Source organism: Homalodisca vitripennis, chromosome 8 (assembly GCF_021130785.1).
Source record: "Homalodisca vitripennis isolate AUS2020 chromosome 8, UT_GWSS_2.1, whole genome shotgun sequence".
Classification (NCBI taxonomy): domain Eukaryota; kingdom Metazoa; phylum Arthropoda; class Insecta; order Hemiptera; family Cicadellidae; genus Homalodisca; species Homalodisca vitripennis.
Window position 1 is genome coordinate 1,989,044 of NC_060214.1, and position 144,179 is coordinate 2,133,222.

Genomic DNA, 144,179 nt, shown 5'->3' on the forward strand with positions numbered 1-144,179 from the left:
CTATGCTGTATTTTACTTCTCTACATTCCTATAAAAGATGCTAAGAGAGATTCTGGGATAAGGTTTGGAGACAGTACTAGAGTAGACACTCACTGTCGGAACAAATCAGACAAGGTGCTCCTTGTTAATTCCTTCTGTGACAACTGGAAACGTGCCTTGACTATTTTAAAGAAACTGTTCACTGTTTTTACTCTGGGTAAATTATATAACTTACTTCTATGCTGTATTTCACTTCTCTATATTCCTATAAAGGATGCTAAGAGAGATTCTGGGATTAGGTTTGCAGGCAGTGCTAGAGTGGAAATTGACTGTGAGAACAAATCAGACAAGGTGTTCCTTGTTAATTCCTTCTGTGACAACCGGAAACGTGCCTTGACTATCTTACAGAAACTGTTCACTGTTTTTACTCTGAGTAAATGACATAATTTATTAGTTTACAAAGCTGTACAGAATAAAACATTTAAAGTCCAATTTTTTAATGGAATATTACATTATTACTGTTGAGTTTCTTATAAAAACTAATTACCGGTTATACAGAGGTTATATCTTCGTCATCAGATTTCCTAATCTTGGACATTAAACATGCATCAAATTATTTACTACAGAACAGAGACAATTTTACGTTTTTTATTATTTCTAACATAATAGGTAGGTACTTGATTCGACAACTGCTTCCATACTATAATAATATTTCATTTAATGTGCATAAAAATAAAGTACTTTTTATCTAATGCATAACCAGTAATCACATTTTCTAATCTAGATGATTACTTAAGTTTAGCAATATGTTTCCCAATATTATTTTATATGTTTTAATTATCTTTCACTTTTTTTGCGTGGGTATATGATCATTTTTGAACACCTAAAAACCAATTTTGTGTGTTACTTCCGCTCAATCTTATTTATTACTCTATTTTTTAGACTTAAAATGTAAAATGTCTCGCTATAGATCCGTTCTTGGAGATAGCTATGATGGCACCAATAAATAGTGCTCAGTGCCAAACAAAGGCACTCTTCTGTCTACTTATAATTCGTTGGTAAGAAAATACCTGTGCCTGAACTAACTGAGACCTACATACATGTATTTGTGTTACCCTTTTATATTACAACTAATATAAACTGTAATCGTACCTCTCAAGATAGTAAATTCAGGTATGGTGTTGCAAGCTATAGAGAGTAATAATTTTTTTTAACTTTAATTTGCCGGAAGTTATTGTTAAGCGACAACGCTACTTACTTCACCAGCGAGGAAATAAGGACAAATCTTTTCAAATGGGGTGTGAAATTGATCACTACAATCCCGTACAAGCCCCAGGGTAACAAATCTGAAAGATATTTATGAATTTTGAAATGCTTGTATAGTAATTGAAAAAAGAACTGGGACGCTGGTTTAAGTAAAATTCAACAAGCAGTTAACTCGTGTGTGAATGACAGTACCGGTTGTAGCGCGTATTCTTTGATGTTTAATTTTAAACCCAACAATGAGTTGAATCTAACTCTTGAAATCAGTTTTTGGAAATTTAGTGCCAAAGGAAAAATGTAAAAAATATGCCGAGGCGTTGGAAAATGTAAATGAACAGAAATTCGAAGTTAAGGTCCTATAATAGAAACCACCGAAAGTTTAAAATTAATGATGAAATGTTTTGTAAAATACCTGGACACAGAAATAAATTGGATAGTAAATTTGACGGACCATACAGGATTGTGATTATTATCTCAGAGAACAGTTATATAATCCAGCACAACAAGGACTTAAACATTTTGAAAAGAGTGCATCTACAAGATTTGAGACCCGCTTAAGTGATAACTAATTCAAGAATAATCGGAAATTTTTTTTCTTTCAGAAAAAAACCCCATAGTAAAATGTCATAATTGAGTAACTATAGGCTAAGTCAAGGTTTTGTATTTTCTTTCAGAAATTAAAAGAAAAAGGGGATTTTGTATGATATATAAATAAATATTACATGAAGAGGAGAATTACATGGCCTCAGGACTTTAAAAATTTAGTTATTTCCAAGTGGTATTTGATTTTTATTTTAAAACTTTATTATTTTATTTTATAAGAGAGCTCTGATTTTTAGTTTGATATATTTTATTAATAGTTTTATTTCTTGCCAACGGAACTTTTAAATTTACTAAACGGTTTGTCAATTCTTTGTGGAAAATAAAGTGATGAAAATTCTGAAACGTTGAACGTATTAATTTGCCAGTTTAAAATAAATCCATTGTTTTTATTTAGAACAGTGAATTTTATTTTAGGCAAGCCAGATAATATATAATATTTAACCAATTTAGTAATAAATTTTACTGAATATTCACTAGGAGGTAACTAATCAAAAAATGTTTTGTATCGTCTTGGATGTCTCGTTGATAATTTAAATATTAATACTCTGGAATATTAATATCTACAATCCAAGTCGTTATGCTTGCCAAAGGACCTTTTTAATATTACTAAACGGTTTGTCAGTTCTTTGTGGAAAATTTAGATATGAAATTCAGAAGTATTGAACTATTTGATTTGCCATTTTAAATAAATCCATTATTTTTATTTAGAACTGTGATTTTTATTTTAGAGATAAATATTTAATAGTCAAAAATTTAGTAATAAATTCTACTGAATATTCACTTGGAGCTTATTAATCAAAATAATTTTATATCGCCTTGGATTTCTGATTCATAATTTTATTCATAATATTCTGGAATATTAATATCTATAATCCAAGTCGTTATATTACGAAATACTGATGTTCAAATATTAAAGTATAAATTTTATAACGGCTTAAGGATTCAGGCGAGAAAATTCTGATCATCCAGACTCAGGTTCTAAATAGATCCAACCACTCCGAATGTGTAATTATTCCGATGGTCCTGGAGACACCCAATCAGATTTTCACAAAATATATTGTAGACGCCACAGGATCTCAAAGCCTGGAGGCTAGCCAGGTCGTGATGGAGCAAGAATCTGCGGCGACTAGAGGGTAATGTAAATCCCTTGGACCTCTAGTAAGTGAAGATTCCTGTAAACACACTACCGGATTGTCTAAAATATTGTAGACGCCACAGGATCTCAAACCCTGGAGGCTAGCCAGGTCGTGATGGAGCAAGAATCTGCGGCGACTAGAGGGTAATGTAAATCCCTTGGACCTCTAGTAAGTGAAGATTCCTGTAAACACACTACCGGATTGTCTAAAATATTGTAGACGCCACAGGATCTCAAAACCTGGAGGCTTTCCAGGTGGTGATGGAGCAAGAATCTGCGGCGACTATAGGGCAATGTAAACCTATTAGACATCTAGTGATTGGAGACTTGGAAGAGGACATGTAAAACTAGATATAATTTCCATATAATTTCCAGAGGCCGTTCTCAAATAACTAAATATCTTCAATTACCAGGTGCTCGGACATAAGGTCATTACTGAAGACTTGTTTATAACCTTAAATACTTGAATAACTGTGTTGTCTTTGTTTACGTATGAACCTCTTTCTATTATTGTAAATGAAGTGCGAGACTAAACTTAATTAAGTTACTGTTCTTAAAGATTTGAGTTAGATTAGTTGACAAGTTCTAACAAGCTTTGTTTTTAAAACATACATTAAGAGTAAGGAAAGATATTGTAATACAATATATTTACAATACACATAATACAATATAGTTACATATATACAATAAGTATTTGTGTTGTTAAAAGTTACGGAACTATTCTTTGAAATGAGGAACGAATTGTTTGTGTTGTAATTAGGCTACGTCTTTGCAATGACAAAAAACAAAAAAGAGTTAGTGAAATGGTGATTAAAACCTTAGCTGTATTTCTATTTTGACAGTTTCAAAACATACACGTCGTTAACTCCAGTAAAGGAACGGCTTGGAAAACTTGTTACTTAAAAACTTTTCGTGCTCCTTAAAACAACTTGGATGTTTCACTCTCACATTTGCTTATTAAAGAAGTAAATATGTGTTAGCGTCATATGCAATATGATCTATATGTTTAGTATCACTCAAAAGTCGTTATACTCTATATGTTACTCTTGTAAATTTTAATTATATCCTACAAGAAGGCATTGCCCCACGGTCTCTCAAAACGTTTGTGTTAAATTTATGTATACACATGGTATTTGTTACTCGAAATATACCTGTTACTCGCACATACGTGGAAATCGACATGCGTGTTACACGAACATACGTGGAACTCGACATACGTGTTACTCGGACATACGTGGAACTTGATATGTGTTACACGAACATACGTGGAACTCGATATACGTGTTACTCAGAAATGCGTGGAACTCGATATATTCGTCAAGGTCATCTCGAGTGAGGAGGACTTACAACGGTATCTGTAATTATGTACATAGTCTCATTTAGTATTAATTTTTACACAAGTGTAAACCTTTCCAGTATTTTGATTTGTATTCCAAGGGTTATTTTTATTGTATTGCTACAAAATAATATTATTTTATAATTTCTTTATAAACTAATTATGGAACTGTCAAGCGCTTTAATGCAATAACAACTTTAAGTTAGAGTTATAAATATAAACAAAATGAATATTTTGAGTTTATGGAAAGGGCGCATCTGTTATTTTTGTATTATTATATTGAATTTTGATTTAATATTCTTTGATCTGGTTTTGAACCTTGATGGACTCTTGTATATATTACATTGTAGTATATTGTATTTTTGATGGATTTTTATTTGTTTAATGAAAATGAGTTTATAACAAAAACAATTTAATGACTAAAGAGTGGAAGAATTTAGAGGTATTACACCAAAATATTCGCAGTATGAGGAGTAATTTTGATAGCTTCTTGGCTGAAATGGATGGTAGAGGTTTGCATTCCGAAATAATAGTATTGTCAGAAATTTGGATTGACGAAAATGAAATAAATTTTTACAATATTCGTAATTACACAAGTTACATAAAACCTAACGGAGATCATAGAGCTGGAGGTATTGCAATATTTATTAAGTCGGGTATTGAAGTCAATAGTTTTGATATTGTTAATATAATGTCAGCTGATATGCTAAAATTAGAATTTAGATTTAACTCTCAATATTTCTGTTTAATTGCAATTTATAGACTGCACAGTTTTAGTAAGAAATTATTTTTGAACGAAATTAACACATATTTTGTGGACAACCATAACTTCAATAATAAGAGGAATGTTTTTTTTATTGGTGACGTAAATCTTAATTTACTTATTAATGACAGAACTGTTGATAAATACAATACTTTTCTTTCCTCAAATGGATTCGAATGTTTAATAAAAGAACCAACTAGAATTACAGCTGAATCGATTTCCTGCATTGATCACGTTTTTACAAAGATAACAAACAAATATATGACGGAGGCGGAAGTGATGGTTGTTGACACAAACATAACGGACCACCGGATGGTTGTCTTGAGTGTACGAGTGTGCGCTAACCGGACGGGCAGACAGATAGACACGTCACCTGCGAGCTCTGGCCCTTCTTATCGTATTGATTATGTCAAACTGAAAACAACTCTAGATAGCGTAGATTGGAAAGATGTCTACAGTGACACAAACCCGTCCTCTGCATTTTATACTTTTCACAGTAAGCTTCTGTCAATCATTTCTGAATGTAAAGTTGAAAAACGCAATATCGTATTGATTATGTCAAACTGAAAACAACTCTAAATAGCGTAGATTGGAAAGATGTTTACAGTGACACAAACCCGTCCTCTGCATTTTATACTTTTCACAGTAAGCTTCTGTCAATCATTTCTGAATGTAAAGTTGAAAAACGCAATGCTAGGGAAAGCTTAGTTAAAATTAAACCGTGGATGAATAATTATATATGTGCGAAAATAAAATTTAAAAACAAGCTTTTTGAGAAAGTTAAAAATCACCCGAACAATGATAAATTAATTAATTATTTTAAAAAATATAGGAATAAACTTCAGATTGAAATAAAAAATTTAAAAAATTCATACTATGAGAATGCTTTTAAAATCTGTAACGGTGACTCAAAAAGAACCTGGCAAGTATTAAATGAAGTGACAGGTCAAAAAGTAAAAAATAAATCAATAAAGAGTCTGAACATAAACGGTAATGAAGTTAAGGATACTAAAACTATTTGTAATGAGTTTAATAATTTTTTCTTATCTATTGTGAATACATTGGATATAACGAAGACAAAACCTAGTAATCTGAATTCATGTTATTTTAAGAATTGCTTTAAGATAAAACACTCAGTTAACTCCATGTTTGTTGATCCAGTACTTGCTGAAGATTTGATTAGAGTAATTAATTCACTAAAGAGTGGAACTTCACCTGGGATTGATAATATTAGTTCTGGTATGCTAAAACAAATTTATCCTAAGATCTCAGATGTTTTGTTGTATTTAGTTAATTTAAGTTTTGAAAAGGGAATTTTTCCGGATATGTTAAAGACTGCAGTGGTGATACCCTTGCATAAAAATAACTCTGTTAAAGATTGCAATAACTATAGACCGATATCTCTTCTTTCTATTTTCGCAAAAATATTAGAAAAATTAATGAAAAAGAAACTAGTCACATTTCTTGAAAGAAACAAGTTTTTTAGTGAAAATCAGTTTGGATTTAGGGAAGGGTTGAGTACAGAGGTAGCATTAAAACGTTTCATGGATTTAGTTTATGAGTCCTTAAATTCCGGAAAAAAAGTTAGTGGAATTTTCTTAGATATAAAAAAGGCATTTGACACAGTAGATCACAAAATTCTTTTGGAAAAGTTATATATGAGCGGGGTTAGAGGAAATGCTTATTCCTGGTTTGGAAGTTATTTATCAAAAAGGAGTCAATGTGTGAAAATTAACAACGTTTTTAGTGAAATTGGTTACATCAGTAGTGGAGTACCCCAAGGGTCAGTTTTGGGAGCAATTCTTTTTTTAATTTACATTAATGATCTTTGTAATGCAAAATTAAATGGAAAATTAACATCTTTTGCGGACGACACAGCTTTGTGTTACGTAAAAAATAGTTGGACTGAAATAGAGCATGCCATGAATTCTGACTTGAACGCTATTCAATGGTGGTTTACAAGCAATTGTATGCTTTTAAGTCCGGAAAAAACAAAATACATAAATTTCAATTTAAGAAGTGAGCAAGAATTTGATAATGAAATTATATATAAATGTATGGACTGTTTGCTTAAAAATACCCATTGCAATAATAGATGTGCAATTGTGTCACAGACTTATAGTTTGAAATATTTGGGAGTAATTTTAGACAGGGAGGTAAACTGGAAGAAACACATTGAAAGTTTAAAGAAAAAGTTATACAATACGCTAAGATGTTTCTATTTTTTGAAAAACATGTGCACGGAAGATGTCTTAAGAATGTTGTATTTTTCATTAGTAAACAGTAGACTGGAATATGGTATTTCCTGTTGGGGTGGGACTTTTGACAACAGTTTGAAACCACTTTTTACACAGCAAAAGAAAATTATTAAATTAATTAAACGAAAAAGTAAATTTGAACCATCTTGGCCTTTATTTGTAGATTTAAGAATTCTCCCTTTAAAATATATGTTTGTATATAAAGTATTAAAAATTTTTTTCGTGAAAAGTGGGAATTTGAATGAATTAAATAATTGTTACAAAGATAAATTGAGGTATAAAGAACGTTTGGAAGTACCCAAGCCAAATTTGACACTTTTTACAAAAAGTTATTGTTTTATGGGTCCTAGAATTTTCAATATTATTCCGAAAAGCATTGCAAATTGTACAAATGCTAAGTTGTTTGCAAAAAAATTGAAGTTTTGGCTTTTAAAAAAAGATAATATTGATCACCTTATTAATATACAAGTTTAATTTGTTTAAATCTATATCGTAAAGAAACAAACATTATTCTAAGCGGCTAGGTTTGATGATGTTATATTGCCACAATTGCATTTATTTAGTGGGACTTTATGTAGTTAAATAAAATATAAAAATCTTTGTAGCGCAAATTGTTTAATCTTGGAGAAGGAACCTCTACACAGGCTTTGCCTTAGAGGCCCTATGTTTTTTGAAAGTAAATATATATTGGATATATACTAGAATATGTGTGCTGCATTTAAACTTATATTTTTATTTATTATATATATTATATATAGTATTTCTATTCTTTTAATAATTATGATAATTTGTGATATTGTACAGTTTAATCGCAGTCATTAATTTAAGACTATATGTGAATTAATATTATTACCATCTTTTTTGATAATTTTTGCACCAGATTATTTTAGTTGTGATGGATTGTAATTACTTTCGAAAAATAAATATATTCTATTCTATTCTATTCTATTCTATTCTATTCTATTATGTGTTACACGAACATACGTGGAACTCGATATACGTGTTACTCAGAAATGCGTGGAACTCGATATATTATGTGTTACACGAACATACGTGGAACTCGATATATGTGTTACACGAACATACGTGGGACTCGATATATGTGTTACTCGGACATACGTGGACCTTGATATATGTGTTACACGAACATACGAGGAACTCGATATATGTGTTACACGAACATACGTGGGACTCGATATATGTGTTACTCGGACATACGTGGACCTTGATATATGTGTTACACGAACATACGTGGAACTCGACATACGTGTTACTCGGACATACGTGGGACTCGATATAGGTGTTAGACGAACATACGCGGAACTCTATATATGTGTTACACGAACATACGTGGAACTCGATATACGTGTTACTCAGATAAATTGATATTATTCAGTCACTGACCAATATTATATTACCTAATAGGTTATAACATTCACTAGCCAACTTAATATCCCCTTATACTTTTATAATAGTATATACTCGTCTGCCCAAAAATAATTTGTGTTAACACGTAAGATTGTATTTATTGTCTTTGAGATCTTAATTTTTCAAAAAATGCTTGATCACTTGTCCATTTAAAAATACATGACATGGGAATGAAGTCTTAAGGCAGAACGCTACACTTATTAACGACCCGACAAGTTTCTTGAAATCCTGTCGCAACTTCACTTCACTTCACTTGAGGCCCACACGCTCCAGCACCACAAAATGGAAATATATTTGAGAACGAGTACAGTTAAGAGAGGTTTAAGCCACATATTCCCGGCCCAAAACGAGCAACGACTCGAGTTCAACAACTCCCTGATGGCGCGCGGGGGAGCGACGTGATGTCATCACATTCTAGAGAAGTAAGTCAAATACGATGAACAATTAAAAGAGCAGTCACCTGATTTTACGTCTATCTGGCCATGTCTGAGTCATCGTCTACGTCTATCTAACCAATCCTTTGAGTATTATAGAGGAGAATTCCAATATGAATAACATTATACCCTAAGTAATGAATATGTTATAAACAATTAATTATTGGCCTAAGTAGGCCGTCACAGTTACAGATGACTTTAGTCATAGATTTGTTGCAATAACACTTAAATTCTGTTTAAATCCAAAACGCGTACTCTTGCTACCACATTATTCTGCACAGTATTGATATAATACAATTGAGTGACTTCCACTCAAGATTGGAAGACTAAAGACGAACTAGTAATATTTGAAAGGAATGAAATAAACCATTACAAAGTAACATTCCAAAAGTGGTGTAACTATTTTGGCTTAATTAATATATAAGGCTGACTGAAACAAGAGAGCGAAATTATGTTCTGCGTGCATCAGCCCACCGTAAAATTTTTTCGATGTGAAAATCATCAGCTAAATTTTATCGAAGTCAATGACCCTTGGAGCTGTCTGTCCGCATAATATCTTGAAAATTAACTGACCTGAAACAACTTACTGAACAAAAGTGTGAATGAAACATGGGGCTAGATATTTCAAGAAAGTGTTCTAAAATTAACAGGGGATTAATAAAAAGTAATAAACCTAATCTGCACACTTTCAATTTCACATGAAAGTTAATTTTTGAATAGGCAATAATGAACTCTATAATGGCGCATATCCAACGACAGAGTATCGCTAGTACTAACACAGTTTTTATTTCATGTATATAAAGCTCATTTCATTCTCTAAATAGCCTACGGACAGGTAGACAGCCACATAATTATAGAAAAATACATTTGTATATCCCCCGGCATACGAAGTAAAAAATATTGTTGTGTGTGTGTGTGTGTGTTCAAGTTCAAAATCACTTTATTCAAGAAAATACAATATAATTTCATACACTATCATCCCCCAAGGCGCAGAACTGGGCGTGCGGGGGCGCAGTTGGTGCCTATATTCTTATTTAAATTAACTAATGCTTACTGCAAACTATTAAATTTATCGCAAAACAAAACACAAATTGCATGTAATCCATACTTACCTAAATTCATAATATTTTAAATCATTACATTTACAATTCATATCATTAAATACATTAATAACTTTGATAAACAAATATAATAACAATTCATATAAGAAAAACAATATTATATTAACAACTTAGATAAATAAATATAATAACAATTAATATATTAAAAACCATATCAACAATTTAAATAAATAAATATATTAACAATATATATAAATCAATAAATTCATATATTTACAGAGCAAACAAACAGTGCATGACATAATAATAACACAAATTCATAACAACAACAATAAGACAGATACAGAGCGTCAACCAGGGCAGATTCAGTGACAATATAAGTGCAACAAATAGCTATATAGCAAATAAATAGTCTACATTTACAATAAGATAACATTTATAACTATATACTAGATAACAAAGACAAGACATTTCGTTACACCAATTATTTTATCAATCAAGAGGCAAGTTCTTGACATATTCCAGAGATTTTAATTTTATCTTAGGTTTCCTTTCAAAAATAATGTTCTGCTCACAATGCAGCAAGAAATTGTTGTATATTTTAGGACCCATATAAAAAAAATGATGCCGACTCAATTCCTTGGTGTGTGTGTGTGTGTGTGTGTTTTCACAGTTAACAACCGTCTTTATTCCAAAAATGTAATAATTTCACAATGTATTTTCCCAATGCACCATGCAAGGTGCGCGCGGGAACATCTTAATCTATATATTGTTCATTCATGTTTGATGCTGGCAGTCCTCATGCAACAGCCCATTTTATATTACATATATAAATTATTTGATATTTTGCAGACATAAATTTTAAATTTTTTACTGTAAAAAATTGAGGTATCTACTGTATAATCCATCGTGCTATGCATTAACAACTCTAAACATTCAACAAAGATACATCGAAATTACACATGAAATCGATGAATCAATTACCCTGCACCGAGTCCGCACAATTACCCTATACAATAACAACAGTTCATTAATTGTAACAATGTATAACAATAAATAAGCAACATATGAATCCATAAATACATAACAAATGAACAGTAACAATATAGTAAATTTATGAATACAATGTTTAACAATAAATAAGTAACATTATGATAAATCTATAGATATTATAACAAATAAATAATAAGAACGAGATAAAACTATAAATTTATAACAAATAAATAATAACAACGAAATAAAACTATAAATTTATAACAAGTACAGTAAAAGTGAATTACAGAAGATGTATGATATATTCAATAATAAAAATAGAAATACAAAAGTATACGATTAGAAAAGACCAAAAATAGAAAATGAATAAAAATAAATAAATGTGTGTGTGTGTGTGTGTGTGTGTGTGTGTGTGTGTGTTCAAATCATTATTTTAAATCATCTTTATTTTAAAAAAATACAAAGTACTGTACAGTACAAATGTTGCCAAGTGCTGTAAAGCACGTGTGGCAAAAAATATTGTTGGCACAATTCTTAATAGCTTAAAATGTCTCTGGTCTTGTGTGGAGGGTATGCTATACTATATTTGAATAAAATTTGCAAATCAAACATGAAACAAACAATTATAAATAATTTAACAAAACTGGAACAACAATAACAGATAAAGAATAACTGAGTGACAATAACAAAGCAACAACAAGGAAATCAATAACAAAATGAGTGAATAACAAGAAAATTTCAACAATAACAGGATAAATACAAAAGCAACAATATAAATGCAACAACGAGTAATACAATGCTTAAATAAAATTAATATATAAAAGTAGCAACAATAACAACAATAATTTACTTTCGATTACTACCTATTCTAAAAATAATCGACTACCAGTGTGTGTGTGCGTGTGTGTGTGTGTGCGCGCGCGCGCGCGTGTGTGTGTGTACACTTCAATAATACAACCAAGTGTCACACGACGAGTCATTTCGTTATATCCTTGAATTATTCTCTCTACAAAAAATGCTGCTGTTCTGTGCAAAGCATTATATTCTTCATTGATGTTATAAAATCACTAAGTTTCATTACATTTTTTCTAACAAACAATATACATGATGAGTAATAAAAAACTAAGTCTAGAAATCCCTGATAATGAAACATAATGTTTAAACGGCATATAACGAAATTTAATTATAAGTTAAGGCTACCTTGAGTCCCTTGTTGCAATATTTAGGATTACTTGGAGAGAACCATCTTCAAACAACAAACACTGACACTCTATCATCTCATGCCATCAACCACTGTTTTATTCTATCCCCCCCCCCCCCCCACCCCCCCCCCCCCCCACCCCCCCCCCCCCCCACCCCCCCCCCCCCCCACCCCCCCCCCCCCCCACCCCCCCCCCCCCCCACCCAACACTCCCCCCCTAGAAGCCAAAAAAATTCAAGCAGACTTTGACCAAAAGGAAAACAATGGCTACAGTGTTTTGGGACCAAAAAGGTGTGCTTTCTGGTTGAGTTCATGCAACAGGGAACAACGATAACAAAGGAATCATACTGTGAGACTCTTACATCGCCTCCGGAGAGCAATACAAAACAAACGGAGAGGAATGCTGTCATCCGGCGTGGTCCTGATCCACGATAATGCACGACCGCATAGTGCCAATGTCACAAAACAACTTCTGCAAAAGTTCAAATGGGAAGTTTTTCGACCATCCGCCGTATAGTCCTGACTTGGCGCCCAGTGACTATCACCTCTTTCGAGAAATGAAGGCGTGGTTAGGTGGACGACGCTTCGCTGACAACGAAGAGCTTCAAGCAACTGTAAGGGTCTACCAGGAGCTCACTGGCGGCAGACTTCTTCGAGGAGGGTATAGGAAAGCTTGTCTCTCGCTACGACAAGTGCCTCAAACATTTTTGGTGACTACGTAGAAAATTAAGTAAGAAATTTACGAATCTTTTGGTAAATAAATCATCTTTTTATCTCAATGTGTTTATTATTTATGGCCTATCGGAACTTGAAAAAAAAACAGCCCTCGTACATACAATTCTAGTTTACAAACTTATCAAAGGCACGAATTTGTGTGGTTTGGTTAGATCCATTCAAATTGATTATTCGTTTCAGAAAATGTGCAAAACGAAAACACTACCACCCACCCACATGTTTGCTACACATTTTTATCAAAGTGTTGTTGTTTGGTCTGGGAGTCAGAAATTTTGCTGATTAACTACAGTTGTCCAAGGCTAAAGTTTTCATATAAACAAATTACAATACCCAAAATTATAAAACATCTTTCTAATAATTTTGTAAATTAATCTTGTAAGGGACATTTATAGAACATATATAAAAGTGTTATCAGTATCAAGATTGGCTGGGATCATTTAAGAATTAGAGCTCCATTAAATGTTACTACATTCAGCCATACACAGTACGTATTAAAAGAATATTACTTCACAACGTTTGTTTGGAATCAGTTAAATGTACAATGACTATCATTCTCCAGTTCTGGACCTGGATGACCAGTTCTCTGACAACAAGGGATGATTCCACCAGTTCAGAGCTCTTTTTATTCTATACTAAAGTCTCAAAACATTACACAACAACCGCTATCTTGAAAACATTAGAAGGTATTGAAAAAAGTTAAGAAGAAAAGTTGTTTCAGGACTCGTAAATTTTAAAACACTTAAATTTTGCTATGACGTTTATAGCTGGGATGTAATTTATTACCTCTGAAGCTTCAAATGGTTGATATTTTGAATACTTAAAAGATGTTTAAAAATATGTAAAAATTTAAAATATTTGGAATTCAAATAAGTTTTTAACAAGATGCTTATTAACGTCAGAATATTTGTAACATAAAGTGACAAATTTCTTTTGTAGTCACTCAGTAAATTTAAAAAAATGCCTTTCAAAACTAAATGTATATGTGAAAATTTGAGAAAATGTTACTTAAATGGTTGAAAATCTCTGAGCCTAGTTTATTGTAATGTTAAGTGTGCACACAAAGTCATCACTAAGTAGGTCTGCCTGGAACTCAGATTACAAGAATTTCAATTCTATTTTGGATGAGGAAAAAATTAAAAACTGATTTATATAAAAATATAATATAATTTAGTAACCAAACACTCAGTTACAATTATTCTGCTCAGATAATTTCTATGGACTGTTATAAAATTACAGTATGTCAGTTATATATAGGTAGGTTATTATAATGAACATTGTTATACAAATCTCGTTTGTTTGAACTTTTCTTTATTGTTCTCATTTAAATAAGGCGTTACTGTTGTAGTTGACATTGACGGCTTTCATAAATTGCTCAATTGCTTCTATTGACTTTTCAATAGATAACACAACCTATTCTTGTCAAGGTCATACATCAATTGTGATCTTATAATTTATAATGTTACGAACATATTGTTTTAAAACTATAATGCACCACCACTTTTCATGTTAAGAAAGAGTGTGTCTCTATAGAAAGAAAGTAAATGTACAACTTTTTTATTTGAAAATCAAATGACTCATGAAAGAATCCCTTCAAACCATGCATCAATTGTAAACTTTTGCTATCATCAAAAAAATTTACAAGATAAGAAGCAAAGAACGGATACATGATGAAAGTGAACCGCTGTTTGATTAGAGCTCTCTCTTCAAATTGTTGATAGGTGGGGTCAAGTCATAAACCAGTTGCTGGTTCTGGTGTATTCTGAATCCTAAATGGTTGAGAGTCCCTCGGGTACAATCTGGCACTGCTTCCAGTATTGGTATTCCTTTTGAGCTAGTCTCACCTTTACTAGAAATATCCAATTTTCCCAGAGCAAGAAAACTCCAGATTGTCATATGCTAAAAAAGAGGGTTAGTAACTCTTTTAACTTCTTTGCCCGCCCAACCAAAGTTCGCTCCAATGTGTGGGAATAAATGTTTAAGCTAGAAATATTTGTTTTCCTGCCCAAGGGTTGTAGATAAAATTGAAATCCTTGAATCATTGTTAATTCAATTCAAAACAGCTTTATTCACTTGATATATACACATATATACTAGAATAGTGTCAGGATTTTAATTCATGCTCTTACTAAATTAGAAAAAAAAACAAGAATACATAACAGAAAATACCAGATATATCAACAGGAAATAGAAAAAGTTTAAAATACAATTATAACAGTAAGTTGTTAAAAGGTTACATTAAAACAGTTAACATTAAAATTAAAAACAGTTAAAATTAAAACAATCAAAAATTAAAAATAAAACAGTCACAATTTAAACAGTTACAAGTAAAACAGCTTTTGGCATAAAACTATTAATTATGGAGTACTCCACCTCCAGAATCATCACAGGAATTCATTAAAGGAATATATAGCCTTTGTTGATGAAAAATTCAAATTGATTAAATCCGTTTCAGAAAATGTGCAAAGGAAACACTACCACCCCACCACATGTTTGCTACAACATTTTTATCAAAGTGTTGTTGTTTGGTCTGGGAGTCAGAAATTTTGCTGATTAACTACAATTGTCCAAGGCTAAAGTTTTCATATAAACAAATTACAATACCCAAAATTATAAATATCTTTCTAATAATTTTGTCACAATTTAAACAGTTACAAGTAAAACAGCTTTTGGCATAAAACTATTAATTATGGAGTACTCCACCTCCAGAATCATCACAGGAATTCATTAAAGGAATATATAGCCTTGATGATGAACATTTTTTTAAATTTTATTTTAAATTTATTGTATATGTAGCCTCTGACTTAATTTCAATAGGAAGATTGTAAAAATTTTAATCCAATATACTTTTGTTTCTTTTTTGGGGGCTTATTGCTACATTATTACGATTTCTTATAAAATGGTTGTGATTATTTCTTACCAATTCCAGTTCCTGAAGTTTGCTTTTAATTGACAAAAATAGATTCAAAAAACATGCATTCCATAAAGTGTCATAATATTTTCTCTTTAAAGTATTCTTAACGGATGTTCTATTATGAACATTAAAATATGATTCTAATGGCTTTTTTTCTGCATTTTTAGTATATAATTTAGACTATTTACAGCAGTAGCACCGTTTTAAAGTGGGATTTCAAAAGATAATATTGAGTGAATATATGAAAAAATAAATAACCTTTAATGTTTCTTTTTCACACAGGTTTCTCAGTCTAATTAATGCATATAAACCTGATAAAATTTTGGAAAGTAATTTTTCTACATGATTGTTCCAATTAAGAGTTTTGTCTATTCCTAAACCCCAAAAATGAATTACTATCCTTATTTTCAATTATTTTATTACAAATTGTGATTATATATGGTTGCGAGTTTGCCGAGTTTAAAAATGAATTACATTAGTTTGGTCTGTATTTAGGAATAGGTTATTAGAATTTAAAAAGTAATTTAACGTACACATGTATAGAACCTGCCAGAATCTAATTAGGGAAAAGATGATCAAGACTTTATGTTATTTACTTTGTACTAGATTTATCCAACTGATCTTTACCAGTTAGTAACATAGTAAAATTACCTTTTGTTTTGTAGTTTGTGGTTTATTTTTTGTTTGAAAACATTTTCTAATTCATACATAAAAAAAACTTTAAATTATTTATTAGGCTTAACCTTGTAAAACTTTTGAAATTTTTTTTACTTTAAATTAAAATAACATTTTTATGTGTTTAAGAATATATAAAATTATGTATTATTGTGTTTTATGATACAATAAATTGTAGTAGTGAAATTGGCGTAACTGATCTTGTTAAAGTCCACAGAGTCAATCTCTGTCAATTAAGCCACCAGCTGTTTCTTCTATTTGTGTAAATTTAAAACAAAATTGTATATAAATTGCTCACATAAATTGCAATAAAATAATTTAAATTGACACTATTCTGTAACCTATACATGTTTAAATAAAGAAATTTTTGAATTGAATTGATTATCTAGTTTAAAAAAACAAAAAATCAAAATAGCTACGAGTTTTTATGGCTGTCTAAATTAAAATTTTGTACCTAGCTTATTGCTTTCAATATATTCAAGACAGAAGCCTTTTTAACACTTTTTGATCTTTTTTTATTTTTCGTATAATGTACATTTCAAATTCTAGGAATTCATCTTCTGGTACTATTAAATTTCTCAGTGATAGCAGGGAAATTCATCCTTTGGATGCTATCCAGAATAGCTATACCGCCAAGGTACCTGAAGATGAGAATTTGAAATGTACATTGTACGAAAATAAAAAAGATCAAAAAGTGTTTTAAAACGGTTTATTATTGTTTATATATTTATCAAACACTTTTTGAGGCTACATCTCTAATACTCAACACCTTTAAAATTAAGTGTAAAATGACTTTATCATTTACATTTTAAAAAGGTGAAGAATCATTGATTGTGAAAAGGAGCTTTTAGATTTATTATTGTGATTACCGGACAGGGCCTGTTTTAAAATCGTGTTGTTGTCCATCCATTTGTCTGTCTGCGATGAGTTTTTTATAGGAAGGTTCTAGAGACTTTTAAACTTGATACATAGGTTCCTCTTGGTGGAAGGAAGAATCCAGTTGATTTTGGGGTCAAAAGGTCAAAGTTCAGTTCCTATGTCTGTCCGTCTGTGCAATAACTTTTGATAAAAAAGTTCTAGAGAAACTTTGTGTGTGTACGTTTCTCTTGGTGAAAGAAAAAACTATGATTTTGGGATTAAAAGGTCAAATATCAGTCTGTCCATCTGTCTGTATATGCAAAAACTTTTGATACGAAGGTAATATAGACTTGAAAGTTTGTGTGTAGGCTTGGTCCAAGAAACATCTATTGATTTTTGGGTCAAAATGTAAAAGAGCAGTTTGGTTTTTGGCTTTGTGATAAATTTTGTTACGTTCTGTCCGAAGGTCCTTTGATACTTACATTGTACCAGTTTTATTTTAAACCAAACTGTTAAAAAATGATATGTTCTAGGACTTTTGGATAACCCTGAGTAAGTGAAGTTTTTTAGTACATTAATTCTTATAATTACCATTTAAATTCACGGGGTTAACATAATTACACACGGTTAGTGTTTTGTTTACACAAATACAGTGTTTTCTGTAGATTAGGGAGGATTATTATATTGTTTTTATCAGTCTCTCAAGATAAAATTTATAGCTATGTTTACTAATATTCTGTATTAACTCAAAGATTTTATATAATCTTTATAAACCTACAGTAACATTGAATTCTGCATAATCAAGCTTCCTCTGACTTCTCTTTAATGTAACAATATTTATATATTTTAACATGTTAATTCAAGATTGTTATCCTCAGCAAGGTCGAAATTTTAAAAGAATTTAATTGTGTGATTCGATGTAGCGAGGACTGGAAAACTTTTTTCGTTCTCTCAGGACAAGAAGCTTAGAAATTGCACCTAGTTCTGTAAGGACCTTTGCGTTGCTTCCAGAGTGGCAGGATATTCTGGTTGGGTAAGGTTGGGGGTAGGGTCTGCCTCCTGTTGAGATCCATGAGGAAGAATTTAGGGCACTAATCTTCAAGTTGTATCCCCTCGGATGAAGGGGGAAGCCAGCTCTGAACTAGGCTCTACAGTCAAAGCAAGCAGGGGGTGGCACTCCCTTATGTCTAGTCTACCAAGAATCTTTGACTCTTAGGGAACGAAACCCACCAACTCCATTTCCTGCAGTAGACTAGACCTATCGAATTACCTTTGCACCCCAGAATCTTGACATTTGCGGTTAGTGATGTGCCGCTCCTGGACATCCATAAGGTTGAAAGAAAGAATTTTCTGATTTCTGTTGTCCAAATTTAAGTGACCTATCGGTTTTTGTTGTGCCTAGTGTGGGTTTCAAAAGGTATAAACCAGCCAGAAGTGAAACCCTCCTGAGTCGACTGAAATTATATGTTAGTTCTGACATCGGCTGCACAAGCCCAAACATTAAGATGAAAGTGAGTTGTTAGGACTTCTATTGGCCAGCAATTTAAATGTATAAATCAATATGAAAAAATATTAAATTATAACATGAACCATATTAGAATTCCTTAAATTACTTATCAAAAATCAAAATCAAACTTAGTCATAAATAATTTATATTTCAAGACTGGTAAGTTCCTTATATTAGATATTTTAAAGTGAGATTAATTATTACATTCAACTGAAGTGAATTTCATTGACTATTTCAGCATTAGATAGGCAGATAAGCTGTCTCTGATGATAAAATCCAGAACATTATAAGTACTCTACCTGCATTGGCATCCAACTTTGGTAGTATCATGTTCCACCACCTTTCCATCCGATAACATTCCTCATCTGACTCAATCCATAGTTCTCTCAAACATATTTAATAATAGTGTTTTTTTAAATGTTCTTAAATATACTTGCAATTCATTTCCATGTTTTGAAGGCATGGCTGTTTGAGTGAAAAATATTAAACTCCATTCTAATATCTGTTTATCATTAAAATGATAGGAGATGATTACAAACTTAAAATAAAAATAAAATATGTTATTTTTCCATCTTCATCATTGGACTTTTGTTCTATTTTGGCTATATCTCCCAAATTTTATTCAGTATGATGTGTGTTGGAATGAACACAGGCATAATGTGTTTTCATCTAAGACAATAGAAAATATTCTTTATTAAAACAATATTATTGAGATATGTTACAGAGTCAGCAGTTTGTCAGAATAGATGGATGTGTAATCGCACAAAAGATTGTCATTCCATGAGTAAAATTCCCAAAGTGTGTAGAAGGCCTGGTTCTGTAGCTAATGGTGAAGTATTTTCTTCATGGTTCTTGGATTGTCTTCTTTCAAGTAGTCAGGCAGCTTGTTGAACAGCTTCATTCCAGCATAGGATAGCTTTCAAATAAGGCAGTTCGGTGAATAGGGCATGTTATAGTCTCCTGCTTGTCTGGTGAAGTGATTGTGCAGATGCCTCTGTTCAGGAGGATCCTTGGTTCTGCAGTGTATAATGGTTTCCAGGATGTAGATGGAAGTCACGGTCAATAATTTCCAGTCTGTAAATATGTTTCTGCAGCTCTGTCTGGGTCCTAATCCTGACATTATCCTTAGTGCTTTCTTTTACATAATTAGGACACGAAGGAGGATTTCCATCTGAAGAACCACCCCAGACAGTTATTCCAAATATAACATTGAATGGCTTTCTAAAAGTGCATAGTATGCAATTTTTGTTACTTCAGGACTCCTGTTTGTTAAATCAATCAATCAATCAATTTATTGTTTTAAGACTTTTTACAAGTACTAACAACATCAGTTTTGCAACACAATGCCAAGTCTAGATATACTTATAATTTTATAGTTATACTATAAATTACAGATAAACTATTTCATTTCAAATTCATATTTTTTTAATTTGATAATTTTTGTATGTTGAGATGTGAAAAGAGTTGTTTAAAATAACGCCATGAATTAGTTAAAATAAATTACTTCAATTAAATGACAATTTAAAAGATTTCAAACAATGAAATCAATCAACAAACCTAAAATTCAACAATTAATAAAATATTTATAAATAAACTAACAATAACAAATAAATAACAAGAAAAAAAGAAACTGTAAAGAGTTGAGACAAACAATATAAAAGGGTAAACAATTCTCAAAAAAAAATTTGACTAACTCCAAAAAACTCCACTTTAACAAGGCTGTAAAAAGGATTAACCTATAAAGCTTCTTTCTGAAAATAGAGTCAGGATATTTATCAACCAATGGTATTAATTTATTGAAAACTTTTAATGAAATTACTTTGTGACTGTTCATGGTTTTACTAAGACGGTTAAATTAAATTAAAAAATTATTTAGATTCCTTGTACTGTAGTTATGAATATAGTATCTGAAGTCCATTTTATCTGGACAACAAAATGTAAAATATAAATGTAACTTTTTAAAAAGTTAAATACTTAAAGTAAAATATTTGTGTGCATTGTCTGTTGGTTAGACAGTGGACCGAGATGCCATCGCACAGTTGGAGTGGAAGGTGGAGGATGTGGCCAGTGTGGGGGAGCGGGGGCTACAGCTAGCATCGTCCGCCCTGCTACACACAGGACGACACGGTGAGGCGCGCAAGTATGTGGAGCGGCTGTTGAGACTCAGCCCCAGCTCGGGCGCAGCGATGGTGGTCAGTGGGTGGCTTGAGATGGCCGAGAGGAATACCAGAGCCGCTGCTAGACTCTTCAAGACTGCCCTCGGCCAGGTCAGGCTCGCCATCATCTCTTTTCTTTGTCCTTCAGTCCAAATCGTGCAACTCACTTTTTGTAAAGAATTCATTTGTTTTTAGCGCACTGTTGAAAATAAATTTTCTATGGAAGACTAAATCCATTTTTTACAAGTATGAAAAAAAAAAACAGTTGACATATCATAAAACAGATGGTGTGAAAGATATGGTGTAATTGAAAAATAAGTTCTTGATAACTTAGCAAATGTTAATCATGTTTACAAAGTAAAACAATTAAAATTCAGTCAGCGAATATAAATATTTCAAGTTGGTTGTACGTTTAATAAAATACATTTCAGAAGGTTTAATTTTATCTTTCTCAGTAATTTGCTTAAAAATATAACCATTTTTCTCTGTAAGCTATTTTATAATTATTTTATTTATAATTTTATGATTATTATTTTTATAATTGAATCATTTTTATAGACGTAATAATCAAAGATATAATGTTTGATAAAACGTAATATTAAGTAAACAAATCAATTCCTTAAAAGTTTTAAATTTCTATGGAATTTAGTGACAGATCCAGGGGAGATCCATGGGGGCCAAGGCTTCCTCTAAGATTTTGATAAAACGGATTAATGACAAAAATAATCACACTCGTATGGTAAGCATATTACAAGTAAAATTAAGTGTACTTAAAATGGAATAAAATTTTTGTATAAAAGAATTTCTTTTTAAACATTTTATTTTTGTTGTATAGATATACAAAATCTCCTGTTACAATAAAGATAATGGTAAACTATAACCAAGGCCCCTCCTGACAATCAGAACATAATTCTATAATTGGCCCTTTATAGAATTATGTTACTTATTCAAGTCTTAAAGGCTAGCTCGTGTTGAAAGTTATTAAAAGAAAATCATCCCGTTTAGATATTACAAAAAGTGATGACTTTATTTTACCAAACTTTTTAAAGTAATTAAATATTATTGCCAACAGTTTGGATGGGATGGAAATAAAAACCTCTTCACAGATTGTCAAGAGATGGTTCCATAAAGATGATTACAGTTTGAACTGTAGAATTGGTGGGTACGGAGAGGATAGTTTGTAGATCAGTGGGTTCTACTTTTAAGATTTTGAAGGGATGTCCTTGGTGTGCGTGGGAATGTGGAATATATTGAAAATGTGGAATATATTTGTTGTATCAAATAGCAACGCTCCTCCCTATTGTGATGCAAGATTGGAAAGGCATAAAAAAATACCTAGATTTTGGATTTTAACCTTCATTTTTATCTTTCCTAGTTTGTGGAAATTCAAGGTCAGTTGTTAAGTTGTGCACACTTTAAAAATCTGTAAGTCCTGTTCAAAGATTCAGAATGATGTAGATTTTGACTGAATAATGGTGGTGAGCCAGCCATTGCAGACACTTTTTAGATTAAAATATTAAAATTATACAATTGGAGATTTTCTTTGTTGGGGGGTTGGACAATTAATAGCAGTTTGTCCTTTATGTTTGTCTTCAAAGTGCTTGTGATTTTGGTTGTTATTCGCTCAGTGCTTTTCTTTTTTTGAAATTCAAACATTTTATAAGGTTTATCCGATTTGATTATTAAACCTGAATTTCTAGACTACTATAAAAATAAAAAATATTTCTTGTTTGTACCAAAGTTCTTGGCTGTTTTTCTAGTGATGTCACAAAGAGGGATTGGCATTTAGTAATTTAGGGTTGGGTTTGACCCTCCTTTGACAGGTCATCATCTGAATCTCTTGTATCAAGAAGTAGGACCATCTTAAAATTAATGGCACAAAAAAATGACAAGTGGGATATCTGGGTTCTACTGTTAAAATATTGATATCCTCATCTTCACCTGATTTATATCGTACTTTTTTTTTAAAATTGCCCAAAATAACAATTAAAGTGATTGATTAAAGTATTCTTTCCTGTCCTGACTTCAAGATAAGTACGTTTGATGCTCCGGAGATGAGATTTATAAACATAATGCAACCAAAAAATCGATTGCACAACTTTAACATTAATCTTAAGCTTTAAGAATAATTTATAAAAGTGAAATCTTGTTAGTAAAGATCAAGTTTTGGCCAACAGGAATAAACTGTTGCTGTCTGCGTTGCTATTAAATATCTTGGCTTGAATCCAAGAACTCTTTCACAGCTATTCAGATTCTGAGTTCCGACTTGAGACTTGATTTACGAATCTCTTGGCCAAATAAATGAGCCTTTTCTCTGCTGAAATATGATATTGCATAAAAAAAATATTGTTACCATGTAAAATGAATTTAAATAATTGTTAATCTCCTTTATTTGCTTCAAGAAATAATTCTTGTGTTGTGTGCATATAAATTTATAAAACACCCCTTGGAAGATGTTTGGTGGGAGGAAAAATGTTTTATAAATATAAACCTGCATAATAATAATTTTAAAGCTAAAAATCCTTAAAATAGTTTTTTATTACAAAAAGTATATAAAACACATTTTTTGTGCACTGAAACAAGGTAATGAAACATGAAATTAATTAACTGGAAGCAAATATAAGTTATACCAACAGTGTACAAGCACATTATAGCAATAACCTGGGGATGACCCTTCTCATTTTCTAGTTGTAATGTTGTGTTGCAAAGGGGTTTCTTTTTTTACATACATAGATTTTGTTCAGGGAATTCAGTATCATAATGACAGTTTCTTTTTGCCTCGGTAATTTAAATGCAGACCATGATATGTGAAATGATGACTCTTAAAGTTCTCCAAGTCGGTGATGCTTACATTGTTCATTCTTACTGTGACTTCTCTTGTATAATTGTTTGCTATATCTATTTCATTAATGTGTTGGGTCAGTGGGATTGGCATCATATGTAATTGGTTTGTTTTTTTTAGTTATTTTGAAACATGGAGGTATTGTGTCTGAGAAAAGTATTTAACTTTGTGGAACTTCACATGTTTTCCTGGATTTTGCACACTCCATTAATACAAGTGCACATGTACTTTCTGTTCTGATAACTGTAAAATGTTCACCACTGCAACATACACAAGCTCAGTCAGAATTCATGCATCTGGTGAACAGATGATGGCTGATTGACATGATGTGTTCAAGGCCATGCATGGTAATTAAGCATACAACATGACGCATTATTACTGTACAACTACAACACTTCTAGTACTAGGCTATGCGGTAGTCCATTCTTGGTTTTAATTTTCAAAAGGAAATTATCTAGTAATTTTTTAATAATCATATTATTAAATTGTTACGTTTACTCCTAATTGATTTTGACAATTCATGTAAACAAACTGATATACACATTGATAACATTGATACACATATATTTTTAGTTTTAGCACCAATAACATCTATCATGGATACTTCCAGGCACATGTTTCGGTATTAAACCATCAATGTGTACATTAACACTGATGATGGTTTAATACAGAAACATGTGTCTAGAAATAAAATCATTTTATAAAAGGGTTTTAGTTGACCATTTCATTATACTAATATAAAGATAACCCTGTAACGTGGAGTTAATAACAAAACATCTATCATATTTGTATGCTTTTTACATAAACCTCGGTTCAGATGTAGTTTTGAATAATTATGGTTATCCATGGTACACTTAATCACCCGAGTAATTGGGAGTTTAGCTGTACTTGTACTGTACTGTAAAGGGCTCCCCAGGGCTCTGTCCTGGGCCCCTTTTTGTTCGTCGTCTTCATTAATGACCTCCCCAAAATTTCTACCAAACAAGAGTATCTTATATGCTGACGACACTACTTTGATATGTTCTAGTAAACTTCCTGAGCTTAATCTTGTGATGATGGACTATATGAAAGAGAGATCCTACCTTTGGTTTACTGCAAATAGTCTAAGAGTTAATGGGGATAAGTCAGAGGAAATAATATTTAACCTAGGTGTCAACTCTGTAAATAAGTCTGTTAAGTTACTAGGTCTCCATCTTGACTCAAGACTTACATGGAGAGCACATACTGATGCCTTGTGTGCTCGTCTATGTAGAGTTATCTTTTTACTTAAGAAACTTAAATTTTGTACTAGTTGTAATTTAGTTTTAAAGGCTTATTTTGCTCTTTTTCACTCTCACCTTCTGTATGGCACCCTTCTCTGGGGTGGATCTAGTGGTGCTAAAGAGGTTTTCTTGTGCCAAAAGAGGGCTGTGCGTACAATTTTTAATATTAGCTATAGTGACACCTGTAAACCATATTTTATAGAATATGATATACTTACGCTTCCTTCAATTTTTATCTTACAAATTTTATCATATGTAAAAGAAAACTTAGAATTATTTAATTTAAGAAGCTCAGTCCACAATCATTATACTAGAAACCAACATTCTATTGATCAGACGTTTGCTAGACTATCTAAAACACACGGTGCATATCTTTATTTAGGCGTAAAACTCTTTAATAAGTTACCATTAGTTGTAAGAGACATTTCATGTAAAAATTTTAAGAATTCAATGACTAAATGGTTAAAAGAAAAAGCTTTTTATTCTGTAGAAGAATTTTATTCCTGTAGTATAAGTGATTGCATTTTCATGTAAATTTTGCTATGTTGATTTTTATGTGCCATGTGATTTATAAACTGTTTTGTTGTAGGCTATTTTAATTTTAATTTTAACTTAATTTTAAATTTAAATTTTTAATTTTTAATTTATTTATGTGCTCCTATATGTTGGTCATATTTATATATTTATTTAGGCCTACTAGTGCTATTCTGACGTTGTCAATACATTGTTATGTGGGATGACAATAAAGATTCTTGATTCTTGATTCTTGATACTTAAGCTGTACAGATCACATTGTATTGGAGGACCTTAATTAGCACCTTTCTGGTGTCATTCTTAACAGCTAGGTGTGAGTAGATCTTAACACGTTTGCTCTGTTCTAAAGTAAACCGCGCGGGTTTGTTGTCCCTGTCTGGTATAAATTGTGGCCGGCGTCGGCTGGGACAGAACTATTTCTGTGGCACTTGTTTGTTCTTGTCTATTCCTGCCAGTAGATAGTCTCCGCTGGAATTGCAGTTCGTCTCTTACCGTTATAGCACAAATCCTGGATCTCTTCACAGACAACAAGTTGTGTTTAGCTCTCAGGTTAATTGTTTGTTGAACAGCTTGTTTTTGTAACTCTTGAGATTCTGAAGCACCAACGTTAAATAGTTTAGGTTCACAGCTCATAAAATGGTACAAAATAAATCAATCGTAAACAGTTCTGTACATATCATAATGGCAGGGATACACCTGATGTAAGAAAATTAAATTAAGAGTCCAAGTCCCACAAGTTGTAGTCCAAGAACTTTAAGGTCCCAGGATTGTAAGTTCTGAAATAAACCAGACAATTTGTACTTACACATTGCCATGTAGTATGTTACATATTTTGCATTATATATTGCATTTTATAAAAAATTTGCCATTATTAGGGTCCTTTAAACTAATATACGTGATAGAAAGAGTAAATGGAAAAATCATGTTATTTTGGAGGTGTTTAATAATATGGATTTAAAAATTGAATTGAAATTATTCTCTGATAATATGTATTGTAGACAATATAGTGGGCAACTTGAAAATATTAGTCGTATATGGGCATTGTTCTTAATGGGTTATTTAAAATTACCCTTCCTAAAAAACCTAAAATGTTTTCTTTTAGAGATATTTTTTCATATCTTTCTCAGTGTCAATGGATATTTGCTATTGACTTTATACTAACACATCCAACAAGCTTGAAATAAATAGTATTTATTAAGCTATTGTGTTTTGCCATTCTTATTTAATGAAATTAAAATGACAATTACGAATAGTCACAATGTAGGTATCTTTAAAGTAGTTTTTAATTTGTATTCCAAACTTATCTGAAGAATTTCAGGAAAAACATGTATATTTTTGGAATAAACCTTAAGCTCAACATATCTAGTATTAGATCTACTCATAACAAATAAACTGATTTGTGACTAACATGAATATAAATTGTTTGAAGTACAGAAAAGGTAAATTTATATTGTAAAAGTCAACAAGAAATGCTTGCTATAGTCAATTTGGTAGTGAATGGTTAGAAATTGCACCTGCAGTGGTGAGACCTTGAAGACAAGGTGGACAAAGAGGAGCCTTTGTTCTGTTGGAACAATGTGCTTTGTGCTGTAGGAACAATGGTCTTTGTGCTTACCCAATTAGGACTCACTCTTTGATTTTGGGTCTTGACATTTTCTGAGTAAAAGATTTTTATCTGCATGTGTTTTTGCTAACTATTTCCCAAACTCCAGCAATATTGCAAAAATGCCAAAACCGTCAGTTTTGTTCCCAGTTGCTTTGTAATACAAGTTGTCTAGAAAGAATGGCTTCCCATTTTAGAAGGTTTCTCTCGCTCATGTTGTGTTTGGTGAGTGTAAACAGTTGGAAGCCCGTTTGCCAATTACAGTGTTGCCTTCAGTGAACAGTCTAATTAAATCCAAGTTTTGATTTGTTACAATTGCTAATTTTCTGTAATTCTTACACTTGTAAAATGTTTCAAAAGGTTTTAAAATATTTGCTTGTTTGTCCTAAAAATTAGAACTGAAGAAAACCTATATTTAACAGGGTATGAAACCGTTTAGAATTGTAAGGGCTAAAGAAAATCAGATACTGCAATGGATCTTGGATTAAATCAAAATTTTACCTAAATTACAGCAAAGTTTTAGTGTAATAAAAAAACTGAGCACATGTACCAACCATAAAATCTATCTTTATTGGTTGTGCTCGTTATGAGATTGTAGAAGATTGTCCTGTGCTCGTTGTGTCATTAGGTGTTAAACAAGCATGCAGTTGGCGATGGTCCAGAATGTGAGTGACATGACAATGGATGTTATGTAATGGAAGAGTGTTTCGCAAGCACACAAAGTGGTACATTTCTAGCGTAGATATTGAACTCTTCTGTTCGCAAACATAAAAATACAATATATTAAAGTTATAAAGTAGGCTGTGGTACCAAATATTTGTTTTCAAGGGAAGTACCTTTTTTGGACCATCCCTTTATTTTTCCGTAGTGATGTTCATAACATGTCTATCTTAACATATGTCCGTGTATGTGTATGTAAATATAAGCATTGACTAATAAAATGGACAGATTTTTACTGAAATCAGTATGTGGGTGTAATTTAAAAAGAATACCCAGAACAACTATTTATTGTTTTTTGGCTTAAACAGTAACCGGCGAAAGCGCTTTTATAATAAATTAAAATTGTGGAAGAATAAAAATTTCTTCTATATTAAAAGTAATTTTGAATAAACTTTCAACAGAATAAAGTATTATTTCATCTATTTATTTTTTTAATAAAAAAATAAGGCAACTAAACGGTTACAAATGAATAATACACAAATGGATTAAAATGGAACATATCACATTTGTATACAAATTTTCTTTTAAACAAGATTTGAAACTATAGTTGAAACTATTGGAATCTTAATAAAGTATCAACCTAGGCCTTGCTTTCTGTTGCAGTGGAAAAGAGAAAGTATATTGTGAAGAAAATTCATAATCAATATCTAATGTAAATTTCATTTTCAAAGAACTCTGAAATCCAGACGTGAGAACGTTTTATTTTGTCAATAATTTGTTAAACTTACTTGTATAACTTTTAGTTCAGATTTTTTAACCTTTTGGTTTTGTAATAGATGAGAACTTCAAAGGACGTAAATGGAAAAAAAAACCATTTCAGATGACATAGAAATAATATAATGTAATTATATTGTAGGCCTTGAGTTAAGTGTTACGTAACAGTTAATAATAATGTTTTAAACTTTTATGTGAAAAATAAAAAAAAAACTGTTTGAATTTAAACTAATTAGATATGAAAATCTGAAAACTTCTGTAGTTACTATGTTTTAATACTGTGTTTGTTGCATTCTGCTTGAAACATTCTTTGTGTGCACGCAGGAAAAAGGTGATTGTTACATTAAATATTTAAAAAAAAACTGTAATTATAAAGTATCATAAAACTATAATATGTCTTTATAATATGAAGAAATACCTGAAATGATTTGCGACAGTTTAAAAAAAAAGCCGTGGTTACATATATTTTTAATTAAACTTTTCATTAATACGGATATACTATAGCGATAAACTAAGTTAAATAAGTATAGTCATTTTTGTTTAACTTGTTAACAATAAAAAACAAACAAACAAACAAGTGCTGTATAAAAATAATATGCTTCAGAAAAAAGGATATTGTAGACTTACAACTATGAAAAAAATGAAGTGAACGATTTTTCAGTGCAAGGACTTTGAGACTGTACATGATTAATGTACATATTTTTGGAAATTTGTTGGCTTTTCTTGACAGTTTTAATTAACACTTTCTCTTCATAAGTATAGTACTGTATTCAAAATATACCAAGACTAGTGTTTACTTACTAGTGATATCTCGTGAATAATTTTACTTAGTTTTGGAGTAGCTTAGACATAAAAATAGAATTAATATTCTGGAAACTCACAGTAACTGACAAACATAAACAATGTTTAATAACAATTAACACATCCTGGTAACTAAAATAGCATCACATGTGGCCAGCATCTGCTGTTACTGTAAAGTTAAACACAAGTTCAGAACTGTTTCAAAGTTAAAGTACCAGATTGTGGGATTTTTCATGGTCCGGTGGACATATGGAACTAAGAGCTAAGGAATAAAAGAAGAAATCTTTTTCGTCTTTAAGCACTTATGACATGCAATGGACAACGTCACTTTTTCTTATAACTAAATGGCCTACTCCTATCATACCTTTAAAATTCCATAAAATAAGTGTATTGATTAGACATTTATAAAATTAGGTAAAAGTAAGTGTTATATATACATGGTAAATGTGAATAACACCACAAAAGAAAATAAAAATAAATATGTTGTTAGCAGCGTCTTGTTAAATATATATATATGTATATATATATATATATATATATATATATATAATATATATATATATATAATTTCAATAAACATTGAATCACAAAAAGTACTTGTTCCAATCAGAAATTGGCGTATTTGGTGCTGCCATTTCTGACACAATAAATACCAATTCTTTTTAGATTTATTTTTTTGTGTTATAAATTTATGACATAATTTGCTAATTAAAAAAAGTCAGTGAAAACACATCGGTTAGTAGAGTGAAACGCCGCCTACCGCATCAGAATACGATGATCCAGTCAGAAATGGCAGCGCATAATGTACTTCACAATGTGTACCTAAAACAACCCACCATTTCTGATTGGATTAACCTTTTGAGATGCGGTTTGCGGAATTCAACTCTACTAAGTGAGCTCTTTCAAATGAGGTATCACTCGACCCATGCTTTTATTTAAGATTTCCATGTTTTCCTTTGTGGGGCCGTCCCTCCATGGTTGGCATGTCATGGTAATAACAAGGAAAACCATATGACACTGTGCAAAGTTTATAGATGTTATCTGCTATGGTTTGTAAAATATTAAGCCGTACCCAGACTTTTCAAACACCTTGTATATACATACACATACACACACATACATAACATATCTAAAACACATACAGTATAAATTAAATAGTAAATAAATAACATTAAAAATAGATAACAATAAAATAAATAAAAAATAATACAACAAATAAAAAGTAACAATAAAATAAATTTAACAATATTAAATAAATAACAGGAGTTATAACTATTAACAAAAGCTTAATTATTAAACAAGTAAATTCCTAATATCACAGGTTTAGTAGTCATTTAAAGAAAAAAATGTGTTATCAACAAGCCAATTACTTACAACATTTTAAATTTACTTATAGACACATGCCATGCCTTTTCAGGAAGTCAATAAAAAAGTGTAATCCTCATATAGATAAAAGTGCCTTTGGTTTTTCTCCAATCGAACATTCATCTGTTCAAGCATATATTTTTTCTAGTACAGTAGAAGTGTATTTCTTGTCTACTAATAAATCTGGCTAATTTTTCTTTGATTCTATGTCAAATACAATAAATATACAGTACAGGGATGGAAGGGTCATAATTCCAAATAAAAAATAGGTATGTTAATTGCTATTTAAATATTTTAGATCAGTGTCTTATGTGTAGTGGTGGGCAAGTGGGTTTACACCAACAATAACAAACAGAGGACATTGAGGTCAATGTCTGACCTTCCCGACATGTTGACCTTGGCCCACACTCTCACTTTCACCAGAGAGGACCTTCTACACACTGCATTCATATATCTTATTCAAATCTAATACTAAATCATACTTTAAAAAACACATTGACAGTAAATTCTTAAAACTTTTTAAATCCGAACCGTTTTGTTCAGTACAGTAATTAATATGAATGGGAAGTATTGTGTTATTTAACTTCCAAATGACATATGAACATATTTTTTCTCTTCATATTCTGTCTTCCAAGCAGCACATTATCGTCTATTAAGTGCAGAGTAGCCAGTTTACATAGGCTCTGGAAAACATACATACTTCTTTTTTTAGTAGGAAAAAAGTAATGGTGGTTGTTACTTTGAGTTTAAATGGTATACTAATTTTATTTAGTCTAGAAAGATATTAATATTTTTATTTGCATATGCTATAATTTTAAAGACTGTATATAATCCTGTTTTAAAAGTGTGAAGGTGCATTTTTTGGACAAATATATTAATGAAATCACTGTATTTTTACACTTTTTAATGTTTGATTGAACAGTCTCTACAAAACTATATGCATTAGTTCGGTCTTTTCATGTTGTTTTCAGTTTAGTTTTAAAATTAAAAAATGCATTAGTCAAGCATTATCAGCTATTTTGAACCTATTTTCCTGTTTCAAAACTGAGCATCGGTTAAATTTTAGACCTGCTGTACCTGTATGCTGAATATTTATACATTATAATCTTATGTACAAACCAGATTGTCCAGTTTATGAATGTATGAATGATTTTGGCATAAAATGGAATACCCATATAAACACATTATCGAAGCAGCTAAATTCAGCTACATTCGCCCTGAGGTGCCTTTCTACATTTACCTCAGAACAAGTTCTTAAACTAGGTTACTTAGGCATTTGAGTCAAAGGTGAGGTAAAGAATAATATTTTGGGGATTTTCTAGTGTCATTAACTTTAATAGAGCATTCACTCTTCAAAAGAGAGCGTTGAGGGTCGTCTGGGGAATGAGACCAGATGAGAGCTTGTAGAGAGCGTTTCCAATCTTGTGGGATCCTAACCTTGGCCTCCCTTCTCATTTTTCATTCGACAATGTTTGTTTTTAAAGTAAAAATCTTTTTCCACATTTAAATCATGATCATAAATACGCAGCACAGAAATTACCTAATTTCAAACCCGTTTCAGACTCATTCTTTCCAAAAACTCAATTTTTTATTTTGGCCCTAAACTATACAATTTACTTCCAAATGTAATCAAAATTTCAAACAAATGTAAACAGTTTCAAACATTATTTAAAAGCATACTTGATCAGGAAGGCTTTCTACGGTCTCCATGAGACTCTTGTGATAGCCATGTCTTGATTAGACAGATTGTTTTTGTAGTAGGAATAACTTAAAATTGTTACAAGAATGTATTGGGTTTTACCTTTAAATTGTATGCTTAATATTAAACAGTTGTTCAGTTGCTTTTTAATAATTACTTTTGATACTGATGTTTTGACTTGCACAGAAAACCTTTGTGTTCTATTGTGTGAATAAATTATCATTCTTATGAAATTGGAAATTTGGATTTCTATCAAGTAACTGAGATTTTTGAGAATTGTAAATTGATTAATCAAAACACTAAAATACCATTAGACCTATTAAAGTTTTGTCCAAACTTCTAAATTGCACTTCAATTATCCTTAAAAAGTAGAATGAAAAGTAAAAAAAATCTTCAACATGTTAAGTTTTGTTAACACATTTATTTGCAGTAACAGTTTTTTAATGATAATAATACTTTCATAATAGTTAGCAATAGTTATAGGGAATTTTAATATTTATATAGCCTAAAATAAAAATTGTAACGGGCTTAGTACTTTAAAGCGTTGTGAAAAAATGAGTTTCTCAAGCTTGACCAGTAATGTATTGAAAATAGTTGTTACACATTATGTGCTTAATATTGCATCAGTGTTAAGTAAGAAATGTGTGTTCATATTATATAGTATATCAATATTAGTAATCACTAAGTACAAATGAATGTTGCCACTCATTTGCATAGGAATTTATATACAAGTGCTCTCTAAAAAACCATTTCAATGCCTACTTTAGTTGTCCATTACAATTACCTCTAAGAATTAATTAGAAAACATTGATGTCTTAAAACACTATGGAACCAATAATACTATGATGTTTTACAACAAATTCTGTTACCTCATTGTGGTCATTTAGAAACTTATGTACCTTCCGATTTAAGCGATCTGCCCTGTTTGTGATTTTTTATTTGAGCAATTGTTATGAAAAGTATTTCAATGTGAATTACAAAGATACGAAATACCAGTTAAATAATGTTATGATTGATTTATCAACAGTTCTTCTTTAGCGATAAGTTTTCTAGTATTGACCTTGATGTTGAACGTCAGTTTCACCACATGATTTTCCCTGCACAGCCAGACAATTGGTATAATTGTGTGCTGCAGGAAATTGCCAACAAACCGGTTCCTCAGTGGTAATGGTCAGAGAATACTACAACCACATCTATATTTAGCGGATGTGGAAAACAGGTTGTTTTGCTGGATTTCATAAAAAAACATTTAAAAAAAGAAAAGGTAGAAAAATGAACAAAAGCAATTAATTAACTTCTTAAGCGTTTAACTATTTTTTTTATTCATTCGACCCATTTAAATTTTCTTTCCTTTATGAACATAACCAGTCTGATCAATTATTCCCCGTACCCTTCGTTTTGATATCTCTCCTCTGATTTATAGAAGAAAGTCTGAAATCCATGTAATTGCTTTAATTGCAATAAAACTGTACTGCCTCGTCTCATGTTAGCCCCCTTATTGTAAATCAATTTTATTTTCCAAACAAATTCCTGTAACCTGTAAGGAATGGTATCAATATTTTGGCAGTGTATTGTTGTAAATTTTGAAATACAGTATTTCCAGATAAACAAATTTAGAAGAATATTATCAGATATGAAGGCTGTAATAGATTAAAACTAAACGATGTTGTACTTTAATTTCACCAACCGATCACGTGCTAGAAGTTGTTTATTAATATCATAAAACTCGGGGAGAGGATGAACGGGAGGACTAGAAGAGTCTGTGACGTCACGTTATGTCACGTTATTGCTGGCAAGGGCATGAATGGCAGGCAGTAGGCACATGGCAGAAATAGCCAACATGCCATCAGCATGCATGCATCAGACACAAGGCACGCACATGACACAGTGACTCTGTCAGTAGGCGTGCCAATAACAATAGGCCAAATTATTCATTGGCTTCAACATTAGAAGGTGGCTACAATTGGGACTGATGAACATTTAAGATTAATTTATACATACTGAACATGTATTATCATCGATGATAAGACTAAAGAAGTAGTGCCAAAATACGTTAAAACCGCTTTTCTTCATATATTAGACTATATGTCGTAGTCTCCATAATATGAATACCTATAGAAAATCTATGTTAAAATTTATTTTGGTTCCACCTAGTTTCAGTTATGTATTTAATAAAAATTAAAACTAACACTTATTTTGAAACATAATTTTTGTGAAGATGTGCTTTATAACCATGTTTACCATTAAATACACTTAAGTGATGCAAGTATGAACATTTAGTCTGGTCAACTTGACCTCAATATTAAATATAATATTCTGTGTGCATTTATTTCCGTACACGCTGAATTTGTATATATATATATATATATATATATATATATATATATAAACACTGCAAGATATATTGATCAAGCAATGCATAACACAAGACAAATTTTTATCACATTTTATATCTACGGTTTTATAATGTATTCATATTAACATAATTACAATAACAAGAAGGGGATTATGACTAAATATACAAGTATGATTATTATTACTCTAATAGAGCTTCCAAGTAGCACAAGATATAGGTTGAACTGATTGCAAATACAGGGTGTCAATTAAGTCTGGAACCTCTTTTTTAATTTTTGAACCATAATAGAAAGAAATACCAAAGTTCACACGTGCTTACTGGTGATAGTAAGTGGTAGGAGAACATTTTGAACACTTACTTTGATCACAGGTACTTAAAAATTGGTGTTTACTTGTAATACTTAATAATTCACATTGTTCAATTGTTTTAAAAATTCAAATAGCTGTAACTACTGAATGAATCCACCTTTTTAAGTCCGGGTTTGCGGCATTGTACTCTGCTAAGTAAGACCTTTAATTTGATACCAAACTTGACCTATGCTGCTATTTAAGAATTTTGTCTGACTCCTTGTGGACCGTCCCCTAAAGGGATTATCTGGTCGGTAATTGGGCAGATATGTGCGTTACTATCACCAGTAAGCACGTGTGAACTTTGGTATTTTTTTATATTGTGGTTTAAAAATTTAAAAAGAGGTTCCAGACTTAATTGACACCCTGTATAATAAGTATCTTTTTCAAGATATCAGGTTGGATGGATGCAATCAATACAAATTTATAATATTTACATTAATATTTTGTTAAAGACTGAAAACGCATTAAATGTATGTCTTGATTTAATTTTAAAGTTATTAGTAAAACTATATTCTTGTCAGAGGACTTTATTTCTCTCAGACCCCCCCCCTTGCACCCCTGTTCCACCTAGTGAACCTCCTTACTTGGGTCTCTCACAGACTACTCGCTAAAACCATACAATTTTACATAAACAGATTATTCTTACCTTGTAGATCCTCATTATGAGAAGATTTGCTCTCAGAGTGTAGGGCTTTCCTCTATTGGCTTTTGAAATAGAAAGTAATGAAACATTAGAAACTATTTACTCAAGGGCCATGACACACACTTTTTTTTTCTCTCTTAGGACAAGAAGCTTATAAATTGCACTTAGTCCTGTAAGAACCTTTGTGCTGCTTCCGGAGTGACAGGATATTTAGGATAGGCAAGGTTAGGGAGTAGGGGCCGCCTCCTATCAAGATCCATGAGGAAGAATTAGGGCACTACATCTCAAAGTCATGTCTCCCCGGAAGAGGGGGAGGCCAGCTCTGAACCAGCCTCTCCAGTCAAAGTAGGCAGGGGGTGGCACACCCTAGTTGAGGTTAACAAGAACCTCTGAGGAAAGGGAACAAACCCCACTAACTCCAACAGTCATCTCCCACAGTAGACTAGACCTATCAAATTGCCCATGAACCCCAGAATCACAAAATTTGCGGTTAGTGAAGTGCCGCTATTAGACATCATAAGGTTGCCCAGATTGAAGTGGCACATCGGTTTTTGCTGTGCCCAGTGGTGGGTTTAACTGGTAGGTATAAACCAGCCAGAAGTGATCCCTGCTGGGTAGACACACGCACTTAGTGGCATATGTTGCACCTAAGTTCTGGATTAATTGTTCTATAAAATACAAACACTGAGTAAAAATCGCAATTTTGTTTAACTACTCTGAAGGTTTGACACAAAATTACTGCAAATAAACTGTATTCAATTATTTAACCCTGCATCTGGCAGTTGAAATTCCTATAATGGCAGGCACTATTTTGCTAGTTGAGCTTACCTTCATCCAAACCTATGCAGAAAGCTTATTATTGAAATAAAATATAGACTATCATATTATATATTATTTTACAGTATAAAACCTGGAACATTGTTGTGCAGTTGAAATAATTTTTTTAACAAAAATTTACTGATATTTGTTTCATTACAATTGGAAAAAGTAAAAGTAAAAATAAAATATCCAAAAGTAAACCTTTTTACAAAATAGAAATAATTTATTTTATTACTTTTCAAAATATACAAAATGTCCCATGGAAGGTTTTTTTTTATAGAAAACATTAAAAAAGTTCTAATTTTCTAAAGCATTTTAGTTTTTTGGGGTAAATATTGTCTTTTTACAAAAAAAATGACATATTCCACATTCTACGTGTTTAGATATTTTCTTTATGCTTATTATATTTTTAAACCTTTGTAATGTTGTACAGCATACAATTTCAAAAAAGAAAAATATATTTTCATATTTTTTTGTACGGGTTTATATGTAAAAAGGTTTGTTACAAATCGTAAGAAGACTTTTTAAAAAAAATAAAAGTTTATAAAAACACAAAATATATTGAAAGATAATCCTTCTAATGAAGTGAAATTTATTATAATAAAAAGAACATATGTGCATATATACATACATTTTTTAGAGGAAAATCCCGTTCTTTCGCGTTCTGTTGAAGTCCGCAGGCAGGCACAGTAAACCAATATTTGTTTTGCAACTTTATAAATTCGTTGCATAGTTATTACGCATTCAATAAACTATATATCAAATTAATCCGTGAAACATCCTGATTAATGTAATATATTTGTCCTACTTAAATTGTATTTTCGATACCAAAAGATTGATTAAAAATATGACTGCAAAATTGACTAGTGGTCTAACAGATGGATGGTTAAGTTGGATTTGATGTACTAAAACAATTAGACGTGCGGAGACATGCCGCGCTTTGTCTAAAGACTGTTATGAAATGTAGAGAGCACAACAATAGTGAGTAAAACTTTGTGAAAGTTTGCCCTTCACAGGGTGTGAATTACAGCCCTTACTATCTCCAGGGAACCCTGTCATAAATATAAAGCTTGGCAGCCTGTGTTTATGGCTCTGAACTAAAATTTGAGACCCTTCCACTTTACAGCTCACAACATGTCACCCTTAGTATTTATGACTGTACTTCTAACAACTTTCTAAAGGTGAATTGGTGCCTGGAAGTAAGGACAGACAATTCTAAGTGTGTTTCATTAGTGTTTCTACAGTGTAAGCTGAATCAGTAAGGCAAATGAAATAGAAGGCATCAGTCCAGAGTCATAATTGCAGCAGTGGGTTTTAAAGTTAAACATGACCTAACATAATGACATTTTGTAATATACTACTACTATACACTTTAAATAAATGGTTAAACTTAATTTGTATTCTGATTATTATAGCTAGAAATAATAAATAACTCAGTATGATAAAAAAGTGAACTTTAATGATGATAAATTGACATACAGGTTTGAATTTTGAAACAAGATGGAGGATACAATAACGGTAAATTTTTAAATACAGTTCTTAAATTTTAGGGCAGGGTGGTCATGCTGGCTTAATGAAATAGAAATATTAGGTATTGTTTTTAATAAAAGATATTGTAATTTTGAAAAATAATTTTGTTAAATTTTAATTATATTAATTTTGAATTGTTAGCCAAATCGAATGTTCCTGGGTTTTATATTCTTCCAATGGATCACTGTTAAATTTAAAAGGAACTTTCTCACCCAATGTATGTCTTCTGCTTCTCTGTACTTCAGTGATAATATGAATTTAATAAATTAACCTTTCTTTTGAATCAAATACTGCTGAATAAAATGTAACCGGTTTCTTTATTTAAAATAATAATCTTGCTTCACTTCTTCTATATCCCTCTCTCCTCTAAGCTTTAAAACCTCTGCTCTCTTCACTCAACAATCATCCCTGCACACTGTATCACTGACTTTAGTTTACTCTATAACTTTTGAGTTTTATATGTAATAAGGTGAATTTTGATTAATTTTGATATATTTAATTTTGTATTTATTATTGTTTGTATTAAAATTTGAGACAATTTATAATTAATTATTCCTTAATTATTTAATTATTATTACTAATAAATTTCTAAATTAAGTTAAATATTGAAATGAATGTGAGATGGGTGTATGAAATGAGTCATTACAATTTTTTAGATCTATTAAACATAATAATTTGAACTCTTTCATACTAATTCAGTAAAAACTTGTTTATTCCCTGGCTTCAGGTTCTGTCCAAATTTATTTTCTCGTATTATTGGTCTTGTGCCTCCAAAGAGATATCACTTGTCCTATTCTGACATTTAGATTTTTCACTTTTCATGGACGTTAACCGTAGGTGTCGCTGTTATCTGAAATGTAAGTTCGTAGTTGATATGCACAGTTTATGTATGAAAATTGAACTGTTAAGAAATTACTGTAAATGTTTCATACTTAAACTATACTTTGTGAAGCAGATTAATGTAAATAAATATAACTTATTTGGCTTTTGCAATATCTTCAATGAAATGCTCTGTTATTATACTGTTTGTATAATTTCTTCCTGCCCTATCACCAGAGATACATTCTAATATATTTGGAGGAAATTGGCTTTTGCATAGTAAAATGAAAGTGTACAAGTGCTGTATATCAATCAAAAGCTTATCTTCTCAGCTACAAGATACCCTTATATTTATTGCCAATAAACTTTTCCAAAGAATAATTTATTAACATGTGTTATTAAGTTTTTATAAGCAAATTTATTTTAAAAATGTTTAGTTTTGAAGGTACGGTTAAAAATATTACTTATCAGTAAAATATGCATTGGTGATGCTTTTATTATTATCAAATGGTAGAATAATGTATAACCATTTATTTGTATTGGTCTGATCTCTTCTTCAGGTAAAAAAATAACCTCACACTTAATTACAAATTAGGTTAAGATAAACAAATCATACCAGAGCGTTGTGACACGCCTAAGTCGGGAATTACAACCACCATGTTGTGTGTCAACTTCACTAACTCTAAAACATGCACTTAGTAAATTATGTGTTAGGTTAGTTATTTGCCTGAAGAAGAAGAGATCAGATTGCAAAACATAGTGTTACTGATTTTTTGTTTCACTGAACAATGGCAAATGTCTGGAAGAATCCTTTTGTCATGTTAATTACAATATTCTGTGTTGAAAGCTGGATATAATTTATGGACTCTGTGAAAGTCAATTGTATATTTTGTGGATGTGCAGGACAAGAGCAATGTAGACGCTATACTGGGTGAGTTGGCATCCCTGAGCCCAGCTGATGGTCTGCAACTAGCCAACCAGCTGATAGTCCGCTATCCGCGCAGTACTCCGCCGCTGGCTGAGAAGATGAGGCTCCTGTTGGCCATGAAGGACTGGACACAGACTCTGGACACTGCCTCCAGGCTGCTCACTCTGGAGCCGGACAACTTGGCAGCGCTAGAGGTGGGTCAACTCTACTCTGTACTCTGTACTCTACACCAGACAATGAGTTGGTTTCACTGAAAATGTGTGGTTTCCTGCCAATGTTAAAACAAATGAACTAGGAGTTGTCATGGGGGTCTTATTGTTATGTTAAAAAAAACTATGCTGCAATTAACTTTTAAAATTAATTTTTTTACATATTTTAATAAATATTTACGTTTACTATATAACTGTATTATAGTTAAATAATTTGTATTGATAAATTGTATTCAAACAAAAACTGTTTCTGTTTTAAATAAAAATAAACTATTAGACACTTTTCTTTCAATAGATTTAAAATATATACAGACTTTTAATGTGATTCAGTGAGTGTGGTTTTTTTACTCATTCTGAATGGGACACATTGTATTGTATCACTATTACACAATTATTGTAGAAAAACATAGAACTAATGAATGTACAGCAGAGTCTGCAGCAGATGTATTGGCACACAATATCGTGTGATTAATTGGAACTACTGCCAAATAGTACAGTTCTAATCATGCTGCCACTGTATGATTAACAGTCATGAGACTTGGCAATTAACTAAGTCACTTGTTAAACTAACAATTTTGCAAACCAGTTTTTCATTTAAGTATCAGGCTTATAATACAATACAAATAATTGCAACATTTTCACCATCTCTTCATCGTCGTCAGTATTGGCTTCATTATTTTAAGCAGTTTTCTGCATCATTAATTTGTTTCACAAAAATTCAATTTAACTCTCATATTACCAGTTGATTAATTCCCAACAGTCTCAGACCCATTCATCTTCTCTTCACACCTTCCTTTCATGTATTTACTCCGTCACGTGAATTGTACTCTGGCTATACAAGTTTGTATTTTACAAGAAGGTAAACATAAAAATAAGAAAATATTGTATTCTATAATAAAGTTAACAGAATAGTATCAGCATACTCGCTTTACTCTACAGACAAATTTAAAGATTCTTATCCTCATCCTAATTATTTGTGATTAAATCACTTGCAGATAATTGTCTTAACTTTAACATTTTATACCAAATAATAATTTTAGTGTTATGCATATTTTTATTATACTGTAATAAGGCAATAAATGTTTTATCTCTCTTGGGTTACTGAAGCTACACTTCGCTTAGTTAACCTTTTTCACAAATAGCTGTAAAATATATTGGTGACTTACTGCTTCATCTTGTCTGCTTCAATTCAGTAGAAAATACACATAAATATATATTATAATTTATTAGTGTTACTAATACCAGAGCAGATGCAAACACTGGACTGGTGACGCCTCAGGAATGTGATATATCCCTTGTGACGACTTCACTGAATGAATTTCCACCTTTACCAACTACGACTAGAACTGTTTCAGATAGTAACTATTCCTTTAACTCTTGTAAAATTTCAAATATCTCATGCTCCAAAGTTGATGAAAATGTAAGAATTTTAAAGCAAAACAGAAATGTGAGACCGGATGCCTTGCCTTTAAACTCCCCAATAACTCGGATCCAAAGCCCCACTTAAATAAATTAAATAAAAAATATAAAAATAAAAGCATAAAAATTTTTCACCAAAATATTAGGGATTTACAGATTCGTGTTGAATCTTTAGAAATAACACTATCCGAATTAGACCCTCAAATAATTGTGTTAACAGAACACAATATGTCAAAAAATCAAACTTGAACGCTTTAACATAGAAAATTATATTTTAATATCAGAATATTCTCGTACTACAACTTCGGGAGGAGGTGTAGCAATTCTCTCAAAGGAGGGTTTAAGGGGGAGGCAGCTGGTTTTTCCAACTGTTGTTGAACTTTGTCAGGACAAATTATTTGAATGTTGTTTAGCTAAATTTAAGATAGAAAAGTATAGTTTTATATTAGCAGGAGTTTATAGAACACCTCAATTTAACAATAGCGAATTTTTAGATAGATTAGACTCTCTTATAGAATTTCTTGTAGCAAAAGACAAATATTTAATCATTACAGGAGATTTTAACATTAACATGTTAAATGAATCTAAAGAGACAAAGGAACTTAAGAACATTTTAAATCGCCATGGAATGAGTTTCTTAATTGATTTTCCTACTAGAGTGACACCAACATGTAAATCCTGTATAGATAATTTTTTGACAAATATTAATAGAAATGAAGTTAAAGTCTCAGGAATTATAACAGCCTTATCTGACCATGATGCACAAATGCTCGAACTTCTGCAAACCCAAATAAAAACTGGGAAAACATTAACTTTTGTTGGAAGACAATTTTCATTAAATAATATGGTACTTTTTAAATCTTTATTGGAAAAAGAAGATTGGCTCCCAGTCTTTTACTCAACAGTCAATGAAAAATATGATTGTTTTGACAGTATCTTCAGATACTATTTTAATCTTTGTTTTCCACTTACACAAATTAAAAAAGAAAATAAAAAGCACACTTGGATTACACAAGATTTAAAGGATGAAAAAAATGAAATAATTTGTCTTAGTAAATTGTCAAGGCTTACAAAATCTGATAATTTAAAAAATGAAGTTAAGAATAAAGTTAAACAATACAATTCAAAACTAACTAAATGTAAGAAAAATTATTTTGATACCAAAATCAAAAACACAGAAAATATTAGTAAAACAACATGGCAAATTATAAATAAAGAAACAAAAAAGAATAAAAGTAAATGTGAAGGCAATCTTGTACTAAAAACTAAAGAATCATCTATTAGTGATCCATCTCTTATTGCAATCTCCTTTAATGATTATTTTATAAATGTGACAGATGCACTGTTAAAGGATCTATCTTCAGTACAGCCAAAATATGACAAATGTGACAATCACAAACCTGGTAACACTTTATTAAAATTTCAATGCCCGCCCTTGACTGAAACAGAATTGATACAAATTTTTGACTCTCTCAAAAATAAATCGTCTAGTGGATATGATGGAGTTCCAGTGAAATTGATAAAATTTGTCAAACATTCCTTAAGTAAACCATTATTGCATTTAATAAATTCTTCTCTCATTACAGGCATATTTCCTGACAAATTAAAAGTTTCAAAGGTTATCCCAGTCTTCAAAAAAGGCTCAGCAACAGATATTCAAAATTATCGTCCAATTTCAATTTTACCATCAATCTCAAAAATTTTTGAAAGAACCATGTATCATAGGTTAGTCAAACATCTAGAGGTAAATGATCTTTATGACAAGGCACAACATGGATTTCGAAAAAATAAATCTACTATAACAGCATTGGTAGAGTTCACTGAATCTATAATAGAATCAGTTGACAAAAACGAAAATGTAACAGGAATATTCATGGATCTGTCAAAAGCTTTTGATAGCATATCTCATGACATTTTACTCGAGAAATTGAAAAATTTAGGAATCAATAACATCCATCTAAGATGGTTTGAAACATATCTTTCCAATAGAAAACAGTATGTTGAGATATCTCACATAGAAAATAACAAATTACAAAAATTTCAATCTAACATCCAAATAGTAAGAAATGGAGTACCTCAAGGATCTATTTTGGGTCCTTTATTATTTATTTGTTATATAAGGGAAATGCCAAAGTGCCTTAGTATTCTTGAAAATAACAAAAACCAGCTCTGTTTATTTGCAGATGACTCAAACTTAATCATTTCTGCCAAAACAGAAGCTGAATTAGAAATAACTGTGTATTTGGAACTTTCAAAAATTACAAACATTTTTCATTGACAACAAATTAGTTCTAAATACGGAGAAAACTAACTTTATTTCTTTCAGTACCAAACAAAGTAGAAAACACTCAAGTCCCAATATCTTATTAAATGATTCCTGTTTGGGTCAAGTTCACAATACAAAATTTCTAGGACTAATCATAGACAACAACCTTAGCTGGGATTTGCATATTGAACAGGTGATAAATCGTATCAATTCTGGAATATATGCTATTAAAAGACTGTCTTACTTATGCAGCTTATCAGCTTTAAAGATGGTCTTTCATGCCCACATTCAACATTTCATGCCCAATTAACATACTCAAAAACAAATATTTTCTTGTCTTGCCTCTAGTTTATACTTATTAAAGTAGTTTTCTAAGAATATTATAATTTGTACTTTTAAATTTCTGATCTACTGAATAATTGTAAAATTTAATATTAGACGAAACTCAAAATTTAACTGTGTATAGTAATATTATAATTTTTGCATGACTATGCTAAAGTAGTCACATAAAGCATAAGTAGATTTACATGTGTAAATCATAAATTAAGTTAATAATTAGGCCTAGAATTAGAAGTGCAGTTGGTTAATGTAGTGATAGTTTTGTGCTCAAGTAAAGTGGTCTTGTGTGATGGGACGTTCTAAGAAACGCTGTGAATTATATAAGTTTTTCTTTGAAGATTCAATGTATGTTAAAATATTTTTATACCATTGCTTGTGTCAGTTAATATTTACTTTTGTGTACATTTAGTTTTTAGTGTCCATTTTTATTTCTGGATTTGTGTTCCCTGGTTTATAACTGAAATGCATAAAACAATGAAAAAAAAAAAAAAAAAAAAAGAAAAAAAAAGGATAATCAGGGTGGATGGTTGAGTGAAGTTTGTGCTCCTCAAGTTGGACAGAAATTCAGTGACTTTTAGTGAGTTGTTTTAAATTAAAATTTAACCAATTTTGATAATAAGTTCTGTGCTTCAATTTTAGGTTGTCAGTTTACAGTTTTGCAAAGAAGTAATATAATAACTTTAAGTTTTCTATTTAGTAAAATCAGGAAATTCCAAGAAGGCTGCACTTTTGATAAGAAAGGACTGATAGCTGAGTGGCTTAATTGTCAGACTCTTGAATTGAAGATACCTGGTTCAAATACACCTGGTGACATTTACTTTTTGCCACTTACCTTTTGCAGCTTGTTAATTTAATAAAGCTGAAACTTAAAACTAATTATTTTAGTATTCTTACCATATAAAGATATTAAAGTAAATAACATTTGGAACATTTTATTAAAGTATAAAGAACACATTATTTGATTACGATAATTAGAATGGACAAAAAAATTAAATGTCCATGTGGAAAATGTTTAAAAAATATTAGTAAATCTTGCAAAGCAGTACTTTGTAGAAACTCCTGCTTACAATGGCATCATCTTGAATGCACTGATTTAACTGAAAATGATTTCAAAGAAATAAAAAACTCGAATATCAGATGGAGTTGCTCAAAATGTATTGCAGCATTAAATGCTATTGACAGTGAATGTGAGGATGTCGATGAGGTTGATTGTAATCTGGCTCTAACGGAAGAACTAAAAAATATGAATTTAATGATAAAATCATTGAGTGCAGACCTTGATGAAGCTCAAAAGAAGATTATCCAGCTGAGAGAAGAAAAGACAATACTCCAAAATATAGTTTTACAAAAAGAAGAAGATTTTATAAAACTGAAAGAATCAATTACCAAGAAAAATTGTAAAAAAACAAATTATGTAGAGCGAAGAGCAAGTTTACCATTAACAATGGGAGATTTTATACAACCTAAAGCAAATAAAAGGGAAATTAAACTTACAGCTTCCACCACTGAAATGGACTTTAGCTTGGTGTCAGCTAACAGATTTCAACCTCTGGCAACAAATAATGAAGAAAATGACACAAATAGTCAAAATTCAAAACAGGTTTGTAATAAAAAAATAAACAAAATACTTTTGTGCGCTGATAGTCATGGTAAGGATGTAGCCTGGCATTTAAACAAATTGCATCATTCTTCTAGCGCTATTGGTTTTGTACGCCCTGGTGGTCGTTCCAAGCAAGTACTAAATATGGAAAATATTGAGTCCGAGATTCAGGGAGCTAAAGACATTTTAGTAATGATATGTGGGACAAACGATGTAGCCCGAAATGAATCACAAGAAGCCTTAAACTGCATTTCAGACACTCTACAGCAATGCAAGGAGAAAAATGTAGTTCTGGTAGATTTGCCTAATAGATATGATCTTGCAAACTGGTCATGTGTCAATGAAGAAACAAGAAGGACCAACAGTGCCTTAAAGGATCTCATGTCAACACATAAAAATCTCAAAATTGTTGAAGCGAGCAGAGCTGAGAGGGAGATGCATACCCGGCAGGGCATGCATTTCAACACCAAAGGAAAACAATGGTTGGCTGAGCAGATCATTACAGCGATACAAGAGTTCAACCTGGAGCAACCCATAGCATCAGCGGGAGGCAGACAACTCAGCCCGAGATTGAGAGACCTGACGACCCAGGAGGGAAACGGTCAACCACCCCCACCAGGAACCAGCCCATAGAGGACGACACCTGCACTGCCAGGAAAGATTTTAGTTTTAGTTTTAGTGATAGCAATTTAATTGGTAACTCTAGTTGTTTGTTATATTCAGGGAATTAAAAGCAAACTGGATGAACTTAACTTATTGCTTGCAGATTTGGGAGAAAAAATCTGTATAATATGCTTGAATGAACACTGGCTTTCAAAAGAAAATGTAAATTTATTGAATAATATTGAATTTTTTCAAATTAGCTGATTTTTATGTTAGAGAAAACTGTACTAGAGGAGGTTCGGCAATCTTGGTCAGAGAAAACTCTGGAATAAACTTTAAGGTCCGAAATGATTTAAAAATGTACAATGATAACTATTACTTTGAATGCTCCGTAATAGAACTTTTGGATTTAAAAACCCCAATAATTATAATATCTTTATACAGAACTCCAGATAATTGCACCCTTAATATTTTTCTTGAAAAACTTGGTGGCTTATTGGATAAATTCAGAAATAAAAAAAATGTCAATATTTTAATAGCTACAGACTGCAACATCAATGTATTAAATAAAAAGGAACCACAAACATTATATGAAATACTTAATTATAATGGCTTTAAAATAAATATTGTTGAGGTAACAAGACCAGCAAGTGGAACATGTCTAGATAACATAATAACAAACAATAGGTTTAAGAGTGATAATTTTTTAGTTACGAATGTTGGCCTCTCTGACCACAATGCTATTATAACAACTTTGCCCATATTTGAAAATAGAAGTAGGGATAAATATGTTATTCAGAGAAGATACACTAAAGAAGCTAGACATGACTTTATGATCAACGTTTAAAAATACTGAATGGGAATTCAGCAATGCCAAAAAAGTGAATGAAAACTTTGATAGTTTCTTAAGAGAATTCCTTTTCATGTTTAATTGTTCTTTTCCACTTAAATCCGTCAAAATTAGAGGGAAGATTAGAGCAAAGTGGATAACAAAAGGGTTACAAATTTCAAGTAGAAATAAGAGAAAACTCCACAAACAAGCACAAGTTTCAAATGATGAAGAAATTAAAACCCATTATAAAATATATAATACAATTTTTAAAAAGGTTGTTAGAGAAGCTAAACGTAGAGCTAATGATTTATACATAGAACAATCTAACTGCAAGGGTAAAGCAGCCTGGCAAGTTATAAAACAGGAAATTGGTATAAACACAAAAAATCATGATGGAGTAAGAGAAATAGTGGTTAATGGGAAAGTAATTAGAGAACATAGTGAGATGGTTAATCATTTTAATGAATCTTATTTAAAGACTGTAGAACAATTGAATATAAAAAGCTCTCCGGTAAAAGCAGTGGGAAAATTACAAAAAGTTAACAGTACGTCTTTTCGTTTTAAACCTGTTCAAGCGAAACGAAATTCATAAATTAATATCAACGTTGCCTAACAAGTGGTCTACTGGCTGGGACGAAATTCCCTCAATAATTGTTAAAGACTGTAAGGAATATCTTGTGAAGCCAATAACAAATTTGGTTAATCAATCGTTAGGAACAGGTGTTTTTCCAGACAAGCTTAAATATTCAGTAGTGAAACCCATTTACAAAAAAGGTGAGAAAACTCAAGTCAAAAACTATCGTCCAGTTTCATTGTTACCAGTGTTTTCCAAGCTATATGAGAAAGTAGTAAACCATCAATTATACAAATACCTAGAAAAAAATAGTCTGATTACTGGATGTCAACATGGCTTTAGAAAAAATTACTCAACTGACACAGCACTTACCAACCTTGCAGAGGAAGTTTACAGTGCTTTGGATGGATCACAGTCTACAGTGGCAGTGTGCTGTGATTTATCAAAGGCATTTGATTGTGTAGATCATGATATCTTAATGAAGAAATTAGAATTATATGGAGTAGAGGGCACATCTTTAAATTGGTTTAAGTCATATATTACAGAAAGAAAACAAAAAACAACTTTAGTATCAGACTATAAAAAGTATCATTCAGAGTATGAAAATGTAGTGTCAGGAGTTCCGCAAGGATCGATTTTAGGACCATTACTATTTACATTGTATACAAATGATCTACCACAAGACATAGACACGAAATTAGTCTTATATGCTGATGACACCACAGCTATAATCAAGGAGAAAAACTGACATGTAATGAAATTATTAGTAGAAACAAACTATAGTTAAATTAGAAGAGTGGTTTAAAGTTAATGGAATGATTCTGAATACTACAAAAACAAATATTATTCACTTCAAAAACAGACAGCAAAGAGAAGAAATGTTTACAGTCACAATAGATAAAGAACAAATAAATAGCTGCAAAAATGTAAAACTGTTGGGAGTTTGTTTTGATGAGCATATGACTTGGACAGAACAAATACAAAACTTATGTAAAAAACTCAATTCTATTTGTTTCAATATGAGCTGTGTTACACACATCACAAGTTTAAAAACAAAGATGACCCTATACTATGGCTATTTTTACTCAATAATGAAGTTTGGAATTACATTGTGGGGCTCAGTAGAGATAACAGAAAAAGTGTTAAAAATCCAAAAAAAGATTATAAGAATAATGACATTCTCATCCAGAAGAAGTTCTTGTAAAGAAAAATTTAAGAAACTGAAAATTCTTACTGTCCCTTGTGTGTACATGTATGAAGTACTGAGTCAAGTTCATCAAAATTTGAACTGGTTTTCTAAAGAAAAAACTATTCATCAACACAATACTAGAAATAACAATTTGTTAATATATCCTGTACACACCACAGCCATATTTGAAAAAAGTTTGTATTATATGGGTATTAAACTTTACAACAAATTGCCTAACAATTTCAAACAAATGCCACAAGTTGAATTCTTAGATAGAATAAAAAGTATGTTTGTCAAAAAGGCTTACTACAAGATTTCCGAATTTCTAAATGACAAAAACATAATAATTTAGTTATGAAGATTAAGTGTTTTCTCCTAAGAAACTTAATTTAATATAATACAAAATTCAATAATTGATCTCCATTTTGTTATTTGAATATTGTTATATTGTTACCAATTTTATTGTTTGATTTATTCATGGTTTTATTAATTTTATTGTTTTACTAATTTTATTGTTTTACTAATTTTATTGTTTTATTTGTTAATTGTTTTAGTAATTTATTGTTTTATTTGTTAATTATTTAACTAATTTTATTGTTTTATTTGTTAATTAGGTTAATGAATGATTGTTATTACATTATGGTGTACTACAATTTTAATGTTATCTGACTCAGGAATGCTTTACAAAATAAATGTTTGACATAGGTTTTAATACTGTTAATTAGTTTATAGTTAATTTATTCATAGCTGAAAATATTAATACTGTTATTTAGAATAGAGCTTATTTATTTGTTAACAAATCATTTTAGCTAGAATCTTGTTAAATCTATTAGTACTAACGATGGGAGACCGAAAAAAGGGAAATTTCTGACTATGTCATCTGTCTTACCAGCATAGCTGGTATTACATCTTGTAAGATGTAATATGACAATAAACATTCATTCATTCATTCATTCATTCAATCCCATATTGCATATGGAATAGGTGTGTATGGAGGAACCACAAATCAAAATTTTAATAAAATTCTTATCTTGCAAAAAAAAGTGCTGCGAATAATGTTAAAAATTGATAAGGAAGAATCAGTTAAAAATCATTTCACTGAACTAAATATTTTAACAGTGCATAGCCTTTACATTTTAGAATGTGTGATGTATGTTAAGACTCATCAGTCCAGTTTCAAGAGTCACTGTGAAAATCATACATATAACACTAGAAATAAGAAGGAATTAGTATTACCTAAGCATAATTTGGAGTATTATAAAAAAAAAACTTCTTATGCTGGAATAAAATTTTTAAAATCAATTCCAAAAATAATATCAAGTGTTCGAGACATAAAGAAGTTCAAATCAATGTTAAAAAAGTATTTAATTCAAAAGGCATTTTATTCATTTGCAGAATTTTATACAATATTATGATTTTACTCATAACTATTATAGTAACTTATTTTTAGTGACGCTATTTATTGTACTCATGTGCAAAATATAAATAAAGATATTAAATAAAAAAAAAAAAAATACTATAGAATTACGTAGGAGGTGTAATTATGAATATTACTTCTGCTACAATTATGTAAGAACTGTAATCGAGAATATGACTTCTGCTTCGTGATTTTGTGTGCATTTTACTACTTATTATTAATCAGGTCAGGATCATCTGATTATACAATTATGTAAGAACTGTAATCTAGAATATGACTTCTGCTTCGTGATTTTGTGTGAATTTTACTACTTATTATTAATCAGGTCAGGATCATCTGTTTTGTTACTATACAATTATGTAAGAACTGTACTCAAGAATATGACATCTGCTTTGTGATTTTGTGTGCATTTTACTACTTATTATTAATCAGGTCAGGATCATCTGATTATACAATTATGTAAGAACTGTAATCTAGAATATGACTTCTGCTTCGTGATTTTGTGTGAATTTTACTGCTTATTATCCTGTCTGTTTGTGCAACATCCCTGCCTGTTAGATCTCCTTGACATGAGATACTGTGCCTGTGTAGGTGAGGGCTGTACACCAGCTGGCAGTGGCCGGAGACTACGCAGAAGCTGCAGTGGCAGTGAGGAGACACACGGCTGCGGCCGAGGCCCAGGGAGCTGACTTGTTGTGGCCAGCACAGCTTTACTCTCGACTGTGTGGCCGTAACACGACGATACTAACCGAGACAATCAGACTTGCCACACAGGTTGGTATTGCTAGATATATTTCTATAAATATGGGGAACAAGCACTGTACAATACATAAACAAAGTATACCTAATGTTTCTGTGCTATTTGAACTGTTTGTACAGCCACAGATTTTTCACAAAAACCATCTTATACAAAATTTGCAACTGTTTTAAATCACACAGTACGCACTTAAAGATATACATAAAAATATACAGAGGCTTTACATATATATTAATCTGTTGCTATAGGTGTTGCTTGAGGTATTGATATCGTGCCGTGCCAATAAACAATCGTTATTTGTGATTGTGGGTCAGAACCCAAGGCACAAATTTGCTGAAGTGAGCCATAAGTTATTTTTGTCTGTTTAGGCAGTTTCATGGTGCAGTTTTCCAGAACAGGTTTTCTTCTCAATAGTTTGATTAACATTGTTATTGAAAAAGAAGAAAGATTTCACAACTACATTTACTTAAATGGGTAATCATGAAAAGCCAAAGAGAGACCAAAAGCAGCACTAGCAAAAAGAAAAATAGACAATAGACAAACTCTTTATTTACAAATCATCAAGAAATGCAATGGCGTCAAATGTTACATGGTTAGTTTTTATTGAGAGTATTGCTCTTCTCTTTTCCAGTTCAGTAACTCATCCATGGTGTAGAATGGTCGGCTAGTAGCCATTTGGTCAGTGCTGTCTTCAGCCTCTGTCCTTGTAGCATTTTTATATCTTCAGGAAGATGCTTGAAGATTTTTCTGCCTATGTAGGATGGTTTCCTTTCAAATAGTTCAGTGTGGCAGGTGAAAATTTGAAGCATGGCGGGTGTTGTAGGTATGGATCATGGCTTTGTTCCAATTGCTCTTTGTCAACATGGACTATGACTTCTCTGATGTATAGGCCGATAATCGTTATGATTCCCTGGTGAGGGAAGGCATCTCTGCAGCTTTCTCTTGGGCCACGGCCAGGCATCATTTTGACTGCTCTTTTCTTAAGTAGCAGTATTCTACTTAAGTTTCTTGCAGTTGTGCTCCCCCAAACTGCAAGGCCGTATCTTTAAGTGTGACTCAAATAATGCACAAAAGGCAATTTTTGTAGTTGCGTCATCACTGGCATGCTTTACTCTTTTTAAAACATATAGGTATGAATTCAGCTTTTTGGAGAGTATGTCAATGTGACTGTTCCATGATCAATTGCTATCAATAATCATTCCAAGGAATTTTGTCTGACTTTCCATTGATACATCAGGCAGTCCGGGAACTTCTTCTTGTCTCTTTCCAAAAGCTAATTGCTTGGTTTTTTTTCAGTGTTGACTACTAAATCGTTTTCGTAACGGTATTGATGGGCAGTGTTTAATGCAGTGTAGGAGTTAATGGCTAAGTTATTTGGTGAGGATTCTGACACTAGAAGTGTTGTGTCATCGACATACATCACGGGAGCGGTATGTCATTTAGTTGTTTGTGTAAAAACAAGAAGCTAAGAGCATAATTGACAAAAACAGACAGTACTAACCTGCCAATGAGCTTTCCTATTATATACACTTAGCTGAAGAATTACTTGTTTCTTTCCCCCCACCCCAAAGCACTATTTCGTGTTTTTTCATACCCGCTTGTCAGAAGTCTGTCAGATAAATTTACACACAAATCTACAATAAAATTTTTTACCAGATTTAGAGTTATATTTTATCTACACATCAAAATTCTAAAGTGGAAAATTTATTTGAACAAATTTTTACAAGTTTATATGTACTACAGATATTATTAGAGCTAGGCGTTTCATACGAAGCGTTTTAGCTTGATTTGTAAAGAGAGAAATATCAATTTTACTAACCTTAAAAGACATTACATTTAAAAGCATTTGAAAAATCACTAAGGTGAATGGAATTTGATTGCACAAAAAAGTTGAGGAACTGTGTGTCTGTGTGTTGATAGGCGACACAGTTGAAGCCTCACGACACAAAGAGTCTGCTCGAGTTAGCCACACAACACAGACTGGCCGGTCGACTGGCTGAGGCAAACAAGGCGTACCGGACGGTCACAAGGCTGGACGGCACCTGTACCGCGGCACTGTGTGGTCTCACCTTGGTACAGCTGGCACAGACCGGTCTCACTCAGCAGGTATATTCTACAATATAGAGTCTTTTGGTACTAATAAAGTTCTGATTTATACGATTCCTATAATACAATGCGTCCAGTTGGTCAATATTTACCGTACAGGGTAATAAACAATGCCCTTGACCAACTGGACAGTTTTAGTTTGTAGGATCTTAATTAAATGTGAATGTGGCATAACACAAAATCTTATATGTTTTGCCGTTGGTGATTGATCACCTTTCAGCAGACGACACCAGCGGAAAATGTTAAAACGTTGAATGATATGCAATGATATATTGTTATGAGTGTATTTACTGAAAAGTGGTGCACAACAATGTATCATTACAGATATTTTCAACCTAAAATTTAAATGCAGCAATATATTGTTGTTGTGTAATAAATTTTTAAATCAGTATTATTTTTGCCAAATAATTCTAAATACAAGTCAATCAATAGAGAAATATATCTGCGTAAAAATAACAACTATAATAAAATAACAACGTTCATGTAGAACATTCAGTGCCACTTTCCAGATTTTCAACAAATTGTCTGTCATTCATAGATATTTATTATTTTACTAATAGAGCATTTGCTTTATCATATATACTTCAAATTATCTGGATTAGTTGTAAATAATATTTACTTTTATAATAAATTACTGCCAATAAAATATAAAGAAAAAATTGTTATATTATTATTAGCAATCAAAATAAGGAAAAACTTTTTACATTATAAATATAACAATAATAACTAAAACCTTATTTGTATATAATTGTTGTGCCATTTGATATTTTTTTAAATCAGAAATTTTCAAGATCTAAAGAATAAGACTAATTTTTCATATCCCAATGTTATTATTTAGTAAAGCTACAATTTTTTTAGTACAATTTTACAAAAATGTTAGTTAAAGCTTATAAATTTATGGATTTATGCATATATATTTTAAAAATTGTATAAATTTTGGAGATGTAAAACATGTTTTTTTATCAGTCAGTGAAGTGTAATTATTCAAGTTACGTTTGCATGTGAAGAGTGTGTGCGCCGTGTTGTCTTCTCTACCACGTAAACTGCACTCACTGTCAGATGTAATGCATCCCAAGGAGAAGAGACCATCTAAATGAAAGAATAGAAGTGGAAATGGTTCCAGACAACTTAGTGGCATGTAAATGAGAAGCAGTGAAAAAAATATATTGTTGAAACTGAATAAAGCAGAATCGAGATAAGTTCAAAAGCAGAAGAAGCAAACCTTAGAGATGAATAGGATGCACAGATGAATATGGGGAGATGTCACCAGGTTACACCCTGTCCGGTTCATGATGCCTGGACAGAAATAAGATTTTTACCCAGTGAGGCATCTCTACATAACCCAGATTAGAGATTTTGGAACACAATGTTCCACACCTTGTGCAAAAAACATATATTCAAGACGTGTGTTTAACGTTTTAGGATCTTAATGATACAAAAGCATTATTTGAAAAACATTGAATATGTCTACAGGTGACACAGCAGGTGGAGTTCCTGGTGGAGGTGATGGGCACGCAGCCTAGCCCCGAGCTGTTGATGTTACGCTGTCAGTGTGAGCGAGACTGGGGACTGCTGGACAGGGCAGTGACACTGCTGACTGCTGCCCGCCTCACACCTCGCCTACGGTAGCAAGTATCTGGCCTGTCTCAACCCTGACCTGCTCATGGAGATAGCTGACCTCTACCCTGACACTGTGAGTAGTGTGACATTCACTACTAAACCGTGAAACTGGATTCAAAACTAAACCCTCAGGAAAAAATAAAAAATTCTTTAATTAGCTATGGATGTAAAAGTTATCATACTTTATTGAATTTCAAATTTGAGTTCCTAATCCTATACCATGGAATGATGATGTCACAGAGTGAACTTAACATTGTTGGATGAGGGATGGAGATGCTTCCCCTAGATGTGGTGTTTCGCTTGATTGGACCGACAAGCAGCTCAGGATGTCCAGTATTGCCACAACAAATGTGTTACACATTTGTTAATAAAAACAAAGCATACCACATCAGTGTGTGAGTGCAACAGTCACATAAAAGTTATAAAGGTGTCAAATTGACAAAAGCACTTTGATCAAGCTGATATTTAAGGACACCTGTTAGCAATCAAAATTCCATAAATACAGCATGTAACAAAAAAACTTTTGACAAGAATGCCATATTTTATTGTAGCAGTGTTACTTTATTAGATTTTATTTTAGGATTGAGTACAGTACAATGAAAATGTTATTAAACTTCTATAGACGTTTAGAGATGATGTGTATTTGGCACATGATTTTATGTGGTTTAAGGTATTTAAGAAACATAAATATTTAATTACAAGTGGTTCAGAACCAATTACAAGAAGAACATTTCATTTAATTTTTGTGTTCTTCTTTCTGTGTGTGTAACCAGAATATGGTTGGGGTCTGCTTTGTTCAAACTTCGGTTGACAGTCCCTGATGGTTTGATTTCAGCACACTCTTTCGTTGTAGGAGTCTCCTACTTCACAGGAACTTTGAGTACTAATGGGAAAAAATGAGAATGTATCATGTGGAAAGACATCTCGAGAAAGATTTAATTTGTAAACTTTAAATTTTGTATTTTTGTTCACTTAATTTCTTCATATACAAGATGGTGCGTGTCCAACTATGGAATTGGGCTGAGCGCTGTTAAAGACTATCACTCTATACTTTGTGTCTGCTGGGGAATGTAAACATTTCTTTTTTGTACGATTGTCTGCCTGTCTATTTACCCGCAGGATTATTGCAGGTGGAGGGATTGGCCCGGCGAGTGGTGGTGCTGCGGCAGGTGGTGGACCAGTGTGGAGGCTTGGCGGGCGCGGTGTTGGGACTGGCTCGGGCACTGACCGCCAGCGGGGACTTGGGAGCCGCCACTCAGCTGCTAGCCAGAGTCGACCCGACCAACACGGACGCTCACCTCGTTCTGGCTCAGATACACCTAGCTCAGGTACAAGGCCAACACATGACTACACATAGACTAACCTTATAATGTGGTTAAGTGCAGATCAGGTTAAGAACTAAGTAATGTATTATGTTTATATTAAAACTGTTTAAGGTTACATTACAATGTTTTTATAAATATTAACTTTTTTTATTAAAAATGTTTATATTTTCTTGTCAATAATAGACTTAAGGTAAATGTATTTTGTATTAAATCCCACTCTATTATATCGGTCCCCGTAAACTGGAATTAGATATTCTCTACCATGCACACTTTTTTCTCGTTTGCATCGAGCGTGGTATAAAACTGATGTTTTATAAGTTACTTAGGTATAAGTTTAGATTTGTATTAATACTTCAAGTTTATATTTTTATTTGTTAATGTAAATTGTTATTAATTGTACTGTTGCCTTATTGTTATTTGAGTAATTACAAATTTTATCGGTTCTTTGTTTGTAGTTCACTTACCTAGCTTCCGGCAATGAATATTAGGTCTTGTTTCTGTTATTTATATTAAATTCTGTTTCAACTATTAGTCATTTGTTTATTATAGTTTCATAACTAAAACACGTAAATGTCTGTATATGATCTCTACTGACCAGTGTATAACTTAATGTGGCTACGCTGAACTGCGTTTCTTTGCAGCAAATAAAATAGCTGATTAAAAATTAATGTTAGATGTGAACAATGTAAGTATGGACTAATGAATAGTTTAAACTTGTGACTTTTAGGCGTAGTAATCCTAAAACCGCACAGTTCTTGTGACCTAAGATTGACTTGTGTTAAAGTGTCCAGCTCCGAGTCAATGTTGTTGAGGGTGTTGCAGGACAAGTACGAGGAGGCCAACGCCAGCCTAGAGTTGGGTCTCAGCTACAACTTGCAGGTTCGGGAACGTCCTCTGTATCATGTGTTGCTGGGGGCCATCCAGCGGCACCATGGTGACACCCAGGCCTGCGCCCAGTCCATGCGGACCGCTCTCTCACTCAACAAAGGTCAGTCCACAACTCATTTTATAAAGTAAAGAATCCAGTTTATTTTCTGTTGTTGATGCTCAGTGAAGATCTACTTGTATGAAGTTTTAACGCTAATATTATGAACTAAGTAATGTTTTTTCAAGATAACTGCATTTCCAGACATGAGGGGACTGAATTATGTTAGTATAAAAGGGCTAGATTCGATTATGTCAATATGCGAATGTTATTGTATGTGTTGGTGTAGATTAACCCTTCCCACCATACCTACATTATGTGTATGACTCTATGGTCGTTTATGTTATTTGAGTCTCGTTTAAATGCAATAACACTTTCTGCTCCAGGTTTCTATATTAACTCTATAGTAAGCGTGGACATCATGATTGTGAACCTTTACGTGGGCCTGAGAGTTTTACGAATGGCAAAACTCTGAACTGCCAGGTTTTTTATCTTACGGAATTTTAAAAACCGTTACTATTATTATCTTAAAGTGAATGTTTTTTTATTCTAATATGTAATTATAATTTCAAAAATTCCAAACCAGATCAGATTCAATTTGATTGATCTAGGAACAAACATTTTCAGCCTAGTATTTCTATAAGAACCAATTTTAGGAACGACCACATCAGTATGTAGATTTGCAAATTGGTTATTAATCTAGGACAGTTTGAAGTTAAACCAGTGAAAATCTTCATATTGAATTACTTGTGGCAGTGACAGTAATGAAAAAAGACTAGCACTTCACTTTACTTATGGTTTTTTAAAGAGTCAGACAATGTATGAATGAGCCTTAACAAGCTTAGTGGTTATAAAATATTTTTTTTTTGTATTCTATAAAGTACGTTATGCACGGATGTACTTTAACATTTCAAATTGAACTTTCTTATTCCAATAAATAAAATTACATGTAAAGCTTTGTATGCTGTAATATTCTGTTTGGACATTATGAAAGACCTTATGCAGTTGAGATGAAAGTCCGCCTGTAAGGTAACTATCATTATATTCTGATCCTTCGATACTCCGTTGCATCATTTCATTTTCTGAACATTGCAGAATGTGCGTTGAAACAACTATATAAGACAAGGATGTAGTATTTATTAAAGATTGTTGGATGCTTGTAGGTGAACAGCCCTTGACCGTAAGTGAGCTGGGAACGCTGTATCTGGAACTGGTGGCGAGCTTGACCGCAGGTGGGAACACGAAGGAAGCGGCTCAAGCACTTGCCGAGGGGACCAAGGCATTGGAGGGCACAGAGCAGGAGAGTCGGCTGACAGTGGCGAGGGGAGAGTTGGCAGCAGTGAGTGGGGACTACACGGCTGCGTTGACTCTGCTGGCAACCGTGCAGCCAGGGGAGCCTTACTTCCTGCAGGTGAGTTGACTGTACCGTGTATATATACTTAATGGCACAAGTCCAGCTTCTCTTCCCACTCCAGTGGGTGGCTAGCTACTGGTGGACACAGAGCAGGAGAGTTGGCAGCAGTGAGTGGAGACTACACGGCTGCGTTGACTCTGCTGGCAACCGTGCAGCCAGGGGAACCTTACTTCCTGCAGGTGAGTTGACTGTACCGTGTATATATACTTAATGGCACAAGTCCAGCTTCTCTTCCCACTCCAGTGGGTGGCTAGCTACTGGTGGACACAGAGCAGGAGAGTTGGCAGCAGTGAGTGGAGACTACACGGCTGCGTTGACTCTGCTGGCAACCGTGCAGCCAGGGGAACCTTACTTCCTGCAGGTGAGTTGACTGTACCGTGTATATATACTTAATGGCACAAGTCCAGCTTCTCTTCCCACTCCAGTGGGTGGCTAGCTACTGGTGGACACAGAGCAGGAGAGTTGGCAGCAGTGAGTGGAGACTACACGGCTGCGTTGACTCTGCTGGCAACCGTGCAGCCAGGGGAACCTTACTTCCTGCAGGTGAGTTGACTGTACCGTGTATATATACTTAATGGCACAAGTCCAGCTTCTCTTCCCACTCCAGTGGGTGGCTAGCTACTGGTGGACACAGAGCAGGAGAGTTGGCAGCAGTGAGTGGAGACTACACGGCTGCGTTGACTCTGCTGGCAACCGTGCAGCCAGGGGAACCTTACTTCCTGCAGGTGAGTTGACTGTACCGTGTATATATACTTAATGGCACAAGTCCAGCTTCTCTTCCCACTCCAGTGGGTGGCTAGCTACTGGTGGACACAGAGCAGGAGAGTCGGCAGCAGTGATTAGGGACTACACTCACTTGTTAAGTTGTTATTATTGTTACTTTGAGTAGAAGAAACCTGTAAGCAAATTTATTTGGTCCTTAACAGAGAAATACAATAAAATTTTAAAATGATGGTATATGTGTAAACTGTGTAAAGAATAAAGAGATAGTACAAAAAGAATAGCTAGTACTGGTTAGGCTGAAATTTATTTTGATGTAGTTAGTTAAAATTCTCTCGTTAAATCAGTTTTTTAGTAGTACACACCATTTTTACACTAGTGCAATTATTGTTAAAACACTTCACTACTAGAGATTTGTTGACAAAATCAGCACCAATAACTAACTCATTATTTCTGTGCATGGGAAACATTTGTTATATAATTTTTGTGGTCAGGCTCGCAAAAAGATGGCTGAGATTCATCTGCACAAGTTGAAGGATGAGCGGGCGTTTGCCGAGTGCTACAAGCAACTGGTGACCAGCAAGCCTTCCACAGAGAATCTTCTGCTGCTGGGAGATGCTTACATGGCCATCCAGGTGAGATGGTAGACTACTGGTCTTCTACAAAGATCAGATTCCAGAATCGATCAACGGAGTTCAAAAATAAATTCACTAGATTCAAAAATTGATCGACCAGATTCGAAAATCAGTTAACGGGATTCGACAATCGAAGATGTGGAGATCCACCCGCTACGTCATTAATAATTGGCTGATTGGCATTACACACATTACCGATCGTTAAAATCCTGTACTTTGTTTTTGTAATTCCTGTAATCGTTTTTGTTGTACTTTGTTTAAGAAAAACCATATATAGTGTAATTAAGAAATTATTGTGCTTTTGTAAATGATATTTTGTTGCAGTTTTTTTTATGTTTACCACGTATCAGCTGCACAAGGGCAAGAACACAAACAATCGTTAATTTTTTTAACTTCACAGTTTTTTAAGTTCTATAAATATTTTCTCTATAAAGTACATTGTACATTTTTTTATCATGACTTAGAGAGAGAGAGAGAGAGAGATAGTTTGAAATTTAAGTTACACATACCTACGTGTTATAAATATTGTGATACAAATATATATGCCCATATGATTTTCAGATTTAAGGTATAAATTATAAATCTTGTGTAAAGTGGGGTGTGGGGAGGGGAGGGGATATGACAGTTCTTATAATGCTATTTCTCTGAACCTCTTCCTCTCTGCATTTAAAATAAATTGGTGTTGTAAAATTACTTTTTATAGTAAGGCACTGTCTCTAAAGATTTAAGAATGACAGATATTGGATTGGAGATGATTTTGTTTAGATAGTACTTACTCTAAAAACAAAGTATTAGAATTAGAAATTTTAAAATTAGAAATCAATTTAAGATTTGAAATAACTGGATTTGTCCATCACTATGACCAACAAAGCTTAGTCACTTGAGTGTTGTGAGTACACCAGTACACTTGTACAAGTACGTTGGGTAACTAGCCTATCCCTGTCACTTGAGGTCTGTTAATTTGCAATATTTTGCTCACAAATACAAACTTTTTAAACTAGTACTTTACATTGACCTCTAATTTACATGAAATTAAGACAGCTGAGATAGTAGTTATAGGTCACATAGAACACAATCAACATGTTAAATCACAATACTTACCTCTACAGTTATGGTACAAAGTGTCACTGAGAAATTGTGATACAAAATTTAATAATTTTTTGTAAGTAAAAGTGTAAAGTTTTAATGATTTTTCATGTACCCTCTACTGGTGAGAGCAACGTATTACTTCATTCCTCATAAAAGAATATCTCCAGTGATAAGAGTCATGGTTCACCTTTACTTTATTACCATGCTCATGCGTTATGTGGAGAAATAAGGGGTAAACCAATGAGGCTAGATTTACGGAAGGTGATGAAACCCATCCTTTCTGAACTGACATTATTAAACGTACAATACCTTGACAGAATTGTAATGGTATTACACAACTTCTTGACTGATCATTTAAATGGAACAACACAGTTCCTTGACAGAACTTGAAATAGGACAACATAATTCCTTGACTAAGAAATAAATGGTACAATTCAATTCTTTGATTGAGCATTGAGATGGAACAAAAGAATTCCTTGACTAAGTAATAAATGGTACAATTCAATTCTTTGATTGAGTATTGAGATGGGACAACAGAATTTCTTGACTAAGAAATAAATGGTACAATTCAATTCTTTGGTTGAGCATTGAGATGGGACAACAGAATTCCTTGACTAAGAAATAAATGGTACAATTCAATTCTTTGACTGAGCATTGAGATGGGACAACAGAATTCCTTGACTAAGAAATAAATGGTACAATTCAATTCTTTGGTTGAGCATTGAGATGAGACAACAGAATTCCTTGACTAAGAAATAAATGGTACAATTCAATTCTTTGGTTGAGCATTGAGATGGGACAACAGAATTCCTTGACTAAGAAATAAATGGTACAATTCAATTCTTTGATTGAGTATTGTGATGAGACAACACAACCCTTAAGTGACAATTACTCTCCTTTTTGTTTATTTTTTACAGACATGTATCCCCCTATTCCAGACATACAAGTTCCAACTGTAAATGTAGTATCTACTGATGAATTGCAGCTGGTTTAATGTTTCTTGCATTCGGATTCAAATAACAAAGATTCTCTTATCTCTTAGTCAGAGGGCTCATGAACTGTTTTAATTATTATAAACGATGAAAGGAGAATAAATTATAAGAAAGTATATCGTCGGTAAAGAATAAATGTTCTGGTGAAAGAAGTGTACAATCGTAGATTTACATCACAAGCACTACAGTGATATCAGACTTGTCTTTTATTTATTGTTACACTTGTTTGGTCACTAAATATTTTAATAAATAAATTTAATACTTGTTGTACAAATCTGTGTATTTCATCTCCTGTTACTACACCTTGTATGCCTTTAAATCTAAAACTATTCCAAGATCTTCAATTCACAATTTGAAATTGGCAACCGTGATCGAAATTCTATCTTCTGACTGTGCTGAGAGGGATATTCATTGTCATTCACTGATGTCATTGTAGGAGCCAGAGTTAGCCGTGGAGACTTACGAGAGAGCCATGAAGAGTTCATCCTCAGATCCCAAACTGTCGGCCAGGCTCGGGCGGGTCCTGGTGAAATGTCACCAGTACGGCAAGGCCATCAAGTGCCTCAGGGATGCTGGTGAGATCTTCACTTTTCAATTTTATTTCAAATTTTTTATTCTCTAGGGAACTCTTCTATTCGGACTGTTTTTTCTCTAAGTTTAACTTTGTTTTATTTGCTTCTAAAGAGGTTTTTAAGTATTTAGGAAATACTGGGAACATGTTTTGCTGTTGTAGGTGCAGAAGGAAGCCTGGAACTAGCTCAGCTGTTGGTGAGGTTGGGACAGTTGGAAGCTGCGGAGAATGCCCTCACTGAGGTTCCATTGTCTGACAAGGCTTTTATACTGGCCAAGGTAAAGTAGACGTTTAGCAAGACAAAATAACCCTGCAGGGAGAAGGGTAACACATTTCCTTCTCCCCTTTGTTATGTCAAGAAAACGTTCCTTCTCCACCTATGAACTTCACGATTCCCTCCACGTATCCTGTCATTTTAGTATCAGCTAGATTGAGATGTATTACAAAAGCGCATTCAAGCCTAAATTTTATTTATGTTAAAAAAGTACTTTATGATATTATTTTACATAATGCCTGATGTCAATTATCATTGTTATGTTGCATACATTTTGTAAACCAAAGAATCTCTCAACATGTCATAGAAAAGATCATACAACTTAGACATGATAACAAACTGTTCGACTTCGTTGTTATCAGAAAACGACTTTCCATCCAATGCAAAAAAGCTTGACCAAAAACTTCTTACCAGTCTAAGTGTAAGAGTTGTAAATGATTTTCAGAAAATTGGACTATTCAGTGTGAAGACATAATTTTTTCAAAACAGTGTCAAATCACATATAACTTTCAGTAACTAGCATTAATAAACCTAAATGTAATCATTAAATGTCAGCTGTTCATTACAGTTCAGCCTACCTGTGTAAGGTTGGCGTTTTTGTACGGTTAGCATTTTTAGTCACTTTTGTTAAATGACTTGACACAACTTTATGAGTGTTGTAGCAGCCCAAAACCTTTCTTTCATGGTGAAATAGGTGCATTTCACACAGTACACAACCATTTTTGTTCCACACAGTTTTCATGCACCCCTACTCTTTCTCTTGGTAGTGCAGGCGACTCTGTCACTTTCCCCCCTCCGCTAAGCAACACTGTCACACACATTCTTTCCTAAACAATATAATATTAACTCTGACATTTGCTAACAATTTCTGCATTAAGCTATGTGTCTGCTCACTTCTTAATTGTGCAGGATCTCTTGTACATTCGAAAAAATAGTAAATTGCGGTTGGTGGTTAAATATGGTACCAGAAATTGGTTTTGAAAACTGAGGTGCTTCATCAATGTTTGAGCCAGTTATATAATAAGACTAGAAACAAAATAACCTCAAAAGGAAGAATCATTCACACATATCGAGCGATACTGTGAAAGAGCCGATCTAAGTGTTTCTGGGATGTTCAGCACAGACAATTGTGTACAGGTGAGAGAGAAGTCTGGTGACATCCAGGGTGCGATGATGGTCCTGAGGGAGGCCAGGGAAGGTCTGGGTCCTGCAGAGGTGGGGCTGAATGCCAGGATGTGTGCACAGTTGGCGGAATATGCCAGCACACTGCGTGAACACGATTCGGCCATCGGCTTCTACAAGCGAGCACTGCAGTACCAACCCGGAGACGCACACATGGAGATAGCTCTCGCCAAGCTGTACATGCAGGTACTTATCAGGATTGTTGTCAAGTCTAATTGAACTAGATTGTTAATCATATAAAAGAATGTAATAAAAATAATAATTATTATTATTTTATTTTGTATGATTACATCAAAATACAAATGTTATTTTATTATAAAATGATGTGTAAACTCGCAGATGTTGCCCAAACCATTGCTTTAGTAAAGCTCAGTTCAGCATAATAGTTGGTAATTATATTGGAAGTAAATAAATAAAAAAATTGTATAAAAGTAACATGGCATAATCTTAGTTCTCCTATTATCTATTCTATTAAGATTTTCCCGTTCAAACTGTGCTGAAAAACAAATTACAAAAATTAAGTATTAGAATATACCACATTTAGATCCGAGTCAAATGAAGAACGCCCTAAGTGGCCTTTCTTCCTGACATCCGTAATGACAGAAAAAAAGGAGTGAATATTACGTGTCACAAAAATTGTACTCAAACTCCCTCGAAAATTGAACTGTTTCAGAGCAGTGAAGAACACGATTCGAGGAAAAATAACAAAAAGATAGCATTACGTCATCAATATCTTATTAGCCTATGATAAAGAAGCCATCTCTGGTTGGTCAGATTGATCAGTGAGTGGTCAGACTGATCAGTAATTGGTTAAGCTTCAGCCAATCGCGACCTAGCTACCCCTTTCACTCACCTGCCCAAGAATATTACTGGTTCTGCCAGTTTTGGTCTCTCAGTTGTTGGTTGAAATGTTTCAAGATTTGAATTATGACAGCAGTTATTCAGTTGAATTGGAATTATGATATTGGGATGCACATGTAAGTTTTCTTTGTAAAAAATTAGCTAGGGTTACATACCTTATCAGGAAACTAAAGTATAGTATCAGTAGTGAAATGTTAATCACAGCATATTATGCCTTTTTTCCATTCCCAGCTCAGATATGGTGTAACACTTTGGGGGAATAGTACTAGTGCTAAAACTGCTTTCATTTGGCAAAAGAAAGTAATTAGAATTATTGCAAATGTTGGCAATAGAGTTTCTTGTGTCCCAATTTTTAAAAAATTTAGAATTATGACCCTTCCATCCCTGTATATTTATTGTACTTTACTTAGTGTCAAAGAACAATTAGACAGTTTTATTAGTAGACAAGAAATACACTCCTACTGTACAAGAAAAAAATATATGCATGAACAGATGAATGTTTGATTGGAGAAAACCAAAGGCACTTTTATCTATATGAAGATTAAACTTTTTAATAAACTTCCTGAAAATAAGTAGATTTAAAAATGTTGTGAGTAATTGGCTTGTTGATAATACATTTTATTCTTTAAATGACTACTTAACCTGTGATATTAGTACTTTAATTTTTTAATAGTTATGTTTTTGTTAATAGTTATATCTATTGTTATTTATTTGTTGTTGTTAAACGTATTTTATTGTAAATTTCTATTTGTTGCATTGTTATCTATTTATTGTTACTTTTTATTTGTTTTATTGTTATATATTTATTGTTTTTATTTACTATTTAATTTATTCTATATATAATGTTTTAGATATGTTTTATATTTAACGAGATGCTGCTAAAACCATTTTTACTTTTATTTTCTTTTTAATGACCAAATTGTGGCGTTATTCACATCTACCATGTACATATAACATTTACTTTGACTTAGTGTCTAATCATTACACTTGCATTATAGGATTTTAAAGGTATGATAGGAGTAGGCCTTTTAGATATAAGAAAAAGTGACGTCGTCCATTGCATTTTCAAGTGCTTAAAGACAATAAAGATTTCTTGATTCTTGACTCTTGATACAGTTTGAACAAAAAAATAACAACCCTCCTCCATAGACTATTGGATAAAAGTCACAGCTTTCTGAGAGATAGCTCTAAATTCTCTCAGAGCACTAAAATTCTCTTAATTCTAATCTAAATTCTCTGGAGAGCACTAAAAGGTAAAGTATGAAATACAGACACAGTGAACCCAAATATAGATATAATGAACCCAGTTAGCTGGCATAGACTAGGAGCTGAGGCGTAAAAAGGAGAGAAAGGACCGAAAATCTTAATGATCATCATACATGAAATAGGTGGTAACATACTATAGGAAGAGAAGTTGTTAATTGTAATTCATTAAGATTATGAGTTGCAATAAGATATTGCATAAAAAAAATACTTGTAGCTTTAAATTTAGAGTAACTTTATGTGTATCACTTCACATTTACTTTACATCATTGCAGTGTGTAGATCTGACATCGACCAGACCAGAGTGAAGGTGTTACGTGTATGTCCTATGACATAAACATCAAAGGTAGAGTAAGTCTGTGGGAGGGAATAGAGTATACACTATACAGCTTGTTTATTTGTTGGCTTACTAATGCTTAAGAAATATGTATATTGCAATTGTTTCCACTCATTATGACAGAGTATGACACTGCAGGTGAACGATTGGAGCTCCTGCCAAAATGTTTGCTCCACGCTGCTGTCACGTGACCCCGACAACGAGCCTGCCCTGCTCATGTTGGCAGACCTGGCGTACCGCCGGGTGGACCTGCCCGCTGCTGCAACCCACTTTTCCACCCTGCTGGCCCGCCACCCCACCTACTGGGTGGCCCTGGCTCGCCTGGTGGAGGTCTACCGGCGGACTGCACAGTTATCGCAGGCACAACCGTTCCTGCAGGCTGCGGCCGCGCTCGCTCCCGGACATCCAGGACTCTCCTACTGCACCGGTAACTAGTGTCGATTCAATCCAAAACTTTTAATCTCAAATCCGATTGCAAATCTTAATCGATTTTGCATTCTCAGACCTCGAATCCTAATAGTATTTTTAGGAATAATTTGAATTTCTGCCATTCCTTAACTTGTAAGTTGTTCAAGAATAACGCTTTAAAGGATTTGTAGAAGTTTAGAGAAGTGGACATATTTTCAGAACTAGGTCATATTCTCTATCTTCAACTTTCATTTGATTGAATGTAAAAAATAAGTTTCAAGAGTGCATACCATTTATATGAAAAAATATTACCATATATTTGTACCACTTACAATATATTTGTTAAGCTTAAGTGTACGAAATGTACAAACCACTCTATCTACATTTAAAAATATTAAGATATAAACATATATGTATTTTTATAAAAATGGTGGTGGCAATTCTCAGGTGAACTAATATTTAGCGATTTCAATTTTTTTACCAACCATCGGGCAGGTAACTTCCATACATAGACGTCGCAGACAGACAACTGTGTTTTAGCAGTTGGTACTTACTGCCGTTCAGTTGTCTGCAGTTAGGCATGCTCTGATGAACTGATATAAAGTACAGTAATATGGTACGGTACTTCACAAATTGATTTTTATTTAACCCTTTTTTTCTTTTATATTATGATTTATAGGCTCCAAATGTAAATAATAAAGAATTGTATGTTTTTTTTATGTTAATATAGTTTTGTAATTTTTTAGTATCTTTTTTTGCTAAAAAAAAAAACAAAAAAACAAAACAAAGGTTTTATATAACTTGAGGTTTTACAATTCATATTCAATCATAAGTTTTTAAATTTACACAAACAGTGTTGGTTTTATGTTGAAATGCTTATAGCAATTACAAAAAGAATTAAATTGGTTTTGGAAAAATACTGGACACCTTATACAAATAAATTGCTCTAATATTGTACAACATTGACATTTTCTGAGATATTTATTTTGAAAATCATCATATAGTGGTTTTCATACTTTAATAATATTGTAAAAATTATAATTTTGTCTCTGTTGTATAATTTTAATATTTCTGAGTTAACTAGACAAAATTCCTTTGTTATGGGATTTATACGATTTTTGTTATTCGTAAAGCATGTTAATTGCTGTGCAGGGCTTTACGAGTGGTATGTGGGGAATGTAAACGCCGCTCTCCATCACTTCAACAGTGCCCGTGGGGACTCTGAGTGGGGACAGCAAGCCTTGCACAACATGGTGGAACTGTGTCTGGCAGGGGACTCCGGGGACGGGGCCTCTGTGTCCACAGGGACGAGGCTGCTGTCCCAGATGTCTCCTCACACAGCGGATGAAGAGAGCAATGTCCGGCTACTCCAGAACTTTGTGCTGCTGGCCTCCAAAGACAAGCAGGATGTAGACTTGGCCATCTCGGACTTGACCACTCTGGCCAGCCAGGAGAACCTCAGGTGAGACTTACTTGGGGAAGGTTGGATCTGTCTCCTCTTGAGGTCACGTGGACCATCCTCCACTTGGGTGGGTCAACCATCTTGGAATAACAGAAGACTAGCTCTACTCCAGCCTGCACTAGTTGAAGTGGGTAAAGAGATATGTACCATTCAGGTTTAGGCTTGCAAAGAGCCTTGGGCATGAAAAGAGACTCCTACAAACTCAACCATATTTCTCTGTGGTGAATCTGATCTATCAGTCAAGATATCTTGTTATACCTTGTTATTTCGAAAAAAATCAGCCTGAAGTAAAAAAGTCTTCTGGTGATATATGCTGCTAAATTATGGAATAAATCTTTTTACATTGCCTTTTTCTGAATAAATTACAAAGAATATTTTTATTTTTGAACATTTCATGTTGTAATTCATTTTGGAAATTAAAAGTGACAAAAGCATTACTTACTTTAAAAATATTATTGTACCATCACTACAACAAAAACCAAGATGCACAGATGTTATTAGACAATTGTTCCATTCATGTCACTAAATCGTAATGTACAATAACATTAGTTTATGAGGGCAGTCTGTTTCACCTACTTTACTCACTGTGACTAATTAACATGTGTGCTGCAATTTAAAATTCTTCCACTTGTGAAGTGATTAGATTTAAAAAATATAATAAAACCTTCTTTCAAATTATTACTTAAAACTTAACTATGAACTAATAATTAAGTTAAATAAATACAGTTATTAATAAATGTTATATTTATTGTATTGGTTTAAAAATTGTAATGCATTTATATTTCAGATGGTCAGTAAATTTTGGTTGTGCTCGATATGATAGTAAAGTTTAAAGGTAATTAAAATGTGTTTGCTGTTTAGGGTGGGAGCGACGCTGGGGCTCGCCAACGGATATGTCCAACAGAAGCAGACGGCACGGGCGCGCAACCTGCTGAAGCGTGTGGCCAGCGCGGCGTGGCTGGTGGAGGAGGCAGAGCACCTGGAGCGCTGCTGGCTTCTGTTGGCAGACCTGCACATTCAGGCCGGGCGACACGACGCGGCCACTGAGCTGCTGCGTCGTGCGCTACAGCACAACCAGAGCTGCCACCGTGCGTATCAGTTGCTGGGCCTCATCGCGGAGAAAGATCAGAAATATTGTAAGTATTTTACACATCATCATCACAATGAAAGGAAATGTTTACTTTCAATTTCAATAATGAAATAACATTAAAAACATTTATGTCTGGACAAAATGAGAAAACTACAAAGAATATTATGGAGTTTTATTTAATAGAATACCACGTGCCTTATACCCCAACAAGATGGATGAGGGCAAATCCCAAATTTTACACGAGATAACGCATTGAGTAATACTTCAAATTTATGGTCTTTTTGGGATAAAACCATTTCATTTAGGACATGGAATTAACAACATTGCACAGAGTATTACATTCAATTTTTATTTCATATAAATACTGTTCTATAAAAATGTCATTTACTTAAAAAAATAACAAAGTCATTGAAGGAGGAGCTCTTATTGGAAAACACTATTTTCTATTATTTGATAAAAGAAAAGATAACAGTTACACAACAAGTAAGATAAATAATTTAAATTGGAAATCCAAAAGATACAATTTTAGGTGAAAATAAAAGTGGAATTTACAAAATTAACTGTGAAGATTGTGATAAGATTTACGTTGGCCAGACAAAAAGAACCATTAAAAAAAGATTTAAAGAACTCAAAAGATATTATAAATATGGACAAACTGAAAAAATCAGCTATTGCCAAACATGCGTTAGAAATATGAAATAATGATTTTTGACCAATTCAAAATTCACCCTTCCTTAAAATATAACAATTCTTTTGACCCAAACTTTTATATACAAATTTTAATATTTATTTTATTTTTAACTAAAAAAATCTTGAATTAAGTTTTATTCAACTGATAGTTTTAAATTGTAAAATATTTATATTATTTCAAATTGTTGATTCACACGACAATGGCATCTTTGATGTCGAAAGGCCTCGTGTTAAAAAATAAAATGATTGGATAATTGTGACTTTTTCTTTTATCAAATAATAGAAAACAAGAGAGTGTATATAAAACACGTATGCCTGGGTTGTTGCAGTGGAGGCCAGCGTGCAGTACCGCCATGCGTGGAAGCTGAGCGGGGAAAATGACCCAGCGTTGGGGTTCAAACTGGCCTTCAACCAGGTGAAGGCCAAACGGTACGCTGACGCCATCGGCACGTGCCAGGCGGTGCTGAAGCTGAACCCAGACTACCCTCGGATCCGCAAGGAGATCCTAGACAAGGCTGTGAGCCACTTGCGCACTTAGTCACTCGCCGCAACTCGAAGGTACTCAGTCCAGTCATGTATCCATCAGCACTCACATTGTATTCTTCAGTTAACCCTGGAACTGGCCATCATTTTTCCCAAAATGGCAGGCACTTTTTGGTGATTTTGTAAGGGTTTTGTATTTTAATCACTGCTCATCTATTTTTTAAGATAAAAACATTTTAAAAACATCAATGTCTTTAGAAATAAATGCAGTTTCCCAAAAAAATATTAAAGGTTGAATCATTTAATGTATTTTTATTTTTTTTACAGATTAACGTAAAAATATTAGTAAAGAATAAATTTTTCTCAAAATGTATAGCACCCTCTCAGGTAATATGAAAGTTTTTAGAATAATTCTAAAATATACAAAAGTTTGCTTATATACCTCAATTACAAATTACAAAAAATATATTTAGGTAAAAGAAGTTTATTGGTACTTTTGAACAATATATCTATAAAAACTACAAAATCTGAAAAAAGTTTGTATAGCACTATTATGTATACCATTTTGACATTTTGGAATCTATTGGATGAACAAATATTTTTTTCTAAGAGATAAATATATTTAGAAGAGAAAAATATGACATTTATAGAAGTTTACATTGTATAAGATATTTTTATATGGGAACAAACTTTTTTTTTAAATTTTTACAAAAGTCAAAATTGTGAAATAAATGCCTAACTTTTTTAGCTAACAATTTTCTTTTCATCCAAATATTATTTATAAAGATAGTACGTTTATTGAAGTTTACAAAAATGTACAACAATGTATTTTTATTTATATTATTTTTTTGTTAAAAAAATAAAACAAGCGACGGTCATAGAAATAAAACGCTAATACCTTCAGAAAAAGTAAAAAAAAACTTTTTCACTTTTATAATAAATACCTTTGCATAAATTTAAATCAAAATTTAATTTTAATTAAAATTAAATTTTCTACAAAATTATAAAACACTGAACCTACGTGAACATAGGCTTATTTTCAGTTTCACAAAAATCCAACCTGTTCCCTAAAACTTAACCTAACCTCTACATTTTTCACTTCACTAATTAAAAAAAAACAATAAACAAACTTTTATTTATACACACTAAATAACGAAATGTCTAAAATATCCTAATAAATAGCAAGCAATACACTAATACCGGCAATGGCGTAATAACAACAAAGATATCAACATGGCAACCATGCGATGCGTTGTTCTTCTCTACTGGCTGAGTCGGTGATTGCGCAACAGAACAAAAATAAAATACTAGTTCATAGTCTTCGTTGTCTATTATACTGTTGCTTAGAGCATTTCTTCTTCTTTGTTTTGATATGATTTTCACTATTTCCAGACAACGATAAAGTAACAAAAATAACAAAATTTAATGAAGCTATTTTCGACGCATTAGGCATTTTGGGATTTTACAAAACACGAGCTTTTCAAACGCTTATTTTATAAACATTAATTTTCCTACTGGCTATTGAAAAGATGTTTCTGAAAGCCAAGAATACACTGTTTTCAATGACGACACTTACGATCGTGTAGAACGTAAACTCACGATAGGGAATTTTTACAAACATACGGTAATTTTAGCGTATTCGGAAATTACGCAAACAAATGGCAATCGGAAATGTGAACATCCAAGTTTAGAATTTTATAATGAAAGATTTAACTTAACTATAGAGCGTTTTATGGTATAATATGAAACCTTGAATCTTTATCTTTAGATTTACGTATGTTTTACTTCAAACAAAGTAAAAATAGACTTGCTGTGAGAGATAATATTACGACATAGTTAATGCGTCGAAAATAGCTTAGTGCCATTTTGAAACTGTAGTTAATGCGTCGATAATCGCTTAAAGCCAGTTGCAGGGTTAACGTTCATGTGTATATAACCATTAAAACTTGGCACTGGTGTTTTATTCTTCTTTGACTTTTCTTTATTTTTCCCCTCCCCCTTCATATTCATTTCCATCTTTTTCAGATGTGATTTTTTAGAGTAATGTAGTCCATGTTTACATCGATGTTACTCACTTTTCATCAATGTTAAGTTTGGAGCACAAACATTTTTTAAGTTGCACTTTTTTAACAATGTGATTTTTATTAATGGAATTTACCCATTTTTATGTTTTTACACTGATGAATCATTTGAATCTTGTCATAATTAGTACAGGGTCGTTATTTTAAGTAACCCAAACATTGCGAAATAACTAAATGTTATACTTGCTACAGGCTAATAATGAATTGTAATCATATACAATATTTTTATATTTTTTGTTTTGAGTGAACAACCGTTTTTACCATCAATTTTATTTTGAGCCCTAATAATGGAGTAGTATCTGTGAAATATTTTAGTTTCTTTCACATTATGGCATGGTTGTCAGAGCATGAGTGGAGCACCTAAATGATTATTCATTGTTTAAATTTACATTAGGGAGTAGAGTACACATTTAAATATAATTATGTTCACAACCCACTGGCTACTAATGAAAACAAATGTTACGTATATAAATAAAAATGTATACTCTGGGAGCTATAAAGGGTGTTCAGAAACTCATCGTTTCAAACAAAAAATGTTATATAAACATAGATAAAGAAATGTCACCACAAAAATTACCTCTAAAATTAGGTTATAATTAATAGGGCTGAAAGCCAAGGATTGTTACTACTAATTGATACAAAGATAAACTACCTTACCTTGAAAATTATCTTCTAGGGTCTAATGATTGAAAGAACACACAAAAGTATACATAATTAGAAATTTTGGATTGCACTGCAATCTGTCTCAACCAGTAGAGAACTTTCTAGTTATCGTACATCCTCTTTACTTTGTTCAAGGAGAGCTAACTAACCATCCTTTTGCATAAGGGATGTATAGTATTACCCTCAAAAGTTTTATGAGTGGTCGTCACTTAATATTTTTAACTGGAGCAAATTTCTTAATATGTCTAATTCTTACTGTAAAGAACATCGCCCCACGCTGCTAGAAAAATAAAACTCAGACAATAATTATTAGACTATTGTTTTTAAAAATAACTTTAATAAATATGATATGTACAGTTATAACATATTTAAAAAATTCTACCTACAATTGTTTTATTTTAAAATACATATGTATTACAAAATGTACAATATTAAAATCTATCACAATCGTAGAAATAAATATTTAATAACACAGTTAGTATACATTGTACCAACCACTTTCAATGTTTTTACGTATCAAATGAAGTTGGAAGGTAATCGAAATGCATTAGTCTCGTGGTCAACTCTACATAGGAAGAATGTTTCATGAAGAAATGTTCTCTTAAATTACAAAAAGTATAACATTGAATTTTGCTGGGTGTTTAGTAGAAAAAAAGAAATCCTGAAGTGTGTTCTTTTGTTGTATTTTCAATAAATTTTTGTATATTCATTAAATTAATATTAACAAAGATTTTATCAATATTTGAACTTAAAAGTCGGATGGTTGGTATGTGTTTGAGATTTGGCACTGTTCTAAAATTCAATGTTATTTGGAAGTAAAGCAAAGTTTACTATAAAACACTTTGCTTTTATTATCTTTGTGATATGCACTAAAAGGCCTTTAGGAGAACAGATTTTTGTGGAAATCTTTCAAAGAGCATTGCCGTCTTTTATTATTTTGTAACACTTTTCAATATTTGTAGTTAAGGAATAAATTAAATATGTATGGATTGAATTGAACAACGTGGTCACTCTAGAGGTGACTGCCTGTGATGAGTCAGAATTCCGCAATTCTAAAACTTTCCACACACCTTTACGTTGTGTGTTCCTTACTTTCCTTGATCTGTATATCCCATCTCGGGAACTAAGCTAGCGGTACCTGCAGTCAGTCAGGACAGAGACTCGTATGTATTCTATTGGTAATCAATCATATTTACTTTTAATTTGCAATAATTTGGTTTGTGTAATTAGAAAGACATTTAGGGGAAAGTGTGTTTCATTACCCTTTTCCGTTAACAAAATTTATCAACACTTACATCATTTAGTAGCTAAGCAAAGAGTGATTGGTACGTAGTGGAGCCCAGTATGAATAGACGATGTCAGATGTCAGTGTACACTGGCTGTCAGTTGTGCTGCGGACAGACGAGTGAACTCCTTGTCCGAGAGCATGTGCCATGCACGGCCGAACTTCTGTGAGACCTCCCGCTCTGTGTCCTCGTACGAGCGTGAGGCCATGCGTAACCACTCGTAGAATCTGCCAACACGTATACCATTTTTTAATAATTCATGCTTTACCAAACTACCAATTACGTAAAATACTTGAACGTAAAAAAAATTAAAATTGAATGCAAGTGGAATATTTCTTATATTTTTAAAGTAAAATTCAGATTCTTTTAGATTGTCTGAGGCCAGAAACTGGTCACAGTATGAAAACATGCTTTCCTCCTCCACAATGAGTGTATTGCTTGTAGTCTAAAGCACTGTCACAGGGTTGTTTTACACTTGTTTCACTATTTGTCCCCTTTTAATTGTGAACAGGAACAAAGGTTTTCTAAAGGTCCTGTGCCTTTCTCGTGTCCATCAGCCCACAAAACGCCTTACAAAATTCATTTCTGCTGACACTTTTGAGATGACTGGGTGTTCCGCTGACTCTTCTTCTTCACTACAAACATATTGGCCTGTGAGTCTCTCATTACTATCTTCTAAGATGCTTTTGGAGAGACCTGTCGCTCCATACAATAGCTTCACAGCTGTTGCAGTTCATCCCGAGAAACATCTACAGGGTACTGCTTGTAGTTGTTTATGAGCCGAGGGTGTCCAAGTGCTACTCCAAATCATAGTTCCAAGTCTGTCCACAGGGCTTTCATTTTTCCATTTATGGCTTCATGGGCTGGTAATCATACTCATCAAAAAGTAAATACCTTAATGTATTATCTACTTCTGTGGTGTATGTTCAATAGAAAGGCATCGTAAAATAAACAAAGAAATTGTAATTTTATGATCTAAATTAACTTTTATATACACCTTTTTTATTTTTCCCTAGGTAAATGAGAACATACAACTTTCAAGTAAAAAAAAAATAAGTATCTGTATAACTTATTTGATTTTTTCTATATATTTTGTGCAGAATGTTGAAAATCTGCACATATTTGACAAATAGCTTTTACCAGCTGTAACAAATCAAATCAAGATAATCTATTTTTATTTGATTTATTATGTTTCAAATGAGACTAAGTACAATACCATATGTCAACATTTAGTAACATAATAATAAATTCGAGGAGGAGCTCTTCATTCACACCTGACGATAGCATCTTAGATGTTGAAAGCCCTCATGTAAGAAAATTAAACTTATTAGACAATTGTGAATTTTCTTTAATAGAAAATAATAATAAATATTTAAATAACCGATCTAGTCCTCCCTTGTCACTTCTCGGGACTACATGGGAGCTGAATAAATTCTGCTCTGGCACTCGAAGAGTTAAACACATCTTATTGTGCGACTAAAGATTTAACTTCCTATTGTGCACTGAAAAATCAATGAAATATCTACTTTATTTGCTAAAACTCTTAATTCATTCATCCTCTCTTTTCTTCATTATTGTATAAAATAGGCTTACAATCAAACGAGTAGGAAATCTTGTTTCTCTACAAAAAGAATATCGTAATTATAATTAAAATTATAATTTGTTTTTACATCTCTGCAAAAATTATACAGCATTAACTTTCTTGTTTATGTATTACTGCACTAGTCCTTGTCATCCTATAAAATAATTCTTGCAACTTCCGTTCTATAGTCAGTCAAGATGTATCTTTAATTACACAGAAATATTGTAGTTGAATAGTATCATAAATTGTGGATTGTTTAGATCGAAAAAGATCCTTAATTACAATTAGACTCATTTAATACAAAAGTTTACTTTTGTTTGTTTTTTGGTTCTAATTTTGTTAAGTAGCTTCTTAGATTATTTTTGTGACTTAAAAACAGTATGCATGGCAAATTTAGAATTTATCTTACAAGTTGTTTTCTGATCTATATACATAAGGAAATAGTTACAGTAGTGAGATAATTAGGGTTGTCTTTTTTGTTTATTTGCTTGCAACTTTTGTTTTTAGTCTTAGCTCGTTTCCATAATTGACCGAGGATATTTTATGTTTAATCAAAAAGTTCTGTCGTATCATTTTCCTTTAAAATGTTATCTTTGTCATTAATCACCAAATTATCAATCTTCTGGAACAAACTTTCTAATCTAATTTTTACATCTTGAGAATGATTTGAATTATTATTAAGGTACTATCCACTGAAAAGCTTGTAAAATAATGTTGTTTTAATTGTGTTTTCTTTTGTTTTTGTCATAAAAATATCAAGAAATGGAATTTCACTATTAAAACTCATGTTCGATGGCCTAATTGTATCGATGTATTGTAAAAATTCATTTGGAATGTTCATTTTATTTCCCTATACACAAAAAAAGCATCATCAACATACCGTAACAAATTTTGGGTTTAATACTCCCATTTTTGAAAGCAATGTATTCAAAGTTGTCCATAAATATGTTTGCTAATTATTGGGCTGAGAGCACCACCCTCCGGTAAAACCGGATACTTGATTGTAAAATCTGTCTTGTAACTGAAAATAGTTGTGGCTAACACATACAGTAAGAAGTTCCATTACACAGTTAATAGATAATGTTGTTCTCATACTGAAGTTGGTTATCATTAGAAAGTCGTTGTCTAATCAGACACAAAGCTTAAGGGACAGGTACATTTGTAAACAGACTATTTGCGTCATAGCTGACTATAATATCATTGTCCATCAATATTAATATTTTTTATTTTACTGATAAAATCTTCTGAATTCTTGGTGTAAGAATTAGCTTGTTCAAATAATGGACTAATAACAGGTAAAAAAAATGTTAATAACTTTAATACAGGAGAGTCAATTAAACTTATTATTGGCTTAAGAAGGAATTAAATCTTTGTGAATTTTTGGTAGTCCATACAAATGTGGACTCTTCTGTTAGCCATACTTTCTTAGCCTTATGCAGAGCAGATTTTGATGAACGAGATTTAGAATTAATTTTGATTTGGATATAATTAGGAAATATATTTAACTTGCAGCATTGGTTATTGAACCAAATGTGTTGTGTGCATAATCTTTGTTTTGTTTAAAGTTTACTGTACAAAAGACATAGTCGTCCCGTGGTAGCTTTGTTTTAAGAGTTTTTCATTTACTGCTTTGTATTCTTGATGGAAGTTATCAGGTTTTAATATAAAAGACATTTTTTATTCTTCCACAATTTTAGAAAATTAAAAACTCTTGGAACAAAGCAACATGGGACAATATCATATGTTAAAAAAAAAATATTTTATAGAGATTAGTGCTCTTAAATCGCTAAGAAATGATGAATATAGTAATTCTTCCTGCTGATAAGGGTAAAGTTACAGTTATCTTGGACAAGGAAGAGTATGATAGTAAAATTATTAAATTAATTAACTGTGATGAATATACTTCAATAAATAAGGATCTTACATTAAAAATTGAGAAAATTATAAAACAGACACTAAAAAGTCATAAAAATGAACTAGGTAAACCTCTTATTGTAAAATTAAGCCCTCAATATTCAAAGCCACCACATTTGTATGGACTGCCAAAAATTCACAAAGATTTAATTCCTCTTAAGCCAATAATAAGTTTAATTGACTCTCCTGTATTAAAGTTATTAACATTTTTTTTATTACCTGTTATTAGTCCATTATTTGAACAAGCTAATTCTTACACCAAGAATTCAGAAGATTTTATCAGTAAAATAAAAAATATTAATATTGATGGACAATGATATTATGGTCAGCTACGACGTTAAATGGTCTGTTTACAAATGTACCTGTCCCTTAAGCTTTGAGTTTGATTAGACAACGACTTTCTAATGATAACAACTTCAGTATGAGAACAACATTATCTATTAACTGTGTAATGGAACTTCTTACTGTATGTGTTAGCCACAACTATTTTCAGTTACAAGACAGATTTTACAATCAAGTATCCGGTTTTACCGGAGGGTGGTGCTCTCAGCCCAATAATTAGCAACATAATTTATGGACAACTTTTGAATACATTGCTTTCAAAAATGGGAGTATTAAACCCAAAATTTGTTACGTATGTTGATGATGCTTTTTGTGTATAGGGAAATAAAATGAACATTCCAAATGAATTTTTACAATACATCGATACAATTAGGCCATCGAAAATGAGTTTAATAGTGAAATTCCATTTCTTGATATTTTTATGACAAAAACAAAAGAAAACACAATTAAAACAACATTATTTTACAAGCTTTCAGTGGATAGTACCTTAAAAATATCATCCAACATATAAAAGTTGGATTAGTACAAAGTTTGTTCCATAATCCATAATCTCTTTATTGGGTGTTTGACAATATGTAACATTGTATTGCAATAGTCAAATGCATAATAAAATATATCCTAACTACACATTCACTCACAGTCATACTTACATCTCAGCATTCTCACGACACAATCACACAGACTTCGGATCCATGATTTTCAATCATCCCAACGGCTCGTCATGAATTCATCAATCGAGTAAAACGCTTTAGACACCAACAGGCGTCTGAGACGAGTTTAGAATTGATTGAGGTTGTTGGAGTTTTTGATATCCTCAGGGAGCTTGTTGATTAGTCTGACACCCACCTGCTGAGGGAGGTGTTGCGATAATGCCAGTCTGCGTTGATGAGTTCGCAAGTTGTCCCTGCCTCTAGTTTCATATTGGTGAACGTCCCTGCCACTTATCAAGGCACATCTCGATCTGCAGTACACGATCACCTCAAAAACGTAAAGGCAGGGCAATGTCATCAGTCCCAGCTCCCCGAATGATGCCCTGCACGACTCTCTATAATTCAGTTTTAAAATTAATCCTGACTACTACTTTTTTTTGGAGCCTGAAAACCCACTCCATTTTGTTTTTGGCACATCCTCCCCAGAGTCTTAATCCATACACAAGATGTGGATGGATTAGGCCGTAATAGGCTGTTTTTAGAACCTCTAGGGTACAGAACTTTGCTAGGTGCCATAGGGCAAATATGCCTGTGGTAACTCTAGCACAGATGCTATCAACATGATCATTCCAGCTCAGTCCTCTGTCAAGGAACATCCCCAGAAACTTTGTGGAATCTGTATCCTCTAAAAGGGCATCATCCGCAAAGACAGAAGGTCGCATCGCATGATCATGCTGACGAAGACAAAAATTGATGACACTTGATTTTTGACTGGTTTGTTGTCAAGTTCAATTCTGTGAAATATTGAATGCATGCGTTCAATCCCACAAATGATTTGATTTCCAGGTCTTGTTTTGAATTGCTTTTGAAACAGAGAGTCGTGTCGTCAGCATATTGAACCAGTGCCCCAAGTTGGATTACTGAGTTCAATCTACAGACATAAATCAGGAAAAGGAGAGGTCCAAGGATAGATCCCTGAGGGACACCATGAGCCACTTTTATTTTGCTGGAAACGACGCTCGAGATCATCACACGCTGATCTCGATCTTTTAGATATAAGAACGTGAGCCATAAGTGTGGGAGACCCCGGACGCCACATTTTTCTAACTGTTGCAGCAGTGTCCCGTGATGCACACAGTCAAAGGCTTTGGAAAGATCGAGGAATATGCTTAGCACATGTTCACGACCTTCCAGTCCATCGACAACATTGTCCAGAAGGCTGTTCACCGCGTCAATTGTGGATTTGTTTTTTCAGAATCCAAATTGTTCTGGGTTCAGAATTTTGTTTTTTTTCTAAAAAGCTTTCCAGTCATTTCATAGAATAATTTTTCAAAAATTTTGCTGAACACAGGAAGAATTGAGATTGGACGATAGTTGCTTGCGAGGCAAGGATCGTCTTTTTTGAAAATCGGAATGACTTTGGCAGTCTTTAAAGAAGATGGAAAAATTTCCAGTTTCAAATGAGAAATTGATCAATTTTGTGAGCGGTCTCAAAATGTGCTTATAGCAACGTTTGAGTAGCCATACTGACATCCCATTGGCGTCACTGGTTTTTTTTTTAGTTCAGCCTCTGTATGACATTTGCTACCTCCCCCTCCCACACAGGGGCCAAGGCCATGGATGCAACCGGATCACTGACTTCTCTTCCGTGTGACTGAGATTCTTTAAATGACGAGTTCATTGTAGCCACGGTAGAGAAGTATTTATTGAATTGGTTAGCCACTTGATATTGATCTTCGTAAATTTTGTTTTCAATTTTGATTGCAATCGGTTGGGAAGACTTTTTTGAGTTTATATCTCGAGAAAGGTTGTTATAATTTGGTGATTAATGGCAAAGACAAAATTTTAAAGGAAAATATACTACAGAACTTTTGATTAAATGTAACTATCCTCGGTCTATTATTGAACGAGCTAAGACTAAAAACAAAAGTTGCAAGCAAATTTACAAAAAAGACAATCCTAATTATCTCACTACTGTTACTATTCCTTATGTAAAAAGGAACATCAGATAAAATTCGTAAGATAAATTCTAAATTTAACATCTGTACTGCTTTTAAGTCACAAAATAATCTAAGAAGCTACTTAACAAAATTAAATAAAAAAAAAACAAACAACAGGAAACCCAAGAATGTAATACATCAAATTGACTGTGGATGCAAATTGGTCAAACATCGAGACCTGTGGAAACAAGGCTAAAAAAAACATTTACAATTATAAAAATGAAAACATTGAAAAATCTAAATTAGTTGAACATGCTATATAGATCACCATATACATTTTTAATCATCAAGTTTAGTTTTTAAAGAACCTTTCTAGACTAAAAGAAAAAAAATTGAAAGTGCATGTATGACAGTTTTGAAAAATAAATGTATTTCCCAACCTTCCGTAATTTCAGTGACATTTTTTCTACCATTAGTAAAAGAAGAAATCCATTCAAAAATTATGAATTTCAAACCATATTTTTTTCTACATAATATTTTTATAATTTATAAGTTTTTGGTCTTTACTATCAGTTTTTAACTTTTATTCTATTTATACATATGTTTTTCTGTAAACAATAACTGATGATGCCTTTACCAGCGAAAATGCTTTAGAAATAAATTTAAATTGTGGAAGAATAAAAAAATGTCTTTTATATTAAATGAGTCTAATTGTAATTAGGAACATGGATTGTTGGAATCTTTCTCAATCTAAATGATTCACAATTTATGATACTATTCAACTACAATATTTCTATGTGTAATTAAAGATACATAAACGAGAAAGTTAATGCTGTATATTTTTGCAGAGATGTAAACACAAATTATACTTTTAATAATAATTATAATATTCTTTTTGTAGAAACAAGATTACCTCCTTAATTAATTGTAAGCCTATTTTTATACAATAATGAAGAAAAGAGAGGATGAATGAATTAGAGTTTTAGCAAAGAATAAAGTAAATATTTCTTTGATTTTCCAGTGCAAAAATAGGAAGTGAAATGTTTAGCCGCACAATAAGATGTGTTAACTCTTCGAGTGCCAGAGCAGATTTATTCAGCTCCCATGTAGTCCCGAGAAGTGCCAAGGGAGGACTAGATCGGTTATTTAAATATTTATTGTTATTTTACTAAATGCTGACATATTGTATTGTACTTAGTCTCATTATTCAGACATAACAAATAAAATAGAAATAGATTATCTTGATCCGATTTGTTACAGCTGGTAAAATCTATTGGTCAAATATCTGCAGATTTTCAACATTTTGCACAAATAATATATACAAAATCAACTTAGTTTATACAGATACTTAACTTGTTTTTTACTTTTTAGCTACATTTGTTCCTATTTACACAGGGAACAATAAAATTATGTGTATACAAGTTAATTTAGGTCATAAAAATTACAATTTTTGTTGTTTTTAATCACTATATTATTGAAAAATCACAACAACCAATATTGTATAATTTTTTTATTTTGTGAGTCCTTTCAATAGCAAGGCTATCTTTGTCAGACACGTCACAGATGTAAATAACACATTTAGGTATTTACTTTTTGATGAGTATGATTACCAGCCCATGAAGCCATAAATGGAAAAATGAAGTCCCTGTGGATGGGTCCAGAACTGTGATTTAGAGTAGCACTTGGACACCTTCGGCTCATAAACAACTACAAGCAGTACACTGTAGATGTTCTCTGGATGAACTGCAACAGCCGTGATCCTGCCGTATGGAGTGACAGGTTTCTCCAAAAGCATCTTAGAAGATAGTAATGAAAGACACAGGCCAATAAGTTTGTAATAAAGAAGAAGGATCAGCGGAACACCCAGCCATCTCAAAAGTGTCGGCAGAAATGATTGAAAAGGCGTTTTGTGGGCTGTTGAACATGAGAAGGCACAGATCCTAGCAAAATTTTGTTGCTGTCCACTACTGAATGGGGACAAATAGTGAAACAAGTGTGAAAAAACCGTACGTTATAGTGCTTTAACTACAAGTAATACACTCATTGTGGAGGAGGAAGTATGTTTTCATACCGTGACCAGATTCTGACCTCTGACAATCTAAAAGAATCAGAATTCTACTTGAAGAAAGAGAAGAATTGTTCACCTTGACTGTTGTACAGGGTGGTGCATATGTCAGTTCCCCAGAAGAGTAATTTAATGGCGTTATAGGTTGATTGAATAAAACACTTTTAGACAAGAAAACAAATGCATGATATGAAATTACTTACATATCACCATACAATGTTAAAGCAGCTGTTCGAAATGTCCACTTTGATTTTGTATAGACTTCATACAACTGAGAACGGAATCACAAATGTTTAGCGATAAAGGTTTATTGTTATCAACAAGATCAAATGCATTTCTAATTAGGTTTCTGAGTTTGTCAAGATTTTGCAGTTTTGAAGCATACACAGTCTCCTTTATAATACCCCGTAGTGAAAAATCACATGGGGTTAGGTCTGGCGAGCGCGCAGGCCAATTGATTGTACCATGACGACCAATATGTTATTTAAAAATCTCGAACTTGGATGCCAAAATGTGCTGGGGTACCATCTTATTGCCAGATGAGCGAATGAATATTGAAAACCGGATTGTTTCTGAGCTCGGGAACTACTACTTCTTGCAGCAACCGTAAATAACTTTCTGAGTTAACATTTCCTTGAAGCAAATAAGGACCAATCAATGCATTACTCGAAATACCTCTCTATACCATAACACCAGGTACATTGAGTTCTGCTTGGATTATGTTATGAGGATTTACATCCGACCAGCACACGCAGTTATGCCGATTAACTTGTCCATTAATTTTGAAACATGCCTCATGACACCACAAAATTGATCGCAAGAAATTTGGATCAGTCTCTGAGCGGATAATTTTTGTCTCACAGAATTTCATTCGCCTATCGGAATCATCCTCGTGATGTGCTTGGAGTAAAGATGGACGGTAGGGCTTAAATTTGAATTACTTTAACATTGTTTGCATGCTTCTTCTTGATATTTTTAGTTCAGAAGATGCCTTACGAGTCGATTTACCAGGACTGGCTACAAAAGCTTGAACAACTGTCTGCAAGTTTTCTTCGTTGCAAATTGATCGTGGGTGACCACACTTCCGAGCATTTTTTTTTTCCTTGGGGCGGCCTACTGCCATGCACTTAAGCCTCAAGGGCTTTTTGTGCACCCCGGAAACACACCATGAGGCCTACCAGTCTATGATTTCAGCAGTTCCACAAACCGCCGAAAACAACCTATCAGGTCCTCCTGGGGAAATTCACCAGCCCTGTCCAAACTACCAAAGATAGCATACCGCTCCCTTGCTATTGAAGGGCAATCAAAGAGCAGGTGCTCAGCAGTTTCATCCTACTCATTACACATTCTACAGAGCGGATCCTCCGGAAGGATGCCGACTCTGTGGAGATGCTTCCTCAGGTGACCATGCCCCGTGATAAGGCCAATAACCCGAGAAGACATTGATCTATTTAATGAGAGAAGGTCCGACGCCACCCTGGAGGAAGGCGACTGTAATACCATTCTGCTCATTCTCAAGCCCGGATGCAACTTCCACATTCTCTCATGCTCCGCGTCAACCCATTTCGAGACAGTCCTAGAGGATTCACACCTTGGAACACCGCAGAACGGTTGAGGGCCCGTCATAATTGTTGCTGAGCCCTGGTTTGCCAGGGCATCAGCTCTTTCGTTCCCAGGGATCCCCTCATGACCAGGAACCCAACAAACGGTCACATTGTTGATTCTGGCAAAGGAGGAAACAGCTTGATAGCAATCCCAAACTAGTTTGGATTTGATCACACAAGAGTCCAGTGCCATCAGCGCCGCCTGACTGTCCGTGAAAATATTAATCGTCTTGCTGCTATATCGCAGATGAAGATTCTCACGAGCACATTCCATAATAGCTGCGACCTCCGCCTGAAAAACTGTCGGATAGCGACCCATAGGGACCACCAGCTCCCTACATGGTCTCACTCCCAGAATTCCAGCGCCTGTGCCGCTTTTTGTTTTAGAGCCGTCTGTGAACCATTCAAGCTTCGCTGGTGGAAGAGGTTTCCTTCCCTCTCACCAATCATCCCTAGAGGGTACAACAATCCTAAAGGGTTTGTCAAAGGAAAACTTTTGTGGCATCTGATCAGAGATTATATGCAGAGCATCCTCCTGAATCAGGGTGCTAATTCTACAGTGCCCACTGCTACAGCCCAACCTGAGTCCCATCTGCTGAAGACAGTGAGCACTCCTCCTGGCCATAGCCCGAATGACAATGTCCAGGGGGGCGAGGTTGAGACAAAAGTCTAGAGCCACACCTTCTTATGGATACCCGCCAGACGAGCTACCACCATCTTGGCCTCCGTTTTTGGCCACCAGATGACAGCTCCACACATTAGTGCAGGTCTGACTATGGAAACATAAAGCCAGTACAAGAGCCTCGGCTTCAGTCCCCAGGGCTCACCTATCACACGTCAGCATTGCATTAGAGACCATTTCCCCCTGGTGATGATATTTACGACTAAATTCTTCAATTATAGCAGTATTTTTATTATGCTTCCGCCACAACTGAAGGATGTAAACTCGTTGGATTGTAAACAATTTAAAAACACACAAACAAAAAATAACAGATGCAAAGAGCGTCACTTTACACTAGCCACTGGAACGGACAACAATGAACTTACTCCGTGTTGCTGCCAACAACATTGTTACCAACCTATCGAAACAAAATATCTTAATTTATGGGGAAACAGACATATGCGCCACCCTGTAGTTTGGTCAAAATCAGTGTCTGTGTACAAGAAATATGGTTGGAGTCAAATACAACACATTAAAAAATTACATTAACATGTTCATGACGACGGCTTATTTCCGGACTTCTTTTATTTGCCGTCGATTTTTTCAATAATAACAATGGCCAAAAACCTTAATGTTCATTCCGTTAAACGTCCAAGTATAATGAGAATAGTATTATTTTAAAATTAATTATTTCAATAAGTTTTTTCAATTTTTCTCTATGTGTCCCAGGGGTATCTAAAAATTAATTTACATTTATTTAAGTGCAGGATGAAATTTAACAAACCACAAAGACAGGAAAACAATAAAAACACAATAAGGTAAGGAAATACATAGCTACGTGTACCCTATCGGACGCACGACGTGCTTTACGAAATCCAAGTGGATGGGATACACGTCGTTGTGGACGTATTAATCATAATTAGTATAACTTAGAAACTTACAAGGAATGCATACATAATATCGGTTGTTTGTTCTACCATAATTAATTTAGATTTTGTTGGTTTTCTGAAGTTTGTTACAAACAAGTAAAACAATGAGTACAATTACATACATGATCAATATCATGCACAATCATCAAACTGGGGTATCTGGACTAAAGATAGTATAACTGACATAACCCAAAGAAACCAGAATAACAATTATGGGAATGTTTATGTTTCCAGGGAAAATCTAAAACCTTCCACTAACCTCAATGTCACATTAAACACCATATCACCCCATCAGAATGGTGGAAGGAATTTCCAAAACTCATCTAAACAAAGGATAGAGTAAGCTGACAACTGTAAATGTTTTTAATCCTATTGAATCATACACTTTGCAGTAGCAACACAGGATTAATAAAATATTAAACTAAAATTTTTACTGTAATGTGTTGCTAATGTAGCACTGGAATTGCAAGGTGCAAATTCTTAGAACTGTCCACTGAGTCACCTAATTCAGTAAGGTGACGATTGAAATGCACTTGTCTGGCCGTATGTTGCAGTTTGCGATAGGTACCACAGAAAATGTACATCCAAAAGACTCAATAGCAATGATATATGTTTGTGTTAATCAAGAAATGGCTAAAAAGAGTGAATTTAAGCTTTAAAACATTTTACACATTTTTATGTACATTGTTTAGACTTCCCTGTTCAATATACTTTTCCTTTCCAATCATTACGAATTTCTCATTTTTTGAAACGGTGTTAAAATTAATTTACAACGAACTTGTTGATAATCTTCGTAGATTTTTATCTCACTGCTTCTGCAAACTTTAACCTGATTCCCTTTAACCCATTGTGGATCGTATTGTTTTGGCACGTGGGCATCAGCGGGCACGAATTAATTTACGGTCAGCGGCCGCCGAACGAACAGCAATGGTGCGCCACATCGTATCGCTCTCTATTGTATACTTTATCTGCGTTGAACTGGATTCCGGTTTATAAAAATATCTCCATCTATATTCTTAAAAACTAAATAATTAAATACAATATATTGTTTATGAACTATTATTGTAATAAATATCGATCACGTTCAGACGATCGTAAGTTTTCCATTTCAATCAGCTCATATTATGACACGTGAATTATACCATAAAATGCGATACTAGTTACTGTTATAATAACAGCTGAGAAAAACAACCAATCAGAAGCGCTAAAAAGCAGAGAGTAAACTCATATAAATGATTTTTCAACTTCGACATACAACTGCGATCTGTAGGATATTTATAAAACTTTTGAAAACACTGAACATAGACCTTTGTTTAAACACTCTTAGTTGACAAGTGAAGACGATCGCCCAATCTATCAGACACTAATTAATAGAACTATTTGGAGGGAAACTTAAAAGCAGACCACTTTTGCAATCTGAGCTCATCATCGTGCCGTTAGGCCCGGCCACTTCGTGACGAGCCCAGCTCGTCAGTGATCCGCAATGGGTTAAAGAGAGACACACATGAGACGAGTAAAATGTATGGCCCGAGACAGGGATGTTGTCTTGTCTTGGTTAATATATCCATATTGATTTTTCATAAAATGGGAGTACAATTTATATCAGTCTCTATAAACTGAGGCTGCAGATGGTAAAAATCATGGTTTTCCACAATGATTATAACATATTACAACTAAGAAAAAACAGTGAGCTATGGAAACAAACACAAACAGTGTGGTTACTCACCCAGGAGACCATTCAGGATTGTGAGGCCAGTCACATCGCAGTATGACAGCATTACGACGAATGTACAGATAGCGCAGCTTCTTGCCCTCGTTGGCCAGCAGGAGGACTGTGCTTGTTGAGACACGCTCACGCACTACCTGTTGAAGTAAACCAGGGATCTTTCTAATATTGAACGGCAACTTTTACAAATAAGGTTAAAAATCTCTCGTAGCTGTCAAATAGCTAGAATACTTATAATATTTCAGCAGTGTACTTAGTTTCAGTTTAAAATATCTACTTAAGAATGTATGTTCAGAAATACGATTAACTACCAAACCTTCATGATATTCTATTGCTATTAAAGTAACATGAAGCAAGGATGAACATTTTCACACTTAGTTCAACTAGATAATACAGAAACGGTTCTTAAAGTTTATTTGAAAAATAACTCTGATTTTAAACTTATAAGTGAATGTTTTGATTTTAAACTTATAAGTGAATGTTTTGATTTTTCTTATAATTTCTGATACGGACATCTGTATATGATGATTTCAAAATCTCTTATATAAAAATTCACAAAATATTTTAAATAGAAAATATAATAAAATATTCGCTTTAAAATAATATAATAAATAAATTAGTAATTTATTTAAAAGTGTGTGTACGTTGAACAACTACTATGGAAGTGTGTGGAGATTGAGCAAACATCATTAAACTGCTTACAAGTGTGTGAAGATTGAGCAAACATCATTAAACAACTGCTTACAAGTGTGTGAAGATTGAGCAAACATCATTAAACTGCTTACAAGTGTGTGGAGATTGAGCAAAGATCATTTAAACTGCTTACAAGTGTGTGAAGATTGAGCAAACATCATTAAACAACTTACAAGTGTGTGAAGATTGAGCAAACATCATTTAACAACTTACAAGTGTGTGAAGATTGAGCAAACATCATTTAACTGCTTACAAGTGTGTGAAGATTGAGCAAACATCATTTAACTGCTTACAAGTGTGTGAAGATTGAGCAAACATCATTTAACTGCTTACAAGTGTGTGAAGATTGAGCAAACATCATTTAACTGCTTACAAGTGTGTGAAGATTGAGCAAACATCATTTAACTGCTTACAAGTGTGTGAAGATTGAGCAAACATCATTTAAACTGCTTACAAGTGTGTGAAGATTGAGCAAACATCATTTAACTGCTTACAAGTGTGTGGAGATTGAGCAAACATCATTTAACAACTTACAAGTGTGTGGAGATTAGGGCAAACACGACACATCATGAGCAAGAACGGATCCATCCGGTCATTGAAGCTCTTGGGTTGATGGAACCTGGGCAGCTTGATATGTCCGAACACGCAGAGCTGGTCCTTGTACAGGTCCATGGCTCTGGTGAGAATGTCAGTTAGCAGCTGTGGACAAGATTCAGATTGGTTTGAAAATATGATACAGGCTGCCGTGAAAGTAAAGTTGCTGTTTTGGCTTTAGAAAAATAATTGGATTTGTTATATATAGATTACCTGTCATTATGTGTCAAGCCATTATAGCCATTTGTATTGTATTGATGGTAAAAATTCAGAGCATAGATGCAAAAGAACAACTGTAAAGGTGTGTTGAATTCCTAAGCACACTCAGAAATGAAATCCTTTCAAACTGATTTACAATCCTGAATTCTTAAAAGATAAAAAAGTGCTCTTGGGTTTTTGTCAATATATTTAAAACAAAAATAGAAAAAAATCTTAAAGTTGTATATATTATATAACTTAAGTAAGTAAAGAAAATATTGTATTATCATTTACTTTATTTACTATCATAAAAAAGTGTTATTAAAGTGTTAATAAGTGTTGAATTATTTGTGTGTTATTTAATGAAACTATACATCTAAATATTTTTAAAAATAAAATAAAAATTTCTTATGTAGTTTTTAATCTGTAATGTTGAAATTTTGTTACAAATTATGACTACTAGTAGCGAGTCTTTAGTGACAATAATAGAATAAGGAAATTGTCCAATTCTTTGTTATTGACAATGAGTGGTTTATACATTTGTAATATATAACAATGGGAAATGTCCAAAATCCTATTATCAAAGTTTTCAAAGTTTTTGTATTTTTGTTTAAAAAACAATTGAAAAATATTTGTCAGTCGCTCTTTAAGCAAGAACTGCTTGAGCATGACCAGACAGGTTTGCCCTCCCCGGACAGCACAGGTTACATGTGCTAGAGCTGCATCAGATTCAGCCTGGCATTGATAATTTGTGTGAGTAGAAAACATCATTTTTGCCTCGAGAAAAAATGCAATCTAACACATGTTTAGCATTAGCTAAGCACGGCTGTCACTATTTAAAGTTTTGAGAGAAAATTGCTCCTTTTTTGTAATACAGACACCAAGCTTATTATTGAAACCTGGGTTGAATGTAGTTTTCATTGTTTTTATTCACGCAAGGAACAAATTATACTGTCTGTAGACGATTGCGTGGTTGTAGATGAACAAATATCAATACTTATTTATTAAACATGTCCTTACACCGTACCCACCTTACACTGAGGACTGACGTAGAGCACTGTGTGCACCGGTGCTGATTCCTGCCACAGAAGATGACGTTCTCGGATGCACTCCACTCTAAGGTGCACCTGTATCATGTTCTCATAAATGTGAATGACCCAATTAAAAATAATCAAATTCATAGAAAAACTTGCTGAATCTTTTAAGGCATGCTTCAGACAAACCGATAAAATAACATATGTACTATCTCTTTCCACAACAATAATAATAGATTAAGTTGGGGAAAATATCCTGTTTCCATCACATTCCTTCCATCAACAAAATCAAACATTAAACAAAGAACCTATTATATAGGTCTATGTTATTCCAATATTTGAATTAGTTACCATAACATGTTTAAATAAGTCAGTTAAGTAAAGTTTTGCGGGATGGAAGAACAAACTTCTAAGAATCCAAAATATACATATGTAATATTAGTTGAACAAAGATTTCTACATACAAATTGTAAGCAACTAAATATTTTTATGTTTGTTGTGACTATATAAAATGGTTAAAGAAGATACTAAGAGGGAAGGCATTCACTCTGGCTCTACGTGTTGAGAAGATCTTAAGTGGGAAGGTAATCTCTCTGGTTCTACGTGTTGAGAAGATCTTAAGTGGGAAGGTAATCTCTCTGGTTCTACGTGTTGAGATGATACTAAGTGGAAAGGTAATTTCTCTGGCTCTACGTGTTGAGAAGATCTTAAGTGGGAAGGTAATCTCTCTGGTTCTACGTGTTGAGATGATACTAAGTGGAAAGGTAATTTCTCTGGCTCTACGTGTTGAGAAGATCTTAAGTGGGAAGGTAATCTCTCTGGTTCTACGTGTTGAGATGATACTAAGTGGAAAGGTAATTTCTCTGGCTCTACGTGTTGAGAAGATCTTAAGTGGGAAGGTAATCTCTCTGGTTCTACGTGTTGAGATGATACTAAGTGGAAAGGTAATTTCTCTGGCTCTACGTGTTGAGAAGATCTTAAGTGGGAAGGTAATCTCTCTGGTTCTACGTGTTGAGAAGATCTTAAGTGGGAAGGTAATCTCTCTGGTTCTACGTGTTGAGAAGATACTAAGTGGGAAGGTAATCTCTTTGGCTCTACGTGTTGAGAGGATACTAAGTGGAAAGGTAATCTCTCTGGTTCTACGTGTTGAGAGGATCTTAAGTGGGAAGGTAATCTCTCTGGTTCTACGTGTTGAGAGGGATACTATGTGGAAAGGTAATCTCTCTGGCTCTACGTGTTGAGAAGATCTTAAGTGGGAAGGTAATCTCTCTGGTTCTACGTGTTTGAGAGGATACTAAGTGGGAAAGGTAATCTCTCTGGCTCTACGTGTTGAGAAGATCTTAAGTGGGAAGGTAATCTCTCTGGTTCTACGTGTTGAGAGATACTAAGTGGAAAGGTAATCTCTCTGGCTCTACGTGTTGAGAAGATCTTAAGTGGGAAGGTAATCTCTCTGGTTCTACGTGTTGAGATACTATGTGGAAAGGTAATCTCTCTGGCTCTAACGTGTTGAGAAGATCTTAAGTGGGAAGGTAATCTCTCTGGTTCTACGTGTTGAGAGGATACTATGTGGAAAGGTAATCTCTCTGGCTCTACGTGTTTGAGAAGATCTTAAGTGGGAAGGTAATCTCTCTGGTTCTACGTGTTGAGAGGATACTAAGTGGAAAGGTAAATTCTCTGGCTCTACGTGTTGAGAAGATCTTAAGTGGGAAGGTAATCTCTCTAATCTACTACGTGTTGAACTACTGTGGAGGTAATTCTATGCTCTACTGGATCTACTTGAGTGGGAACGTGTTAGATCTTAAGTGGGAAGGTAATCTCTCTGGTTCTATGTGTTGAGAGGATACTAAGTGGAAAGGTAATTTCTCTGGCTCTACGTGTTGAGAAGATCTTAAGTGGGAAGGTAATCTCTCTGGCTCTATGTGTTGAGAAGATCTTAAGTGGGAAGGTAATCTCTCTGATTCTACGTGTTGAGAAGATACTAAGTGGGAAGGTAATCTCTCTGATCTACGTGTTGAGAGGATCTTAAGTGGGAAGGTAATCTCTCTGGTTCTACGTGTTGAGAGGATCTTAAGTGGGAAGGTAATCTCTCTGGTTCTACGTGTTGAGAGGATACTAAGTGGGAAGGTAATCTCTCTGGTTCTACGTGTTGAGAGGATACTAAGTGGGAAGGTAATCTCTCTGGCTCTACGTGTTGAGAGGATCTTAAGTGGGAAGGTAATCTCTCTATCTGGCTCTTTGTGTTAGTACATACCTTGAGAAGATACTGTATGAAGGGTATTCTCTTTAGCTCTACGTGTTAGTCTGTACCTTGAGAGGATACTAAGTGGGAAGGGTAATCTCTCTGGCTTGATGTATTAATATATACCCTGAGAGGGTAGTAAGTGAGTAGGGTATTCTCTCTGGCAGTACGTACTTTGAGAGGATATTAAGTAGGAAGGGTATTCTCTTTGGCTATACATGTTAGTATCATATCTTGTCTGGATACTAAGTGAGAAGCTTATTCTCTCTGGCTCTACAACTTAGTACGTACCTTGAGAGAAGGGTTGTTCTTGGCACATTGCTTCCAGCTCTTGCTGCTGACTGCTGTGATATCCAAGGGTGTGTAACGGTTCTGTATGATGTGGAGGTGTTGCAGCCTGATCTCTCCCAGCAGATAGACCACATCCTCTCCCAGGTTTTGGGGGCTTATCTCCAACACCTGGCCACAGTATTTTGTCATTCACTAGTAGCCTTTTTGGTATATTATATTTCTTCAAATAAAAAGTAAACTGCACCATAACAATTCTACATGCATACAGTTTTTAAGTACAAATAAGATTTTTATTTGTCAGACACTTTTTTGGACATTGAATTAATTAATTGAATTAATTTTTAATTTGTATGTTACATTTCAACTATTTCTTTTGAATTAAAACAAGTATAAGTTAATAAAATGAGATTTGTATACCATAAGCTTTTTTAATTCAACAAAGAATATATACATTTTTCAAATATTTTTACCTATTTTTGGTAATTTTTATATATGAGGCGTAAGTACTGTTTAGAAAAAATAGAACAAGTAAAACAGTTTTTTGGCTGCTTAGCTCGCGCTTCATGTGCAGGAACAAGTAGTATTCAGATGGTGCCAAGTTCGGGCTGTAGGGCAAGTGATCGAACTGCTCCCAACGAAATTGTCGAACCAATGTACCAGTGGTATGAGGCCGAGCATTGTCATGGAGCAACACAATTCCGTTATTGAGCATTCCTCTCAGTTTGTTTTGAATTGCCCGCCTTAGTTTTCTTAAGGTTTCACGATACCTCGCTGCATTAATGGTTTCACCTCTTGGAAGAAAATTAATCAGCAAAACACCTTTCCGATTCCAAAAGACAGTGCACATGATTTTTTTGTGCAGACATTGTCGTCTTGAATTTTTGTTTCTTCAGGGATTGCGTGTGTCACCACTCCATTGACTGCTGTTTGTATTCCGGTGTGACATGACAGACCCAAGTTTCACCACCTGTCACAATTTTGTTTAAAAAATCCTCACCATCATCACTGTACCGTGTGGGAAAAGTCAAAACACTTCTGAGTTTCTTGGTTTTGTGCTCAAGCATTTTTGGAACCCATCGGGTTGCGATAAACTAAGCGGTCCATAACGATTTTGTACAAAAGAGTACGTAAAATTTGTTGGAAAGCGTTGTCATAGTAAAATATCTGTTCTCTTAGAATTTTTGTCAACTGCCCTAACCAGATCATCGGTGACGAGAGAAGGCTGACCGCTCTGATGCTCATCATGCACATTTGTTCGACCGCCATTGAACATTCTAATCCACTTTCTCACAATTCGTTCACTCATCGCGTCTTCCCCATAAACATCTCGAAATTGATGATAAATTTGAGCCAGTTTCACATTTCTTGCATTCAAAAATCTTATTACAGAACAAATCTCACAATCGGGGAATCAATAATGTTAAACATCAATCAATATAAATATCAATTGTCTTAAACATTCAGAGAAAACTGAAAACACAATATAGAACAACTAAAATGGCGTGAGTCGATAGCCAGTGAAAAAGGACGACTAGTGCGCATGCGCGGAACACCGATTGCAGTGTTATTGCGGCAGTAGAATGAAATGGTACTTACTTTCCAAGCAAGCTTCGTATTATTAGGTACAAACAATTCTCTCAGTGAGAAGCAACTGATATTTACACTATAGTAAATTACCAATATGCATCATATTTTTAACACTTTTTACTACAAATTAAATAGTTTTTCAACAGTCAGTTCCAAAACCACAAAACACTAAATAATGAGTTTTTACAGGAACTTGGAAAAGGTATTTGAACTAGAGCTGCACCTTTTTTTCTTTCTTATTGTTCTTTCTTCATTGTTTAGGATTAAATTATGTACTATAAAAAATAATAATTAGAAAATATTATTAAAATTACATAGCAAAAACTTAATTTTGTACTTAAAATATTTTTAAATATCTGTAAGCTATTTTTAAATGGACTTGATTTACTTATAATTAAAGACCATTCAAATTGAACAATTAATTTCCAAGTTTATCAGAATATTGTATATAATTACTACTATAATCTTTCTTCTCTTTGAGTTAGGTTTTGAATATTAACCCATTGCGGATCGTATTGTTTTGGTGCATGGGCACCAGCGGGCACGAATTAATTTACGGTCAGCAACCGCACGAACAGCAATGGTGCGCCACATCGTATCGCTCGCTATTGTATACTAGAAAATTCAGCTGTGAAGGTAATAGTTCAGATGGAACATGGGCCTGTTGGGGTATCCGTGATGTAGGAAGGTTCCGGGGTGGCAGGGATGATGTCTGAATCATAGTCTAAATAAAGCGGCCCGGGCGAAGCGATTACAACATCCAGGCCATTGTCTAGACTAAACCCGCCAACATGTACGTCTGCGTCGTTTAGTTCTGTGTTACTAACCTCAAAGTATTATAATAACAACTGAGGAAAACACCCAATCAGAAGCACTAAAAAGCGGAGAGTAAACTCATATGATTGCTTTTTCAACTTCAACATACAATGCGATCTGTAGGATATTTATAAAACTTTTGAAAACTCTAAACGTAGACCGTTGTTAAACACTCTTAGTTGACAAGTGAAGACGATCACCCTATCGGGTGTCTATCAGACATTAATAGAACTATTTGGAGGGAAACTTAAAAGCAGACCGCTTTTGTGACCTGAGCTTATCAGTGATCCGCAATGGGTTAACATCTTGGGAAAAATATAATACTGAAAAATTATGTTTCTGGTATTATTTGTATTAGTGGCAACATGCAAACTATATGAAATGAACACTCCTATGTTTATCTTGTACTGGCTCTATCTCCAGGTCTGACCTGTAGGTTGAGGAACACCCCTGCGTGCAGCAACGGACACGTGATCTTGGTGCAGTTGACCAGCGAGAGTCTGCGCAAGGTCAGCGTGTGATCGTAACAGACCTGATCCAGCAGAGACAAGGCCTCACGATGGTCCAACATGAGGTCTATCAACTCCAGATGGCGCAGGGACTCCAGATTACCCATCAGCCTCTTCAGTGCCTCCAACAACTTCCCTGCGAGTCAATATTTTGTGAAAATTCTGTGGAAGAATGTCTTTAAAAACGGTTTGTGACTAAATTTAAAATCTTTGTGTAAATTTACAACAAAGACTTTAAAAAATTACTTGTTCAAACTGACGCCCCGAATATCATAAACCAAAGCCCCTAAGTTAAAAATTAAAGTTTGTAAAAAATGTGTCTTAAGTTGCATACATACTTGGAAACAGTAAATATAAATACTTATGAGAGAAATATGTTTCTTATTATCAGGTGATACATTCTAAAAAGTGTGCCTTTTTGTAGTAAATTAGTTATATGAAATTTATGTTACCTTTCCTAATTAAGAGTATAAAAAATTTGAGCACTACTTTATTAATTTTGTACATCTTCTATATAGGTTGATTTTTCAAATATGCCTATTATTTATGAGTTACAGGAGAATTGTAAGTTAGAGTTTTATGTGCCTCTTTGTGTTTCCTGGTTGTATAAGTTAGAAGTGAGACTGATTATTTGATTCGTTTATGCGATGTAGGATTTATCACCAAATTGTAGAAAAGTATAATAGTCTTTATAAATTTTTCAGTCACTGACTGTACAAGACTGAGTTCATTGTTTTTTTTTAAAAAGGATGTTGGAATTGTGAATCATTTGTTGTAGCTAGCTATGTTTAATGTTTTTGTTACATAGTGGATTGTATGAGCACAAGCATTTAATCATGCTAAAAATACTTAGATTTATCGTTAGCTTTGCGCTAGACTATATAATGTTTAATATTTTGCACATTTATATTGTACTTTATTAAACACATCACAAAGACTGTTGAACGTTGTTTTTATTTAATGCATTACAGATCAAATTTAACGACAATGTAATAAATACATGCAGGGTAAGGTGAAACAGAAAGTGTAGGTTGGTAGGTTGGAATATCTACAGAGTCAGTGAAAAAGTTAGATGCTTGAAACGTCAATACCAATATAATGTGTAATAGAATTTGAAAAAACAAAAGTACTTGCGAAATTTCCAAAACTATTATTTCAGGCTAGTAAGAGAAACATTAGATATAAAAAAATAATAATTTCTATGAAGAAGATAACATTGAATTATCAAAAAGCTGGCAGTCTGATATTAAGCTGATCTCTGGTTGGTTGGTTGGTTGGTTATGCTTCAACCAATCACAATACAACTCCCCCTTGAACTCAAATTTATAAGTGGATTTGTATCATTTGCAATTTTGGTTGAACATCAGTTGGCTGAACTTGGCTCCTCCAATGAGGCCGAAGTATTTCAAGTGTATAATTATGTTAACAATATTTTTACGGGTTTGAACCGGAAAATTTAGATGGTAGTTAAGTTATATTGCAAATTCGTTCCATTATTTGGCTAAAAAAATCTAATCTTTGGTAAAGGTTTCAAAAATATTTCCACAATATCAAAATGCTGTTTGAAAACTACTGTAAATTTCATAAATACCAACTTAAATAATTGTTTTGTTCAATGTTTATTAATAACAATGGATTGGTTCTATAACAATTTGATTGTCTCTTGAAATTCGTCATCCCTTATTTCTTCCTACAGACAGGTATATGTAAAAAATGAGTTCTTTACTTGATTATATTGTGTTCTATGTTGATATAGACACCAAGAAACAATCCTCTAATAAAATGTACGAAGAGAATTATACACTCTTTTTATACATTGACAAAAAGAATAAAAAAAGTTAAGTAAAGAATATCTTACTTTATCAAGTGAAAGTTAGGGATAAGAAGCCCTCTCTAAACTTCCAAAGAAAAAGCCAAACTATCTTTCCAGACTTGATTTGCTGCAAAATAATGTGCAAGACAGTTTACCTCCAGTGCCGTAGAGACGACGGTTGCGCTGCTCCTCTCTTGCGCTCATGTTGCAAGGGAAGGTGTACTTGAGGGTGTGTATCAGTGACCCCACCCCCTTCACCGTCATGTGGTCACGGCCCTGGTGCTCCGCGTAGTAGGAGACCATGTTCATGAACTCGTACAGATTGTAGAAGTTCGTCATCGGAGTGAAGATCAGGACTCGGATGTGCATTCCGATGGCGCTGAGGCATTGCTGTGTGCGGATGTGGTCCAGGATGTACTGGAAAATGTAATAGCTGAGCTTTAGATAACTTAAAACATACCTTAGGTGATCAATCAAACTGTCATTCTTTAAAAATACTGACAGAGCTCGGCGTTACCACTCTGTGGTCATGTACCTGTGAACGTAACTTCAACTCATACTTGAATGGCAAAACCCCTTTAACTGATAGGAATTTAAATAGAATCCTTTTTACAAACATTTTACAAAGTTTATTAGCTTTAAGTTACAACTCTTTTATTGGTTACTTATCACTCATAATATTACATATTACCAAGAAGAACATACTTTAAGTTATAGGTTTACATAATTTAAAAGAATTTTCATTTGCAAAATAAAATAACAATTAGCCTCAAGTAGAATAGAATAGAATAGAATATATTTTTATTGCGTTGACAATATATATTACATTGTATTGCAATAGTCAATAATACCAATTTTTTTACGGTATTTATCTTAAAAACTAAATCCATTCACTCGACTTTCCATACAGTTGCACGCAGGCACACATTCATACACATACAAAAATTCATAATTCGTGGGATCAACCCCCCAGGATTGCAACACTGCCGCGAATATCAATCCCAAGTGTGCTCCATAAACTCGCCAACTGAGTAAAAAGCACAAGACACCAGGTAGTGTTTTAATTGGGTTTTAAATTTTTTTGGATTTGTTTCTAAATTTAGTGTTTCAGGGAGATTGTTAATGAATTTGATCCCAGCTTGCGAAGGGAGGCGTTCAAATGCTGCTGTTCTATGCTGTCGGGCTCGAAAGCGCCCCCGAGCTCTTGTCTCGTATTTGTGTATATCACTGCCCTGCGTCAATATACACTGAAATCGACAGTAAAATGAAGTCTCTAAAATATACAAGCTGGGTAGAGTTAGCAAGTTGAGCTCCCTGAAGGCACTTCGACTGAGTAGTTTTCCAATATCAACAGAATTATAAACTCATTCTATATTCTGAAGTTTGGATCCACCAAATGCACTAGTAGTTTAAACTGATAGGATACACTACAGAAGCTACAGTCGCACTGAAACAATGTTTCAAACTGTATGCGTTGTAAACTTACGGTATAAAAAACACTTAATATGTGCATATAAAATGTTCAGTTCAATTAGCACGTGCGCGCGCACACACACACACACACGCGCGCGTGCACACGCACACACACACACACACACACACACACACACACACAGTGTTAAGGGGCAATTAAAATTAATTAAAATGTGCTCATTTTTTATCTTGTAAAATCCAAAAAACAATATGGTGTATATGAGTCTTACGATTCAGAGGCGACGCTCCATCATCAGGTTACAGTACAAACACAAATAAACCAATTGGCTTGGTGTTGCAGTTAACATTGTGAAACGTGCTGCTAAACAGTTACAAAGACACATTAAAACTTGTAAAGCCTACATTTACATTATTATTTGTCCAAAAATTGTAAATGATCTACAAAGTTTTTAAGCGCCATTGTGAACTGTGCAACTGTCTTGTGTTGCATTGTTTGATTGTAGCCATTCAGCAGATATATTTTTACACATTAGACTGATGATGGAGTATCGTCTTTGAAACATGTACATGACAAGCACCTCACCAGTTACTTTTTGGATTTGATGGAGATAAAAAACGTAATTGATTTTTAAAGGCTCAAGGTGGTACATTATGAGGTGAACACTTCTAGAATTCCTCAGAGCAAGGCTGGACAACAGTCAGAACATGAGGACTTTTACTCTCAGGAACCAGCTTTTCCAATGGCACTGTGAATTCAAGACTTTTTTACGTAGAACAAGAAGCTAAGAAATCGCACTTAGTCCTAAAAAGACTTACACTGCTTCTGGATTGTCAGGATATTCTGTATAAGTAAGATTTGGGGTATGGGTCACCTCCTGTCAAGATCTATTTAAGGATTTAGGGCATTAATCTCAGCCATGTCTCCTCAGAAGAAGGGGAAGCCAGCTTTGAAGCAGTCTCTCCAGTCAAAGTAAGCAGGGGGTGGCACACCCTTGTACCCGTAAGTCTAGGCTAGCAACAGCCCTTAACACTTTGTGGAGCCCTATTAACTCCAACAGTCATCTCCCACAGTAGACTAGACCTATCGATCTACCCTTGTACCCCAGAATTTTTTTGCACATTTGCGGTTAGTGATGTGCTGCTCCTACACATCCATCTAGATTCAAGTGACACATCGGTTTTTGTTGTACCCAGTGTAGGTTCAACTGGAAGGTAAAACCAGCCAGAAAAGAACCCTCCTGATAAAATTCGACTTTAAATCGGGAGAAAAATGAAGAAATGACAACTACCTGCCAGCCACTGTAATAGTTGAACTTGCGCCGCGTGAGTGTGGTGTCTTGGAAGACAAACGTGGACCAGGCGTAGGGCAGGTGGAAGCCCTGGTACCAGGCGCTGCAGACCAGGGAAGCATAGTACTTCTGCTCGGCGTTGAGGTACGAGAAGATGTTCTCCAACACGAGATCAGGCAGTTCACACCATCGGTCCTCCTCGATAGGGGGTAACTTGGGCTTTTCTGCAACAGAAGATGTCATTTCATCCCAAGTGTTGAAATGCTCGACAGTCTAGTAAACAATTAACTGTGCTAGGTAACTTCGTCTCAGCTAGTTTTAATGTGCATTAATCATATCTTTAAAATGAAACATCTATAATTCTATGACAATAAATCGAGATGGACACTAAACTTTTGTCTACAATGGATATTGGCTAAATATTACTCAGCGCTTTACAGGTGTTATGTTGAAACTTAGCAAGTTGTCAAAATATTAATGACAATACTGCTACAAAATGACAGTCTGATAATAATAAATTGTTATAGTTTTTTTTAGTTATCTATATACATAAAAATCCAAGTTTACTTAAATTTACACATGAAATTCAAAGCCATAACATCCATAATAAAAAAAAAATGGTGAAATTAGACAATGTTGGTTTAAGTAAAACCCTTAACAGCCATGTTGTGGTATCTTTGAAGGTTTATAATTTTGTTGAAAGACCAATTAGCTCATATCCCTTTGACAGACTTAAAAGTAATTTCTTTTCTTGGCTGTTAGAGAATCCATTTTATAGCTTAAATGAATTTTCCGGAATTAAAAATATGGATTTTTAATGATTATTATGTGTTTGTATTCTGTTACAATCACTGTTGTGTTGTATAAGCTTAATTATTGTTACTTTTAAGATTTTGACGTGGCTGTAGTAGTAATGAGCTGTATTTATGACTTTGTCAATGATGTACATTTTTGTGGCAAATAAAAATGATGAAATGAAAAATGGAACATAAATCTCTTTTTGTGGTTGATGAAGTACCCAGTGGGCACAAAACATCCCATTTGTGTACCTGTGATCAGTTAATTGCTCTATGTCAAGAAAGAGAGGAATACCTTCCAATGTCATAAAGGTAGCCTACGCTCTTCCTATGCCACCAAAACTATTAATTTAAATTTGAAATGCAAAGTGTAAATTAAGTCCTGATACGCCTAGATATATTCCAAAGGGATTGCGATATCAATGTAAAATCTTCACCATACCTATTAAAATACTTTTATGAACTTTTTAAGGGATAAAAATATTCTCCCCCTTTTTCAAAGGTTATGGGCCAATTAAGCCTTACATTGTAATGCCATCTATAAAAAAGACACCTCTTACCAAAACTATGCACACCAGAAATGTGAGATAGTACATAAAGAAATAAGCTGGGCCCCTCAAACTCTTACAAAAACATATCACACATGTGCTATATTGTTGCGAGGGGTGACATTTTTGTTGCCCTCAAAAAAATCCAAAAAAGTAATTTAATAAGTCTGGTGAAGTTTGTTCATTGATATCTCAATCCGTTTGGTATACATTCAGGTGTATCAAGACTTAATTTACACCCTTAGATGTATGAGGTTGTTTGCCCATAACTTTTGCTAGGATCATCGTAGAGATGATTTGTTTATGTCATTGTGTTTCTTTTGAATTTACGTTTCAAATGATATTTCGCAAGATAGGGGTTGCAATTTGAACATTTCAATTACACCCGATTTACTCCCCTTTGAAAAATGGGGAGAAATATTTTTATCCTTCAAGATTTTAATAGGTATGGTTTTTACATCAATATCGCAGCCTGTTTGGATATATCCAGGCGTATCAGGACAATTTACACCCTTGTATAATTAGATGTAAAACTAAAAACATGAAAATTTGTGGCGACGGCTCCACTATAATTATATATGATAGCAGATAAAGGTTACTTCCATGTTAAACATTACATTTTGAAAAAGTCAACATTTCTGAAAAGCGGATTCTTGAGGAACAAATAAGCACAGAAAGCTATCGTTGGGCCCATAAACCAAACAGGGGTTCCTACCTAGTAAACCTTTATAATGTGCAACATCTGCATTGGATATTCAAGTGCAAACTTGTGCCAAAACCATTATTGATATGTCTCTAATATCTCTTCACAGTTAATTCACTTAGCTTCCTGTCTCAAACTGGAGGCTTCTATATTTGAATTGGACACTAAAAAGGATCATTTATACTGTTTCAAGTTTTATAAATAAAACAGAGTACATTTTATGAGTTGCAAAATTAGCGTTGGAGACTAAGAGTCCTTTATACTCCCTCATTAATATTATCTAATCTAATCTAATTTACTATTTTCAATGTTTCTGTATTTGTGGTATGAAATACTAAAGTTTAATTATTATTAAACTTTATTTTTTCTTTTGCTTCTAACACAGCAGTCGTGTATATACACAATTATTTTGTATGTAATAATAATAATAAATTTGTTTATTTATCGTAAAATATGTTACATACATTGAAAAAATCTAATTCACCTACAGACTAAATAGCCATTGTCTCTAAATAATATTGAATAAGTATAATACAAAAATATTACGTATATAATAATATAACATTAATTGTCCAGTTTAGAATAACACTGATCACATCATGAGTTTATCTTGAAACAATCATTAATAGTTTATTTTTATATATTTTAAGAGAGTATTTTTCATTCAGATGTTTCAATTTATTATGCACTTTTAAACCAATTACTATTCAAAGATTTACTCAGTTGAAAATAGTCAATTAAAATGTTATTTCTGTTTCTTGTGTTGTAAGTATGTGTCTGTGTATGGTTCATTAAGCCCTCATTATTTAAAATGTAAACAGAATATTTGGGAGAGGCTAACACACTGGGTGCTTTAGGAGTTATAAAAATCTTCCAAAACAAGGGCTCCAAGCTTTAAGGGTGGTTTAGAAGGTATAAAATATCCTCCAAAACAAGGGCTCTAAGCTTTAAGGGTGGTTTAGAAGGTATAAAATATCCTCAAAAACAAGGGCTCTAAGCTTTAAGGGTGGTTTAGGAGGTATAAAATATCCTCCAAAACAAGGGCTCTAAGCTTTAAGGGTGGTTTAGGAGGTATAAAATATCCTCCAAAACAAGGGCTCTAAGCTTTAAGGGTGGTTTAGAAGGTATAAAATATCCTCAAAAACAAGGGCTCTAAGCTTTAAGGGTGGTTTAGAAGGTATAAAATATCCTCAAAAACAAGGGCTCTAAGCTTTAAGGGTGGTTTAGAAGGTATAAAATATCCTCAAAAACAAGGGCTCTAAGCTTTAAGGGTGGTTTAGAAGGTATAAAATATCCTCAAAAACAAGGGCTCTAAGCTTTAAGGGTGGTTTAGGAGGTATAAAATATCCTCATAAACAAGGGCTCTAAGCTTTAAGGCCTTGTAAATGTGTTTGAGCTAAAAAAAAACTACTGAGTACAATTTGTAACAATTGTCTTCCAAATCTTGAGGGGGGGAGTAGAGGACCCCTGTTATATACGCCCCTGAACACAATCATAGTACTGTGACCAGTGTGATTGAGGTATACTCTACAAGTTTTGGTAAAGGCTACTTTATTTATTTGTTTTAGCCTCAGATTACAAAAAAATAATGATTTTAACATTTTAATAAGTAGAGACACTCTTATGGCATACATTCTAGAAGCTCTTTTCTTATTGGAATTATTTATAAATTTAAAAACAAACACTTCAATAAGTATCTTATGGCATGTTGATTCACAAAATTTTGTCCTGATCTTTAACATTCTCCCATTCTATCAAACATTTTTGGTCCATTCCTGCTCAATGTTTTTGAAAATAACATTGATAAAATATGGGTTTACTTACAAAGTTAATGACATTAGAGGTCATTTGTAGTAATTATAATAACAAAAAAATTTGCAACTTAAAAACCAAATACATCATGCAAGATGAATTGTTAGTGTAGGAAGTGTGATGAGTAACGGCAAAGTGAAATGCAGTTTTGACAACAGTTACGATTTACTGTATCTTTGGAAACATGATAAGATAATAGTTTAAGGCAACAAAGAGATCTACATTTCACGTGGATTCCAAACCATGGAGATTTTAGTCTTTTCTGTATAAATGCACAGCTTGAATAGAATTTCAAATGATAAATTGCTTCCTTTTATCGCTCAGTTGTGACTTGGGGTGCATGGGTTCATAATTTGGAAGCAGAAGAACAATATTCCAACATTTAATCTCAATTAATAAGTCAGAATGTATAACTTTTGAAGTAAAGAATATAATTTATTTTATTACCAAGCATACTGGAGAAACTGAATGTCTGAATTTTGTATTTTGGGACAGTTCATTGTAGTAATGGTACGTGATTATAGGCTTTCATTATATCTATGCTGTTGTGTTTTCTTTATTGGCAGAACATTAGCGAAGCCTATCACTCGAAGGACTGGAGAAATTGTATTTCTGTCTGTCTGCCCGTCCATACGATATCTCGAGAATAAATCAAATTTTAGACTTAAAATTTTGCATGAGCTTCATTTCTATGTAAACACATCAAATTTGATGATGTTGCTCCATGGTATTTGGCTGAACATTTATACCCTGGGCTATGTGGAGGAAACGAAAAAATATCACATTAAATAAATTTGTAAACAAACTGAGTACAATCGTTTGACGTTTACACGTTACATACTAACATATAATGTAATGTAATGTTGCATAAGCAAAGCTTATACGTATGCGAAATATGATGTACAGTATCCTGCCTTGCTTTAAAATAAAGTTAATGGATTTTATCATTTGGCGTAAGTATGCATGATTTCAAAACAAATAAAATGTTTTTACTAATTAAGAATTTTATTAAGGGAGAGAAAGTTTTCTATCTTATATTATAAATTATAACAAAAAAAATGAACTATAGCAATAGATTATAATTCTCACATTTGTATAATGTACATTTATTAATAATACTTATTTTGCTAATAAAATAAACATATTGTAGCAGAAATTTTTTAAAGAATAATTTTTTTCATGTTTAAAAAATGGATTATATTTGTTTTTTCTTGTAAAGTGTAAAGCAAAACGTTTATACAAATTACAAATTTTAATATTTTATTAACAAAAACTTTTGTTCTTCAAGAATCTAGTTACTTTTTCAAACTAACATTAAGATCTTGATAGGCTTTTAAAATATCATTAATTATATAAACAACAGTCATTATTTTAAACTTCTTTAAACAGAGTTGAAAAGCACTGATTGACTCAAACTGTGTACGTACTATTAAGAACAGTCAAAACAGACTAAATTTAACCCGGTTGGAACTGAAATAGCAAGCTGTTACTGTATCGGAACTGATCAAAGCATTACTGGTTTTGCGCACTGCGGGGGCGGACACTGAAGCAGAGGTGGTCATCGTAGCACTACACTGGACACGGACCGACTGGCATCAGTTCTACCAACTCTCCGGAACTACTGGCACCGCGTCAAGCCTTAAATACCCTCCGTTGGCCCGGGTTTTGTGATTGTTCTAACCTAACCCATCTCTCTTATGTAAGATACTCACATAATTGCTTTTGTCTGATTGTTTTGCATTTTCATTTGGATAGTTATTTTGGTGCTTCTTTGTTTCAACAGAACGAAAACATAACCACTTAATTTAATTCTTGTAAAAGACTAAGAACTATTTTAAATTTATTTTAAGATGGAGAATCTTGGAGGAATTGAAACAATTTCAATTTTATACAACTAGTAATAATTCCACAAATTTCTAATGTAAATTTTTGGAATTCACAGCACAAAATAAACATTCACGTTTGAACAATTGAATGATTATACTACTTAATTATAATAAATGTTACTCATTTTTAATCAAAATAAATACTGTAATATCAAATTAAAAACAATATAAAAAATAAAAAGTATTTATTGTAAAAGTCATGTTGCACTAAAATGTCAACAAGAGGCAAAATAAAATTAGTAAATGCTAAAAAATAGCAAAATCTGTGAATAACATTTAATTAGTTAAATACAATACTACACACTTCCTGGAGTCTGTGCACATGTGGATATTAAAAGAGTCTCAAGTACTTATATTTAATTCTGTCAGAGCCAGCTGTACTGGCAGCCATCTAGATTCTAGCCTCATAACAACGATATTGAACTTCAAAAACTTTTAAGCCCTTACTTATGTTTAGGCGTAAAATTAAAGAAAATGTCTCATTTTAAAGTTACAACCAGTTTTTAATATTTTAATGGTTTATTCAAAAATAAAATCTCAAACTTGTTTGTACTTCACCATTTAAATATAAAAAATGTATACATTTCACAATAAAAACTATAAAAAAGGTTGGATAAATACTAACCATATTTTTAAAATGAGACACAACCATAACTTTACAACCTCCTATATAAGGAGTAAAAGAGTTTACAAACACAACCAGGATGAAATATAATTTTGCAGAATATCTCTTAGAAACAGGCTGTTATAAAAGTATATAAGAAAAAATACAAATATTGAGTTTCAGAAAAAAGGGAGAACAATTATATTTGAAAGAACAACACATTTATTTAAATTATAAGAGAGATTCATGTAATATATATTGAAATGCAATGCAACTCAGTACAAAAAGTCCAATATTTGAACAAATATCAAAATTATGAAAGTTATCCTGAAGTAAACTCTACCAATAAAGATCTATAGTTCATTACATATGATCAAAATATGTGTTATGATTTTTATTTGTTTATAGTTTATTGTGAGGTTATAATGTTACCGTGGCCATGATAAAATTGCTGGAACATACGCTAACAGTGAAAAGGTTTGAAAGAGTACTATCTTACCTATTTTCCTAATAAATACATAAAATACTAGCAGATACCAGCGGCTTCGCACACAATTTAATAGGTTTTGCACATGTATGAACACTTCTGGTTTAAGTGAATTATATTTCCAAAGCTAATGTTGTTTGCTTTCTTCCCACAACCAAGAAAATAAATTAAAAGTGTATATTTATGGTCATAGCATTTTACTTTGAAGTTTGTAATTTAGTTCCATTGCTGATTTTGCCTCTTTTATGATGAATAAGAATATATATATATATATATATATATATATATATATATATATATATATATATACGTACGTACATACATAGTCTACTCTAAGAACACTACTTATGTGAAAAAAACAACTAATTTAGGTTTGCCAACAGTATTTAAATGTAAAGTAAAGGTTGCACTAAATTGTCTCTTATATCTACACAGCTAGCAGTTACCCACTTCTTTGCCTGCAATTTAATAGGCGTTGCATGTGTATGACCACTGCTAGCTGGTCATACAACAAATGGTTCAAGTGAATTATATTTCCGACGCCAATGTTGAGTTTGCCTTGTTGCCACCATCAACAAAATAGTCAAAAAGTTTATATTTATGGCCATTCTAATTTACTTTGTTAGATAGTAACATTGTCTTTTAGATTTCATACTTAATATTTGATAAAAATACTAAAAGTACATTAACAATGACAATACGCGTTTGTTTCTTTATATACTGAAACATATTGTTAATAGTTTACAACATTTAGAGGAATTGGTTACATTAGTTCAAAACCACAGTCCAGCGAACTTTCATCTATAGTTCTTGTTGACTGCTTCAAAGGGAGTCCTCAGTGTCAAATTCTGACTAATCTTATGTTTTGAGGCATTTTTTATGATAGACTAGTACCTACCTAGTTGCTAAAATCTAAAATGGCATTAAAAACATTTGTACTCACTATAAATGTAAACAAATTGAAAATAATAAACAACGTTTACACAAAACTGTTGATTACATTAGATGCTCTTTTACTTAATATTTCACAACTTTACACACCAAGTTGGGGTTTTGTTGGTACTTTAAAGACCAGTGGGTCGTAGCCAGGAGGGATTTTTGAAATAAGAATAGACCTATATTCATCCTAGAGACCCTAAAGAATAGTTTTGGCATGAAAACAAAACAAACAAACAAAGACACTTTTGCATTTATAATATTATCAAGATTAGGATTTCTAGATACAGTTTTGAGTAATTGTAATAAAAATAAAATCATCTGTTACAACAGCTCTAATATGTAAGATATGACAAAAAATCAAGTTAATTTTACAAACACATAATAATTCAAGTGTAACGTTTAATAAATCACGAAAATTACTGCATGATGGTCATTACTGCTCACATTTATAAATTTAGCTCATGATTTTAAATTTTTGGTAGGCTGAGGTGTCATGGGAACCGTAATAAAATAAAGAAAATACGCATGCTACACGTACATAACTTACATGTACTTTATTTATAAAGTGGTCTATTAACATTCAACCTTTAAGTTCAACAAGAAATTTATTTAAAGACAAATTTAATATACATCATTACTTAGCGCCTTCAAATAGTGTTTGGCTATTAAATATACATAACTGTCTCGTAATTGTGGTTTATAATGTGTGGGAGCTTTGAAAAACTTTTATCTTCTAAATTTAACTTGTAACTGATCAAATTTGTAAATCTAAGGGTACGGTCCAATAAGCGGACCCGGTTTTTTATATCGAAGAATATAATCATCGATACCTAATATTCGCATATCGAATCATAGACTATCAATCGATATAAAAGTAATAACAATCATATGTTTAAATTAAAATGTGAATTTAATGATAACAAATAATAAATGAACATAACCAAAATCAGGGAAACTCATAACTTTAACTAAATGAAACAGAACGAAAACGTTTTTACTAAAGTTGTGTCCACCATTACCTTCTTTTTTTGCATCTGAAGACGACCATGTTAGCTCCTCTGACAGTTACATTTGTTACCTTTCCACAAATATCACATAATGGATTCTTAGGTAGGGGAGACCGGGGCACTATTGGACGTAATTTCATGTTTCACTTTATTGCATTTTTCTAATTATGAAAACTGTTAGTTAAAAAATTTTAGTTTTTTGCCTTTGTGTTTAGTTGGTCTTCTAGAACCCCACAACAAATTTTCTAGATAATTTGAGCACCCTTTTTATGTGGATTATTTTTTTTTATAAACCTCTACATTTTTTGTCCAAATTTGCCCCGCCGTCGGGGCAGTTTTGGACAAAATGATTTTTTATTGGGGCACAATTGGACAGTGCTAAAAATTGGTTTAATTGGACAATAAAAATAACTCATTTTATAGGTTTCAAACATCATCTATATTTAAGTAAACATATATACAAACTTTTATAACTGAAAAAAAAACAGAAGACACACGTAAAAAACTATTTGAAATTAAAAGTAGTCAAATTTTCCTTGAAAACAAAGCAGTTTGCTGCTCTGGCATGTCCCACCAATTATATCTGGTTGTCGCAGCTTGAACTCGATGTCTTTGGTTTCGACAAAGCTGACTTCAACATTTTCTGGCGAAGTAAAACTTGTAAGAGTTTTGGTTCTTTTTGAGAAATTTCACACTGAAACCATCAGTCACATGCTCCTCTATTTGGCCAATAAAGTGGTAGATGAAGGCCTTTCTTAGAAGCAAACTTTGTCAGTCATGAAGTCATTTGTGGCATAGTTTTTATCAGGAAGTTAAATCAAACAGTTCTTCTTCATCCTCAGAAAAGCCTTCAGGACTAAGGCCTCCATCGTCTAGTTTTATTTGTATCTCATCTTCGTTGCTAGATGAGTCATTTGATACAGCTTTCTACAGGCCCCCTCAGTTTTTTTCTTCTTACTTTCTTTTTTTTTACTGCCCTCTCTTGTTTTCTTTTTTCCACCAAACATTTTTCTTATGTTCTTTTTCTTTTAACTCTGGCTACAAGAGCATCTTTCTCTGGAGTATCAGTCAGAATTCGCGAACGACCTTTTTTCGGCCTCGCCTTTCCTTTCCCTTAGGAACGTATTTGGGGGTAAGGCATGACATCCTCTGGAGTAAGCGTCAATGTAGTAGGTCTTTTAAACATTTACTGGTTGTGGCGTTGATGGGCCAGGTACATTCGGGTCAATAGTTGGCTTGTTTGATGATTGTGAGCCTTGTGGGTCGTCAGGAGCTTTGGCTATTTTCCATCAACGGAAAGTCACATGACGTACCAGGCACTGGATTATGGTTGTTGGTTTCTTCTACTTGCGATGACATAACACGGTCAGTCACACTGTGGCACCCTTGAAATCATTGTCAGTGAACACACTGCGGCTGAGTGTATAGATTCCAGCTTTACGAAATCCATTTTGATGTTTAAGGGGGGATGCAGTGAAAAGATTCAACAAATGGTTTAGCAGTAAGCTGAGCAATTTCTCGCGAATTGTAAATCGTAAAGGACCAGGATGTTGAGATAGCCAGAGATTGAATTCAGAAACGTAAGCGCCTTTTAAACGGACTAAAAAACTGCTACATCCAGCGGCTGACTTTTGTGCGTTGTGTGTGGATGGCTAGTGATCATATGTATGCATGAATCTCTGCTGTACATCACCACATCCAAGCCAATGTGGGACTCATGATTATCCAGGGTTTAAAACCACGGGGTTTTCTTTAGAACATTTGTGGCCTTTTGGATATGTTTTAAGCGTCTCTAAAAAAGAGAGCTGATGTCATCCAACCAGAAATCAGAATAAAGAGCTTTGCTTCCTTCAGGTGCCCCCAATCATGTAGGCAAGTTTGGGGCGTTTTCTGGGGAAAATGTTAAATATTGGTGGCAAGTAAGTCCCATCGGCAGCATATGACGGCACTGAAAGTTATTTGCTCCCATCCTCTCTCTGGATAAGCGTGGTCCACCTGTTTTTGTTCCCTTCAGCTGGTTCATGGCGCACAGAGGAACAGTACTTTTCGACCTCCCGCGCTCTGCTCTGATCGTTACGACATTTCAATCTGTCAAGATGTTCCGGACTTGCGAGCGCAGATCACTTTTGGCGCCTCCAAGACAGTTAACTTATTCCACTCTACGTTCTAAATTTTAAAATTCTTGACGGGAGGAACTTCTACTTTTTGCGAACAAAGCTTCTTCCACTCTGTCAAAATACGTTCCCACGTAGTGTTCTATTAAAGCTTAGTGTTTGTCTGGATGTTTATTAAAGACTAGTCTTTTCTGCTTTGGCGAAGTGAAAGTCCTTAGATGTCTCTTCATAAAATGGTTTAGCCATTCTTCTCCTGATAAGCCTGTTAGTACGCCATTTAGCAGGTAATGCGTTGATCGAGATTCAAAGCCAAGGCATATTTGAAGGTAATTCCCTGGCCATCATGTAAGTTTAGGCCATAGTTCATTCTGGACCTTTCAATGCAATAGTCTGCAATTTTTTTGTTCTTGTTCAGGTGTAAATACTTGTCTTTGAGAGTATTTAGTGTTATAAACAGGGGCCATATCTTCTATAGTAACCTCTTTTACTGGCTGGTGCTCATCTTCAAACCTCTTGAAATAAAGTTACATTTTCATTGCCCACAGGCTCATTGACATGATCACTCATTGATTTAAAAGCTCATCAACTCCAATTACCATTGTTAGGCTCATTAGCTATAAGACTATTCTCATTGTTGACTTCCTTTTGCTTTACTTTGTTGAGTCTGAAATGTAGGGTCGACTTTTTAAGCCCATGGGCTTCGGCAGCTTCTCTAATGGATCGGTAGTTACCATTTCTATAGTCATTTAATGCCGCTACTATAGATTCTTCAGAAATATTAGCCCTGTCTGTTTTCTTTATATACTTCCTAACCATCTTTAACCTGGAAAAAACAAGATAAAAAAACAAAAAACAGTATGTAGCAATGACAAAACATAAAAATAATGTTTTTGTCCAATTGTGCCCCATACTTTTGTCCAAAACTGCCCCGAGGTAGGTTAAGATATATAAAAAATTGAAGATTACAGAAAGGAAGTGACATAACCTCAAAATTGAATGAATTCATTGCATAGTCAGTTAACTAACTAACAATTTTCAAAAATAATAGACACAATTGTTTCAGGATAATACTTACTGTGAAAGAGATAAGTTTGTGAATATGCAAAATCACTTCATTTTGGGTAAAAAACATAAAATATGAACTCAATTTCTAAGAAGATGTGCCACAATAACCAAACGTTCCACAGTGAAATGTGACCGTCTCAGGCATACCAAAATGGGAAATTGAAGGGAGACAAAAATTTCCCTCTAGCTATAAAAAGGCATTGTCCAATAGTGCCCCAGTCCAATAGTGCCCCGGTCATCCCCTACTAACCCAACATCCTGAAGCCATAAAAAACATATTTTATCGTCTTTTAAAGCAATTTCGTGAAGCTTCCTAAGATTGACGGCCATTTTAATACACAATGTTACGTGAAATTAAAAATATTACCTTAATTGTATTATTTGAAAGTGTTTACAGCTGTTCATATAGATTATTTAAGTCGTTAAAAATAATTCATCAGTATCGATTGATTATATTGATGGTTATGATTAAGTAATATCGTTTGCCAATTTCGATATAAAAAACCGGGTCCGCTTATTGGACCCTACCCAAATCTAAACCTGAATCCATCTGATGACACACAAAAGATTTCATTAAAATATGTCCAGCCGTTTAGGAGTAAGTTCAGTAACACACATACGATATATATATATATATATATAGTACCGTATATATTTATGTAAATATATAAAAATTTTGAACAGTGATAGTTTTGGGTTATGAAGCCATATTCGGTTAATTTATGAAAAGATTTTCATTCATTACTACCGTAGGGACAGTTGCAATAGGCTGATTTTGTATAGAAACTCTATCTAAAATTATTGTATATTTCAATCTTGATATTTTTCGGTGAGTTAAATTTTTATGTTATGCTGTTACTCTCTTGTAAAACGTTTTTCAATATATTCACACAAATTTTAAAACTAGAAGTTAGCTTTGGACTTTCATAACTACTTTTTTTATACAATTGATGAGATTGGACAACAAAATGTAAAAGATGTTTTTGTATTAAGAATAAACAAACTGATTAGCAGTGTTTTGACTTTCAAATAGTACTAATACAAATAGGGTACTGGATACCATAAATTACTCTAAATTTTATTTAAACAACCCCCTATTTTTATCTAAAGTTTACAAAGTACATAACATACAGTACATAATTCATTAGACCACCATTAAAAGAAACCATTAATCTTATCTTTAATATCAAAAAATATATGCTGCAGATAGTAAAAAATATTGCAGTGACAATAGATATAACTGTATGTATAAATATACAATAATAAAACTGTATAGTTGGATATTTATTATTTATGGAAGATTTCGTTAAATTTAACTTATATATTTTAAATGGCTGCCATTTTGAAATATAATGTGTTTGTAAAATAAATATGTATTGAATTCAATTAAAACAAATATGGTTGATTACCTTAAACAAAGATGAAAGTGAAAAAGGTTACTAAACTTCTATATTTAATGTAAAAGATCAAACAAGTAATATAATTAAGATTAAACAAATATTGTCTTAAAATAAGAAAAATATGTTAAATAATTAAAAATATAATTTGCAAGCACATAATTTTTAAGAAAAAAGAATGATCAATACTTTCCAGAAGGTATCTCCTCTTGACAATATTCCCAAGTCCTAACCTTCTACTGATTTAGGCTAAGGATCAGCTGACAATAAGGTCACAAGCTTCTATGATTAAATCACTGACTATAATAACATCTGCATTTGCTGTTTAATTAAAACATTATAGATGGATTACAAACTACAAGTACTATTACTTACATGCTACCTAGACCTAGACACCACCTATTTGACGTTGGTATATTAAAGTTCAGCTTACAGAGCATCTGTGTACAAAGTTTCATTGCGGGCACTTGTTTGGTTTAGTCTCAGGAGCGACTTTTATACGAGAACGCCCCGTTCTAAACGGTGCATTTAATTTCGACGATAGGACCTTGACGGCCGACACCACCTTTTTGACTTTGGTATATTTAAAGTTCAGCTTACAGAGCATCTGTGTACAAAGTTCATTGCGGGCACTTGTTTGGTTTAGTCTCAGGAGCGACTTTTATACGAGAACGCCCGTCTAACGGTGCATTTAATTTCGACGATAGGACCTCTGACGGCCGACAACACCTTTTTGACGTTGGTATATTAAAGTTCAGCTTACAGAGCATATGTGTACAAAGTTTCATTGCGGGCACTTGTTTTGGTTAAGTCTCAGGAGTGACTTTTAATTACGAGAACGCCCGTCTAACCGTGCATTTAATTTTGACGATAGGACCTCTGACGGCCGACACCACCTATTTGACGTTGGTATATTAAAGTTCAGCTTACAGAGCATCTGTGTACAAAGTTTCATTGCGGGCACTTGTTTGGTTTAGTCTCAGGAGCGACTTTTATACGAGAACGCCCCGTCTAACGGTGCATTTAAATTTCGACGATAGGACCTCTGACGGCCGACACCACCTTTTTGACGTTGGTATATTAAAGTTCAGCTTGCAGAGCATCTGTGTACAAAGTTTCATTGCGGGCACTTGTTTGGTTTAGTCTCAGGAGCGACTTTTATACGAGAACGCCCCGTCTAACGGTGCATTTAATTTCGACGATAGGACCTCTGACGGCCGACACCACCTTTTTGACGTTGGTATATTAAAGTTCAGCTTGCAGAGCATCTGTGTACAAAGTTTCATTGCGGGCACTTGTTTGGTTAAGTCTCAGGTGTGACTTTTATACGAGAACGCCCGTCTAACCGTGCATTTAATTTTGACGGATAGGAACCTCTGACGGCCGACACCACCTATTTGACGTTGGTATATTAAAGTTCAGCTTACAGAGCATCTGTGTACAAAGTTTCATTGCGGGCACTTGTTTGGTTTAGTCTCAGGAGCGACTTTTATACGAGAACGCCCCGTCTAACGGTGCATTTAATTTCGACGATAGGACCTCTGACGGCCGACACCACCTTTTTGACGTTGGTATATTAAAGTTCAGCTTGCAGAGCATCTGTGTACAAAGTTTCATTGCGGGCACTTGTTTGGTTAAGTCTCAGGAGTGACTTTTATACGAGAAACGCCCGTCGAACCGTGCATTTAATTTTGACGATAGGACCTCTGACGGCCGACACCACCTATTTGACGTTGGTATATTAAAGTTCAGCTTGCAGAGCATCTGTGTACAAAAGTTTCATTGCGGGCACTTGTTTTTGGTAAAGTCTCAGGAGTGACTTTTATACGAGAAACGCCCGTCTAACCGTGCATTTAATTTTGACGATAGGACCTCTGACGGCCGACACCCACCTATTTGACGTTGGTATATTAAAGTTCAGCTTACAGAGCATATGTGTACAAAGTTTCATTGCGGGCACTTGTTTGGTTTAGTCTCAGGAGCGACTTTTATACGAGAACGCCCCGTCTAACGGTGCATTTGATTTCGACGATAGGACCTCTGACGGCCGACACCACCTTTTTGACGTTGGTATATTAAAGTTCAGCTTACAGAGCATCTGTGTACAAAGTTTCATTGCGGGCACTTGTTTGGTTAAGTCTCAGGAGTGACTTTTATACGAGAACGCCCGTCTAACGTTCATTTAATTTTGACGATAGGACCTCTGACGGCCGACACCACCTATTTGACGTTGGTATATTAAAGTTCAGCTTACAGAGCATCTGTGTACAAAGTTTCATTGCGGGCACTTGTTTGGTTTAGTCTCAGGAGCGACTTTTATACGAGAACGCCCCGTCTAACGGTGCATTTAATTTTCGACGATAGGACCTCTGACGGCCGACACCACCTTTTTGACGTTGGTATATTAAAGTTCAGCTTACAGAGCATCTGTGTACAAAGTTTCATTGCGGGCACTTGTTTGGTTAAGTCTCAGGAGTGACTTTTATACGTGAACGCCCGTCTAACCGTGCATTTAATTTTGACGATAGGACCTCTGACGGCCGACACCACCTATTTGACGTTGGTATATTAAAGTTCAGCTTACAGAGCATCTGTGTACAAAGTTTCATTGCGGGCACTTGTTTGGTTTAGTCTCAGGAGCGACTTTTATACGAGAACGCCCGTCTAACGATGCATTTAATTTCGACGATAGGACCTCTTACGGCCGACACCACCTTTTTGACGTTGGTATATTAAAGTTCAGCTTACAGAGCATCTGTGTACAAAGTTTCATTGCGGGCACCTTGTTTGGTTAAGTCTCAGGAGTGACTTTTATACGAGAACGCCCGTCTAACCTTGCATTTAATTTTGACGATAGGACCTCTGACGGCCGACACCACCTATTTGACGTTGGTATATTAAAGTTCAGCTTACAGAGCATCTGTGTACAAAGTTTCATTGCGGGCACTTGTTTGGTTTAGTCTCAGGAGCGACTTTTATACGAGAAAACGCCCCGTCTAACGGTGCATTTAATTTCGACGATAGGACCTCTGACGGCCGACACCACCTTTTTGACGTTGGTATATTAAAGTTCAGCTTACAGAGCATCTGTGTACAAAGTTTCATTGCGGGCACTTGTTTGGTTAAGTCTCAGGAGTGACTTTTATACGAGAACGCCCGTCTAACCGTGCATTTAATTTTGACGATAGGACCTCTGACGGCCAACACCACCTATTTGACGTTGGTATATTAAAGTTCAGCTTACAGAGCATCTGTGTACAAAGTTTCATTGCGGGCACTTGTTTGGTTTAGTCTCAGGAGCGACTTTTATACGAGAACGCCCCGTCTAACGGTGCATTTAATTTCGACGATAGGACCTCTGAGGGCCGACACCACCTTTTTGACGTTGGTATATTAAAGTTCAGCTTACAGAGCATCTGTGTACAAAGTTTCATTGCGGGCACTTGTTTGGTTAAGTCTCAGGAGTGACTTTTATACGAGAACGCCCGTCTAACCGTGCATTTAATTTTGACGATAGGACCTCTGACGGCCGACACCACCTATTTGACGTTGGTATATTAAAGTTCAGCTTACAGAGCATCTGTGTACAAAGTTTCATTGCGGCACTTGTTTGGTTTAGTCTCAGGAGCGACTTTTATACGAGAAACGCCCCGTCTAACGGTGCATTTAATTTCGACGATAGGACCTCTGACGGCCGACACCACCTTTTTGACTTTGGTATATTAAAGTTCAGCTTACAGAGCATCTGTGTACAAAGTTTCATTGCGGGCACATGTTTGGTTAAGTCTCAGGAGTGACTTTTATACGAGAACGCCCCGTCTAACCGCTGCATTTAAATTTTGACGATAGGACCTCTGACGGCCGACACCACCTATTTGACGTTGGTATATTAAAGTTCAGCTTACAGAGCATCTGTGTACAAAGTTTCATTGTGGGCACTTGTTTGGTTTAGTCTCAGGAGCGACTTTTATACGAGAACGCCCCCGTCTAACGGTGCATTTAATTTCGACGATAGGGACCTCTGACGGGCCGACACCACCTTTTTGACGTTGGTATATTAAAGTTCATCTTACAGAGCATCTGTGTTACAAAGTTTCATTGCGGGCACTTGTTTGGTTTAAGTCTCCGGAGTGACTTTTATACGAGAACGCCCGTCTAACCGTGCATTTAATTTTGACGATAGGAACTCTGACGGCCGACACCACCTATTTGACGTTGGTATATTAAAGTTCAGCTTACAGAGCATCTGTGTACAAAAGTTTCATTGCGGGGCACTTGTTTGGTTTAGTCTCAGGAGCGACTTTTATACGAGAACGCCCCGTCTAACGGTGCATTTAATTTCGACGATAGGACCTCTGACGGCCGACACCACCTTTTTGACGTTGGTATATTAAAGTTCAGCTTACAGAGCATATGTGTACAAAGTTTCATTGCGGGCACTTGTTTTGGTTAAGTCTCAGGAGTGACTTTTATACGAGAACGCCCGTCTAACCGTGCATTTAATTTTGACGATAGGACCTCTGACGGCCGACACCACCTATTTGACGTTGGTATATTAAAGTTCAGCTTGCAGAGCATCTGTGTACAAAGTTTCATTGCGGGCACTTGTTTGGTAAAGTCTCAGGAGTGACTTTTATACGAGAACGCCCGTCTAACCGTGCATTTAATTTTGACGATAGGACCTCTGACGGCCGACACCACCTATTTGACGTTGGTATATTAAAGTTCAGCTTACAGAGCATCTGTGTACAAAGTTTCATTGCGGGCACTTGTTTTGTTTAGTCTCAGGAGCGACTTTTATACGAGAACGCCCCGTCTAACGGTGCATTTAATTTCGACGATAGGACCTCTGACGGCCGACACCACCTTTTTGACGTTGGTATATTAAAGTTCAGCTTACAGAGCATCTGTGTACAAAGTTTTCATTGCGGGCACTTGTTTTGTTTAGTCTCAGGAGTGACTTTTATACGAGAACGCCCCGTCTAACGGTGCATTTAATTTTGACGATAGGACCTCTGACGGCCGACACCACCTATTTGACGTTGGTATATTAAAGTTCAGCTTACAGAGCATCTGTGTACAAAGTTTCATTGCGGGCACTTGTTTGGTTTAGTCTCAGGAGCGACTTTTATACGAGAACGCCCCGTCTAACGGTGCATTTAATTTCGACGATAGGACCTCTGACGGCCGACACCCACCTTTTTGACGTTGGTATATTAAAGTTCAGCTTACAGAGCATATGTGTACAAAGTTTCATTGCGGCACTTGTTTGGTTAAGTCTCAGGAGTGACTTTTATACGAGAACGCCCGTCTAACGGTGCATTTAATTTTGACGATAGGACCTCTGACGGCCGACACCACCTATTTGACGTTGGTATATTAAAGTTCAGCTTACAGAGCATCTGTGTACAAAGTTTCATTGCGGGCACTTGTTTGGTTAAGTCTCAGGAGTGACTTTTATACGAGAACGCCCGTCTAACCGTGCATTTAATTTTGACGATAGGACCTCTGACGGCCGACACCACCTATTTGACGTTGGTATATTAAAGTTCAGCTTATAGAGCATCTGTGTACAAAGTTTCATTGCGGGGCACTTGTTTGGTTTAGTCTCAGGAGTTACTTTTATACGAGAACGCCCGTCTAAACGGTGCATTTTAATTTAGACGATAGGACCTCTGACGGCCGACACCAACCTTTTTGACGTTGGTATATTAAAGTATATTAACGGGAATTCTTTGTGGTAAGTAATAAATACGATTAACTGTGTAGATTTTGTGAAAGATCGTTTTTTAATAATTAGTTTTATACTATTTATTTCAGATTTTGAATGTTTGTTAGCGCCTTCAGATTGTTGACTGCAAAATTGTTGCACGGAATACAGACGGACGATTAAAGTGACGCTAACTTCACGGTGGTCTGGGATAGGCGTAGGTAGATTAGCTTCTGTTCTGTATTCTGTACTTCTGGTGCAGTGCCAAAAATCACAGCCTCAAGGTCACCATATGATTTATATTTGGAACAGCTGATTAGAGATGCTTACCAGATATAAAAATAGCTAGTAAAAACACAATAACTAAAGTTTTTAATGAAATAGCTAGTAAAATAAAACATTACTAATAATATTATTATGACATTCTTCATCAATACAGCTATCTTTTATATATTGGCTGAGCGTCAGCGAACAATTTCAATTCTATCTGTCTGTCTGTTTGTATGATATCTCGCAAACGAACTAGCATTATAGCCTTGAAATTGTGCATGAAGCTTTACCTTTATTTGAAGAAGCTGAGTTCGATAATGGTGGATGCCACTCCATGGGACTTGTCTGAGCGTTAGTGAATTATTTTTTTACATAGTCTTATGGCGGTACGTTAATCGTAATGGCAAAAAGAAAATAGAATGATAAATAAATTTGTAAACAAACTCAATACACCAATGAGAGATTCGAACCTGTAAATTTAAATTAGATTTTTAAATAATAGCATAGATAATGACGTGTTGATAATTAAATTAAAACTATTCTTATTATTATTTTAAATGTATCAAATTAAAAAAAAAGTTGTATAGTTATAGCTCATTTATGTAATTTTAATAAAATGATAAGAATTATTCATACTTTACTTCAGGCTAGAAATATGAAACTAAAGTGTACAGTGAATTTGTAATTATACCTGACTAATTCTGACAAAAACTTACTTGTTTCAGCTATAGATGGATAGAACTGAAAATGGGTTAAAATTTTTATTTCTTTTTTACAATGTCAAAATGTAAATGGATAAGGAGTGATAGTATGAATATAAGAGAGGATTGATAGAAAGAACACAATACTGGATTCATTATAAGTGTTGGAGCAAAGATCCTCTGGTCGTGACGATTGGGAGAGAGAAGCCTGGGATATTCCACGTGATCCGTGCAAATTCCTAGAAATTTGGCGCGCCTAGTTTACAGACTTTCTCCTTGCTCTTTTCAATAAAAAAGAGATTCTCGTCACGGGGGAATAGGTTGACTTTATTCAGGATTTTATTACAAACGATCAACCGATCATATCTGTGATGGAACGTTTACTGTAGTCAAAAAGCTTACAACAAGACTGGGCGATTTTAGTTCACGCAGGGTGGGATAAATACCTTTCTGCCGCTGTGATGCCACCCTCTCCTAGTACCCACACCCCTGCTCAGCAATCGCCCGCTTGCTCTGTCCCCTGACCTGACCACTGCCACAGGCTAACCTCACACCAAAACGCAAGCTCCCTGGATACGTCTATGGCTACGTTAGTCTGTTTAATTAATATTTTACTCTTGTATAGGCCTACACACAAATATACGAGTACAATATACTTATAGAATAGGTAAGTAGCTGCAGTGTAAACAAAATGGCATGAGCGAGACACGATCCACACAGCTGATAAAACAGAAACGATAAAATGCTTGCCCCACTCCCCACCACAGGAGGGGCCCCTCCTGCTCGTGGCTCCTCAGATATTTACTTCTGCGCAGGTTTCTTTGCGAGCGGTTGATCTATAACAATACGATATCATTTCAAGCAGTTGGGCTGCTGGTGACCGCATGTGAACCGGCCTCCACGTCACGGCAGTGGTGGGCGGCACCTTACTCTCAACTCTCGGTGAATAGATTATAGTAATTAGGGCAATAACAGTGCAGCACTTTGGATAATCCTTTTTCATCTACTGCTGAAAGTCGTTTGCCTGTCTCAAAAAAACAAAGTTGTGATTGACCTAAACAGTTAAAATGTGGAGATTTTAACTAACAAAAAAAAACACATGCCCTAAGACGTGTAATAGTTTTATACAACACGTGCCCTAACACACCTAGTGTAATTATTATCCTGCACGATGGAAAGATGTATTATTGTTCTTGACACTAATTTTGGGTTAAAGCCTGCATGATTGGTTGAATGCAAAAATGTCCAATTTAGTTTAATGCAAATAATATGGTATTCTGTTTTTGGGATCTTCCCACTATAGTCGTACCATTGAAAAAATCATAGAATTGCTAATGCCCCAAACAGATCATCATGCAAACCTCTTTTCAAAATTAAACATCCTTCCACTCTCATGCATCTATATCTATCAAAAACTATCATTTGTAAAAACAGAACCCTCTAAGTTTCCCCCAAAGTTTTCACGCCTAATCGCTCTAATTTACAAGACATAGACATAATATGATCCTCCCACTTCATAACACATCTTCTTACGAAAAAAAACATTTCGCTATACAGGAAGAAAACTTAAAAATAAACTCCCAATAAACCTTTAAAAATGGACCATCAATGACAATCCTCAAGAGGAGGCTCCGTGAGTTCCTCATGAATGGCATGTTCTACTCAGTAGACGAACTTCTTAGATGACGGTGGTAGAGCTCTTGACTTTCCGGTGCATCAAATGTCATACCTGAAGTTTGTCAAAAACTGGTAAATATGCATAATCTGTTAAGTTACACATAAACGTAGAGCAATGGTGGTAAGGATTGATTCATTAAGAATGTTAAGTTCAGCTCCAATTCACCTTCCACTTAGTGCAGCGTCTGAAGTCTAACGCTGTGACAGATTTGACTCCTGGAATCTGGAATCAACATCCTTCTGAAGAGGTCCAAAACAGTCGGCGACGTAGAAGCTCAAAACGAACTCTCTACATAGTTTCGACATCAGAGACACCTGGACTACAACAAATGTAGTCAAGATGAAGTGATGTTCTCATTGTCTCACCAGGCACACAATTGAGTGCAATCTCAATCTCAATCTTTTTATTGTCGTAGACATGTATTACATGTATGACAAAAGTCAGTAGTACATTATTAATAAATAACATATAAAAATACAATATTTGTATGAAAGTCAAGCTGGTAGGAACTAATTTTACATTAAATAATAAAAGAATACAAATGATTATTAAAATAGAGTTTAGGCTAGGAACTCCCCAAACCGAATAAAAACAACCCTCTAATAGGTATTCTTTTAGTTGTTTTTTAAACATTGTTTTTTCAGTTATATTTTTTAAATGACTAGGGAGCTTCCAAAAAAACCTAGCCCCTGAATTTTGAGGCAGTCCACCCGCCAGAGCCGAGCGATGTTGGGTTTGTCGCAGGTCTACTCGGGCTCGCGTGTTGTGGGCATGTATAGCAGCTCCATCTACTACATTTGCACAATGAAACCTGGCATAGATAATGGTCTCGTAAATATACAAAGATGGAAAGGTCAAAATGCTGTGCTCTTTAAATGCATTTTCTGCATGAACTTCTGCGAGATATGCAGCCACAACACGCACAATTCGTTTCTGTAATACGAAAACCCTTTTTAGTAAAGTACTGAGGGTGCCGAGCCCCAAACAAGAAGTCCATACCGCAACCGTGACTCTCTACCAAACCAAAGTATATTATTTTTAATAACTGAACATGGCGATATTTTGCAAAACTGGGAGATCAGGAAGGACGATGAAGACAAAGAGGCACACACAAAGTTTATGTGGGATCGCCAAGTCAAGTCATCGTCCACACTGAAGTCCCAAATATTTTACTGATAATTGGTGTTCTATTTTTTCTTCGTTTTATTTCAACACATGGAGGCTGAAGATGATTATTTTTTTTAAATTCTGTAAATTGTGTTTTTTTTTGAAATTAAGATGTAAATTCAGATTATTTAAAAATTGATAGGGCCTGTGATAAGACTACGTTACTGTTAATTTCGAGTTCTTCTGTACTGTAATTAGAAAATATGAAGGCAATATCATCAGCGTACATAACGGTATTTTCGTGGTTTATAGTGAGCACTAAAATTATTTATGTAAAGGTTAAACAAAATTGGTCCAAGTACTGATCCTTGGGGGACTCCAAATTTAATCTCAATCAGTTCCGAGCAGTGGTTATTGAGTTTGACAAATTGTTTTCGATCCCTTAGATACGACTCTAGCCACCTCAGTATCTCATTTGCAAAACCTAGGCGTTGCAAAACCCTCCATCAGTCTGTCATGACTGACACAGTCGAACGCCTTAGTCAGATCCATCATTTACACCAAGTGTCCGCTGTCTTCTCTCCAGTCCCGTGGACCACATGGGATATAAAAGTCGCCAATGCCTCACCAGTAGAGCGGCCTTGACAAAACCGAACTGCTTGTCTGTTAGAATATTATTTGTGAGCAAGTACGGTGATAATCTATTTAAAAAAATAAGTTCAAATACTTTACTTAGACTTGAAATTTGTGTAATTGGTCGGGTAACAGTCAAGAGACGTACTGTCCCTCCTTTGAATACAGGTATCACTAAACTAGTTTTTAGTAAAGATGGAAAAGTAGCTTGCTGGAAAGAAGAGCTTATTATATAACAGACAGGGGTTTACATATTGCATATGAACAAGCTTCAATAATCTATTGGATATGTCATCAGCTCCACTTGAATTCTTATTTTTTAACATTTTTGATGGCAATTTACAACCTCAGCAGGGCTCACAGGATGTAAGAAGAAGGGATATTCCAATCTCGCCAAGACATGATCATTATTAAGTGGTGGTTCAGTTGATTTTTCATTTAAATTAGCTCCAATTGATACAAAATGGTTATTCAATATATTTACATACTTCCTGTTTATCTGATTCTATTCTGTCGTTGATACGTACAGAAATGTTATTATTAGCATTGCTTACTATTGTACTTTTCCTTTATTAGCTTCCATGCATCCTTGCTTTTATTAGTTGATTGCGATAGTATGTTTTTTTAAATAGTTAGCTTTAGCCTGCTTAATTGTTTTAGAATATACGTTCTTGTACTTTTTATAATGAGCTTTATTCGCTTCACTGTTATCCAATTTTAAATTTTCATGTAATGTTTTCATTGTTTGACTTGACACTTTAATACCTGTTGTTACCCATCCTTTATCCTGGTTTCTTCGACCTTTGTGTATTTGTTTCTTAGGGCAAGCAAAATCAAGAGCATAATTAATAATACTTATGAAAGAATTAAACTGCTCATCTACTGGCTCGGTAACATCGATAGCGTCCCAAGTCTCCTGACTTAGTATGAAGTTCAGAGTAGTCAAGTTACTGGATGTTAGACAGCGCCTAATACACGGAAACCGGTGCGGGCTCCTTCAGGAGGTTCATGGATATGGAGACTAGCTGAGCGAAATGGTCAGATAACCCAGTACCCAAGACATCAACACTTACATCTTCGTCGACTATGTCAGTCATGACCCAGTCCAGCAATGATTGGCGACCAGCAATAGGATCCACTCGAGTTGGGGAGTTAACTAGCTGTCTTAAGTTAGAGGAGGCAAGAAGGTCCTGCATCTCATCTCGCGCACTTGAACCAGCCAACCAATCAATATTTATATCGCCAGTGATAACAGTGTTGGTTTTTATTGAAGAGTACAAATCTCTGAAAGAATTCTGCAGTTAGGCGTGTAAAATCTCTACAATTACCACTTGGGGAGCGGTATACACCAAAAATGTCAATTTCTAGCGATTGTTCAAAGAAGAATTTAGCACCTGCAATTTCAAAATTCATTTCTTCGGCTAAGGAGTGCAGATCAAAGACTTTATGTTTAGTGGGTAGGAAGCTGAAGTGAAAATATCAACGTTTTATACGAGATTCTTTATATATTATAAGAACAGTTTAATCATTCACTCACGTAAGATTTTATTATGTGGATTATACAAGTTCTCTGGTGTCTTTTTCTTACGTAGTGTTTTACTGTCGTCTGCGGTGGGAATTATCTCCGCAGAGAATTCCCCATCAAACTTTTTAATTCACTGCCGGTACAGCTGAGGTGAGAGAACGATTATAATTTTAGGAAGGGATAAGAAAGCTTCCACTGTTTCTGCTTAACACTCAGTGATTTAAAATACTTAGCTATAAGAAAAGTATTTGAAATTTGAAGTCTAAATACAGGATAAGAGCACTTATGAAGGAAACAGGATTTTCCGGACATTTGCCATCGTTCAGTGATACAAAAAGTCAGTAACACTACGTTTCGACATCTGCAGTCTGATCTCTTTTTCAGGTAAATAACAAAATTAGCAAATAATTACAAAATTGGTTAAAATAAACCAATCTTACCAGAGCGTTGTGATATGCGTAAGTCAGGAACCACAACCACCATGTTGTCTGTCAACTTCACTAACTCTAAAACGTGTACTTTAAAAAACAAAATACAACACTAATTATTAAAACTGAACTACAGAATAAAGGTCATTCGCCGAAGAACCACCTATGACTGACCAGGGCCAATAGTAAATAGCAAACGCAGAAACAAGATTTCGGCAAAAAAGGGGGAACAGGAGTGGGTCTTTTTTATTATTGGTTCATGCTAGATGAACTTCTTAAAACAATACTGTGACTCCGCATTGGGTTATTACAAATATATAATCTGTTTGAAACTTTTTGTTTTTCTTTTTAGTTAAATTTTCAGAACTTACTGGCAACCAAAGCGGCTCAATCTCGACTGATGGTTAACTGAATTGTTGATCTGCCAATTTAAAGTATGAAGCCTCGGTTAATTTCCTTTAAAAGAAATGAGGCTCTTGATGTATTATGTTGGCTTCATCCCAATTCATAAGATGGTCTTCGAACTAACAGTGGTGTGAAAATTTTGTCTTTTCTCTTAAATTCTTTCTCGCGTTTCTTTGTTTTCTTTTATCCTTACGTCCTTACTTAATGGCATTTTTTTGTTTCGCCTATGTATTTCCTATTGCAAATACACTTTATACTGTAAATACAGTTTTTGCAAACACGTGTGCCATTTTTTGCTTTTGTTTTACGAGACTTTGTCTACGAATACAACAAACAAAGCACGATACAATTACAATACAATTCAGTACAATTACTAAATACAATTAACTTCCACGTTCCTGCCAGATCCACTAGACATTAGCGCCTCTTCGAGTCCGACCACGCTGGGACCATCTACCTTCGTTTTAGTCCCATTCCTCGACTCATGCGTTTCGAGATCTAGATTGGCTCCTCAGTAGAACTTATGGTTGCAGCATTGGGAGCGGTCTGGCGAACTGCTGCTGATGGATGATGCCTGTTCTGTGATGTCTCATCTTTCAATGCGTGACTGTTATAATTTACTCTATTTCTGTTGTTAGCTTGACTATTTATTTTGTTGAGTTCTTTACGTTGTCATCATTCATATATATTTATTCTTCGTTATATTTGTCTCATCGTTTATATCGTTAATGGTTTGCATTGTTAATGTTTTATAAATATTTTTTTGTTTTGTTAATACTTACACATTTTATTTTTGTGATTGCTTGTTTTCGTTGCTTGATTTTTTATATTGTTAATTTTTACTTTGTCAAATGTGTATTTAGTTTCTTGTTATTTGCTCGCATATCAAGTATTGTAGTTATTGCTTGCTTTCTTTTCATGGACTTTATTATATGAGTGTTAACCACTTATTGATTTATTAAGTATATATTAGTTAATAATGTTTTTAATCCTTGTTACACTCTCTTGGCCATCTTTTTTTATTTTTGTAATAGTGTAAAATGGTGTATGCCGTTGGTGAATAAATAAATAGATAAAAGTATGTATTGTGTGTTTTAAACGCTGTTCTAATGTTGTACTTTATACCTACTCTTCTAATTTTCTCCTATAATTCCGGCACATAAGGGATTGACAAAAACGAAAATATATTATTAATATGCAATGAAGGATACATAGTGTTATGTATATTGGCTCGTATCTATAGCTATTTAGTAGTTATGTACATTTAGAATTATCCAGGTATTTGCATATTAGGCGTACTATGTAGGATACCCCACTGAGCATCCGAACTGGCACTGTCAAGCGACATGACCCCGAATTACCGAATGTCAAAGCAGAAGTTAATAAAAATCACGCAACAGTAACAGGCGAAATGACCTTAGAGTACTTACGACTACAATTCCACACAAAACTACTTTTTCTAAACACACAGTACTTTTCACCAAATAAATGCACTAAGTGCTTTTCTCTGTTTTTCGGCTCATCGCCGACTCCCTTCAAATAAGAATTTATCGCGAACAGTTCGAAAGAAAAAACTTTATATTTATTCTTTCTTTTTTTACAGTAATATATATAATATTTCTTTCCAAATATTACATTTAAAAATTTAATTACATTATATTTTAAAATTTTACTACTAAAAGAGTAATTATTTAAATGACAATGATGTATGTATGTTACATAACTTTTGTAAAACGATTGTAAACACGTACATTCTTCTCTTAATTACTCTTTTTTTTATTCTGTAACAAATAAGTACATTATATATATATATATATATATATATATATATATATATATATATATATATATCATATAATATATATTTGAAGTGCATTAAAGTATTATATCTTTTTCAATAGGTTTGTTATAGTATCGTCATTTAATTTATATAATCTATTACAACTATAGTTATCAAACTAACGTTCATGGATTTCATTTTCTATTTAATTGAATATACTGCAATGGTTTCACTCCTATCTCTCTGGTAGAACCCAATGTGTTGAGGTGGTGAATTCTTAATATATAATAATAATTGTTAATTGTTAGATAATTTCTGAATTGAATTCCTGCATTCAATTCTTTTCCGAAATCAACCTGAAAAGAAATAAATCAAAATCAAATTTCATGAAATTTTTGCTAAGCAAAAGAGAATCTAAAACAAGACCTTCAGTGTTTGTGGATGATCTCTCGCTCGATGAAACGGAATCTACAAAATTCCTAGGAATGTTCCTAGATCGAGGACTAACCTGGGACGTTCACGTGGATCATGTCTGTGCCAAGGTTGCATCTGGCATCTTTGCCCTTCGCAATTTGGCAAAGCATTGCCCAATTACGGTATCGAAAATGGCCTATTATGGCTTAATTTATCCCCACTTGGGACATGGAATCAGACTTTGGGGCAGTTGTGCTCAGCACAAGCTGGAGCGAGTCTTCAGTCTCCAAAAAAAGCCGTAAGGGTAATTCTGAATTTAAAAACTAGAGAGTCGTGTAGAAACGCCTTCAGGGAGCTGGGATTTCTGACTCTGCCCTGTCTTTACGTTCTCGAGGTGATCCTCTACTCCGTGTCAAGGTGTGCTTTGGTTCGGGGAGGGGATGTTCACCAACACGGGACGAGAGGCAGGGACAACTTTCGCGTCCAAACAGCATAGGACAAATGCGTTCGGAAACTTACCATCCCAAGTTGGTGTCAGATTGATCAGTAGTCTCCCTGAACACATCAGACAACAAAATGGAAATTAATTCAAAATTCAGTTGAAAACCCTTCTGTTTCGAAAGCATTTTACTCAGTTGGCGAGTTTATGATGGATCGCTGGGATGATTAAAACCAATCATTCTCAAAGACCATTAATATAACTAAATTTGCCGGGCCTGTAAATTGTGTGAAAGAGGCGTGAGTGATATAATGTGTGTCTGAATGGTCTATTGTCAGAACGAATGATCAGGTTAGGTAGGACGATTGTGATACAATGTGCGCATTTTCTGTTCGCAATAAAGTTTATTATTATTATTATTCGGGCAAATCATGTTCTAGGTTCCTTCCTATAACCTCTAGCGTTCCCCAAGGCTCTAATATAGGTCCTCTTTTGTTTCTGCTATATGCAAATGATCTTAACACTCACTTAAAGGATCACTTGGTGCATTACGCTGATGATACAAGTGTTGTTGTGCAAGCAAAGTAAAGAATAAGAATAAAGAATAAAGAATGATTTATTTATTCATTTTCTTACAGGCTACATAAATACATCAATACATAACGGTAAATTAATATAATGGAGTTATAATTTCCTAAATCTTGCCAGGTCTGACTGCACCATTACAAAAGACTGGAAATAAAAAAATATTTCTTCAAAATACCTATAAGCTAAACTTATAGTTAAAATATAACCTACAACTAAATGCGCTTAGGCCTATATTTTACAATAAATGAGAAAATATAAGGCCTCCAAGGCTAAGCCTGTTTGGAGGTTCCTTATTATATTTTAACACATAAAAACATCAGCAAACAACTTAATTTAACAATTTAGATCTCTCTTGAGGATATAAATTAATATATTATTTAATCAAAAACAAAATATAATAATAGTTGTAATCAACCTGCTTATTTGAGTTAGATTAGATTTTTTCAAATTATTTGAAAATATATATATATATATATATATATATATATATATATATATATATATATATATATATATATGGGCCGTGAGGTAAAAAACCAGTTACTATGTCTGAATATATAAAACTGAATTTATATCCTCTAGTTCAAACAACCACCTTCGCAATTTTTAAAAAAAAAATACTAATTTGTTATTTGAGTTTTTTTATATTGTTAGGTAATTTATTAAAAATCCACGGTGACATAAAAAATGAATGATTTAGTAAAAAAGTATTGTTTGGTTTTGGGACTCTTATATTTCCTGAATTTCTTAGTTTTAAGCTGTATTCATTTGCTTCTAAGTTGGTAGTATTTATCAAATCATAGTATTATTTTAATACTTTATATATAAATAACATCTTGATAGGGAAAATCTTAAGCTGATTAAATAATGGTCGTGAGTGTTCAAATCTATGACTGTGGGTTATTAATCTGACAAAGTGCTTTTGCTGCATAAGTAATAAGTTTAAATTTGAGTCATACGCACTTCCCCAAAGAAATATGCCGTATTCAATTCGACTTTGTACAAGCGCAAAATATAACATTCTAAGTATTTTTAAATTGCAAATGTTTTTTAAAAAATAAAAAAATTCTTATAATATTATTGAGTTTTTTTGTAATGTTCGATATGTGAATTTTCCAATTAAATTCACTATCCATATGAATTCCCAAATATTTTATAATATCCGATTTTTGTATCGTTGAACAATCCATTGTTAAGCAATTATTGATTTGGCTTGATTTCAAAATACAGTCAGCACATCTATAGAAAAACGGGTTCAAATATAATGTTATTTTTTCTGAGACTGAAATTGACATATTTTGTTTTTTCCGTACTTAAAAGCATATGGTTCATTGTGAACCACCACTGAATTATTTCTAGATCTTTGCTCATAGCAACGTGGATATCAGTCCAGCTATCTTTAACATAGCTAAAGGCTGTATCATCAGCAAATGATGTTAGTGTTCCTTGAAATCTGGCATCGCATAGATCATTTATATATATATAATGAAAAGGATTGCTCCCAATACTGACCCTTGGGGCACGCCATATAAGATTTTACCCATTTCACTATATGTGGAGTGCATTCTGACACACTGATACCTATCCCGTAAATAACTTTCAAACCAAGAATAAGCTATTCCTCGAATACCACACCTATAAAGTTTTTTTAATAAAATTGTATGATCTACAGTGTCAAATGCTTTTTTTATATCTAAGAATAAACCACTTATACATTTACTTGAATTTAGGCCATTGTATACATGTTTGGTAAAATTAAATAGAGCGCTTTCGGTATTCATATTTTCTCTGAAGCCAAATTGATTTTTACTAAAAAAATCGGTCTTATTTAAAAAATTAACAATTTTCTTTTTCATGAGTTTTTTCTTAGATTTTTGAGAAACAAGAAAGCAATGAGATTGGGCGATAGCTATTACACGTACTGCTTAGTCCACTCAAATACTTGATGCTTCTCTACAGTCAGTATTACTGAATCTCAGTGTGTGGTTCGAAAGAAACAGTTTGTCTCTAAACGTTGATAAAACAAGCATGTTTTGTTTTGGACCACATAAAATTTCGACTAAAATCCTAAACTCTTCCGTTGTATATAATGGGGCTGCAGGGGTTGAATCTAACTCCTTTCGTTTCCTAGGGATGCACATAGATCCTGACTGTAATTGGAAAATTCACATTGCTCAGCTGTGTAGGAAACTAAACAGTTGCATTTTTTCAAACAACCAAAACTATTGTTACGGCCCTGGATATCGTTGCGGGTGCGGTCGAGTACCAACTATCGATTATTCCTGTCTCCTGAGATAAATGAAGCGAACGTCACGCGATTGTCAAATGTTTCTGAAGAACAAGGTTGCTATGTTCTATGTGCTAATAATTAGATTGCTTAATTTTCTTTTAAAACATTTATCATGTTTTCAAAACAGCTCCTCGAGAGTTGTTATTTACAAAATGTTTAATAAAAAATGATATTGTAATTATTTTTAGACAGTTTTGTCATAATATTTTGTTTTTATGTTATATACCTATAGTGTAATTAATTTTGTCACAAAAAACTGTTCAAAGTTGGCGGTGTTTACAAGTTCACATATTAAATGTAGCGACATTAAATCTTCAGTTTATATGCGAAAAACTTAATTAATAAAATATATTTAACCGTTAGAAAGTAGAAAAGATTAAATTTAAAAGTTATGTTTGATGTAGGCCCTATAGAAAATGTTGCGAAATCTTTTGACTGAAACCACCAAATTCCAGTGTAAAAATGTTTTTGACTGTTTCGTTCGGTTATTTTCAGATTATATATTTTTTGTACTGTAAAGCGTATTGTGCAAAAGACAAAATTGGTGGAACTTATGAGCTGACAGATAAGAGAGTGGAAGTTATGGGCTGACAGATAAGAGAGTGGAAGTTATGGGCTGACAGACAAAACAGTGGAAATTATGGCCTGACAAACAAGACAGTGGAACTTATGTGCTGACAGACAAGACAGTGAAACTTATGCGCTGACAGACAAGACAGTAGAACTTATGTGCTGGCTGACAGACGAGACAGTGGAACTTATGTGCTGACAGACAAGACAGTGGAACTTATGGACTGACAGAAAAGACAGTGGTGCTTATAGACTGACAGACATGACAGTGGAACTTATGGGCAGTATGCAGCGGGATTTTGAAAATAAGAAAATCACAATCTATGGTTTTGTAATCCTATTTAAATTCCTCCTTTTGAGTTTAATTTTTATACATAAATCATCATCATATGAATGCATAAGCTATAAAAAGAATTTAATGTGATTATGAATATCATAAAAAGAGAGAGAAAGATTATTAGCAAGCGGTTTATTTATGTACATAACCTTTCACAATAGCGCACGAACGCGTTTTAATTAAGTTGTTATAAAAATACAGTACTATAAACACGAGATAATCTATCCAGATAATCTCAAATACACCTTTCCTTTTTAAAAAGGAAACAAATATTGTAATTATTATTATATTTAAAGTTTTTGAATTAAAGTTAAAAAGAACGTTTATAAAGCTTCACCGAATTAACTTTTAACGGGTATTCAATACGCCTAAGTTTTTAAACATTATAATTGGCAAATCATACTCATTAATTTGCACAGTACAAAAACTCGTGAATCAAAACTTTTAAATTGCAGCATAGACCTTATACATCAAGTAAAAATTATTAAAACACTTACCCATTGAAATAACCCTCTAACCCATTTATCAAATACACATATAAACATAAAAATTACTTTCGAATAGAAGCTGTTTAAATTAAGTATTCGTTGAAGATTTTGAAAAGACAGTTCCTTATTAAGGGTTTACAAAGATAAAACTTCCTTCCTCTCTAAATACACTAGTTTTGTTATTTTACCAACATGGCATTTTATTCACGTCGTACTTAATTGTGTATGAGTATATTTTGTAAAAATTTCGCTGGAATTAGTCACAATTTCTAAAATATAACATTAATACTGATTAATATTTTGGTCGAGTTAGAAAATTAATCTTAGAAGTAACCAAGTGTTTTGTTTGTATGAATCAATCCATATAGGGATATGGACATTTCCTATCATTGTATATTACAAAAAAGTATAGCAATACGTCTAAAGCTTTGAAATCTAACATCTTCTTCAGGTGAATTTAAAATGTGCCATAGGACTAATACTCATTTAAAGTAACGAACTAATATCTGTAGAACTGCATCAAGTCCAAACTGGAGAGAATGAATCTAAGTGGTGTCACTGCACAGAAGCCAAGAGCACAAACACTCGAACTGACGAACCGCATCAAGTCCAGACTGGAGAGAATGAACCCAAGCGGTGTCACTGCACGGAAGCCAAGAGCACAAACACGTAACACTCGAACTGACGAATCGCATGAAACTTGATACGATCAGCATCAGACTGAGTCCGGTCTGGACCCAGACTGGAGAGAATGAATCTAAGCGGTGTCACTACACAGAAGCCAAGAGCATAAAACATCACACCCGAACTGACGAACTGCATCAAGTCCAGACTGGAGAGAATGAACCCAAGCGGTGTCACTGCACGGAAGCCAAGAGCACAAAACACGTAACACTCGAACTGACGAATCGCATGAAACTTGATGCGATCAGCATCAGGACTGAGTCCGGTCTGGACCCAGACTGGAGAGAATGAATCTAAGCGGTGCCACTGCACGGAAGCCAAGAGCACAAACATCACACCCGAACTGACGAAATGCATCAAGTCCAGACTGGAGAGAATGAATCCAAGCGGTGTTACTACACTCTTGGCTTCTGTTCGTCAGTTCGGGTTTGTGGTGTGTTTGTGCTCTTGGCTTCTGTGCCGTGACATCAATTGGATTCATTCTCTCCAGTCTGGGCCCAGATTGGACTCAGTTTGATGCTGATCGCATCAAGTTTGATGCGATTCATCAGTTCCAGTTTCACGTGTTTGTGCTTTTGGCTTCTGTGCAGTAGGCCTAACACCGCTTGGATTCATTCTCTCCAGTCTGGACTTGATGGTTTACGATTCCATTCAATAACAGTACATGATTTATGGTTTTTCAAAAAAGTAAATAATTTAAATTGGGCTGTTTTAAACATTTCAACAAATGGTTATTGTCATTGTAAATTGACTGGATACATGTACACAAGAGGTGATAGCGGGTTTATTACTCACTCGATAAATCATACTCGTGCCTACATTTAGATTTGGGTAGTGTATATACGGTTTAATAAGACAATAGAGAAACTTTGAAAGAGGTTCACTTGGCACGGAATGTATCCACATAACTATAATGAACCCCGTACACAAACAGTAATGTGGGAGACTGGGAACACATTTCGCGGTGAACAGAAACAAAAAGTTGCCACCTTCAAGACGCTGCTTATGAAATTAACCCAGATATCGGGGTTCCGCAGGGAGCGTATTGGTGTTCCTTATTCAGGGTGTACAAAGGCGTGTAAGCTTTCAAAATCAGGACATCGAGCGGAAACACCGGAACATGCAAACAAAGGAATGGAGCATTGTTGGACCCGAGTAGCGCCGAGAACGGCCGAGCGGTTACGGAGCCACCCGAGTGGTTCCTGTGCCACCACCGAGTAGCTTACGAACTCCTGCTCGAGAAGCAACAGTTGGTTTCTCTATAAAGTGAACCAAATGTGTTTTATGTTTGACCTAATCCCAGGTTATTATATCGTCCTATTTCATCAACAACTATCATACTAGCGCAGCAGTGAACACTACGATATTTAGGCTAATCTAGAGTTGATTTCGTATGTTAACAACAATGGTAAGGAATCTTAAACCAACTGCAACCTGCCGTCTGGTAAAGTTAATGTATGATTATAGTGTGACATTTAGAGTCGGGACGGCACAGTTATTCTAACATAAAAGATAAAATGTGAGAAGATATGGATAAATTGAGCTAAAGTAAATTGATCAATACACTGGGAAAGCGTTAACTTATTCACACAGCTTCAACCCATATTTTATGAAGAGCACAGTTTTAAAACCAAATGAAATAAAAAAATAAAATTATTGTGATTACATTTAGCAGTTACCATCGCCTATTGAAATCACTTCTAGCGCTGGGTGACAGTGACAGTTTTCATAATGGATTAAAATAAAATTCTTTTTGCAAAAAATTTTGATTGCGAAAAACAATGTTGGGGGGAGTTTTAACTTTGAGCGTTTTTGTTTTTTTTTTTTTTAAAATTTTTTTTTTAAAAAAAAATTTTTTTTTTTTTTTTTTTTTTTTTTTTTTTTTTTTTTTTTTTTTTTTAAAACGGGGTTTTTTTTTTTTTTTTTTTTTTTTTTGGGTTTTTTTTTTTTTTTTTTTTTTTTTTTTTTTTTTTTTTTTTTTTTTTTTTTTTTTTTTTTTTTTTTTGGTTTTTTTTTATTTTTTTTTTATATTTTTTTTTTTTTTTTTTTTTTTTATTTTTAAAAATTTTTTTGTTTCCCAAAGGAAAATTTTTTTATTTTTTTTTTTTTTTTTTTTTTTTTTTTTTTTTTTTTTTTTTTTTTTTTTTTTTTTTGTTTTTTTTTCTTTTTTTTTTTTTTTTTTTTGGGTTTTTTTTTTTTTTTTAAATTTTTTTTTTTTTGGTTTTTTTTTTTTTTTTTTTTTTTTTTTTTTTTTTTTTTTTTTTTTTTTTTTTTTTTTTTTTTTTTTTTTTTTTTTTTTTTTTTTTTTTTTTTTTTTTTTTTTTTTTTTAAAATTTTTTTTTTTTTTTTTTTTTATTTTTTGGTTTTTTTTTTTTTTTTTTTTTTTTTTTTTTTGGGGTTTTTTTTTTTTTTTTAAAAAAAAAGAATTCTGTTTAAAAGATAAAAAATTTGGGAAAATTTTAAAATTTTTTATTTTTTGGGTCAATGAAAAAATTTTTTTTTAAATTTAAAGTAAATTTTTTTTAAATTAAAACCCCCTAAAGGGTTTTTCCCCGTATTTGGGGGGGGAAAACTTCCGAATAGTGAAAAATAAGATAAACAAAATTTTTCCAAAAAACTTACCCAAAATTTTCCCCCAAAAAAAATTTTATTTTCCAACAATTTTCCTTTTATTTTTAAAAAAAAAATTTTTTTTAAAACCCTTTAAAACTACCCCCCAAAAATTTTTAAAAAAATTTTTTTAATTTTTTAAAATTTTTTTAAATGGTTTAATTTGAAAAAAATAAATTTTTTTTTGGTTCAAATTTCATGCAACTTTGAAATAAATTTAAAAAGGGTTTTTTAAAAAAAGCTTTTAAATTTTTACATTTTTAAAAAAACATTTTTTTAAAAAGATTTGGGGCAAATTTTCCCCGGCCCCTGGTTCTTTTTTTTAAATTTTTGGGTTTTTTTTTTTTTTTTTTTTTTTGGGAATTTTTCCCTTTTTGGGGATTTTTAAAATTCAATAAAACAAAAAATCCTAATCTTGGGAATTTTTTGCTTTTAGGCCCCAAATTTTTCTTTAAATTTTGTTTTTTTTTGGGTTTTTCCAGGTTTTTAAAAAACCGGGGAAAAAAAGTTTTTTGGAAAAAAAAAAAATTTCCGAAAAAATTTAATTTTTTGGTTTTTTAAATTTTTCCCTTTTTTAAATCCCTTTTAGTTTTTTGAAAAAAAATTTTTTAAAAGAAATTTCGTTGGAAAAAAATTTTTTTTCCCCTTCCGAGTATTTTATTTTTTCCTTGGGGGTTTAAATTTGCCGACAAAATTTTGTTTAAAGGTTTTTAAAACAAAAATTTTCCTTTTTTTTTGAAAATTAATTTTTCCCCCTTTAATTTCAATTTTAAAAAATTTTTTTGGGTTACCCTATGTTGGATTATGAAATTTTTTTCCCAAAAATTTTGGGCTAAAATTTCCTTTTCCCAAAAATTTTTTATTTATTTAAAAAAACTTTTACTTTGTTGCTCATCTAGGGGCTTTTGAAAAATAACATTTTAAAACCCCCCTTTGGGGAATTAAACAATTAAAGGGGGTTGGGGGTTGGGGCCCCGCCTTAAAGGGTTCCCGGGGGTGGTTTTAATCCCTTTTGATTTTTAAAAAAAGGTTTGGAGGGGGTTTAAAAACATAAAATTTTTTTTTTTTTTGTTTCCCAAAAAGTTTAAATAAAAGGGAAACCTCGGGGGAAAAAAAAAGGGGGAAAAATTTTGTTTCCCAAAAGTCGGGTTTTAAAAAGGGTTTTTGGGGGTTTTTTTTTTTATTAGTTTTAACCCTTTTATTTGAAGTTTTTTGGGGAAAAAAAAGGGTTTGGGGTTTTTTAACACAAGAAACCCCCCCCGGGTCGTTTCTTGGGGTAGGGTTGGTTTTACCTTGGGCTCCCCCATTGGTTTTTAAAAAAATTTTTTAAAAAATTAAAATTACAAATATATGACCAAAAATATTTTTTAATTGAATTTCTCTGTTAAAAAAAGTTGAATTTCACGAAGCATTTCTACGAGTCATGGTATTTTCTATCCCCGGGAAATACAGTGGGGGGGGAAAAATAGTCAGTCCATGAAATTTTATTTTTTTAAATATTTTTAATAATTTAATTAATTTTGAAAAAAAAGGTTTGAAAAACTAAATTTACTTAGTATAATACGGTAATAGTAAAGATTGAACATAACACAGGAAAAATGTGTATTCGGCTTTAAACAAAAACGAATGTGTTATTAATTATGGTTTTAAATTTTGTAGTTTTTAATACAAAGTTTTTGGTTTATATTCTTAAAATATACTTTCAGTGTTTTTCAAATGACCGCGAAAAGAGTAGTTTTTTAGCAGTGTTGGATTAACCCCAAGTTTGACATGTTCTTACAGCTTTTTTAAGAGTTTGGAAACACGGCTTCTTCGTTTTCCCACCAATTTTCAATGGGGGTAGCTACCCTTGGTGGCACCGGTGCGGAAAATTGCTGGTTCACCCCCATCGAAAGAAAAAAAAAAAAAAAAAATTTTATATGATGAAGGGAGGAAAATTTTTTATTTATAATATTTTAAGAATAGCAAACCAATAATAACTAAGATAAAAAGGAATTGTTATCAATTAAAATTTCTTCTTTCAACTTTGACAGCTGCAAATTTTTCAATAATTTATCGAAATTTATATTTTGTATTGCCTTGTTCGATGGTAATATACAAAGATTGCTAAGCCCCAAAAGGGCATTGTTGCCCGCAAATAGTATTTTATTAATTTTAATTTTTCTGGAACTCCTCTCACATGCATACGGACACGCAAACCGCCATGAATAATTTCAGTGCAAAATTAAAAGATTTGGAAAGATTTTTAACTCCCATTCTAAAATTTTAATTTACAAAAAACTAGAGACCCCAATCAGTAACCCTAAAAAAAGTGCTCCGCAGTTTGGGATCTCCAAAAATAATTCGGTTTTCTGAGACCTCACCTTTAAAAATCAGTAAATTTTAAAATGTAACTAATTTCAGTCCACAGTATTTCGCCAAAACAAAGGGAATTTTGTCCAAGAAGTACTAGGAAATTAATTTTTTAAATTTTAAAAAATTTTTTACCCGTAAAATTTCATTGAATCATCAATTTTTTCATCTTTTACAAAACAGCTTTAAGTTTCAAAAAATATATATATATAAAAATTTTTTATCTATTTTACAGAGAAAAATACACATTTAACAATTCACGCCAACCAAACACCACACTTCACGAAACAAATGAGAAAGTTGCAACTGAAACGTCAAAGATCGGAGTTGGGACGGGGAATCCCCCCCGCACGCGGGTCTTTTTCGGGAATCGCCGAATTAAAACAAGAGCTGAGCTTGCTGTGGGGGAATCCCCCAAAGAGAATTTTTGTGCTAGCGATTTATTTTTTGTTTGTTTGTCGTTGTTCTTAAAGTTGAGAGACCGGGGGGGTTTTTCACCCCCAAAAAAGGGACAGCCGGGGGCGGCCCAAACCCCCCGCCCCCCCCTTTAAAAAGCCATCATGAGTGAGCTCAGGGGAAAATGGTTCACACTGCCTTTCCCATGGGCCCGACCTAGGAATTTCCTTCGAAGGACATATTGAACACTAGCAAATTTCTGTTGACTGAGAGAAGACAAAACCACCGATCGGGGATGAAACTTATGAAATGAAGCTTGCAAGCACTGTGAGGGGGCATGTAGTCACCCTCGCGTCGACACCCCAGCGTGGACGATGTTGGGGTCTATGTCTCATTCTGGAAACCAAGCATTTTCCAACGAGAACAAGCAAAATCCATACATGCACGAATTACAAATGTTCTAACACATCTTACCAAACAATAAACAGGATAAAGTGGGGAAAAGGAATGCAAAATTTACAGGAAGGCGCTGAATTCAAGGAGACTAATTATAATCTAATTAAAATATGTTTCCACCTACCAAATTTAGGTTCACAGACATGGAAAACATATCATATTAACGCCATTCCCCAAATTAGAAAGTATGGGGAATAAAAATGCTTCCCCCACTGAAAAAAATAACCCAAAAACCCAGAACAACGGAGTTTATTAGTGATGACAGTATCGATTATACAAGGAGTGAGGCGCATATGAAAAAATACACGTATTTGCACCCCCCCCCCACCCCCCCCCCCCCCCACCCCCCCCCCCCCCCACCCCCCCCCCCCCCCACCCCCCCCCCCCCCCACCCCCCCCCCCCCCCACCCCCCCCCCAGTTCGTGGCGGAGGAAGGTTGTATAAACTTTCAAAATAAAACAACGGAGTCGAACCAATAAATGATTTATTAAAATTTAGCACACTCTTTGGATTAGATTAATAAAATAATTAGGTTTGATTAACACATAATTACAAATTTAGAATTTGGCTTCCGAAAAGTTAAAATATGGATAGAGAGAAGAGAGAGGGGGAGGAGGGCCTAAGTTAACGTCTGTCGCGTTTCCGCACAAGTTAGCCGACTCTCCGAGCATCACCTCAGCATCGCCCGATCTTCCCGCCGCCAAGGCTCCGGACCAATCAGAGGGCGTTTCGTCTTAGGATGGTACTCTGAGAGGTGCTGCCGCCTAGGCGATTCATTTAGTAATTAACAAAGTACATGGTGCTTTTAGACTGCTCAAGGCCTGCGTACAAACACAACTATTGCTGATTTCAGCGCATTCCGTACACGTGGCTGCGACAACACCGGCGTTTGTCGCATCACCGCGGCTTACAATTTAATGCATATACAGGGTGTGGCAGAACTCCTGTCCCTTTCTTCTGAAGTGGCCCTTAAGGCCTATATGTTTCTATATTAATCCGGATGGCACTTGATGTGTACGGCAAGCATTGTTACATATTGTGGAGGTCTTACCAGTATAAAGGTGGTTAAGATAATCACTAAAGTAACAATAAGACATTCTCGTAGTATTAGGTTAAACTAATTTATTCGTTAAAATTTTGGGGCGTTTAACACCGAGGGTGTCACACTCCCCCCACCTTTAGATCATGCTGCCCTCAGCATTGAGTACTTTGTAGAGTACCGAAGAGTTTCTTATTGTGCCTCCCATCCTAGCCAAACGTACAACTGCCACCCAGTTTACATCTGATCCCTTCCCCTTTTTTTTTTTTTTAATTGGTATGGCCAACAGGTAGATGCATTGAATTGATAGTGGAAAAGAAAATTTGAAAAAAGCTTCAACATTACTATTAATACTGGGGACGGATTTTTGACTCGAAAATTAAATTCAGACACCTATTCGCGACTTAGGCCTTCTCTCTTTACAACATTTACATAATATTCTCTTACTCACTATCACAACGGTCTCTCTCTTTATACTATTACCGAACTACATACATACATATATATGGCTTAAAACCAAAACACACCCAAGTTAAAATATCAAAACACACAAATTACAAAAGAAAAAACTTAGGATCTCTACAAGAAGAAATAAAAACATGTCATGAATAACAGAAAATGAAAGAAACTTAACACTAATAGACTACCTAGTTTTTACTAAGGTCAAAGGACCAGTCTCCCTTAGGCTAACAAATTCTTAAGATCTAAGATTACTAGACATTCAAACGAGTCCTAACAACCATTATGACATCCCATTGAATACATAAAATATGAATAAACACAAGGGTTAATACCCTGCCCACTATGGTTAATACAATTCTGCAGACCTGGTAAAGACATTTTTTCTGTCTTGCTAATGGGGTCCGGAAAATCCCTTAGCAAGACACTCTCAAAGGCGTTATTACTGGAATGCCACTTCATTTTTAAATTTAGGAAAGTTTATTCGAGCTGTTTCAGTGTATCTATAGTCCGGTTGGGGAGTTTGAAAGGAGAGGGTATTTGGGTTTAGGGGTGCCGGCTTTACCTTCCCATAGATACCCAGTTTGACTCGAGCATTCTTGATCCTCTTAGGATATGCCTATTTACTTTAAATAGAATGTCCAAGGAAGTATAGTAAACTCTGCCATTACCAGTCTGCGTTAACATTACATACACAAGTCAAAAACCAAGTGGTCAGCATACAGAGAACAATCAACAAACATATTAGGGGATCCCCAATCACTCTTCCACCATGTCTCTACGACTAAGAATCCAGAAGCACTCGTTCAGTCTCGACACAGGTTGATCTCAGGTTTTTTTTTTTTTTTTTTCAAAGTAATTACACATACACACATCCCGATGAAGTTGTAAGTTCACAACTAATTTCACACTTACTTAAAGTGTCCAGGGCCCAACTTTCCACTCCTTGTTAGATTAACGTACGGTCAGTTTTGACGTCAGTTGCGGTTCGTGGGGTTGACATACTCCCACTCTGGTCTCGATCAATTTCGCCTTGATCAGCATCCGATCTAGGAACAGTGCGTACAGTCTCCTCGAGGGTCTGGAGAGACGACTCTGTCTGGGCGGCCTGCGGATGCTGTGTGCTACCTCCCAGGGCGGCACGGAGCAGGTCGGCAACTCGCACCCTCCATCTTAGCAACAGAACAACAACAGTTAACACCACAACAAGAGACGTACCACTAAACGTTGCATACTTGATAACCATCCGTCTGTGATAGTGGGACCTAAGTAATTGTACTGTACCCTCTAGGGAATATTCTTTAACACTTAGGGTGCCCAGCTGATCATCTAGTCCCTGCAGGACTTTCAAAGTTTCATTTACAAACATCATGTACCAGTAAGCTGTATTCTTCACTACTGTACATCCCATCAACTTCTGGGAAAAGAATCTTTCCAAATTCACTCGAATACGAGGAGCTGCCGATAAATCGGGCAGGCACCCTATAGCCATCAGCAATCAGATCACATCTGTCTTGCTTCGGTATTTCACCCTCACCTTTCAGGGTGATCGCACTTACATTCAGGTTTGCATCACGCCCAAAACAATTTAATATAACTCGTGTTTCTTTTGATGTGGCGTAGAGCCAGCGGGTAGGTGTTCTAATTAGAACGGGGGACTGTAAGCCAGATATCAACTTTCTACTACATAACGTTACGTGCTCTTTCATTAATAAATCTACTACACAGTTGGGTCGTTTGTAGACGCTTAATAAGGCGTCTGACAACGGACACACCGTGAGTTTGCCAAATTTACATTCCCTTGCAAAGATTTCTGGTGAATAAACCGAATAAGTCTGCCTGTCTTTACTAATCACAAGTTTTTGATCTGCCACTTCCCATTTCACCCACTTTGCGAGTGAAGGGTCGTAAACGGGATAAACTATCACATTGAAAGTTTCAAACAACTGATTATCATTTTTCAGGGGTAGCTTAATTAATACCCTCAATTGAGAATTCGTTACATATGATTGTATTGTGGCAAATTTGTAGAAATTATGCAAATTCTCTAATTTTACATCTAAAAACAATTTTACTGGAGGTGGTATTACGTTTTCCACGGAAGTCAGGACCTTCAAGAACTGATGGGGAGGCAACAGGTTACTGGTCATTTTTCCGGCAGCTAGATCCTCAATGGCCAGGTGAAAGCCTGGCCATCCTCTGGACAGCTAGATTAATAGCATCTTTAACCTCCGAAAGGGCTGAGTTCAGCTTCAAATACTGAAAAAGGGTTCTCAACTGGTTTGGCATATATAAGTTCTCTGATATAATTACGGGCCATAGTTATGTGCATCACCTCGTGATATTCTTTTATGGTAGAGATAATTTTGTTTATTGCTCTAGAATGGTTGGAAATTTCCGATTGCATATTGCCTAAAACGGTTATTTGGTCTTTAGTGTTATGGGAAAGGTCATCACTTAGATTTTCTATTTCATTTATCCTACTATTGGTTAATTCCAGATCACTATCCGTTGCAGTACCAAACAGAAATTTTAGTACCTGGCCTCCCACATCGATTAAGCCTCGCTTTTGCCGAGTACTAGATACT

At 33.8% G+C, this 144,179-nt stretch overlaps 2 protein-coding genes across 2 annotated transcripts; one reads left to right on the top strand and one right to left on the bottom strand.

Annotated features, from left to right (window-relative positions):
* The first annotated feature begins 13,011 nt into the window (after positions 1-13,011).
* Positions 13,012-97,279, top strand: LOC124367182 (tetratricopeptide repeat protein 21B-like). The gene is given in 23 exon segments (XM_046823832.1): positions 13,012-13,164; positions 21,153-21,407; positions 40,257-40,475; positions 51,321-51,503; positions 53,407-53,592; positions 55,066-55,194; positions 55,196-55,285; positions 56,343-56,540; positions 57,360-57,525; positions 58,626-58,873; positions 58,915-59,055; positions 59,097-59,237; positions 59,279-59,419; positions 59,461-59,601; positions 60,091-60,231; positions 62,749-62,887; positions 63,046-63,161; positions 64,295-64,525; positions 66,939-67,227; positions 68,361-68,670; positions 69,532-69,806; positions 70,780-71,008; positions 96,265-97,279. Coding segments are annotated over 22 exon segments (4,101 nt in total). The 3' UTR covers positions 70,989-71,008; positions 96,265-97,279.
* Positions 74,035-106,339, bottom strand: LOC124367212 (F-box/LRR-repeat protein 21-like). The gene is made up of 9 exons (XM_046823865.1): positions 106,250-106,339; positions 100,874-101,097; positions 98,306-98,567; positions 96,259-96,473; positions 93,426-93,593; positions 90,893-90,988; positions 89,604-89,768; positions 88,377-88,513; positions 74,035-75,190 (listed from the first exon to the last, which is right to left on the bottom strand). Exons 1-9 carry the CDS (start codon positions 106,293-106,295, stop codon positions 75,043-75,045), a joined length of 1,461 nt encoding a protein of 486 aa, XP_046679821.1. The 5' UTR covers positions 106,296-106,339; the 3' UTR covers positions 74,035-75,042.
* Positions 106,340-144,179: the final 37,840 nt, after the last annotated feature.

What these genes read in the sequence shown, in the direction of transcription:
- LOC124367212 (XM_046823865.1), bottom strand. Translation starts at nt 106,295, where the DNA reads ATGACCACCTCTGCTTCAGTGTCCGCCCCCGCAGTGCGCAAAACCA. An exon ending in TCGTCTCTACGGCACTGGAG is followed by an intron (nt 96,474 to 98,305) that starts GTAAACTGTCTT and finishes ATTGACTCGCAG; the next exon opens with GGAAGTTGTTGGAGGCACTG. An exon ending in GGGTGTTCCTCAACCTACAG is followed by an intron (nt 93,594 to 96,258) that starts GTCAGACCTGGA and finishes TACTGTGGCCAG; the next exon opens with GTGTTGGAGATAAGCCCCCA.